Raw genomic sequence first — 143152 nt, 5'->3', positions numbered from 1 at the left:
GTAGGGGAGGAAGAGAAGAGAGCTGCTCCTTGCTGCCAAAATACATTCACACCTGAGGATGGGAGACAGTCCTTTGATGATGCCTTAGAGACCTTGCTGTGGGGAAGAGTTTTAACACCTTCAGAACCACCTTAAGCGATTTCAATAGCCCTGAGATGTTGTCAGTTTAGTTGCTCCAGGGTTGAGAACATATTTTTAAGGTCTACTAGTTGGTAAAGTCTACCTTAGTACATCTGCAGACCCAAGAACATGCTGCAAAGCTTGGCCAGAGAATCATCCAACCTGTTCTACTTTGCATCCTCTGAGGAGGCAGTTGACATTCCCCGCTGGTCTAGATGAGCTGGCCGTCATGTCCACTATGTGCATCTGGGCATGTGGGCATGTGGGCCAGCAACTGGTGTCCATATGGGATACTGGCACTGCAAGCAGTGACTCAACCAGGTGTATCACAAAGCTACCCACCCCGGAACTACTCTTTCCCCACGATCCTGTAGCTCAGCATTGCTCAGCTGAGTCTGACTTGGATTGTGGCCAACCATGTCTGTGTGTCCTGCACTGCACAAGGTCTTTGCTTGTCTTCCTCTATATCTAGCATAGTGTTGTCTACACTTCACGTCAGGAGAGACCAGTAAGTGAATGAAAGAATGTTCAGAGAACTTTAAGAAAAAAAAAAAAAAAGGTGAGGTGGGCCTGGTAACAATGGCTCAATTGGCTATTCCTCAACTTCAGTCCAAGTGCCAGGATTCTATATGGGTCCCAGTTCCTGTCGTGACTGTATCACTTCTGATCTAGTTCCTTACTTATGTCTGGGAAAGCAGTAGAGGTTGGCTCAAAGCCTTGGGTCCCTGCACCTGCATGGGAGACCTAAAAGGAATTCCTGACATTAGATCAGCCTAACTCCGGACATTGTGGCCATGTAGGGAGTGAACCAGTGGATGGAAGATCTTTCTCTGTCTCTTCTCTCTCTAAATCTGCCTTTCCAATAAAAATAAATGAATCTTAAAAAAATTGTGAAGTGAGACAAAGAAGTGACTATGATAAATCCTTGTATCTGTAAAGCAAATTACAACCAATGAAGTATTAGCACGTTTGTTACTCACTTGACTCTCATACATACTCTAAGAAGGAGGAAACTTTCGTATTGCTGTATTATAAAAAAGTCCCCAAGGAACCAGTGCTGTGGCACAGCAGCTAAAGCCTCTGTTTGTGACTCTGGCATACTATATGTACACTGGTTTGAATCCTGGCAGCTCCACTTCTGATCTGACTTCATACTAATGTGCATGGGGAAGCAGTGGAGGGTGGCTCAAATGTCTGGGTTCCTGCAGCCATGTGGGAGACCTGGAAGAAGCTCCTGGCTCCTGGTTTCTGCCTGGCCCAAATCCAGTCATTGCAGCTATTTGGGGAGTTAACCAAATCTTTCTCTCTCTCCCCTCCATGTTTCAAATAAATAAGTATATTTTTAAAAGAATGATTTCCAAAAAGAAAGACCTCAAACCTCAGGCTGATTTCGTGGTTAAGGAAAGAACTCTTCACCCACAAAGTGGCCTCCAGACTTGAAGCTTGGCACTCTAAACACACACACACACACACACACACACACACACACACACACACACACACACACCCGACCTTTGGGTGCAGTTCTGTGGAGGTCAAAGGCTGATCTGTTGCTTCCTTGTCCCCAGCATGTGTGACGATTTCATCAACACCAGTTCTGTAGTTGGTTTGGTGGGAGGAAGTTCCTTTGCTTCATTTTCCTGGGTACTGAAGGATCTTTTCTCCCCCACGGACTCCCACAGCAGCAGCATCTTCCAGGGTGGTCCCAGTATTAGCAGCACTCAGGGATTAAGACTGCTTGCACCAAGGAGACAGTCATCCTGGGTCTGCCCATGTAAAACCAATATCTGCCAGCAGAGGGGGACATGACTATGTGACAAAACTGCTGGATCCGCTCCCAATTTCTGGAATGTCCTATCACTCTAATGTTATCTACCTGGAGTCCTTCACATGTGTCCAAACCCAGATTTCAAGTTTTTATTTATCTATTTTTCACTTCATTTAAAGGACAGAAAGATAGACACAGAGACAGAGAAGTTTTAATTTGGTTGTTCATTCTACACATGCCCACAGTGACCAGGGCTGAGCCAAGTAGGAAGCCAGGCGCCTGGAACTCAGCCCAGGTCTCCTGTTGTGAATGGTAGAGATTTAAGCACTTGAGCATTCATCTGCTGATTCCCAGGGTGCACAATCAGGAAGCTGGATCGGAGCAGAGGAGCTGGGATTCAAACCAGGCCGGTTGATCCATCTGGTTATTCCAGGATGCTTCTTAGCTGCTGGGCCTATATCTGCCTTCACACCTAGAGGTTTCTCCCAGACAGTGTTTTCTATGGCCTCTGCTGTAATTCCTAGTGATGGGATGTTTTAACCAACTGATAATTATAATAATGGGATAGCAAAGTCTGAATAAGCAGAGCTCCCTTTTACTGGTGGTACCTGGTGGGTGGGTGTTAACTCAGCTGGCATATGACGGCACTGGGACTTGGGCCTAATCTCTCCAGCTCTTTCCCCTCCCCCACCCATCCTGAGCATGGAAGCTCAGTTTCCAATCCACCCCCTACACGGACTTACTCCATTGTTTCTCAACACATTTCAACTCCTGCCTCTCGAGAAGGACTCTCCTGCAGGTCGCAGGGGCCTCTTTTTTCTCCTCTTGCCCTCTGTGGCAACATGTACTGTGTGTAGGTAGTATGCTTTTCTTCTTTTGTTTGAGAAATGGTGAAAAAAACTGTCATTTGCAGGTAGTCCCCACATGCCTGCAATGGCCAGAGCTGGGCTGGGGCTGAAGCCGGGAGCTCAATCCAGGTCTCACATGGATAAAGAGAACCCAGCTACTTAAAGCTTACCATGGCCTCCCAGGATTCTGCACGGGTGGAAAATTGTAGTCAGGAGCTGGAACCGGGAACTGAACCCAGGGACTCTAGTGTGGGATGTGTGCCTCTTAACCACTAAGCTAAATGCCCATGCCTAGGGTGTATATGTTTTAATGGTGTTATCCATCCATCCTATGAACAGAGGAGATACCTTCAAAACCTCCAGTTAGCACCAACCCTGTAATATGTATTTTTTCTATATAGCTGTGGCTATGACAAACTTGAACTTATAATGAGGCACAACATGAGATTCACAATAACTGTAAAACCAGAATTCTGTCAGCTCAGGGTCCTGAAAGCGTAAGTGTGCCCTCTCCTCACACCCCTTACTGTGCTGCACGCGCTCCTCGCTGCCTGCCAGCGACAAGCAGCCCTGCCCCTGCTCTCTCCCCGGCTCCGTTTCCCCACTGGCTATATTTCATGGACATTTTTTTCTTTAAAGAGGTTTGACTGTTATAGCTCCTTGTTCCTTTGTAGCTGATTTTGAACCATGCACATGACTGACGCCTCTTCCTCTTCTCTCACATGTAAGCTACCTTTCAAATCCCAGCTAGAGGGGCTTGGCAGCGTGGCCTAGTGGCTGAGGTCCTCGCCTTGATCCCATATGGCTGCTGGTTCTAATCCCGGCAGCTCCACTTCCTCTCTGTCTCTCCTCCTCTCAGTATATCTGACTTTGTAATAAAAATAAAATAAATCTTTAAAAAAAAAAAAATCCCAGCTAGATCCCGCCTGCAAAATCTGCTTGAGCCGGCTCCAAAGCAGCACTCCCGTCTCCCGGGCTAGCGCATGCACCTTTCTTCTCTTGGTAGGTTGGTATCTCTCTTGGTAGGCATCTCACAGGAGTCCATGACTCCAGCCTGTGCCCATCCACGCTCTCAGATACGATAGCTTTCCTTGCCAGTTTGCCTGGCACCAGGTCACTTCCTAGACTCATCCCTGCCTGTGGACCTATGCACTCTCTGAAAGAAGTTTAAAGTCCAGCAGGGCTGCCCACGCCTTTCATGACCAAGTCCCCCACTGCTTTTCCCATTGTCCATCTTGACTCCACCCTCTGATTCAGCAACCCTGGCCATGTCCCTCAGTCCTGCCAGGAGCTTCCAGGCCCAGGACCTTGCTTGTTCCCTCCGGCAAGCCCACCTCATTCAAATGTCAATTCCTCCGGGAAGCCTTTTTGACCACACTTTCTGGAAATAAAAATGTGTATATATATATAAAATTTAAGATCTATTCATTCATATCAGATTCACAGAGAGAAGTAGAGACAAAGAGAAGTATCTTACATCTGCTGGTTCACTCCCCAAGTGACCACAATGGCCAGAATTGAGCTGATCTGAAGCCAGGAGCCAGGAGTTTCTTCTGGGTCTTTCATACGGGTGCAGGGTCCCAAGGCTTTGGACCATCTTCTACTGTTTTCCCAGGCCACAAGCAGGGAGCTGGATGGGAAGTGGAGCAGCCGGGACACGATTAAACACCCATATAGGATTCTGTCACTTGCAAGGCTAGGATTCACCCACTGAACTACCATGCCGGGCCCTGAAATAGTTCTTTATTGTTTTCTATCATGATTCTAATTTTCTTTTGTTTAAGGATTTAGCTGTTTGTTGTTTAATGCACAGGGCAGAGTTAAAGAAAGAGAAGAAAAGACAGAGAGGAGAGAGATCATCTGTCTGCTAGTTCACACCCCAGATGTCGACACTGTCCAGAATTAGGTTGAAGCCAGGAGTCAGGAGCTCCCTCCAGGTCTCCCACCTGGGTATAGGGGCCCAGACACTTAGACTTTCCTCCGCTGCTCTTCCAAGCACATTAGAAGGGAGCTGGATCAGAAGTGGAGAAGCTGGGATTCGAACTGGAACCCATACAGGATGCTAGCACTGCAAGCAGTAGCTTGACCCACTGTGTTTCTTCATAGTGCTTACCACGACATGACCTTCCAGGTGCTTTCCTCTGTTCATGGATTATCTTCTTTTTTGACTGCAAGTGCTGGGAGAGACTTTCGTGCTGTGTCCCAGTGGCTCAAAATAGGCCTGGTTCATGATAGGCTCCCAGGAAACATCTGCTCAACCAGCGAGTAGTGAAGAAAGCTATTAGTAGCCATCTCAAACATCCCTTTGAATGGCAGTTTAGCATCATGTGTATTATTTTTATTCCTGAAATATCAGATTGCATCATAGGAATTGTTATTTTATACAGTAAAGATGGTTGAAAGGTGGGCATTGTAGTGCAAGGCATTAAAGCTGTTAGAGGAGACAGCTGAATCCATCTTTGAGTGTCTGATTTGAGCCCCAGCTACTCTGCTTCTAATCAAACTCCATACTAATATGTGTCCTAGGAGGCAGTAGGTGATGGCCCAAAACTTGGGTCCCTGCTAACCACATTGGAGACTCAGATGAAGTTCCAGGCTTCTGACTTTGGCCTGGCCCAGCTCCAACCAGTGCAGGCATTTGTCAGAGTGGGGATGGGGGTGTTGAACCAGCACATGGAAGATCTGTCCCTATTTCAAATAAATTAATAAACATTTAAAATAAAGATGATTAAACATTGGCACTTTCACATAGTTTAGTCAAATGAAGTGAACATTCTAGAAGGTGCCCAATACATACCTATATATAGCCTCTCTAATCCATGGTCTGAAACTCTGAGTCTTTACATAGTGCTGCAAGTGGAAAATTTCATACCTCACGTTACTTGACAGATCCCAGTCAAAATGCAGGTGCACAAAACATATTTTAGAAATTGCACCCTTGAACAGAGTGGATAAGGAAACATAAATGAGTTTTGTGTTTAGGCTTGGGTCTCATGACAAGCTATCTCATTATGTATATGCAAATATTCTAAATTTTTAAAAATGAAATACCAAAACTTCTTGTCCTATATATTTTGAATAAAGGATGCTTGGCCTGGAAACTGCTTAAAAAGAGATCACAGGGCCTGGCATGGTGGCCTAGCGGCTAAAGTCCTCGCTTTGAACACTCCAGAATCCCATATGGGCGTCGGTTCTGATCCCGGCAGCTCCACTTCCCATCCAGCTCCTTGCTTGGGGCCTGGGAAAGCAGTCGAGGATAACCTAAAGCCTTGAGACCCTGCACCCGCATGGGAGACCTGGAGGAAGTTCCTGGCTCCTGGTATCGCGTTGGCACAGCACTAGCCATTACAGTCACTTGGGAAGTGAATCATTGGACAGGAAGGTCTTCCTCCCTGTCTCTCCTCCTCTCTGTATATCTGACTTTGCAATAAAGACAAAACAAACAAACTCCCCCCCCCCAAAAAAAAAAGGAAGAAGAAGAAAAAGAAGAGATCGTAGACCAGCACATGCACCCTTGTTGCCCAGGCCTTGGCTAGGACATTGGAAGCCTCCTGCAGGGCCTTCCACTGTCATGAGTCTCTCCTTCCTCCCCAAGAAGCCACTAGACCAGCCTTCCCCGTCAGCACTTGTTTACTTTTTCTTTGTTCTTTTATCCTCTAAAGGCACTGGTTTTGGTTGACTAGCTCTTAAACTTTCCGTATCCCCCTACGATGTTTATTCTTCTGTCTCTGGTTTCCTTCATTTGAGGACTTGGTCTGGGTTGCTGTTTCTAACTGCAGTGCCCGGATTATGGCTCTATAACATTCCATGGAAGGAATGGTCCGTGCTTGAGCTGCTCCTGAGAGATCCAGGAGTTACTACAAGCTACACTGCCACAAGCACTCATTCCTGTCTGCTCTGGACATCGGACACTCATCTGTTGGATGTTTTTTGTTGCTGTTATTGTTGTTGGTGGTGGTGGTTTATAACAGAACACTTCAGCCAGGCTCACTCAGGGTCCAGAAACGTGCTTCTCACACTTCTGGAGACAAGGAAGGCCAAGGTCAAGGTCCTTGCAGACTGCTGGATCTGGTGTGCGGGACACCCCCCTGCCTTCATGGGTGGCACCTGCTTGCTATGTGCTTACCTGACTGGAGGGCCAAACACGCTCTCTTGCCTCATTTCAGGATTTATTTATTTTTATTTGAAAGGCAGATTTTACAGTGAGAGAAGCAGAGACAGCAAGAGAGGTCTTCCACCTGCTGGGTCTCTCTCCCAGGTGGCTACAGCAGGTGCAGGTGGGACATTAGCTGCCGCCCGTATGGCCACAGGCAGAGAACTAACCTGATACACCAGTGCTGTGGCATAGCTGGTAAGACCACCACCTGAGTCCCAGCTACTCCACTTTACAATCCAGCTCCCTGCTAATGCACCTGGGAAAGCAGCAGAAGATGGCCCAAGTGCTTGGACCCTTGCAGAAACTCCTCGTTCCTAACTTTGGGCCAACTCAGTCATTGTGGTCATTTGGACAGTGAACAAGCAGATGGAAGATCTCTCTTTTCTTTTTTCTCTCTGTAACTGACTTCCAAATGAGTAAATAAACCTTTAAAAAGGAGAAGGTGTGTTCCCGGTGAGATAGCCAAGTGGTTAAAGTCCTTGCCTTGCATACTCCAGGATCCCATATGGGCTCTGGTTTGTGTCCTGGCGGCCCTGCTTCCTATCCAGTTCCCTGCTTGTGGGAAAGCAGTTGAGGACAGCCCTAGCCTTAGGACCCTGCATCCACGTGGGAGACCTGGAAGAATCTCCTGGCTCCTGGCTTTGGATTGGCTCAGCTCCGGTCGTTGCGGCTGCTTGGAGAGTGAACCAGCAGATGGAAGAGTTTCCTCTCTGTCTCTCTTCCTCTCTGTATATCTGAGTTTCCAACAAAAAATAAATATATCTTTTTTTTTTTTTTTTAAGGAGAAGGTGGATGTCTTTTTGGTGATCTTGAATTCATGTTTCTTTTTAATATTTTTTGTCTTTAAAGATTTATTTATTGAATTGTAAGGCAGAGTGACAGGGAGGGAGGGAAGGAGAGAGACTAGTTGTACCCTCCACTGATTCACTCTCTAAATGCCTATAGCAGACAGAACCAGGCCAGGCCTGGGAGCCCTGAACTCCATGCAGAACGGCCAAGTCCTACATCTTCTGCTGCCTCCCAAGTGAGGATGCTCACCCGCAGGAAGCTGCATCAGAGCAGAGGAACCAGGACTCAAAGCAGGTGCTCCAGCACGGAATGCAGGTGCCTGCATGGAGAGGTTCTTCATGAGGCTAATGCCTGCTCCAGCCCCACCTCTTAATGTCATCAGCTTGGGGTTAAGGACTTTTGCCTCAGAATTTTGGTTTGGAAACAGCAGCATTCAACCCACATACCTGGAGGTGGAGCCCCTGAGTCACAGGAAGAGTTGATGTCAGCACTGCTGTGATTCTTGGCTGGAGATGTTTGGTCATACTGCACCCTTGATTTACATTTCCCTCAAAGTCATGCACGCAAGCACCCTTGCAGTGCCCAGTCTTTTACCTGGGAATCGCCTCTCTAGGTCTGTTCAGGTTTCTGACTTGCTTATTCTTGCTTCATCATTATTCTTTCCTATGTTGCCTTACCAGCACTGTGAGCATCTTGGTGGCTCCACTTCTCAGGTTGTCATTTTTAGGACCAAAAATTTTAAAACGTTATTTTAAAATGTTTTTATTTATTGTAATTTATAAATTATTTTTCAAAGATATTATTTATTTTTTATTGCAAAGTCAGATATACAGAGAGGAGGAGAGACACAGAGGAAAATCTTCTGTCTGATGATTCACTCCCCAAGTGACTGCTATGGCTGATGCTGTGCTGATCCGAAGCCAGGAGCCAGGAGCTTCATCCTGGTCTCCCATGCTGATGCAGGAACCCAAGGCTTTGGGCAGTCCTCAACTGCTTTCTCAAGCCACAAGCAGGGAGCTGGATGGGAAGCGGGGCCACCATTACATGAACCAGCATTGATATGGAATTAGCACGAGCAAGGCGAGGACTTTAACCGCTATGCTGTTGCTCTGGGCCCTCTATTTCTTTCTAAGTTTTTGTTGTTTAGATTGGTGACAGCTTTATAACCAATTTCAGATCATCATGTATTTCATATCCGTCTTCCTAATGGTGCATATTTAGATTGCCACTAATATTTGTAACCATTAGAAGTTACATGGTGTACAACTCCTAGCACAATTTTCTGTCTCACCCAACCCTTGTGGGACTCAGGAAAAATGAAATATAGGGCAAGATGAGGTACAGGTGTCACTTGGACCACTGATCTTTCTTTGTTCTCTTCCTTTTTAAAAAATAATTATTGATTTTTATTGGAAAGTCAACTTTTATAGAAAGGGAGACAGAGAAAGATCCTTCACTGGCTGGTCCACTCCACAAATAGCCACAATGGCCAGAGCTGAGCTGATCCAAAGCCAGGAGTCAGGAACTTCCTCCAGGTCTCCCATGCAGGTACAGAGTCCCAAAGCTTTGAGTTATTTTTTTTTTAAGATTTATTTTATTTTTATTGCAAAGTGAGATATATAGAGAGGAGGAGAGACAGAGAGGAAAAATCTTCCGTCTGATGATTCACTCCCCAAGTAGCTGCAATGGCCAGTGTTGTGCCGATCCAAAGCCAGGAGCCAGGAACTTCCTCCAGGTCTCCCATGTGGGTGCAGGAACCTAAGACTTTGGGCCATCCTCGACGGCCTTCCCAGGCCACAAGCAGGGACCTGGATGGGAAGTGGAGTTGCCAGAATTAGAACCGGCGCCTATATGGGATCCTGGTGCTTTCAAGGCGAGGACTTTAGCCACTAGGCCACTGCTCTGGGCCCAAAGCTTTGAGTTATTCTGCACTGCTTTCTCATGCCATAAGCAGGGAGCTGGATGGGAGTGGAATATCTAGGATACGAACTATCACCAGTGTGGGATGCCTGTGCTTGGATGTGTATGATTAGCCAATTGAGCCATCGCATCAGGCCCCCTGCTTTCTTTATTAAGTCTCTGAGCAGGTTTCTCAGGGCCTATGTGGCTTTTCCTCATGAATGAGCCACCAACTGGAGAAGTGGCTGCATTCAGAGAACGTTGGTGACGAACTGTGATCTCAGAGCCCTGGGAGGAAGTGCACCTGTGTCTGCACCTCCTAGGGCGCCTGTGTGAACCAAGGAGGCAATGTCCTCCCTGCCCTTTCCTCTGCCTCACCCCAGGCAGCCCAAGATCCGGATCTGGCATCCTGGAATGTTGCTGAGGCAGTTCCCTGGTGTGAGGGTGTGAGTCATGCGAGGTCTCACAAGCCCTTGCCTGGGAGGTGGAGCCCTCTGCTTTTCTCCAGCCAAGAGCGCTTGCTCCCACCATCCTCCCTGTTGCCCTTGTCACGCATGGTGCCATTTCTCTAGCTGCCAACAACTCCAGGCCATGAACCTGTGGCAATGTCTTTGCCCAGCCCTGCCCAGTGTGCTGGACACCCCCAACACACAGCGGCTGTGAGACGGAGTGGCACGGGGCAAGTGGCACGCCACATGGCTGCCAACACTCCTGGAGGCAGCTCCTGGGCTCTCACCACAACCTGTCCTACGCTGCCTTGGCACTCTGCAAAGTCAGATATACACAGAGGAGGCAAGACAGAGAGAAGTGTCTTCTATCCATTGATTCACTCCCCAAGTAGCCACAATGACTGGAGCTGTGCTGATACGAAGCCAGGAGCCAGGAGCTTCTTTCGGGTCTCTCACGCGGGTGCAGGGTCCCAAAACTTTAAGCTGTGCTTGACTGCTTTCCCAGGCCACAGCAGGGAGCTGGATGGGAAGTGGAACTGCCAGGACTAGAACCGGCACCCATATGGGATCCCAGTATGTACAATGTGAAGACTATAGCCGCTAGGCTACAGCTCTGGGCCCCTGTATAATTAGTATTCTTAAAAATATTCCAAAATTTGGGGCCGGGCGGAGTGGCCTAGTGGCTAAAGTCCTTGCCTTCAACGCCCTGGGATCCCATATGGGCGCCGGTTCTAATCCCAGCAGCTCCACTTCCCATCCAGGTCCCTGTTTGTGGCCTGGGAAGGCCGTCAAGGACTGCCCAAAGCTTTGGGACCCTGCACCCGCGTGGGAGACCTGGAAGAGGTTCCTGGTTCCCGGCTTCGGATCGGCGCAGCACAGGCCGTTGCAGCTCACTTGGGGAGTGAATCATTGGACAGAAGATCTTTCTCTCTGTCTCTCCTCCTCTCTGTATATCTGGCTTTCCAATAATAATAAATCTTTTTTTTTTTTTTTTTTTTTTTTTTTAAAGATTTATTCATTTTATTACAGCCAGATATATACAGAGGAGAGACAGAGAGGAAGATCTTCCGTCCGATGTTTCACTCCCCAAGTGAGCCGCAACGGGCCGGTGCGCGCCGATCCGAAGCCGGGAACCAGGAACCTCTTCCGGGTCTCCCACGCGGGTGCAGTGTCCCAATGCATTGGGCCGTCCTCAACTGCTTTCCCAGGCCACAGGCAGGGAGCTGGATGGGAAGTGGAGCTGCCGGGATTAGAACTGGCGCCCATATGGGATCCCGGGGCTTTCAAGGCGAGGACTTTAGCCGCTAGACCACGCCGCCGGGCCCAATAATAAATCTTTAAAAAAAAAAAAAAAAAGATGCCTTTGTAGAGAAGAATTCTGGAGCAATAAATTAACTTAAAAAAAAGTATATATTCCAAAATTGACATCTGTGGCTGGGTGTTGGCTGGCCACTTTCACAGAAAAGGCCTGGCTGCTTCCCATAAGCCTGGGCCAAGCCAGTTTTCAATTCCCAAGACTGTCTCACTGGCAAAGGTTCAAGTGTCCTCCAAAGTAGCTCCGCCCAAAAGGCTATGCAGCTGCAATGGGGAAGCTAATCCTCTAAGAAGATCCTGTCCACACACTTGAAAGGCTTAGAATCTTAAAGAGAGCAACAATTGGTGAATTCTGGGAGCAGAGCCACTCCAGGAGCCAGGAGCAGGTCCCAACCTGCTGCCAGGGAACCTAAACTCAGACCTGACCCAGCTACAGCACACTCCATGACTCTCAGCTTCATAGAGACTTCACCCTGGGAGCCTGGGCTCTTGTATGCCCAGCAAAGGGCAGCCCTGCCCAGCCACTTGCCATGGATTGTGTCAGAAGCAAGTGGTCCAACATATACAACGTGTTTTGGAAAGCTTCAAGTGCTACCCTGGACACACAGGGTCATCAGAAAGTAAAGTCCTGAGGTTTGGGCAGGGGTGGGGGATGAGCTCCCAACACCTGTCCAGGTGAGTGATTGTAAGAACAAGTGCTAGTACTATTTGTCCAGAACTTGGCAATGGCTTGAATTTATTTATTTGAAAGAGAAAAAGAAACAGCGATCTTGTAGCCTCTGTTTCACTGCAAAATCTAGGGTCGGCCAAAGCCTGGAGCCAGGAGGAACTCCCTAGCTGGGTCTCTCCCCATGGGTGGCAGGGACCCAACGTTGCAAAATTACTCGCTGCCTCTCAGGAAGCATTGGCGGGAAGGTGGGACAGGAGCGAAGCCAGCACTTGAACTGAGGTGCTCCCACGTGGGATGCTCTGTTACCTGCTATGCTGAATTCCTGTCCTGAGACTCAGTCATCTGCAAAGAGTTCCTGGGGTTTTGTTTTGGTTTGGTTTTTGGTCCTACCTGTGCCTCACAGTAACCTGTAGGGGATGTCCTTGACCACTGAACAGGGAGATAAAGGCGGGGATTGTGATTCCCTTATGGTCCCTTGCTCACAGGGCTGGGACTAGAACTCTTTTGGGGGGCCAGAGTAGATCCTGCGTGTGGCTTCTCATTCCCGCACTGAAATCGGTCTCTTCCTTTTTTTTTTTTTTTAATTTTAAAAAAATTTTATTGCCAAGTCAGATATACAGAAAGAAGAAACAGGAAGATATTCAATCGACACCCATATGGGATCCCAGTGCATTCAAGGCGAGGATTTTAGCTGCTAGGCCACCGCGCCAGGCCCAGTCTCTTCCCTTTGATTGTCTGAAAACACCAAGTACATGCCTTGTCTGAGCCAAGATGTATGTGTAGACTCAGGTCCTGCTTCACTCACTTCATCATTTCTATTTTTCTTCCTTTTTTCTTCCTTTTTAAGTTTATCTCTCTCTTGCTCCTGCTCACTCTCAGTTGTTTGGGGAGGGGAGAGAGAATCTTCCATTCATCAGTTCACTCACCAAATGCCTGTAGCAGCTAAGGCAAGGTCAGGTCATCACCAGGAGCCAGGAATACCACCACCAGGTCTCCCGAGTGGGTTGCAGGATCTCAAGTCCTTGAACCATTTCTGTTGCCATCCAGTTGCATCTGCAGCAAGCTGCATGGGAAGTAGAGGCAGGACTGGCCACTCTGTCCTCAAACATGGGCATCCCAAGCTGCAGCTTCACCCACTCAGTCCCCGCACTTGCCTCTGGGCAGGCATCTTAGCTGGTGTTTGAACAAGCAGCCAAAGGCCCACACCCAGCCCATGTTTCCAAACTCTCTGGACACCCTGTCCAGCTGGTGCAGCTTGCTCAGTGGCTTCCACGGAAGCCTTTCATCCCCAAGGGATTCCCAGGGCACTCCAACTTCTGCCAGCTCTGCTCTAATGATGAGGAAGCAGAAAAAAAAAGTTCTGCAAAGCCCAAGGCAAGACACCTGTGTCCTAAAGTTGCACAGGGAGGGGCCTCCACGTTCGACCTTCTGGTTGATCACCTGTAGCAATGGTGCTTAGGCTTCGGCTTCTCTCAACCAGGGAATTCTCAAGATTTTGGACAAATAATCCTTTGCCTGCAGTGTTGCCATCCCATATGGGCACTGGTTCATGTCCCAGCTGCTCCACTTCCCATCCAGTTCCCTCTTTGTGTCCTGGGAAAGTAGCAGAGAATGGCCCAAAGCCTTGGGACCCTGCACCCCCATGGAAGACCCAGAGGAGGCTCCTGATTTCTGGATTTGGATTAACTCAAGTTTGGTTTCCCACTGCATGCAGGGGCCCAAGCGCTTGGGCCCTCGTCTGTTGTTCTCCCAGGCACATTAGCTAGATTGGAAATGGAGCAGCTGGGATTTGCAGAGCCCAAATGAGATTGCTGGCACACAAATGGAGGTTTAGTCTACTTTCCCATGACACCAGCCTCAAGTACTTTGGTTATTCGACATTTCTTCTTTGCCAACACTTATAGATGAACTGGAAAGAATTTTGAGCCCCAGGAAAGTGTCTCATCTCCTCGGATTCCTAATACTTTTGTTGGTGCCAAGCCCCAATCCACTCATGGAGTCCTTGCTTATTTTGGCTTAAAATGGAAATAAAAATCATATCAGTTAGATTGTTCCCTGGGCGTTCCACAAGCATTGTTCTACTGACTCTAGTTACAGTTGAGAATCTTGGGTCATTGTTCTCTGTTCTCTGTTCAAAAGGGACCACACTGATTCTGAACGTGTTTTATGCCAAGTGTCCAAGCCTGTTGATTGACTTCTGAACCAGCATAAATATAAGCTAAAGCTAGGTTGGAAGGGTTTCTACTCTTCTCTAGCCAGTGTCAGAGCTTGCAGACTTGCAGATGACAAGTAGATTGTCCTAGATTCCTGGTGTCACTATGGCACCTCTCCCAGGATCCTTGGGGGTGGGGTCAACTCATCACCCATGTCTCTTTCTTACTGTGCCACTCTCAGGAACCCTTCCATCTCTCCCAGGAACTATGTGAAGGAATACCCGTTGTATATAGGCAACTGGAAGGAAAGTAGAGCTTGAACTTGAACTTCACTTTCCAGAAGAGACCTTGCCTTCTCAGACAGACAGGTGACAATTCCTTTTAGCCCTACAGGGAGCCCAATTTCATTCACTCAATGCCTTTCACAGATAAATGATACACACTTACATACCAGATGTGAAGAGGACTCGGACATGGAGAATGTGAACTTCGGGGTCTCTTCGTGAGGGGAACTCCTCCTTCTGACAGGCTGTGGGGAAGGCACCCAAAAGCCCTGGGCTCTTTCTCTCTATTTCTTGTGCCCTCAGAAATTACACCCAGGAACTCTGTAACTGGCACCTGTGGTGGAGGTGACTGTGGTAAATCTTCCCGCCAAACGGTCCCTGGCTTTTTCTCTGGCCGAGGACTGGGGTGGGAGTGGAAGTCCAGGAGAGAGGAAGGCCAGGGTGTTCATTCCTCAACTTGTCGGGCCAGAGTTGTGCAGCCACACAAGCTGGAGTGTGCTCAGCAGTTCTCTTTCCTGGCTCAGGCTTCAGCTGGTTCCCCGTGTGCAGTGGCGGCATTGTTGGGTCACAGGGTCAGGTTTCCAGGAAGTGGGAAGCTGTCTGAACCCTCATGGATCAGGGTTGGGGTGGCGTCTCAAAGCCACTGCAACAAAGGCTGAGTCAGTGATGTTGCCCCATCTCTGAATCTGGCTGCGCCTACTTCTCTGCCCTACCAGCTCCACCCTGTCAGCACTCCAGGTCATTGCCCCAACCACAACAGGCATGGCTGCCTAGTACAGCTTCTTGGGTGTGCCTGGTGTATGTCATCCTAAGGAGGTGCCATTCCCAGAGACAAAGGAGCAAATATCCCCTCCCAGGAACCACCCACAATTGGGCCAGTGAATCCTGAGTTACACCCATCCATTTTCTTTGCATATCTGACCAAAGGAAGGAGAGATTTTGACCTTATGACATTGTCATAGCTCAAAGCAGCAGTGCCCTTATTCTTTTTTCCTTTTTAGATTTTATTATTTTTATTGGAAAGGCAGAATTACAGAGAGGAGAGACAGAGAAAAAGATCTTTGATCTGCTGGTTCATGCCCCAATTGGCCACAATGGCTGGAGCTAAGCCAATCTGAAGCTAGAAGACAGGAGCTTACTCTTGGTCTCCTGTAGGAGGACATTGTGACCCTGGAAGGTCAGCGAGCACAGGATTACAGTTGATTGGATAATATTTGCATGAGAACAACCGAATGGCTACCTTTTGCATACCTGATTGGATATCATTTGTATAAGAACAGTTGAGTGGACAGCATGTGTATGAGAACACTTGGTGGAATATACAAGACAAAAGGAGTTCCAAACAAAAGTATAGAAACAGTGATGGGTTTTGTTGATAACTCAATACTTCCTCCCTTATCCCATATGACCCTCAGTGTATAAAGTCTGATGCCACTAATAAACTTCAGCTTTGACCATCAGTCAGGGTCCATGCGAGTTATTTATTGGTTCTGTGCACCAAGTCCATTGCTGCAGGACAGCGACAGTCTCCCATTCAGGTACAGGGTCCCCAGGCATATGGCCATTCTCTACTGCTTTCCCAGACCACAAGCAGGGAGCTTGCTGGGAGGTGGAGCAGCTGGGACACAAACTGGCACCCATATGGGATGCCTGTGCATGGAGGTGGATGATGAGACTGTCCTCCTTTATTCTTGAAGTCATCGTTTTATTTTTTTGAGGCATGGCATACATTCCAGGTGCTCAAATTTCAAGTATCATCCTTGCCAGCATGCTTCCTGAAGACAGTAGGTGATGGCTCAAATAATAGGATCCTTGACAAATAATGGGATCGTTGACACCCATGGGGGGAGCTGCACTGAGTTCTGGGTTACTGGTGTCAGCCAGGCCCAACCCTGGCTGTTGAAGGCACCTGGGGAGCGAATCAGTAGGTGGGAGCCATCTCTGTTTCTCTCAAACTCCCAAATAAATAAACTGAAGAAATTAAAAAAAAATTGAAGTTTGCAGCCCGGTACAATAGCTTAGTGGTTAAAGTCCTCTAGGGACTTTAAAGTCCATATGGGTGCTGGTTCTAATCCCAGTAGCCCCAATTCTCATCCAGCTCCCTGCTTCTAGCCTGGGAAAGCAGTCGAGAATGGCCCAAAGCCTTGGGACCCTGCACTCGTGTGGGAGACCTGGAAGAAGTTCCTGGCTCCTGGCTTTGGATTGGCTCATCTCCAGTTGTTGCAGTCACTTAGGGAGTGAACCAGCAGGTGGAAGATCTTTCTCTGTTTCTCCTCTTCCTCTCTGTATATTTGCCTTTCCAATAAAAACAAATAAATCTTTAAAAAAAATTTGAAGTTTGGGCCCGGCAGCGTGGCCTAGCGGCTAAAGTCCTTGCCTTGAAAGCCCCGGGATCCCATATGGGAGCCGGTTCTAATCCCAGCAGCTCCACTTCCCATCCAGCTCCCTGCTTGTGGCCTGGGAAAGCAGTCGAGGACGGCCCAAAGCTTTGGGACCCTGCACCCGCGTGGGAGACCCGGAAGAGGTTCCTGGTTCCCGGCATCGGGTCGGCGCGCACCGGCCCGTTGCGGCTCACTTGGGGAGTGAATCATCGGATGGAAGATCTTCCTCTCTGTCTCTCCTCCTCTCTGTATATCCGGCTTTCCAATGATAATAAAAAAAATCTTTTTTTTTTTTTTCTTTAATATTCATTTATTCATTAATTACATTGCATTACATGACTGGGATTCCCCCCCTTCACCCCAAACCCTTTCCCCATCATGAATTCCTTCACCTTGATGCATAACCACAGCTCAAGTTCCGTTGAGATTCCCTAATTAAAAGTTTACACCATACAGAGTCCAGCATCCCACTTGTCCAGTTCAAGTTCAACGGCCTCTTAGGGAGGCCCTCTCAGGTTTGTAGGCAGAGCCAGCAGAGCGTCACCTCGATCAATTAGAAGCTCCAACATAAAATCAAAGTTTGTTGAAAATGGAATTAAAAGAAAGTGCAAAACAAGTTATAATTCATGTATAATTTTTTATAGTATGCATTTCTCGTGTTTGTTTTAGGTCCTGCATCTGTGTTAAGCAACGGTGTTATCCTACAATGGTTAAGTGTCTAAAACAACTATGTATTTGTGCCCTTGTCTATTACATCCAGTTTCTAAAGGCAATCTAAGGACAATTTCTCTTACCAAATACTTTCTCCCCCCACCCCCAGTCTGTGCTGTTTTAGTAAATCTTTGTCCTTCAAAAAGCTAAAACAACATAGAGATTGGCACACACCACTGAGCTGCTGCTATCAATGGTGGTTTTCTGTGTGGCTTTACAATGGTTTTTTCTTTATTTGTTTAATTTATTTGACTAGCAGGGTGGGGGGGTCATGGAGTGGGGAAAGAGGGAAAACGAGAGAGAGAGAGCACTCCCATCTGTAGATTCACTTTTCCAGAGGTCTGCAACAGCTGAGGCTGGGCCAGGATGAAGCTGTGACCTGACACTGAAGCCTCTGTCCAGGCCTCCGCTGTATGTGGCTGGCACAGACCCAAGCACTGGAACCCTCATGTGCTGCCTCCCAGAGGGTACATGAGCCAGAAGGCAGGACTGGGAGCACAGCTAGGGCCCGGATTCAGGCACTCTGATGTAGGATGCGGGGGTCCCTAGTGGCATTCTGACTGTGACACCCCACACCCCACACCCATTCTTAAGGGTAGTTTTCAGTGCCCTTTGTTTTGTGTAGTTTCTAAGGTTTCCGTGTTTGTTATTTTTTGCAAAGGAAAAAAAATGGAATTTGCAGGATTTAAGGAAAAAAACAGGAGGACATTTGGCTTCATGATTAAAACTGCTTGGGGCACTTGTGTCCCATATTTAGTAGCTCTGCCTCCGTATCTAGCTGCACCTCCTGCCTCCAGCTTCTTAGTGATGCAGACCCTGGGAGGCGGCAGGTGTTGGCTCAGGTAACTGGGTTCCTGCCATCCATGTGGGAGACCTGGGCTGAGCTTCTGGCTCCCAGCTTGGGCTTGCCCCAGCCTCAGCTTTGGCAGGCATTTGGAGAGTGAATGAGCCGTGGGAGGTGTCTGTGTCTGTCTGTCTGTCTTTAAAACAAAACAGAAGCAAATAGATAAAAATGATGAACGGGGGAGTTGTTGAAACATAGTCCAGACCAGGCAGATGGGAAATCTGCTGTGGACTCCTGTGATTGGCCAAAGCCTTAGGGGTCTCTGCTGAGGAGTCATGGGAGACTCTTAGAACCTGGGTCTGCAGGCTGCAATTCAGCCACCCTGGGTGTGGACAGTCCTAGGACTAGGCAAGCTACAGATTCACTTGCTCTGTCTTGATGAATCACTCCTCCCTCATCGTGTGGTCTGACAGGGATCTTGTCTGGCTGTATGACAAGCCAAGGCTTGACCCATACCTAGTACTCAATAAAAATTTGCTAAATAAATTCACTCTAGACCAAGCCTACGAAGGAGGAAACTAGAGACAGTGTTATTCATTCATTCTGTAAAATATCATTGACGAGAGCCCGGAAAAGGCCCGGTCAGCACATTCCTTTGCTATGCTGGAAGGCGGACGTCAGAAGCCTTTAGAGACAGATCCAAGAGTCACTTGGTAAACACAGAGGCAGGCCCAGGGGACTTGCAAGATCTTCACAACCCAGGTCACTGAGCTGTAGCAGTGGGATGAATCACTTTCTTACACAGGATGGATAGACCACGTCCCTCGCCTGCCAGGCTTGTACCCTGTCTGGTACTAACGCTATGGCTCTGTCATCAGCATTCTGTCCCCTGCCTGTCCCTCCGCTTTGCTCCTTATCAGCCATGGTACTTCGGTGCTGGCCTCAACTCACATTACACTGTCCAGGATTACACAATGTCCCTTCTTGGTTACATTTTCCACTGTGGCTTCCCAGTAAGTTTTTTTTTTTTTTTTTTTTTTTTTTTTTTTTTTGCCATAGCTTCACATACCCTGTTGATAAAGATAAGTGACGAGGTACTGTAGGTGATGGCCTCAAAGCCGCTCGGTCACTGTACCTTGGTTTCCCCATTTGCAGAGAAAGCTTTTATATCCTTACCATCTACCCCATGGAGCTGAGAAACAAAATGAATGGAATATGAGAGGCTTACAGGTTTTCTATTTAAAAAAATATGTGAAGTTGAACTTTTTTAAAGATTTATGTATTTTTATTGGAAAGTCAGATTTATACAGAAAAGGAGAGACAAAGATCTTCCACATGCCGATTCACTCCCCAAGTGGTTGCAACGGCTGGAGCTGAGTCAGTCTAAAGCCTGAAGCCAGGAGCCAGGAGCTCTTTTGGGTCTCCCACGTGGGTGCAGGGTCCCAAGGCTTTGGGCTGTCCTCTACTGCTTTCCCAGGCTACAAGAAGTGGGTTAGATGGGAAATGGGGCAGCTGGGATACAAACTGGCTCCCATATGGGATCCTGGCACATGCAAGGGGTGAACTATAGCCACTAGGCTACTGTGCTGGGCCCAAGACTCATAGTTTTAACCCTTATTACCAGACTTTGTACCATTAAGCTACCTGGCATGAAATCACATTGTTGGGTACCTAGCTCCATATCTTATTCTTTCTTTAAAATATTTATTTATTTTTATTGCAAAGTCAGATATACAGAGAGGAGGAGAGATAGAGAGAAAGATCTTCCATCCAATGATTCACTCCCTAAGTGACCGCAATGGTCAGTGTTGAGCCGATCCAAAGCCGGGAGCCAGGAGCTCTTTTGGGTCTCCCACGTGGGTGCAGGGTCCCAAGGCTTTGGGCTGTCCTCGACTGCTTTCCCAGGCCACAAGCAGGGAGCTGGATGGGAAGTGGGGTTGCCAAGATTAGAAAACCAGTTTGTCAATTTGGAGGTAGCTGCTATGCTTTTTTTAAAAAATATATATTTTTGTCTTATTTTGAAAGGCCAAAAAGAAGAGTTCTTCCATCTACTGACTCACTCCCTTAGTGCGTGCAACAGCTGGTTCTGGACCAGTTAGGAGTTAGGAGCCCAGAGCCTTCTCTGGTGTCTCATGTAGGTATCAGAGACATAAATGCCGGAGCTGTTACCTGCTGCCCTCCCAGGATGCGCATGAGCAGGAAGCTGAGTCGGAAGTGGAGGCTGGTCTTCATCCCAGGCATTCTGGGGTAAGTGCTTTTGTGTCGTCAAGTGCCATGTATCTACTTGGGATCTTGCTGAATGATTTGAAAGAAAATAAAGGATTTCAGAAGTTGTAGAGGGGAAGGGATGTGGAAAGGATACAAATATGGTGACCAGGCAGAGAAGTTCTAGAAGCAGAGCAGGCCTGGCTCCTCAGAGGGATCCAATTGAGGGTGGTGTTTTTCATGTCTAATCTAATCCCCTCTGTGTCTTCCCATGAAGTTTCAGCAGAATCTCGTCAGTCACAAAGACTCTAGGATTTGACTATGTCGGGAGAATGCAAACAAAGGGCACGGACTGGCTTTCAGGTGCACAATAAGTTAGAATAGATTAGTCATCTGATCCAACGTAAGACTGAGGAATGAACTACGTGAGCTTTGTGGTCTCTTCCAGCCCTAATGCCCTGAGATTCTGTGTTGGAGGAATTGGCTAAAAGGTTTCTGGGAGAGGCTCAGGGGCAGGTAGGAAGGGGACTCAAGAATCTCTGTTGTAGGAGGAGGCCTTGGTGGGGCAGTGTGTTGGGTCACTGCTTAGGATACATGCATCCCATTTCAGAGGGTACGTTAGAGTCCTGCCTGTTTAGGTTATGATCCACCTTCTTGCTAATGTACCTGGGAAGCAGCCAATGATGGTTTAAGTGCCTGAATTCTTGCCACACAGGTTGGAGACCCAGTTGGAGCTCCAGGCTTCTTGGCTTTGGCTTGGCCCAGTCCTGGCCATTGTGATCATTTGGGAGTGAATTAGCATATAGAAGGTTCTCTCTCTGTCCTCTGTCTCTCCCTCTTCCCTGTAACTTTGCTTTTAATAATAAATAAAATAAACCTTTAAAAAAATTCAAAGCACAAAGTAGTTCAAAATAGCAATGGATTTTAATCTCCCAACAAATAAAAAAAGGTCAATGAACACACAAAAAGTGGATCCTTAATAACTAAGGAAATGCAAATCTAAATCACACTGAGATGCCATTTTACCCCCATCACTGCCAGAATGGTTGCAATAAACAAGACAAAGAACCAGAAGCACCCTGAAAATGTGGAGAAGCTGATGCCTTCATATATGGCTGGTGGAAATTTAAAATGTCCAGCTCTTTTGGGCAGTTTTTCAAAATGTTCAAAAAATGCTACTTAATGATCCAGCTGCTTCTGTGCCTAGGTTTGTACCCAAGAGAATGGAAACATCTTCATGAGAAAGCTTATGCACCTGTTCAGAGCAGCCTCACTGACTGACAATAAACAAGCAGCAGAAGCAGTCCGAAGGCATGTCGAAGACAAATGGGTACACCGCTGCAGGAAGCAACCCTTTGAGACCAGTGTCATGGATGGTGGAAGAATTCACCTGAGCTGGGACAGTGAATGGAGCTGGATTTACAGAACCTGTTGCAAGGGAGCAATGCAAGGGCCTGCAGAACAGCTAGCAGCAGACTGCTTGTGCTACAGAGACCATGTAGTCCAAGAGCTGCACTCGTTACTGCTGTTTCTCTGTTAGAGTGAGTTTCTTCTCATGGTGCAACAGATTTTCCCAAGCAGGCGATTCGCATTTCTGAATGGAGCTGGGGAGCCTACTACACCCCTGCCTTCCGCTTAGCCTTGGGACTTTCCCAGTGCCCTGGGGTAACCCTCCACACAGACAACATATGGCCCATAGATAGAAAAGAATCTCACTCATCTGATTCAGGCTGCAGTGTGCATGAAGTCTATAGACATTAAGTGGAAGAAGAAGCTAGTCACAAAGGGTCACATATTGTAAGAGTCTATCCTACAAAGTGCCCAGAATAGAGAAGCCCACAGGAATTGCAGATCAATGACTACTACAGGCTGGGGACCCCAGGGATGAGGAGCAACACTTAATGGATATGGTTTCTTAGGAGAGTGATGAGAATGTTCTGAAATGAAATGACAGTAATAGTTGCACCACTGTGTGAATATCCTGAAAACCAATGGGTCACACACTTTAAGAAGATATATTTAGAAGTTCATGTTGTGGTACAGGGGGTTAAACTACTGCTTTTGACACTGGCATCCCACATGGGAGTGCTGGTTTGAGTCCTGGTTGTTCTGCCTCTGATCTAGCTCCCTGCTGCACCTGGAAAGGCAATGAAGGATGGCCCAAGTGCTTGTGCTTCTGTAACTCCTGTAGGAGACCTGGATGGGGCTCAGCTTGAATCAGGCCTGCCTGTTGCAACTCATTGGGGAGTAAGCCAGAGGGGAGGGAAGATTTCCTCTGTCACTCTGCCTTTCAAATGAGTACATATTTAAAAAAGAAAAAGGTGCATTTTATGGTATAGAAATTTTATCTCAGTAAAGCTGCTATTTAAAAGGTAATGCTATGCCACATCAAGGTAAGCGGCCATCTGCAATATTGGCATTTCATAATGGGTGCCGGTTTGAGCCTCAGCTGCTCCACTTCTTATCCAGCTCCCTGCTAATGTGCCTGGAAAAGTAGCAGAAGATGGGCCCCTGCACCTATGTGGAAGACCCAAGTGAAACTCTTGGTTCCTGGCTTCATCCTGGATCAGCCTCAGTCATTGTAGCCATTTGGGAGAGTGAACCAGTAGATAGAAGATCTATCTGTCTCTCTCTGTACCTCTGCCTTTCACATAAATAAAAAAAAAATTAAGTTAACATTTTTTAAAATTATTGCCTACACATAAAGGTCACACTAAATATTTCACACAAAACAAAACAGATTAGACATTGTGTGTCTCAACCAAATACACATACACTCTATTCTCCAAGACTTCTTTCTGCAAGGGACAGACATCCAGCTTAAAATGGTCTCAGCAAAGAATAGAATCTATTGGCTCACATAGCCGAAAATTACAGGGGTTGTTGACTTTAGACATAGCTAAATCCAGATGCTCTAAAGATGTCGTCCAAGAATCTCTCTCTCTCTTTTCCTGTCCCTTGGAACTGCTTTCCTCCGAATTGGATAGACAAGTCTTTCATGATTTGCTTGTAAACAAAGACTGGATAATTAAGTTAGCTGGAAATACAGTTCATTGAAAGGTCATTCCAAAGAGGACAGACTAACTGGCCAACCTGGTGGCTAGTGGCTCTCGATGGGCCACAGCTGTCTGCTGTTGGTCCTGACCTGGATTACACATGTCCACTGACTGGTATGACCTCTAAGTCTCTGTCATTCTACAAGCTGCCTCCTGACATTCTTTTCGTTGCAATTTATTTGCTAAAGAACCAACATGATATTGCATCATATTGAATAGTGATAAATAGAGGAGATACCAAAGTTAGATTCTAGAAAGTTAGCTGCAACAACACAGTGGGAAGAAAGGGTGAGAAGTTCTAGGTGGCCTTCAACTAGAAGAATCAGCATTGTGACACAGCTGTCAAAGTCCTCAGCAATCCTTGGATTCAATTAACACGAGTACCTGGGCATAGTGAGAGAGGCATTTGCCCTGTCTGCTAGACATGGTTAAGCTGTGCCTGACACAGTGTGTGTGTGTGTGGAGGAGGGGGTGCTAGGGTAGGTGGTTTACTCCCCACATGGCCACAATGATCTGGACTGGGCCAAGCCAAAGTCAGAAGCCTGGAACTCCATCCGAGTCTACCATGTAGGTGGCAGCGGCCCAAGCACTCAGGTTGTCCTCTGCTACTTTCCTGGGTGGATCAGCAGGGAGCTAGGTTGGAGGTGGGGCAGCTAGGAATCGAACCTGGACTCACATGCAATGCTGGTGTTGAGAGGTCACTGAGAATGGAGATGTTAGCTCTCAGCCCCGAGGTTACACATCCCTAATATGTAGAGCTGGGGAGGCCCAAGGAGGAAGCTGGGGTCAGGGGAAGGCTAACGTTAGAGGCTTAGCTTTGTGCCTGCTAGTCAAGGCACACAGCGACACTGGTGGCTTCATGTCTGGACCCAGACAAGAGTGTGATGGGAGGACCCCTGGACTTCTGCATCTAAACACAGACCTATACTTTATTTGGTATCCTGGCCTCTGCTAAGGTTGACTCCTACACTCTGCGAGAGGGCGATGTCTTTATAGTTGAGTTCGTTGTTCCTAAAGGACTTACCATTGCTTGTGGTGGCAAGACCACTACCTGGCTCATTTTCTCCTTCAGGGCTGATTTCAGAGCCCTGTCCGTGTCTCTCAGGGACTTGGAGATGGCCTTAGAGCTCAGGTCTCAGACAGGAGGCTGCTCCTCTGGATGACAAGGGGCGGCATGAAGGTGGGGCCTCCCAGAAGCCGTCAAGGGAGCAAAGAGCTGCTCACTGGGGAGGATACTAGGACAGGGGCATGGCCAGGCTGGCCCAACTGGTTCACACTAGTCAGAAAAGGGCAAGTCCATTCTGGCTTGGCAGGCTGGGTGGGGTGGAGGCGTGGCGCTGACTCAGGGCCTGACGAGTCAGGTGGCAATTCCAGGACAGCTGCTGCCTGGGTGTTTTTAGAAAGTGTTGGCTGCCAAACGCTCTCCTTGGGGACTGTTTGGAACCAGCTCAGATGTGGGATGAGGCGAGGAGGGCAGTGTGTTCTTTGCAAGCAGCTCTGGAGGGTGGAGGGGCCTGGTTCCAGGGATCTGTGGGAACCCTTCCCATGATGCAGCAGAAAGTAGCTAAGAGTCCTGCCCAGCCCTCCCAGGACCAGATCTTCTGCAGACAGCTCATTTTTCTTGTCCAGAGCTTTTAAGGCTCCTTCCCAGGCAAGACCCAACTTTTACCCCTTAGTAGTTGTATGACTTTGATCAAGTTAAAATAAAAAACCATGGGTTAGGGAAATTCTTAGAGATATGCAAAGTATACACATTTGTAGGATGCGCCACCAGACGCCCTTTTTCCAGCTTGGAGAACCACAAAGCCCCAGCCAATGTTGCTTCATTTGTCTTCATCCTCTCCCCCCACATCATGTTAAGGAAGTTCCTGGTGTCATCTCATTTCCTCTCTCTTAACTTTCTTGAGGCCTTGCTCTGTCTGACATGGGGATAGGAATAGGAAGTATTATTATCAGGTCAAATTTCTGTTCCTTTATTTTCTTTCTTGCTTTCTTCTTTCTTTTAAATGATTCATTTATTTTTCTTGGAAAGGCAGAGCTACTTAGAGAGAAGAGACATAGAGACAGAGAGCTTCCATCTGTTGGTTTACTCTCCAGTGGCTGCAATGGCCAGAGCTGAGCCAATCCAAAGCCAGGAGCCAGGAGCTTCTCCTGGATCTTCCACACAGATGCAGGGACCCAAGGGCTTTCCTTGGCACACAAACAGGGAATTGAGTGGGAAGTAGAGCAGCTTGGACTTGAATAAGTGTCCATGTGAAATGCTTAGCCAGCCATGCCCCTGCGCCAGCCACCATGAGGTGAAGTTACTAAAAGGCCAGCACTATTCAAGAACTCAGGAGATGAAAACTCATGCCAATCAGATGGAGCATTAAAAAAACAGGAGGAATCTTTGCTACCCTTCTGCCTGCTGGCCTACTTGCACTGAAGAACTGGCTGAATGTAAGAAAGAAAGGATAGATTGCAGCAGCCTCAGGAAACAGATTAGAGGCAGGAGCCAAACTTGACCAGAGGTGCAAGAGGTCCAGGCAAGCGGGTAGGAGCATGGGTGTCCCCTGGAGTTCATTTTTTTTTCCTCCTGTGTATTATTTTTTTGAAGATATATTTATTTTATTGGAAAGTCAGATACACAGAGAGGAGAGACAGGAAGATCTTCCAACTGTTGATTCACTCCCCAAGTGGCTGCAACGGCTGATCTGAGCCAATTCGAAGCCAGGAGCCCAGAATCTCTTTTGAGTCTCCCCTGCAAGTGCAGGGTCCCAAGGCTTTGGGCCGTCCTCCACTGCTTTCCCAGGCCACAAGCAGGGAGCTGGATGGGAAGAGGGACTGCCAGGATTAGAACTGGCACCCATATGGAATCCCAGCATGTGCAAGGCAAGGACTTTAGCCACTAGGATACTGCTTTGGGCCCTCCCTCTATGTATTTTATTTTATTTGAAAGGCAGAGATACAGAGAGAGAGAGAGATCTTTCATCTGTTTGGTTGCAGAATTTGAAGTAGAACAGCTGGGATCCGAATCTAGTGCTCATATGAGGTGCTGGTGCCACAAGTGGAGGATTAATCTACTACATCACAGTGCTTTCTTTTTTACCAGAAAAAAAAAATGTGTTCATTAGTTGGGGGACAGGGGTGTGTCTCAGCAACACAAGCTGCGCTTGGCCTTTCAAGGGGGAGCATAGATTTCTTGAAAGGCTGTTGGGCAGGCTAGAGAGCCAGGAACTGGGAGGTGGGGGTGGTGGCAGATGAATCTGGTTATTGGGTCAACCAATCAGGCCCTAGGGATCACCAAAGAAATTGTGCGGCTGTCAGCACCATAGTGATCAGCACGGGGCATGGGCTCCTGCAGGTGCCCAGGAAACTGCCGCTACTGCTCCATTCCTGGCCTCCCAGCGCATCCACCCTGTGCCTGCTTTTTTATCTCGTCACCTCTGAGTCTAGGTTTGTGGCTGGTACTTTTGCTCAGTGGCACTTACCTCACGTACCCACAGCCTGGAGGTGTGTTTGGAGGTTGGTGTGGTTGGGCTGTGGTGCCAGAGAAGGGAAGAGAGAAAGAAACCACATACTGCAAACTCATGCAGAGAATTTGCTGGTAATGAGAGCAGGGTTTGATGCTGGCCAGCCAAAAATAATTGTCTGATATTTGAGGACAAGGGGTGTTGGCAAGTGGTAAGAGTGGGGAAATTTCGTGGGTAGGAACAAAGCCAAGAAATAACATTCCTGGGCTAGTATTTTGGCTCAGCAGGCTAAGCTGCCGCTTGTGCTAGCTGAGCCCTTGCTGCTCTGTTTCTCATCCAGCTTTCTGATGCTATGCCTGAGAGACAGGAAACGATGGCCAAGGACTTTGGTCTCTGACACCCATGGGGCAGACGAGGATGGAGTTCCTAGCTCCTGGCTTAGCCTGGCCCAGACCTGGTTATTGTAGGCATGGAAGATTCTCTATCTTTGATGCTCTGCTTTTCAAATAAACACCCGCATACATGAATAAAACTGAAAAGGAAACCAAAGAAAAGGGACAATATCCCTACTTGGCTGTCAAGGACCATGGAGCAACTTCGCCCTTGGACGCACTCGTAACCTGGGCAGGGCAAGAGGCTGTGTGGCCCTGAATGCACAAGCTACAGGAGCAAGGGCTGCTGTGGGCAACAGAAAGGGCCACTTGCAGACACTGCTCTGGCAGAGCCTAACACTGTTGGGCTGCAAGGTGGTGGCTTTGATGCCTTGTCCTTCTGCCCTGTTTCTGGCTCCAACGAAGATGTGGGGTTGCCTGAAAACAGTTTTGTGCTTGTTTCAAAGAGCTAAAGCTGACAGCTGAGAACTGAGAGCTGAGTTTCAGGAACAGACTCTTCCCTCCCTCTCTCCTTTCCTCCCTCCCTCCCTTCCTTCCCCTCTCTTTTTTTTTTCCTATTTTCTTTTAAACTATTTATTTATTGTTACTGGAAAGGCAGATTTACAGAGAAAAGGAGAGACATAGAGAAAGATCTTCCATTTGCTGGTTCATTCACCAAGTGGCCATAATAAACAGCACTGCCGGAGCTGAGCCAGTGTGAAGCCAGGAGCCAGGAGCCAGGAGCTTCTTGTGGGTCTCCCACACTGGTGCAGCGTCCCAAGATTTTGGGCCATCCTCTGCTGCTTTCCCAGGCCACAAGCAGGGAGCTGGATGGGAAGTGGAGCAGCTGAGACACAAATCACTGCCCATATCGGATCCCAGTGCATGCAAGGCGAGGATTTAGCCACTAGGCGATTGCATTGGGCCCAGGAACAGATCTTTCTTTGAGGTCTGGGCTTCCATGATCAAATACAACTGTCACTGTTAAGATTTGCATAACAGCTACCATCTGTGTGGCCACTAGGCAAGACTTAGATGTATGTTTTTGTCAGGGGCAGCAGCGACCTGCTGCCATTCTTCCGTGCCAGCGAGCTGTCTGGTGGGGGCATCAAGGGACTTGTAGGAGCCTGAGGATGCAGGCTTGGGTGGGGGGAGGGCTAGAGGCATAGCACAGATGGGCATGTGGGGACATGGGAGCTTACCTCTAGGCAGGTTGAGCAAACCTGGGGATTTTCCCATATGCTTGCACCTTGTCCGGTGCAAGGTGAGGAAAGTAGAGGAGAGAGTCCCACGTCAGCACGCTACCCTGGTGTGCTGGCGGACCAGGCCCAGAGAACTTCAGTGGACCTCAATCTTGAGTATGTGGGAGGGTAAGGCACCAGGTTAAACATGTGCCAGGAGCTTGGGACTCTGGTGGGAGGAGAGAGCACTGGATCAGCACAGCACACAGTGGGCATCCAAAGGCTAGGCTGGAGAACCCACGCACTCCTGGATACAGGATTGTGGACTGATTAGGGAAAGGAGCAAGGGGATAAGGAATAGGCTGGGCAAGGTAGTCCATCTGTTGGCAAGTGTGTCGGTTGGTTTTGGAAGGGGTTGGACTGGGCAGGGCTGAACAAACCTTAGTCCACTGGCAAGTGCAGAAGCCAGGCTGGAGTGCAGGTCATGCTGGGCTAGGCTATCATACCTACTAGTTTGCTAATTTATAACTTTTCACCATTTCGTAGAAGGGGAAGCAGATGGAGAAAGGTTAGGTAATTTACTCCATGTCTCTTCAACAAAGTGACAAGATACAAAACTTTAAGGGTAGCTGACTCAAGGTCCTTGTGATAGGCAGACAGCTGGTTATGTCTAAGTGGGCATGAATCCTTGTAATGCTGTAATGCAATGTTATTTCTTTACCTGTTAGTCAAAAATGTACTCCTTCCCAGGATGCACAGCATGCAATCCAGGACTAGAAAGGGGAACCTCTGTATATTAGAATTTACACAGAGGTTCTATTAAATTCCCAGATGACGTCATGCATGTTAAGGCACTCCCCCACTACCTCATCAAAAGGCTGAGAAAGGGAAAGAGCCCTTTTTCTTGTTTTTTTTTTTTTTTTTTTTTGCTTAGACTATAGTTGGGCAATTATTTGGCCTATTTATAGTGGGTGTTTCTCTGTGTGGAGTAACCCATACTCACACATGAATTATTTTCTCTTTAACCGTTAAAAAATCTTGTTCTCACTGTGTGTACCTGTATGGGTGCCTCTGCTTTGAATTTTTATCTCTGAAGATTGAAAAGTAACATCCTTGGGGCTGGCACTCTGGCATAGCAAGTAAAACTGCTGCCTGTGATACCAGTGTCCCATAAGAGCACCATTTCAAGTCCCAGTTACTCCATTTCTGATCCAGTTCACTGTAATTATTTATTAAGCAGCAGAAGATGGGCCTCTTGTACCTGTGAAGGAGACCCAGATGAAGCTCCTGACTTCATCCTGGCCCATCCATGTGGGGAGTGAACCAGATGAACAGAAGGTCTCTCTGTCTTTGTCTGTGTTTCTCTCTTTCTCTGTAACTCTGCCTTTCAAATAAATAAGAAAATCATTTTTTAAAGATCTATTAATTTTGTTTTATTAGAAAGTCAGATTTACAGAGAGAGGAGAAACAGAGAGAAAGATCTTCCATCCACTGAATCACTCCCCAAGTGGTTGCAATGGCTGGAGCTGAGCTGATCTGAAGCCAGAAGCCAGGAGCTTCTTCCAAGTCTTCCATGTGGGTGCAGGGTCCCAAGGCTCTGGGCTGTTCTCGGATGCTTTTCCTGGCTACAAGCAGGGAGCTGGAAGGGAAGTGGAGCAGCCGGGATAAAAACTGGTGTCCATATGGGATCCTGGCGTGTTCAAGGCAAGGACTTTAGCCACTAGGCTACTGTGCTGGGCCCAAGAAGCAAATCTTAAAAAAAAAAAAAAAAAAAAAAAAAGATGCTCAGGCCCACACCAAATGTTTGTAACTACTGTACTAGATAAATTGCTCCAATACGGCTGAGAAGCATTCATATTTATCTGCAGGATGCAAGGGTGTGAAATTTTTTTCTCTCTTCTTCTCTTGGTAAATCTGATTTTCCAATAAAACTAAATCTAAAAAAAAAAAAAAAGCAGCTTATTGGAACCAAGAACTGGCCAGGTATGCCTTTTTCTAGAATAATAGAGAAACAATAGCTTAATCAATAACCTAAACATGTGAATGCACCTGTTTTCTATCTTGGTTTTGCAAGTATTTAGATTAGATTCTCTTTAATTTAATCTGTTTATTTATTTGAGAGGCAGAGATGCGGGGAGAGACAGAGTTCCCTTCCATGGATTAATTTTCATTAGCAGGCCAAATACTGCTGCTTGGGCTAGATTCCTTATGGAGCAACTTTTTTTTTTTTTTTTAAGATTTATTTATTTTATTACAACCAGATATACACAGAGGAGGAGAGACAGAGAGGAAGATCTTTCATCCGATGATTCACTCCCCAAGTGAGCCGCAATGGACCAATGCGCGCCAATCCAAAGCCGGGAACCAGGAACCTCTTCCAGGTCTCCCACGCGGGTGCAGTGTCCCAATGCACTGGGCCGTCCTCGACTGCTTTCCCAGGCCACAAGCAGGGAGCTGGATGGGAAGTGGAGCTGCTGGGATTAGAACCGGCGCCCATATGGGATCCCAGGGCGTTCAAGGCGAGGACTTTAGCTGCTAGGCCACCCGCCGCCGGGCCCTATGGAGCAACTTTTAGAAAAAATTTTAAAAATTATTTTGTTATTATTTTTTTGGAGCAACTTTTAAAAAAGGCTAAGTTCTAAACTATTTCCAAATTGGTATTTCCTTCATTTATTTTTCACTATGTTTCCACCTGCCCCTTTTATTGTTATTGTTTTTTTTTATTTTTTGAAGAACAGAGTAAGAGGGGGAGGGAGAGAGAGGTTTCTCATCTGCTGGTTCACTGCCCAGATGTTTGCAGTAGCTAGAACTGGCCCAGGCTGAAGGCAGGCTGAAGAGCCTGGAACTCCATCCAGGTCTCCTTCTTGGGTGGGATGACGTTGGCCATCAGTGCTACCTCTCAGGATGCACTGGAATCAAGAGCAGGGCACTCTGATGTGGGATGTAGGTATTCCAGAGTATATCTTAGGACTACAGAAATCCTCATTTTAGTCTTTTCCTTCCAAATATCTGTCTAAAAGGTGGAGTTACAGAGGGAAGAAGAAAGAGACAGATCTTCCCTCTGCTGCTTCATTCCCAAGATGGCTGTAACAGCCAGGGTTAGATCAGGTTGAAGCCAGGAGCCAGGATCATCTGGGTCTTCCATCGGTGACACAGAGAAACATTTTATTCTTTTTTCCAGGCTGTTAGCTGGGAGCTGGATTGGAAGTGGAACAGCAGCCAGGACAGGATGTGAACCTGACTTAGGGGAGGGTGGCATCTTAGGTCGTGGCTCTACCCAGCAGGCCACAACATTAGCACTCTTCATCCTCCTCCCTCCCCGCCTCCCTTTTTTTCCCTAGAGTTAGAGATTGCCAGTATCTTGATCTCTCCTACTGGCTTATATGGCAGCTGTATCTTCACACTTGGGACTCATTCCAACAAAGGGTTTAGGACTCCAAACACAAAGTAGTGGCCAAGCCTCCTGATTGTCACCTTGGTTCAGTGTGATGGGCCGTGGAAGGTTCCTGCTCTTCCTGCTTGCCCATATGGTCCTGGCTCTGGCATTAACCGTGTGACCTCTGGCAAGTCCCTAATGGCCCTGAGCCGCTGCCACCTCAGTTGTAACTTACATGCAGGCGTTGAAATGTCTTAAAAATAGGATAACTATTTCTAGGATAATCTATGATCCTGGATCAAATGAATTGGATTTGTTAAGAGATCCAATTAAATCCTGAAGTTTCAGAATAAGGGCTTCTGAGAAGATTCCTATTGATAAAAACTGTTGGGGACAACTAGGATAAAGAATGAATGCTTTTTTTTTTAAAGACTTATTTATTTTTATTGGAAAGTCAGAGATATATATATATATAGAGAGGAGGAGAGACAGAGAAATATCTTCTGTCCAATGATTCACTCCCCAAGTAGCCACAGTTGTTGGTGCTGCGCTGATCCAATGCCAGGAGCCAGGAGCCAGGAGCCAGGAGCTCTTCCGGGTCTCCCACAGGGGTGCAGAGTCCCAAGGCTTTGGGCCATCCTTGTCTGCTTTCCCAGGTCACAAGCAAGGAGCTTGATGGGAAGTGGACCTGCTGGGATTAGAACCGACGCTCATATGGGATCCCTGGGTGTTCAAGGCGAGGACTTTAGCTGCTAGGCCAAGGCACCAGGTCCAGAATTTTTGTTTTTAAACAGCAAATCTTAGCTTCCCAATAAATGCCACATTTATTTAGTGGTGTTGCTCTTCACATTAGGCTTTCTACATTAAAAAGAAAAAACCATATGTAAGCTCTGGTTTGAGACACCTGTGTCCCTTATCACTGTGTTGGGCTTTCACGACCAGCTCCGATCCCGATTCTAGTTTCTTGCTGACATAGACCCTGAGAGGAAGTTCTTGCTGATGGCTTGACGGGGCCCTGTTACCCAGGTGGAAGGCGAGGACCGAGTCCCCAGCTCCAGGCTTTGTTTCAGATACTCAGGGGAGTGGACCAGCACGGTGGGAAGAGCTGTCTCAAATAAATAAGAGACTGGCACCATTTGAGGAGTGAACGCTAAAGCAGATGGAATATTTCTGTCCCTAACATTGCCTTTCAAATCAATCAACTTTAAGAAAAATACTTTAAGAAAAAGAAATTTAAAGTAACGTGAACACTCTCAACATAATTTGCTTTTGATGGGAATACTCCAGCCAACCCTGAAAATTTTCGCAAGCTCAACTGTTCTGAGTGATGACGGTGAGGCAGGGATGCTAGCTCGCTGATTTGCATAGGCAGTCCATTTTAGACCTGTTGGAATTAGCCTAAGACAGTGCCAACTCGTGAAGAATGATTCAGAGGGGTACGCTTCAAGCGAGAAGACAAAGAGCTGTCAGAGAAAGAAGCATCTCCTGCGACAAAGCGTTAGGTTGTTGGGAGGAAAGAATGTAATGCAAGACCGAAATCTGAATACCAGAACTGCCTGCAAGACGACTTTTAATTCCATAGCAAGTACACCAACACCGGGTGACGGTGGGACTGTGTGTAAAAAAAACAAAGCGTGTTTTCCGCTTCTTTCCCTTCTTCTTGCTCTGCAGGTGTTCTAGGTTTTCTGTGCTGTCAGGTTCACCCACCCTGCCATCATTCCCAGGTGTGTGGACTGCGAAGCGCCCCGAGCGCATTCATTCAACTGCTGCAGGGGGATAAAATGGGGGCGTAGAGGAGACTGCCGGGGCTCGGGTTGGTTTTCCACCTCCCCCTGGGATTCGGTCGATGCCAAGCCCCGCGCCGGCCCCCGAGCGAGCTTCCGCGGCGCTGGGGAGGCCCTGCCCTCCTGCCCAGGTGTTCCTCCTCAGGTTCGCCCTGGGCAGGCCGATTACATCAGCCCAAATCGAGCGGCGTGGCCAGTTTTTCCAACTTGCTGTTCTGCTGGACGCCACCTCTGGCTCCTTAAGGGAACCCGGGGGGGAGCTGGTTCTCGTGTCCCCTGTCACGGGGTGGCTGTCGCCGCGAGGGGAAGAGGGGCCTCCAGGCAGGGACCTCGTCCTAAGCAGGGCGTTTCTCTTGCGTCTACCGGGGACCCCTTGGGGTTTGCCCTAGCCAGGTCGCTGCGCCGACATCCTAGGATCCATATCCACGGTAAAGCCGGTGCGGCGCCTCGACGCAGTCCTGGGAAGGGAAGGGGGGAGGGTGTCCAGGGACTCCTCAACCGCGCCGCGCCTGCGCAGTTGCCTCGGCGGCCCCTCCCGCGGGGCGTGCTCGCACGGCCGCGCACCCTATCAGGCGGCCGCAGGGAGCGCGCCCGCGGCCTCGCCCTCCCTGGCTCCGCCCCTCTCCGCGCACGGGTTCCGACTCAGACCCGGGGCCCTGGGCTCTCGGCCCCAGCGGGCGCCCACGCCCTCGTGCGCGCGTGCGCAGAGGCGGACCGCAGGGCGAGGGCGCGAGGGAAGGGCGGACGTACGTCCCTGCGTGCGTCTCAGGCAGCGCGCACGCCGGCGTGAGAGGGCACGGGGAAAAGGTGGCTCTGTGGCCGGGGCGGCTCGGCTTCCTGGGGGCTATGTAGCTAAGCTGGTCGGCTCGGGGTCCTCTCTCGCTGCCCGCACGCCGAGTTGCTGCTCGGGAGAGACGCTTGTCCTCAAGCCCGCAGCGCCCCCTTCGACGGCCTAGCCGCCTTCTTGCTCGTCCGTGGGAGCGTCCCGGCCGAGCCAAGCCCTGAAGGGGGAGGGGAGGCCATTTTGTCCGGACCGACTCCCCGGAACCGGGCGGAGCGGCTGGGAGAGGCTGCGGGAGCCGCGGTCGCCGCCCTCGGAGGCACCGGACGCCGTCACCGTCGGGGGCTCGCTCGACGAGACCGTTCATAGGTTGCCCGCGCCCTCGGCAGCCCTCGGCTTTCCCACGCTTTCCTCCCCGTTGCCCCCAGTCCTCCGGCCTGGACGCCCCGAGAGAGGAGTTGGCTGTAGTGAACAGGAGCGATCCCTTGGGGCCGCCGGCGGCGAGAGCCCGAGCCGCTCCTCCCAATGGCGAAGAAGACGTACGACCTGCTTTTCAAGCTGCTCCTGATCGGGGACTCGGGAGTGGGCAAGACCTGCGTCCTTTTTCGTTTTTCGGATGATGCCTTCAACACCACCTTTATTTCCACCATAGGTAAGACCTGTGGGAGGAGGGGGCGCGCGCTCTCTGCACTCGGAGCCGTTTCTTTTTCCCTCCAGACATCTTGGTTTCCCGTCCTCTACGCCTTTGTTCCAGCGAGTCCTATTCCAAACGACAGCCCCCAAGTTCACTGTTGGAATCGGCTTGGAGCTCGCTGGGGCGGGGTCTTCCCGTGCTGTCCATCCGGTCTCCGGCTGTTGAGTCGCCCCTCTCTCTGCTCAGCTCCTGCTGTTAGGATTACACGGTGTTTACCCACTGTTTTCTCTCTTTTGGTTACTTGCCTGGCCTTTTTCCCCTCCTGTATTTGCGTTCCTCCGGGTACCGGGATATGATATGGAAAGGTCGTGGTGGAGGGCTTGGAATTGAAGCCGGCGCTGGCTGGCTGGCTGGCTGGCTGGCTGGCTGGCTGACTATCAAGGGCCTGGGTTTGTATTTGAGAGCAAAGGCAAGAGTCCATATGGTCATGGCTTGGAGTGAACTTGCCGGGTTTGTGTTAGGCGTCATTAAGGCAAATGAGAGTAGAGCGGCGAGTCCATTGATGTGTCAAACCGTCGGAGGCCCTTGGTGTTTGGGGTGGGACACCTTGCAGGTCGGCCTCTCAGTCCTCCTCGAGACAGGAGGGTGTGCTCTGTGTGTGTGTGTGTGTGTGTGTGTGTGTCCGCCCTCGGACCCTGAGGCGTGAAGTCCAACTCTCTTTCTATTTTACTCTGCCCCGGATTTACAGGAAACGGTTTGGCCGGTCGGCTCTAAGTAGTTGTTAAAATACTCTCACCTTGTGTCTCAGCATTGCTTCATGTGGAAGTAAGAACTCAAAGTTGGCCTTTTAAATGGGCTTCCTGTTTAGGAGAAGAAAAGGCAGGTGCCAAGAAAAGTCCCTTTTGACCCTGGTTAGAAAACTGAGTGGCACTAACACGAATTGTGCTGAAGTCAGAGTACAAGCAACACTTGCCAGACACACTACGAATTCTGAATTCCTTACAGGACACCTGGTTGCCTCTGTGCTCGCCATTGGGGCAGTGCAATAAAACCTGGCTTTTAAATGTAACTAATATTGAAACTACTTAAAAACAAACTGCATTCACGCTTGAACGCTGCTGCATTGTCAAAACTACCCTAATTTCAGCCAGTTTATAGCATTACTGATTGTAGTTTGAATTTCTTACACCACCTTTATCTGCTACTCGATTCATTCTCAGAAAACAAACTAGAATGTAATGAGATGAAATTAGATGAGGGTGATTTGAAATAGATGTTTTGCCTTCTTCCAGGTGTGTGTGTGGGATCATCATGTTCTCAGTGTCACCCTATTGTGTCATACGTTTATGTGAATCTGAGAATTTGTTCTCTGTTCTGTGGGCTAGCACTCCCTAGCTCCGCTTGCTTTTAATATTCCACTTGTAGCTGTTGCTGGGTGGGTCAGGTGGTTAAACTGATCAGCAAATATTTATTGAGCACCTAATGCTCGGCACTACTGTTCAGGCCGGCGGGAGAGGCGGTGAGCACCACAGACCCTTGAAGGGCCTTGCCGGGAGAACCATCCCCAGGGAGTGTGAAAGTGCTACAGTGTGGGTGAAGGTGCTACAGTGGGAAGGGAAGGGCAGGCCTGCCTGGACTGGGTGTCCAGGAAGTTGAGCCAGATAAGAGTAAGGCCCAAGGCCTGGAAAAGCCCTTCAGGGAAAGGCAACATAGAACAAATTTGAAGTAGTTTGGGGTTTATTTCAGGTGGTCAACTCGAACCTGCCATTGAGAGGGGTGAAGGGGAGAGTTGGAAGAGAAGCAGTAGTACTGTCTTTGTGGATATGTACCCTCTGTTAAAACTCAGTCTTGTAGGATCAAAGTGGTGTTTGGATGAAGCCTGCTGGGTTAGTCTGGGTTCCACTGGTTACCACCTTTGTAACTTCGGCAAGTCACTTAACCTTTCAGTGCCATTTCTCCCCCACCCCCCCTTTAACTAGTATTACAGTTACAAGGTCTACCACATTAGGGTAGTTGGAGGATTTTGTGGGTTAGTGACAGTTAACATGTGCCAGGGCTTGCTAGGAACACAGTGCGTATTAGCTGTATGTAGAATGTGCTGCGAAAGTGTGGCGGAAGTACTACTTGATGCACTGAATGCCCTGCACACAGTGGTCACCCAGATATTTTTGCTAGTGTTCTGCTGAAACAATTTTATATTAGATTCTGACATTTTTGTGTTTTGATATAAAAATGTTTGAGGGACGGACATTTGGCCCAGTGGTTTGGGGTGTTCTTAGAAACGCTTACATCCCAGTTGGGGTGCCTGGGTCGAGTCCTGCCTCTGCTCTGATTCCAGTTTCCTGCCGCTGCAGAACCTTGCAGGCAGGCCATGTGCTGGGGTGTGTGCATGCCCTCTTTCCCCTCTTCTTTCCTGCTTTCCACTTCCCCTCCTTGCTTTTTAGATAAAAAGTAGAGATAAATAAATACAAATCACAGTTAACTCTTTTAGGTGAGTTAAAAATTGTTAAGATATTTCACATTTTGTTTTCACTTTGCCTTGCACTTCAGGGCACAATTGCCACATATGACTAGTGACTTCCATATTAGATAGTCCATGTCTAAACAATCTAAAGTAGCCAGTTGGTTGGTGAGAATTAGAATTATATTCTTTAAAATAAATAAAGATTTATTTTTTATTTGAAAGGTAAAATTTACAGAGAGGAGGAGAGAGAAGGTCTCCCATCTGCTGGGTTCACTCCCCAAATGACCGCAACCGCCAGAGCTGAGCTGATTTGAAGCTGGGAGCCAGGAGCTTCTTCAAGGTCTCTCTGTGGGTGCAGGGTACTAAGGGTCTGAGCCACCCTCGGGTACTTCCCAGGGCTGTAAGCAGAGAGAGCTGGTTCGTAAATGGAGTGCCTGGAATAGGAACCAATGCACATATGGGATCCTGGTGCCACAGGGCAGAGGATCACATTACTACGGCATTGTGCTGCCTGCAAACTATTTTCAATGTATAATACTTCCAAGACATTTAAAATGTTGTCAGCTGACTAGAGTTTTATTTATTTATTTTTTAAATTTATTTTTTATTGGAAAATCATTTACGGAATGAAGGAGATACAGAAAGAAAAATATTCCATCTGCTGGTTCATTCCTCAAGTAGTTGCAGCTGCTAGAGCTGAGCCAGTCTGAAGTCAGGAGCCAGGAGCTTCCTCTGATCTCCCACGCGGGTGCAGGGTCCCAAAGGACTGCTTTCCCAGGTCTCAAAACAGGGAGCTTGGAGGGAAGCGGAACAGCCAGGATACAAATCGGTGCCCAAATGGGATCCCAAGCGTGCAAGGGTAGAACTTTCGTCACTAGGTTACCGTGCCAGGCCCAAGTTTATTTTAATCTAGAACTTTAAGTATAAATGACTTTAAGATTTACAGTTTATCACTGGATAAAGCATTTAAAATTTGTGAAGAAATACTTAACTTGCAGGTGTTCAGAATGACTGGTTGATCAAAATAATGCAGGCTGTCATTTCAGGCACAGTTGTTGATTCTTTGAAGGGGGAATTTTTTTAATGGATTTGTGATGCTTACAGTGTTGCACTTATTTTTTCCTGTACTTCAAATTTTCACATGTCTATGCTAGAAATTGTTTGATATTTATAGTCAGATTTGTTACAGAGTTTGGAAAACAAATTGCTAATATGTTCCACATTCACCTCAGGGTGAATCCAAGGGCACTAGAATGTTTAGCAGGGGCAGAGATCTTTGTTGTTGTTGATAATGTGTGTTAAGCACCTGGAAAAGTCCCTGCAGTAAATTGGTGTGTGATAAATAATAAATAAAGGCGGGTAGGCAGGCAGGTGGATAGGTGGAATAGTATTGGAGCTAGCTTATTTTGAATATTTTTTCTTTTTACTTTCTGAGCATTACATGAGGTGTATTGAGATCAGATTTTACTTTAGAGTAGTAACTGTTTGGCCAACAGTTATTTTAGGGCCACACTAGTCTTAAAAGTTGAAATCTTATTTGAAGAGTAGTTGCTGAAGAGTGCTAGCTTTGGATGGGCAGATTTTGGTGGCTGATGTAACTCTTGCCAGTTTGAGCTCAGGAAAGCATTATCCATTGTGACACATGAACTTGTGCCCAGAGCATACATTTTTAGTGGACTCCACTGAATGTGCTGTTTTTTGTGTTGTTAATCCTGCTTGCTACCGTAGACTTATTACTACTTTAGGGAGTATCTGTTCTTGGACACCATGAAGAATTAAATTGATAAAGGCTCTTGCCTCTGGAAAAGGTGTACTCCTTTTTTTCCCCTTGGTGGTACTGAATGTTTTTGCTAAACCTGGGAATTGTAGTTTGGTTCCACTGACCTGCATTTAAGAACTGGTTGATTCAGTTAAACTGAGCCCATTGTATATGGTGCACTACTGCTTTTTAGAGAAGTGAGCCAAACCTTTGTGGTATTTAACATGTTTGGGCCCTGGTCTGGAACTGAGGCAGCAGCTCATACTGCGGTTATGCCAGAGCACCAAAGCAGTTTTTCTCATTTGTACATGTCCTCAGATTGATTAAAAACTAGATGTTTTTCTGAAGAAATACAAATGGCCAATATACAGATAAAGAATGCTCACCATCACCAGTAATTAGAGAAATGATAATCCGAGGCACATATTGCTTTATATCTATTAAGGTGACTCTTAAAAAAAAAAAAAAGACAGTAGTAAGTGTTGTGAGATTGTGCAGGAAGTGGAGCCTTGGTGTATGGGAATGTAAAATAGTGCACGTGCTGTGGGAGGCATGGTAGTTTCTTTAACAAAGATTGGGTGTTATCATGTGATCCTGAAATTCCACATTTTAGTTACATGCCAATGAATTTGAAGCAAGGACTTGGGTAGATGGTTTGTATACCAGGGTTCATGGCAGCATCATTCAGAATGGCCAGAAGGCGGAAGCAAGTCAAGATGTCCATCATAATGAATGGTTAATAAGCACAGTGTATTTATACACAGTGGCATATTATTCAGGCTTGAAAAAGGAGGGGGCAGTGTTGTGGTGCAGTGTGTTAAGACACTTTTTATGATGCTCACATCTTGCGTGAGCACTGATTGGAGTCTTATCTGTTCTGTCTCCCTGCTAATGTGCCTGGGAAGGCAGTGGAAGATAATGCCCTAGTTTGGCTCTGATGAGGGTAGAGGCTAGCAATGACAGGGCATGTAGGAGAAGGATCATCTGGTGAGCCAAAAAGTACAGACAGTGGGCTCATGTCATGATCAGTCCACGCAGCTCCACCCTGACAACCTAATCCAACTCCATCACCTCCCACAGGCCCTACCTTAAGACTGTATGATTTGGGTCAAACCTCCGCCTTTAATGCATCAACATTTACTCATTAACCATTTTTTTTTTAAAAAGATTTTTATTGTTATCGGGAAGCCGGATATACAGAGAGGAGGAGAGACAGGGAGGAAGATCTTCCATCTGATGTTTCACTCCCCAAGTGAGCCGCAATGGGCCGGTGCGCGCCAATCCAAAGCCGGGAACCAGGAACCTCTTCCGGGCCTCCCACGCGGGTGCAGGGTCCCAAAGCCTTGGCCCGTCCTCAACTGCTTTCCCAGGCCACAAGCAGGGAGTTGGATGGGAAGTGGAGCTGCCGGGATTAGAACCGGCGCCCATATGGGATCCCAGGGCGTTCAAGGCGAGGACTTTAGCTGCTAGGCCAAGCTGCCGGGCCCCTACGCATTAACCATTAATAGAAGACTTTGGGGCTTAAATGCATATGTTGGGGAGCCAAATCATGTTCAAACTGTATAGCAAGTGGTTATGGTTGCATAATAGTGTGAATATATTTAATATCACTGAATTACACACTTGAAAATAGTTAAAATGAATAAAAACACAAATGTGGTTAAAATGAATACTTAGACAAATATTGCATGACTCCTCTTATATGAAGTATCTAAAGTTGGTTAGATGCATGGAAACAGAAAGTAATTACAAGGGACCTCGGGGAGGAAGAAGTAGAGTTACTTAAAACAGCTTGTTTCAGTTTTGCAGGGTGAAAAAGTTGTGAGGCCTATGATGTCATGGAATACATGATTCGCAGTGTGGTACACTACCCTTTCGTTATCCTGGGTGGATTGATTGCAGGACTGCCTCCCACACAAGTATGCTATGGCACCCAAGTATAATTCAGCAGGTTAGAATTTGCAGATAACCTGTGTGATCCTCCTGTATGCCTTATATCATCTCAAGGTTGTGGTTGATACCTGATACAATGTAAATGCTATGTGAGTAGCTACACGCTGTTCTTTAGATAATAGCCAAGAAAAAGTATGCATGGTCAGTACAAGCATTTTTTTTAAAAGATTTGTTTCTATTGGAAAAGTAGATTGACAGAGAGGAAGAGAGACAGAGACAGAGCTTTCATCTGCTGGTTTACTCCCCAAGTGATTGCAATGGTTGGAGCTGATGCAGTCTGAAGCCAGGAGCCAGGAGCTTCTTCTGGGTGTCCCACGTGGGTACAGGATCCCAAGGCTTTGGGCCATCTTCTGCTATTTTCCCAGGCCATAATTAGGAAGCGTGGTGGTAAGCGGAGCAACTGGGACATGAACTGGTGCCCGTATAGGGTTCTGATTCTTGAAGGTGGAGGATTAGCCTGTTGAGCCATGGTGCCGGCCCTCGTTGTTTACTTTTTTTTTTTTTTTTTAATCACAACTTCAAAAATTAGTTCAGATGGTAAGTTTTGTTATATTTTGTGCTTCCCATCAAAAGCCAAAACACTATTTTGTGTTTGACTCAAGTTCTGTAAAAGACTCTGACCACAGGTGACTCTTCCCATTCCAGGTCAGTGAGTCAGGAGGATCCTGTCTCGTCTTGTATTCGGTAGTGTGACTCCTTCCAGCTGTCAGAGGCAGTTCTGTCTTTGTCTTGCCTATCTTCATAGATCTTCTTGGGCTGTTACCATCATACAGTGTTGGTGCAGAAATGACTCCTGTTGGATTTTCACAGTGTGGAAACAGACTGGAAAGACACAGGTTATAGAACTGATTGATGAAGGACTTTTGATTACGATCCACGACTGATCCTATTCTGGGCTGTGTTTTTCATTCCCAGAATTTGTTACTTTTTTTTTAAAAAAAAGTGTGTTTTCCCCCTAATTTTAATTTGAAAAGTGGAGTTAGTATGGTTCTCCCTCTCCATGCCTTTTTCTCTGCCAGAGTTGAAAAACAATAGGTCTCCTTGCCTAATAACCAAGATTTTGTTCAGGAATCTGATGTTGTGCCACAGGGAGTGAAGTGTCCTGTGTTGGAGTGCTGGTTTGAGTCCTGGCTGCTCTGCTTACAATCCAGTGCCCTGCTCCTGTGCCTGCGGTGGAATGCAGGGAAGATTCTTAGCCTCCAGTCACCTTCTCCCAGGCCTGGATAGTTTCTGGCCTGAACCAATGGATGAAGGATTGAGTCCTTTCCCTGCCTGTAACTCTGCCTTTAAAATAAGTATATAAATATTTTTCTAAAAAAGATTTTGTTCAGGTTGTTTGATTTTTGGAAGTTTACAGCATAAAGTAGAGCTGAGAAGATTGGTTCCCCCCTCCAAAGGATTATGGCATGTAATTATGGATAAGATATGGGAGAAAGGGCCAGGCGCCATGGCCTAGCGGCAAAAGTCCTCAGCTTGAAAGCACCAGGATCCCATATGGGTGCCGGTTCTAATCCTGGCAGCTTCACTTTCCACCCAGCTCCCTGCTTGTGGCCTGGGAAAGCAGTCGAGGACGGCCCAGTGTCTTGGGATCCTGCACCCACATAGGAGACATGGAAGAAGTTCCTGGCTCCTGGCTTCACATCAGCTCAGCTCCAACCTTTGCGGTCACTTGGGGAGTGAATTAGCAGATAGAAGATCTTCCTCTCTGTTTCTCTTCATCTCAGTATATTTGATTTTGCAATAAAAATAAATAAATCTTTAATTTTTTTTTTTTTTTTTAGGAGGGATGAGCTTTTGGTGTAGATGCTTGTAACCTGCTTGGGGATTCCTGGAACCCGTAGCAGAATGTCTGATTCAGATCTGGGCTGCTCCTCTGATCCGGCTTCCCTGCGAGTGCACAGCCTGAGAGGTGGGAGCCTCAAATGTCCGAGGCTCTTCTGCATCTGGATGGAGTTGCTGGTGTCTGCCTTTGACCTGGCTCTTCTCTGGCTGTTGATAGCTTTAGGGGAGTGAACCAGTATGAATGGAAGATCTTTGCCTTTCAAATAAAATCAAGATGAAGTTGATGGTTCATGGGAATTAGATACTATGGAAAATACTACATACAGATTTGAAATTTTTCTTGCATCAGAATTCTTAGTTCATTTTTTCAACAAGCTTTTGAAATTACTTTTTAAAAAAAAAATTTGTTTATTTTTATTGGAAAATCAGATATACAGAGAGAAGAGACAGAGAGGAAGATTTTCTGTCCACTGATACACTTCCCAAGTGGCCACAATGGCCGGAGCTGAGCTGATCTGAAGCGAGGAGCCCAGAGCTTTTTCTAGGTCTCCCATCCTCGACTGCTTTCTTAGGCCACAAACAGGGAGCTGATGGGAAGTGGAACAGCTGGAATTAGAACCAGCACCCATATGGGTTCCCAGCATGTGCAAGGTGAGAACTTTAGCCACTTGGCCACCATGCCAGGCCTACTCTCAGTGTTTTTGAGGTGAAAACAGCCAGAGATGGAATGCGATGTTTCCAATGACTAGAACAGAGCACCCAAGGTTGTAAAACATTAGAAGATAGAAAAATTATCCTGGAGATCCAAAAAAGTACAATGTATCAAGATCAGAACATGATGGTGTTGATTTGTTTCTTTCATATCAGGAACAGTGCTTATTGCAGTCTTAGAAAACTTTTAAATAAGATAATTGCAGGTCACATGTAATTGCAAAACATACAGGGGGAATCCCTTGTTCTTGTGTACTTTTTCCGGATACTCTGTGGTAACACTTTTGAAAAACAGTAATAAAACATCACAACCAGGGTATTGCTGTCAAGTGCAATGCACTGGCCTTATTAAAATTCCCCTAGTTTTATTATTTGTACTCATGTGTGTGTAAAATTCTTTATAGTTTTATAAATATTTTGTATGTAAATTTTATCCATCATCATACTCAAGCCTACTGAACAATTAAAGGGACAGCAGTCCTCCTGTTTTGTATAACCATTGCCCCCACCCAAACTTCTTCCCAATAAACCTTGATCACTACAAATCTGCCCTGTATTTCCAAAATTTTATCATTTCTCAAGTGCTGTGTGAATGAAACAGGTTGTTAACCTTTTGGACTGGCTTTTTTTTTTTCCTTTCAGTTTGCATAATTTTCTTGGTCTTAAAGTGATGTGTATCAATAACTTTAAAAAAAAATGTGTTTGAAGGGAGGAAGAGAGGAAAGGAGGGAGAGATTGATCGACCTTCTGTTAGCAAGCTGAAGTCCTGAGTTCTTGGGCCATCTAGCTCTCAGGTGTGTTAGTGAGGAACTGGGTAGGAGGCAGACATGGGATTCTGATGTTGTCAGTGACGTGCCGGAGTGCTGGCCCCAGAACTCTGCGTTGATGTTAAGTAGTATTCCATGCTGCGTACTATAGTTTGCTTAACCATTCACCCACTTATTGAGGGACATTAGGGCTGATTGCTTGATTTTAGCTGGAATTAAAGCTGCTGTGGGTATCTGTGTGGGGTTTTGTGTACTCATTGCCCAGAGGTGTGGTTGCTGGGTCACCTAGTAGTTGCATGTTTAGTTTCATAAAAAACTACCAAGCCATTTCCAGGAGAACTGTGCGGCTTCCTACTCCGAGCAGCACTGTGTGAGTGATCTGGTTCTTGTGCATTCTCTCCCTCACTGGCAATTGGCATTGTCACTGCTTTGCATCTTGACCATTCTGGTGGCTGTGTCCTGATTATCTTACTTTGGTTTTCAATTTTCATTTCTCTACTGGCCAAAAGGGTTAATTTTTTTTATGTGCTTGTTTGCTATATGTGTATCCTCTTTGGTAAGATATGTCAGTGGTTACCCTTTTTCGAATTTAGTTGTTGTTAAAAGTTTGTTTAACTTGTATCTTTTAAAAGTTTTTTATTGGGCCCGGTGCGATAGTGTAGTGGTTAAGGTCCTCGCTTTGAATGTGTCAGGATCCCATATGGGCGCCGGTTCTAATCCCAGCAGCCCCACTTCCCATCAAGTTCCCTGCCTGTGGCCGGCCTAGGAATGCAGTAGAGGATGGCCCAATACTTTGGGACCCTGCACCCCTGTGGGAGACCTGGAAGAGGCCCCTGGCTTCAGATTGGCTCAGCTCTGACCGTTGGCGGCCGCTTGGGGAATGAATCATCTCTGTGTCTCTCCTCTCTGTATATCCGCCTTTCCAATAAAAAATAATAAAATATATCTTTAAAAAAAGTTTTTTAGGGCCCGGCGGCGTGGCCTAGTGGCTAAAGTCCTCGCCTTAAACGCACCGGGATCCCATATGGGCGCCGGTTCTAATCCCAGCAGCTCCACTTCCCATCCAGCTCCCTGCTTGTGGCCTGGGAAAGCAGTCCAGGACGGCCCAATGCGTTGGGACACTGAACCCGCGTGGGAGACCAGGAGGAGGTTCCTGGCTCCTGGCATTGGATTGGCGCAGCACCGGCCCGTTGTGGCTCACTTGGGGAGTGAGTCATCGGATGGAAGATCTTCCTCTCTGTCTCTCCTCTCTGTATATCTGACTTTGTAATAAAAACATAAATCTTAAAATAAAAAGTTTTTTATTGGAAGTTTTTTTTTTTAGTTTATTTTTATTGGAAAGACAAATTAACAGAGAAGGAGATACAGTGGAGCAGAGGTGATCTGAAGCCAGGAGCCAGGAGCTTCTTCTGGATCTCCCATGTGGGTGCAGGGTGCTAAGGCTTTGGGCTGTCCTTGACTGCTTTTGCAAGCCACACGCAGGAAGCTGGATGGGAAGTGGAGCAGCTGGGAAATGTACTGGTGCTCATATGCGAATCTGGTGCATGCGAGGTGAGGATTTAGCCACTGAGTCCTTGCGCCTACCCCAAAGCTTTTTTTTTTTTTTTTTTTTTTTTTAAATACACAGCTCTTACCGCCCAGCTTGGATACCTGGAATGAATTTTCAGCTCCCAGCTTTGGTCAGATCTAGTCCTGGCTGTTGGAGGCATTTGGGGAGTGAAACTAGCAGATAAGAACTCTGTTTTTCTGTCTCTTGAGGGAAAGTAGCATCTTACTCCTTTTTTCGATATGTGATAAGCAGATATTTTCTCCCAGTCTGTAGCTTGTCTTTTCAGCTTTTTTACACAGGCTTTCAACAGAGGAAAAATTTAAAAATCTGGGGCAGGCATTGTGGTGTGATTGGTAAAGCTGCTAGTTGGGACCCTTACGTTCCATATTGGGGTGCCTGGAGTCAGTCTCTCTCTGCTTCTGATCCTGTTTCCTGCCAGTATCACGCCAGGAAGCAGCAGATGTGGCTGATCTCTGCCACTCGCTTCAAAGCTATGGATGGAGATCCAGGCTTCAGCCTGGCCCAGTCCCAGCTGTTGTCTGTTTTGGGCATTTGAGGTGTGAACTAGTAGGTGGTATTTTTTGCCGTCACTCCCCTGTTCCCCCCTCCCTGCCAAATTAAATGAATTCTCTGGAGCTGGTGCTGTGGTGTACTGGCAGCTGCCTGCCAGTAGTGCCAGAGTCCTTTATGGGTGCCCACTTGAATTCCTGTTGCTCCACTTTTTTTTTTAAAGATTTATTTATTTATTATTGGAAAGGCAGATTAACAGAGAGGAGATACAGAGAAAAGATTTTCCATTCATTGGTTCACTCTCCAAGTTGGCTTCAACGGCTCAAGCTGAACCTATCCGAAGCCGGGAGCCAAGAGCTTCTTCTGGATCTTCCACGTGCAGGGTCCCAAAGGCTTAGGTCATTCTCTACTGCTTTCCCAGGCCACAAGCAGGGAGCTGGATGGGAAGTGGAGCATGTGATCCTGGCACATATGAGGTGAAGACTTAGGCACTAGGCTACTGTGCCAGGCCTCAGTTGCTCCACTTCTATTCAGCTGCCTACTAATGTCCCTGGGAAAGCAGTGGAAAATGGCCCAATTGCTTGGGCTCCTGTACCTGGAAAAGCTCTTGGCTTCACACTAGCCCAGTGATGGCTTTTGAGGCCATATGGGGAGTGACCATCAGATGAAAGACCTTTCTTTGTCTCTCTGTAATATTGTTTTAAAATAAATAAATATAAATTTTAAAAAATTCTCACAAGATACATTTATGGATCATGCAGTTGATGTCTAAGAGTTCTGTTTTTCATGAGATTCATGATTTTGTGTTTTACATGTTAATTTTTATATGGCATGGTGTGGTTAGATTGAGGTTCTATTCCCACCTCTCCCAGTCTCGTAATCAGGTGATGAAAGTGATCTAAATAAGGGTTTCAGAGATTCTACAGGATCCTGTAGGAATGCAAGTTGAAATGACTGATTTTTTCTTTTCTTTTTAATATTGTTTACATAGTTGAGTGAGATGCATACCCCATGTAAGTCTGTAATGTGGGGGAGGGTCCTATGGAGGAAGGTGGGTGGGACACAGGTTTCTATTTTTTTTTCCTGTATCTGCAGTGGGGGAGGGGGAGGGAGCCATATCTTGCTGTCAAATTACATCAGCACCTGGTGATGGGAACAGTCATTTGATGACACCTTGGAGACCCTGATGTGGGGAAGTGTTCAGAGGATGTTTATTGAGTGGTTTGATGTTTCTGAGATGTTTTCGACTTCATTGTACCAGTGTTAAGAAAATCTTTCCCCGGTCTTTTGGCTCACCAGGTCCTCCTTAGTGCATCCACAGACCAGGAACATGTTGCAAGGTTTGGCCAGGAGAGATGTCTAACCTCTTCTGCTTTTTCATCCTTGGATGAGGCACTCAGAATCCTCTGCTGGCCTAGATGAGCTGCTGTCAAGACACCTGTGTGCATCTAGACATACTGTCTACTGCACAGTAGCAACTAAGCAGGCCCAGGCCTGATAACATGCATTCTAAGGTTGGACCACATATACTGTGATTTTTCCCTGTGGCTGTGCTTAGTCCAGTGATTTATCTTCCTGTGTCCTTCAGTATCCTCTCAAAATTATTTCAACACAAAACGGTGAGATTATATTTCTGTTTCTGTTGTTTTCCTGGATGCTTGCCTTTCTTTTAGACCATTTTTGTCTCCTGCTTTAGTAATAGACTGGCTATTAACCAGTGTACCAAATGCTCACATCTCTGTTTTGTTTGTCCTAAATGTTTGTTTATTTGAAAAGCAGAGAGGGAGAAGAAAACAGAGTGAAGAGAGGGGAGCAGACAGGAAGGGATGGAGGGAGGAAGGGAGGAGGAGAGAGAGAAAGAAAGAGAAAGAAAGAGAATGAATATATCTAAAACCTGCTTGCGAAAAATGCTTGCAATAGCTAGTATTGGGCCACACCCAAGCCAGGATCCAGGCACTTTGTCCAGATTCCCCATGTGGGTGACAGGGAACCAACTACTTGGGTTATCATCTGATATTGTCCCAGAAGCACTCTAGCAGGAACCGGGATCTGAAGTGCAGAGTAGCTGGGACTTGAATCAGGAACTGTGTTGGAGGTTGTGTGTGTCCCAGGAGGTGGCTGAAGGTAGGTGCACCTGCTGGGCCACCATGCCCATTCTTTTTTTTTTTTTTTTTTTAATTGAATGTTGATTTTTCTGGGTTGTCTTATTTTCTGTTCTCCACTTTGTTAATTTGTTCTTCTGGGAGATTACATCAGATTTAACTTTTAAAAAGTTATTTTCATCTACTTGAATGACAAAGTTCAGAGAGAGAGAAAGAGAAAGAGAGAACGAGCTGGGGATCGTCTGTCGTTTGATTCACTCCCCAAATGTCCACCACAGACAAGGCCAGGGCAGGACCCAAGCCAGCAGCCAGGAATTCTTCCTGGATCTCCCACATAGGTAGTGCGCCATCCTCCCTTGCTTTCCCAGGTACTCTGAGAGGAAACCGAATTGAAAGTGGAGCAACTAGAGTTTGAATTGGCATTCCAGGATAGGCTGCGTGTATTGCGAGTGGCAGTTAACCCGCTGTACCATTTTGCCACTCGTACTCCTTTTAATCTATATTTTTATTTTAGAGGCTTTCTTCAAACAATCGGTGCTTTCAGGCTGTGCATTCATGATTAAGAATGAATCATCTAAGAGATGTTTGCAAGCTCTGTAATCATGGGCAGGGTTTATCATTCATGGATTCTGCTACAGTGTGTTGAAAATGGAACACTGAGCCTTTTTCCCATGGGAGAGCATCCTAGTAGAGATGTCTGTAGGTATTGTTCTTCAACCATTCAATTTCTTTAGTGGAAGCTAGTCATATTGCATCACCCGTCTGGTACATGCTAAGGAGGATATTAATCGGGTTTCTTGCTTTTTGAATCTAAGTGGCTAAAGGGACTTGCAGGGTGTATGGGGTTAGCTTTAATTGCACACGTTTGTGTTTGATCTCCATTCCTCTCAAAATACTTTTTAGTCTCGTCCTCACACTCCATTGAACCTGTGTTCCTGAATGCAGAGTGTATCTGTTTCAGACTTTTAAGAAAAAACATTTGGACTCCTGTTAGATCTTGAAGGAGTAGGAATATTTGGCTATGTGAGATAAAGTTGTGTCTTGGGATGGCCTGAGGTCCACATAACCAGGCCTTCACCTTACCTGCCTCGTGTTGCATACCTTCTGTGGCCAAGCCTTTGCAGGGTTCTGGGACATCAACTGGATAGTTGTCTTAATATAACATCAACGGGCTAGTTGTCTTAATATAACGTGATTTGATATTGTGATATTTATTTAGTGAAATTAAGGTAGGATTGTATTTGTTGTTTATTGTTTTGGTGTGACTTTGGATAAAGATGATTAATTTTTCTCTTCTCTATTAGTTGGAGTACTGACTTTAAATATTTTTTGACCTAACAATTCTTCTTGTCAAGTTTTGACATATTTTGCTAATGTTTAAAAAAAAGCATTCAGCCCATGCTCAAAATAATGAGGTTTTTCTTATTTAGGAAGGTCCGATGAATGTGGTAGGGAATCAAGGTAGTTTGAGTAGCATCCAGAAAAGTGACATGTTGAGACAGATGTGTGATTCTTGGCTGATGAATGTGGGAAAAAGAATGCATTTTTTTTAAAGATTTTTTTTTTTTTTTAATACAAAGTCAGATATACAGAGAGGAGGAGAGACAGAGAGGAAGATCTTCCATCTGATGATTCACTCCCCAAGTGAGCCACACCGGGCCGATGCGCACCGATCCGATGCTGGGAACTAGGAGCCTCTTCCAGGTCTCCCACGCGGGTGCAGGGTCCCAATGCATTGGACCGTCCTCGACTGCTTTCCCAAGCCACAAGCAGGGAGCTGGATGGGAAGTGGAGCTGCCGGGATTAGAACCGGCGCCATATGGGATCCCGGGGCGTGTTCAGGACGAGGACTTTAGCCGCTAGGCCACGCTGCCGGGCCCGCGTTTGGTTTTTGAATGGACTATAAATCTTAGGCTTTTGAGATTCTGAACAGTTGATGACTTAGTAAATTTGTATGTCATAATTTCATGAGACTACCAGTATGAATGTAGCACTTGGCATTGGGTAGTACTGTATCTGATTTTCAATTTCTTTAAAGATACATTCATTTTTATTGTAAAGTCAGATAGACAGAGAGGAGGAGAGACAGAGAAGGAAGATCTTCCATCTGCTGATTCACTCCCCAAGTGGCCGCAAAGGTTGTAGCTGAGCTGATGTGAAGCCAGGAGCCAGGAACTTCTTCCAGGTCTCCCATGCCAGGTGCAGGATCCCAAGGCTTTAAGCCATTCTTGATTGCTTTCCCAGGCCACAAGCAAGGAACTGGATGGGAAATGCGGGGCTGCTGAGATTAGAACCAGTGCCCATATGGGATCTCAGTGTGTGCTAGGTGAGGGCTTTAGCTGCTAGGCTACTGCTTTGGGCCCCTGAATTTCAGTTTTTACTGATGTGAAATCTAGTATTCATAATTACAAACTGGGATTATTGACTTGTCCTACTTTTTTAGTTTTGCAAAATACTTTGGCCTTCAATTAGACATTACTTTACACATGTGCATTTTTAAAAATTCAGTAGTGTCTGCGTACTTATATATTAGAGGTATGTATTCATTATTAATGAATAATAAGATACATAGAATTTCATAATTGTTCAGACATTAGCCCTGTGTCTCAGTGTGTAAGAATTTTAAAACTGTGTTTTTGGGGCCAGCATAATGGCATATTAGGCTAAGCCTCAGCCTGAGGTACATATATCCCTTATGGGTGACAGTTCATGTTCCGGCTGCTCCACTTTATTCCAGCTCCTTGCTTCTGTCCTGGGAAAGCAGTGGAGGCTCAAGTCCTTGGGCCTTTGCACCCCATAGGAGACCTGGAGGAGACTCTGCTCTTGTCTTTGGGTCATCTCAGCTGTGGGCATTGTAGCCATCGGGGAGTGAACCCAGTGGATGGAAGATCTTGCTGTCTGTCTCTTTTCTCTATAAATCTGCCTTTCAGATAAAATGAAGCTAAAAAGAAAATGCTCTTTAAAAAATTTGAGACCTCTGGGAGATTTAAGATATATTCAAGTAGCCCCTTAGACATTCTTCTAGACAATGGGCATTTGGCAAAATGGTTGAAGCCACTCCTTTGGGTGCCTGGGTTCCATGTTGAAGTCTCTGGGTGTGGGTCCTGGACCCTCTGCCTAATCCAGCTTCTGCTAGTGCATACTCTCTGAGGCAGCAGGGTGATGACTTACGTACCCCTGTGGGAGACAGAGCTTGATTCCTGGTGCCTGGCTTCTGCCTGGCCTCACTCCAGCTGTATTGGGTGTTTGGGAGAGTGAACCTGCTAATGGAAGATCTATGTTTGTGTCTATCTGTCCTTTACAAGGAAAACGAAAAATTAAAAAATATATATTCCTCAAGATTTACTAGTTGTCAGTAATTTGCTACATTTGCTTTTTTCTTTACATTTAAAGAAAATATTTATCCTTTTTTATTTTTATTGGAAAGTCAGATTTACAGAGAGGAAAGACAGAAAGATCTTCTGCTCACTGGTTCACTTGCCAAGTGGCTGCAATGATGAGCCGAATCGATCCTAAGCCAAGAAGCCAGGAGCTTCTGCTGGATCTCCCACACAGGAACAGGGTTCCAAGGCTTTGGGCCATCCTTGACTGCTTTCCCAGGCTACACGTAGGGAGCTGAATGGGAAGAGGAGTGAGCAGCTAGGACGTGAACTGGTGCCCATTTGGGATCGTGGCGATTGCAAGACAAGCATTTAGCCACTAGGCCTCTGTGCCTGACCCTTGCTTTGTTTTTATAGCTCTCATGAGAATTTATAGGCATTGTAGTGTCTGATTCAAATTAAGTAAGTGTATTTTAAGATTAATTTTTTTAAAGATTTATTAATTTTTATTACAAAGTCAGATATACAGAGAGGAGGAAAAACAGGAAGATCTTCCGTCCGATGATTCACTCCCCAAGTGAGCCGCAACGGCCTGTGCTGCGCCGATCCGAAGCCGGGAACCTGAAACCTCCTCCTGAACCTGAAACGCTCCTCCCACGCGGGTGCAGCGTCCCAAAGCTTTGGGCCGTCCTTGACTGCTTTCCCAAGCCACAAGCAGGGAGCTGGATGGGAAGTGGAGCTGCTGGGATTAGAACCGGCGCCCACATGGGATCCCGGGGCGTTCAAGGCAAGGACTTTAGCTGCTAGGGCATGCCACTGGGCCCTGGACTCATATACTTTCAATCTCCTAAATTAAAGCCACATGCAGTATAATTGGTGGATTTTAGAAACAATTTTGTAAAATTATTCGTTTGAGAAGCAGAGGGGAACAGAGAGAGAATGTAAGACCATGCTCCTTTCTGTCATTCCCCAGATGCATACAGAGGCTAAGATGGGCTGGGCTGTTCCCAGCAGCCAGCATTGGAGTCTTCATGTTTGCTTGTTGATGCAGGAACCCCCTCCCCCGACCTGAGCCGCCACCTGCTGCCTGCTAGGGTCTGCATTGATGGCTGGTGGAAGGCAGAGCCCGCAGATAAGCAGGGGTCTACCAATGGCGACCATGGGCTTCAGCCTGCAGGCTCAGTGCCTGCTTTACTGCCTTTTCTATTTACCTGTATTAAGCTCAAAACAGTCCAGAAGCAACAAAATTTTGTTGATATTCTGGTAATACGTTCAGCCAGTGAAAATGATATCACATCAGACATTTAAGGAGAAGACCTAAAAACTGAAATAAGGGCGATGTTAGGTAATAGCATATAGTTAAATATTCATCTGTGTTTGTCACAAGTGAGACCCGTTTCCTCTTCAGTATTCTCTGTAGGCATAATAAAAATGGTTAAATTGTGGTATACAAATGGTTTAATGCCTGTGGAATAATCTTTTTTTCTGCAAGATGTTGGTTAAATAATATTATGAAGTAATAGGAATAGTGCTATATTTAAAAAAAAATTAAAAATGGAGATGCGTGAGTGGGAAAGTGAAAACAAAAGGTCATTATAATGCAAGTCATGAGTCCAGATAAGGTAGCTACCACTTACTCACCAATTCTCAAGTACTAGAATTATTGGAAAGTTATCCTTGGAAGTATGAATGAACCAGTTTTGGAGATAGTAGATCTTTTCATGTTGAATAATATGTACAAAATTCATTTCTCCTTATTAAATGGATTCAGAAAGAGTCTAAGCAGATGTGTGAATGTCAGAGCCATAAATAGCATCTTAGTGAGCCTGGCTTGTATGTAACCTTTCAGATAGACCTCGGGAGGTCAGCCATGTTCTCGCTTCATGCGTTCCTCAGAAGAGAATAGGGAACTTTTTGGGAGCGTATGTTAGACAGGGTTTGGCAGTTTTATGTTTCCCTGTTTATTAAAATAATCTAATAAAATGGTAACTAAATTAGGCAACAGATAAAGTATTTATTTTGTGGGGTTATTTGTGTCTTAAGGCTAGTGTGTATATATATACTTTTAGATTTTATTTTTATTGGAAAGTCAGATATACAGAGAGGAGAAGAGACAGGTATTAGATTCGTCACTCGCCAAAATGTTAGATTCGCCGACCACCAGGGAAAGAATAACTCAGCCGAATAAATGAAAAGAATTGAGATGGCCTTTATTTCAGGGAACCACGGTCAAGGGCTTCCCCTCCCCATGCAGCAGAAAGACAAACGTGAAAGAGTGAGCTGCAGAGGAAGAGCACGGAAGAGACGGGGCAGGGACCCTTTTAAACTCTCCTTGACACAGAAGCCGAAACGCGGGTCACCTCGGCGCTTATTGGTGGGTGAATATGGGTTTGTGCCCCTTATGGTGCAATGGTGGTTTCACAACCTGAGGGGCCCACCAGAATTCCACCATCTGTTCTGGGTTTGGTTGGAAGCAAAATCCGCCTTTCTCCGGTTACCGTGGTAGCCATCAACTGAAGATTTTCCATTTGTTGATTCACTCCCCAAGTGGCTGCAATGGCTGGAGCTGAGCTGATCTGAAGCCAGGAGCCAGGAGGGGTGCAGGGTCCCATGGCCCTGGGCCGTCCTTGACTGCTTTCCCAGGCCACAAGCAAGGAGCTGGATGGGAAGCGGGGCCACCGAGATTAGAATCACCATCCATATGGGATCCTGGCACATGCAAGGCCAGGATTCTAGCTGCTAGGCTACAGCGCCAGGCCCAAGGTTTATATATATGTTTTTGAAGATTTATTCATTTTTATTGGAAAGGCACATTTACAGAGAGAAGGTGAGACAGAGAAAGGTTTTCCATCTGCTTATTCACTCTCCAAGTGCCCACAATAGCCAGAGCTGAGCTGATCTGAATCCAGGAGCCATGAGCTTCTTCCGGGTCTCCCACCTGGGTGCAGGGTTCCAACCTCCACTGCTTTCACAGATCATAAGCAGGGAACTGGAAGGGAAATAGAGCAGCTGGGACACAAACTGATACCCACCAGGCCATTGCATCGGCCCCAGGGTTTGTATATTTTTAAGGTGAATGTCAAATATCGTAGAGTTGGAAAAACCACAGGCATTTAAAACTTATCCTTAATCCTTATACTATCTGCACATATGTTAGTGAGCTGTTTTGCCTTTTTCTTTCTTGGATGATAATTGTTAATAAGTACTGTTTTAGGTCAAAGGTGTTACAGTCATATATGTACGTGTGTGTCCTGTCTTTTGCCCTGGCTATGGCCTTCCTGTTAATTATGACAGTCATTTTCAGCAGTGATTTAGTTACCCACAGTTTGTCCCTTTGAGCATCTAATGTATGTTTTGGTATCCTTACCCTTGGAATATTATCCCTGTCAAAAAAAATCAACCTTTTTGGGACAGGAACCCTGATAATCTTTTTGCTACTTTCTGTTGCTACAGGACTGGCAGTTTTAGAGCCCACATACAAGCGGGATTATACTTGGGGTTTGTATTTGTAGCACAGCAAGTTAAGCTACAGTCTGCCATGATGGCATCTTAATATAAATGCTGGTTCTCTTTGTTTTTGTTTTATATTTTTATTTATTATTATTTTTTCATTGGAAAGGCAGATTTATAGAGAGGAGAGACAAAAAGATTTTCCATCTTCTGGGTCACTCTCTGAATAGCTGCAGTGGCTGAGCTAGTCCAAAGCCAAGAGCCAGGAGCTTCTTCCAGGTCATTCATACGGGTGCAGGTCCCAAGACTTCGATCCGTCTTCCTCTGCTTTCCCAGGCCAAAAGCAGGGAGCTGGAAGGGGAAATGAGTGGTCTGGACTTGAACTGGTGCCCATCTTTCTTTTTCATTTTAAGGTTTTATTTTTTATTTATTTGAAAGGCAGAGTCAGACACAGGAACAGAGATCCAGAGAATCTCCCATCTGTTGCTCACTCCTGAAATGGCCACAGCAGTCCAGGCTGGGCCATGCTAAGCCAGGGATGGAAACTTCTTACATGTCTCCCATATGGGTACAGGGACCAGGCACTTTAGCAGGGAGCTGGACTGGAAGTGGAGCAGCCAGGACATGTGCCAGTGCCCATATGGGATGCTGGTGCTACAGGTTGAAGCTTTAACTTGCTGTGCAGGGAGTGCTGGTTCTCATCTGAGCTGCTTCATTTCCAGTTCAAATCCCTGCTAATGCACTTGAAAAACAGCAGAAAATGGCCCACCTGCATATATTCATAATTTTATATTTTTCTTTCTTTTAGAAAGTATTTATTTATCTAACTATTTATTTATTTATTTTTTAAAGGCAGAGTTCCAGAGAGATAGATATCTTACATCTGCTGGTTCATCCCCAAATGGTCACATCAATCAGAGCTGGGCCTGTCTGAATCTAGGAGCTTTCTCTGGGTCTCATATGAGTGCAGAGGTCCAAGGACTTGAGCTGCTTTTCCAGTCCATTACTGGGCTGGATCAGGAGTAAAGCAGCTGAGACTCAAGCGATGCCAGCACTGCAGATGTTTGCTTAGTTGGCTGTGTTGTAGCACCAGCCCCATGCATTGTTCTTTTTTTAAGATTTATTTTATTTTTATTGCTAAGTCAGATATACAGAGAGAAAGAGGGACACAGAGGAATATCTTCCGTCCAATGATTCACTCCACAGGTGACTGCAATGGCCGGTGCTGTGCCGATCCGAAACCAGGAGCTAGGAACTTCCTCCAAGTCTCCCACGTGGGTGCAGGGTCCCAAGGTTTTGGGCCATCCTCGACTGCTGCCAGGCCACATACAGGGAGCTGGTTGGGAAGTGGAGCTGCCGGGATGCGAACTGGCTGCCATCTGTAATGCCAACATCCCATAGAAGCACTGATTAAGTCCTGGCTACTGCTTTTCTAATCCAGCTCCCCTGCTAATGTGCCTTAGAACGCTGCTGATGGCCCAAAATAGTTGGGTCCCACTGACTGGAGGTTAAGGAGTGATCCAGTGATTGGAAGATCTCGCCTTTCCTTTTGTACTCTGCCTTTCAAATGGACAAAATACATATTTAAAAAAATGTAAGTATTTTGATGTCCCACTTTGTGTGTGTGTGTCTCAGTCAGTTCCGAATCCTCTGCCTAATTTTGGTGACAATTCTCTTTTCAGAACATTATGTACTAGGTGGCTTCATTTGGAAGAGATAGTCCCTACCTGCTAAAAAAAAAAAAAAAATCCCTAAAACTGGTTACACAACCAGGTGTGAAGTTGTGAGTCCTTGAGGGTTTAGGAAGCAGCCTTGTAAAAGCTCAAGTTACCTTTACATCCTAGCACTCACTCTTGCTACTTCATTCTAAGGCTGTCTTGCAGTAGAGACAGCTGCAACAGTTTTAGGCTCCAGACACAATACATGTTACATCATCGAGGAGAAAAAAAAAATACCGTCTCTTCCTTATTTGTTTTCTTTTTTTTTTTTATTCATTAATTACATTGTATTATGTGACACAGTTCATAGGTACTGGGATTCTCCCCACCCCTCCCCAAATTCTCCCACCATGGTGGATTCCTCCACCTTGTTGCATAACCACAGTTCAAGTTCCGTTGAGATTCCCTCATTGCAAGCATATACTAAACAGAGTCCAGCGTCTTATTGTCCCGTCAGGTTCAACGGCTTCATAGGTATACCCTCTCTGGTCTGAAGACAGAGCCAGCAGAGTATCATCCCGATCAATTAAAAGCTCCAGCATACCATCAGCAAAAATTTACATCATTATGGAATTAATTGACATAGTAATGAGTAACCAATATGTTAAAAATAAATGCGAGGTCTTAACCACCTTCTGTGACCACCTCATTGACATTTCAATTTTAGTTTATACACAACATATAACATACATAACATGTTATACATAACATCATATCATCTTAAATTAAGGCAAACATGTGGTATTTAACTTTTTGGGATTGGCTCATTTCCCTTAACATTATGGTTTCCAGTTTGGCCTATTTGGCCACAAAGAACTGCATTTTGTTTTTTTTAATAGCTGAGTAGTATTCCATGGAGCTTATTTGTTTTCATTTCATTTAAAGGAGACACACAAAAAGAGGTTATTGTGTTGTTGGAGGTAATGATAGTAGTAAGATATCCAGGGTCCCATTTAGGGTTGTGCATGGAATTTGTAGTTTGTTCTGTTTTCTTTTTTTTTTTTTTTAAAGATTTATTCATTTTATTACAGCCAGATATACACAGAGGAGGAGAGACAGAGAGGAAGATCTTCCGTTCGATGACTCACTCCCCAAGTGAGTGCAACGGGCCGGTGCTGCGCCGATCCGAAGCCGGGAACCTGGAACCTCTTCCAGGTCTCCCATGCGGGTGCAGGGTCCCAATGCATTGGGCCGTCCTCAACTGCTTTCCCAGGCCACAAGCAGGGAGCTGGATGGGAAGTGGAGCTGCCGGGATTAGAACCGGCGCCCATATGGGATCCTGGGGCTTTCAAAGCGAGGACTTTAGCTGCTAGGCCACGCCGCCGGGCCCTGTTCTGTTTTCTTTACCTAGAATAATTAATTATCTTAATAATTTTTAGTGAGCCTAAATTATTTTAATAGAATTTTCCACATTTTGGTTTTGTTTTCTGAAGATAGATAAAAATTAAACATTTTGGAGGGAATACTACATAGGTATTCACTGTAGTGAATTGCATCATGAAAGGTATACTGTCAGTGTTCTTTTACTGAATATGTTTAAATTTGCAGTCCTTGGGTAAGATGTAGTTAGCCAGATTTTTTGCCTGAAATTATTCTTTTCCTTTGTGATTAATATGTAGGGTCATACTTTGTCTTATACTTTAGTAATATTTCACTAAGTATTTTGAGCCTTGGATTAATTAGTCATTACATTTTGGGGTGTAAAACATGCTTATCTTTGACTTTTTACTAATTTCTCTCTTAAAAATTTATTTTTATTGGAAAGAAATTTACAGAGAGTGAGAGAGAAAGGTTTTTCCATCTGCTGGTTCACTCCATAAATGGTCATAACGGCTGGATCTGGGCGAATTGAAACCAGGAGCATCTTCCAGATCTCCCACAAAATGCAGGGTCCCAAATTCCCAAGGCTTTGGGCCATCCTTGATTGCTTCCCCAGGGTACAACCAGGGAGCTGGATTGGAAGTAGAGCAACTGAGACATGAAACAATGCCCACATGGATCCTAGCACTTGGAAGTGGAGAATTGGAAAAATCAGATATATAGAGAGTTGAGCCATTGTGTCAGGCCCTGTTTAGGATGTTTAACATTTACTTGAAATGCAGCAGTGGGCAGAGAAAGGGGAGAGGAGAAAGCTTGTTGGTTTCCTTGCAAATGTCAGGTGGAGAGTCTGTCATGGCTCAGTGGCTAAATCCTCACTTTGTACGTACTGGGATTCCATATGGGCACTGATCTATGTCCGGGCTGCTCCACTTCCCATCCAGCTTCCTGCTTGTGGCCTTAGAAGGCAATAGAGGATGGCCCAAAGCCTTGGGACCCTGCACCCCCGTGGGAGGCTCGGAAGAGGTTTCTGGCTTCTGGTTTTGGACTGGGTCAGTTCTGGCTGTTGCAACCACTTTGGGGAGTAAACCAGCATATGGAAGATCTTTCTTTCTGTCTCCTGCTCTCTGTAAATCTGCCTTTCCAATAACATAAGTAAAATCTTAAACAAATAAATGAATAAACAAAAAAACATACCAGGTGGAAGCAGTACCTAGAACTGCATTCCCTGCTCTGTTCCAGGGTCTGCGTTAGTAGGAAGGTGGATCCGAAGCTGGATCAAGGCTCAAGAAGTCTGTTGGGTGAGGGTATCCTAAATAGCAGCTTAACCGCGGGGCCACACAGCTGCCAGGCACTCCTCACTGGCAAGCAGGTGTCCTGGGCTGTGAATTAAGCAGTAGGCAATTCATCATCCCTCATGGGAGGTGTTTTTTTCCTGTTGTTATGAGCCAGGAATTTGTTTTCCATTTCTAAAAATTTGTTAGTGTTCAGTTTCATTTTTAAAAACAATTTGAAAGGCAGAGATAGAGAGGAGAAACCGATTTTTCATCTGCTGGTTAATTCCCTGAAATGACTGCAACAGCTATGGCTGTGTCAGGCCAAAGCCAGGAGCCCAGAGTTGTTTCCGGGTTTTATGTGGGTGCAGAGACCCAAGGGCTTGGCTGATCTTTTGCTGCTTTCCCAGGTATGTTAAGGATGTTCATATGAGATCCTGGCACTGCAGGTTGCGGCTTAATGTGTTGTGCCACAGTGCTGGCCCTAGTGTTCAGTTTTTAAATACTAAGCATTTGATTTAAATTAGTCCAGTATCATACCTGGAGAAGAATGGCTGTTTTTTCTGGGTAGGAAGGATCAACTTGGAATTGCCAGATGCCAAGGATACTGACCTGGGCACTGTAATACCTGAGTTCACAGGGTGACTCTAGCAGCAATATGATGAGTAGTTTTGCTTTTGCCAAATAAACTGAGGAAAAGCCTTTTAATTTTATCTCAGGTTAACTTTTTACTTAGAATATATTTGGACACTGCTATATTTTAGCTCACAGCCACTAGCTCTAACATTAAAAAAAAGGTTATAAATGAAACATGGCATATATTTTCAGATTTTTAAAATAGTTTGTGGTACTTTTTTTAGCTAACATTTTTAGTTTGTTACTGGCTTCTTTGAGTTCAGCAAATGAAAAGTTAGAGACCATACTCCAGCAGGAAGGTAAGCAAGGGCTGTGATGAGAAGATGTTCAGCAGCATTCTTAAAGTAAATTTCAAAATAGTCACAAAATCATGAAACTATGGTTGTAGTTCTTGTCAGTTTGACAAAGATTTAACACAGTTTGACAATGCGCTGTTTTCTCTCTTTTTTTTTTGCAGCAAAACTGATACATTGAAGTATTTTTTAAAATTGTAGTTCCCGGGCCCTGGCGCCATGGCCCAGCTGCTAAAGTCCTGGCCTTGAACGCACCCCGGGATCCCATATGGGTTCTGGTTCTAATCCCGGCAGCTCCGCTTCCCATTCAGCTCCCTGCTTGTGTCCTGGAAAGAAATTGAGGATGGCCCAAAGCTTTGGGACCCTGAACCTGTGTGGGAGACCTGGAAGAGGTTCCAGGTTCCCGGCTTCAGATTGGCATAGCACCGGCCGTTGCACTCACTTGGGGAGTGAATCATTGGACGGAAGATCTCCCTCTCAGTCTCTCCTCCTCTCTGTGTATCCGACTTTGTAATAAAAATAAAAGAAATCTTAAAAAAAAAAATTTTAGTTCCCGGGGCCAGCGCCACTGCTTAGAGGCTAACGTCCTCGCCTTGAACATGCCGGGATCCCATATGGGCGCCGGTTCTAATCCCAGCAGCTCCACTTCCCATCCAGCTCCCTGCTTGTGGCCTGGGAAAAGCAGTGGAGGACGGCCCAAAGCCTTGGGACCCTGCACCTGCGTTCGAGACCAGGAAGAGGTTCCTGGTTTCTGGCTTTGGATTGGCATGGCACTAGCCGTTGCGCTCACTTGGGGAGTGAGTCATCGGACGGAGTATCTTCCTCTCTGTCTCTCCTCCTCTCTGTATATCTGACTTTGTAATAAAAATAAATAAATCTTTTAAAAAAATTTAGTTTTCATATGTTAAGGGGAATTTTTTATTTAGGCATATTCAGAAACAGTTGTGACCTGGAGTCTTTCTGAAAATGGCTTATTCTGCTTTTTTCAACAGTGTATTCTAGACAGTGTGAAGGAAAATATCTGAAGTAATTAAAATATTTTAGAGTTGCTAATTGATATCAAATTATGGTGAAAAATAGACTTTTCAGCAGTGGCCACCAGGGGCTTTGGGTTTATTCAGTAAGTACTTAATGGGCATACATTGTGTATAGTGGAACGAACAGCTTATGTAGGGGTGAAAGGAAAAATGAAAGATTTTCTTTAAAAGACTGTACATTTAGGAATCTGACAGGAAAGAGCTGGCATGGATTGGCTCATGCCTCGCTGGGTGGGACACAAAGATTAGTTACTCCTCACCATGGTGTTGAGGATTTTCTTGCACACCCCCCCAAAAAAAAAAATGTTCTGCACCTTAATTGTCGACAGATGTCTTGTTAGAGTTACAAGCCAGTCTAGATTATCCTAAAATCTGCCAAGATCAGCAAAATTATACTTCAACACAACAAATGGCTAAATACTAAAATGAAATAGACACGAGACAGCTGAATGGTATCTTATAGCCATTTTAAGGTATATAGCAGCCGGTCCTGTATATAAACTAAAATTGAAATGTCAATGAACTAATCATAGGTTGTGGTTAAGAACTTGCCTTTTTTTTTTTTTTTTTAAACATGCTGGTTACTCAAAACCATGTCAATTCCATAATGTTGCAAATTGCTGTTGATGTTATATTGGGACTCTTAATTGACTGGGATGATATTCTACCAGCTCTAACTTCGGACCAGAAATGGTCTCCCCAAAAAAACTGTTCAACCCATCTGGACAATAAGTAGCTGGACTCTATGGTTGGTATCTTGGAAAGAATCTTGATTGAATTTGAACTGTAATACTGCATCAAGGTGGAGGAATCCACCGGGGGGAGGGGCGTGGGAGGGGTGGGGGATTCCCAGAGCCTATGAAACTGTCACATAATGCAAAATAATTAATAAAAAAAGACTGTACATTTAAATAATCCAGTCACCCAAACAACTGTCAATAAAAAGGTGAGTAATAATAGAACTGTATAAGCACTGTTGCATAACTAGTTAAATTGCTACTTAGGCCATCTGCATTACATATTGGAGTGCTTGTTGAGTCCCCATATTTGGCTTCTGACACAAGTCCCTGCTAATGTGCCTGGGAAAGCAGGGAGCATGGCCCAGGTGCTTGGGTTCCTAACGTGTGTCAGGGACCTGGAAGAGGCTCTGGAGTCTTGGCGTTGGACTGGCCCAACTCCAGCTGTTGCGGTCATTTGAGAGATAAGCCACTGAATGAAGGATTCTCTCTCTTTCAAGATTGATTTTTTGTTGTTGTTGGAAAGGCAGATCTACAGAGAGAAAGGGAGAGAGAGAGAGAGAGAGAGAGAGAGAGAGAGAGAGAGATAGAGATAGAGATATCTTCCATCTGCTGGGTTCATTCCCCAAATGGCCCCAGCGACCACAGCTGAGCTGATTCATAGCCAGGTACCTGGAGCTTCTTGGTCTTCCACTGGGTTCAGGGACTAAAAGGCTTTAGCTATTCTCTGCTGCTTTCCCAAACCATAAGCAGGGAGCTGGATGGGAAGTGGAGGAGTCGGGACTGGAACCAATGCCCATATGGGATTCTGGCACTGCAGACAGAGGATTAACGAGTTGTGCTACCATGTTGCTCCCCACCGCCCTGCCCTGGTTTTATCTCTCTCTCTCTCCTCTGTAGTTCTGCATTTCAAAGAAAAATACTTAGAAAAGTTACTTTGAAAATAATGCCATATGAGAAGCTGAAGGCTGGAGTGCTATTGTGTCATAGCAAGTTAAGCTGTTGTATAGGATGCCAGCAGGCTGGAAGTCAAGGCTGCTCCACTCTTACATGTGATCTTCGCCAAAAGGCTGAAAAGTGATGCAGCTCCATTTCTGATCCAGCCCTCTGCTGGTGACTTAGTAAAGCTGTGCAGGCTGGCCCGTGTGCTTGTGCTCCTGCTTCCCATATGGCAAATCAGAAGAAGCTCCTGGCTCTGGGCTGAGCTAACAGGGCCACTGTGTGTACCGATCTCTCCTCCCTCTCTGTCATTTCAAAGGGAAGTCTTAAAAGAAGAAAAGGAAAGCACAAGGAAGGGACCAGGAACCTCTGGTTTGAAGTGCAAACTTGAGAGAGGAGATCTGTAAGCATGCTGGATAAGGTGTAGGGGGCTAGTTGGAGGATGCTGCATTCATTCAGAGGAAACTCTAAGAATGGAGTCATTGGTATGTCGCTTGTTTTGGAGACTGCTGGTAATACAGTGTGCTGGAATGGGAGGTGTGGTAAGAAGTAAGTTGGAGTACTAAAGGCTTTTGAAGTCTTGTTAAGAAATTTGTATTTTCTAAGACATCAGGAATTTTGAAGAAGGAAGGTTTCATTTAAGGTTTAAAGAGTTAATACTGGTCCTGGTATGATGGCTCAGTGGCCAAGTCCTTGCCGTGCAACCTCTGGAATTTCATGTGGGTGCTGGTTCATGTACTGGTTGCTGCACTTCCCATCCAGCTCCCTGTTTGTCGCCTGGGAAAGCAGTATAGGATGGCCTAAGCGGTTGGGATCCTGCACCTATGTGGGAGACCTGAAAAAAGCTTCTAGCTCCTGACTTCAGGTCAGCTCAGCTCCGGTCGTTGCAGCCCCTTTTGGAGTGAACCAGTGGACAGAAGATCTTACTCTACGCTACTGGGCCCCCTATATTAGTTATTAACTTGGGAGTTGGCATGGATATTGTGGCACAGTGCATTAAACTGCTGCTTGGGATGCACACATTTCCAACTCTGACTGCCTAGCCTCTCCTGCTTTCACTCTAGTGTTCTAATGATACACAGTCGAGGAGGTACAGATGATTCAGGTACATGCATCCGATCTAAGTGGAGCTCCTGCTCTGAACTTGGGTCTGCCCTAGGCCCAACTGTTGTGGACATTTGGGGAACGAACCAACAGATGGGCGATACCTGTCTGTGTCTGCCTGTGTTGCTCTGCCTTTCAGATAAACTTTTTTTTTTAAAGATTTTATTTATTTTATTACAGTCAGATATACAGAGAGGAGGAGAGACAGAGAGGAAGACCTTCCGTCCGATGATTCACTCCCCAAGTGAGCCGTAACGGCCGGTACGCGCCGATCCGAAGCCGGGAACCTGGAACCTCTTCTGGGTCTCCCGCGCGGGTGCAGGGTCTCAATGCACTGGGCCGTCCTCAACTGCTTTCCCAGGCCACAAGCAGGGAGCTGGATGGGGAGTGGAGCTGCCGGGATCAGAACCGGCGCCCATATGGGATCCCGGGGCGTTCAAGGCGAGGACGTTAGCCGCTAGGCCACGCCGCCGGGCCCCCTAACTCTTGCTTTTCAAAAGTTTATCTTCCTCTCTGTCTCTCCTCCTCTCTGTACATCTGACTTTGTAATAAAAAAAATAAATCTTTTTTAAAAAAAAAAAGAAAAGCAGGAGTTAATGGAGGAAGACATACTGGCAAAGTGCTGAGTAGAATTTGATGGATGAGAGAGCTAGGAAGTGAGGATTAAGAAGATATTAAAGGGACATGTTTGACTGTGACTAGGTGTCGGGGCAGGATTGATGAGTGCAGGGAACCAGTTCATGTCTCAGACAGCTTGCTACTTATTTTTTTGGTTTTGTGTTTTTATTTGGGAGGCAGAGAGACACTTTCTTTGGGTCACTTTGTAAATGCCTTCCTCTTTGTAACTGTGACTTTCAAATCTTTAAACAGAAGACTTCAAAAAACTGAAAAACACTGAAAAAAACAGTTGCTGTATCAGTTATACATTGCAGAATATTTTGCAAAGGCATCTTGTAGCTGAATGTTTTATTGTTATTTTTAGATGTAATTTTAGAGTAACTCCCCCACTTTATAAAAAATTTTTTTCTTATTGTAAATGCAGATATACAGAGAGAAGCAGATACAAAGAGAAAGATCTTCTGTCCCCTGGTTCATTCCCCAAGTGGCTACAACAGCTGGAAACCGAAGCCAGGAACCCAGGAACCCAGAGCCTCTTCTGGGTCTCCCACATGGATGCAGGGTGCTAAGGCTTTGGATCATCCTCTGCTGCTTTCCCAGGCCACAAGTAGGGAGCTGGATGCGAAGGAGCACCCACTGGGATCCCAGCACATGCAGTGCGATAATTTAGCCACTAGGCTACTGCACCAGGCCCATCCCTCCCCCTTAACACACACACACACACACAACTTATTTGAAAGGCAAACATACAAAGAACTCTTATCTTCTAGTGTATTCCCCAGATGCTTGTGATATTAAAGGCTGGGCCAGGTGCAGGACAGGAGCCAGAGACTCAACTACAGGAGGCATTTCTATTCTTCCCCAGGAATCAGCAGCACAACTGGGACTCGACAGATGAAGGTGTCCTTTCTGGGGTCTGAACCATTATCTTTCCCAGCTATTACTGGTTTAAAAAAAATTTTTTTTTAAGATTTATTTTTATTACTTGAAAGGCAGAGTTAGAGGTTTTCTAAGCCGTGGTTCATTGCCCACATGGCGGCAAACAGCCAGGGCTGGGGCATGCTGAAGCCAGAGGCTTGTGCATCTCCTGTGTGGGTGTGGGCCCGAGACTTAAGCTTCTCACATAAGTCATCATTAGTCACTGTAACAATGCACTACTCTCTAAAGGGCTTATTATAGCCAAATGCACAGATGAGTTGTAGATACACAGTGTATATAAGTGATAAAGTCATTGTAACACAAGTGTTTATTAAGTGAAGGCATTGCTTTAACACTTGCTATCGGTAAATATAATTCCCATTCCTCCCACTGATGCTTGTCTGGTGGCTTCCTGTCAGGCATCGGCCTTTACACAGGTGGTTGGTAGAGGCAGCATCCTCAGATACTCTGCTGTCAGCATCTCTCAAGAGCAGAGGAGTTATATATCTCATTACACTTGATAGTGTAATATCTCTTATTACCCTTATACTGTAATGCATAATATAATATTTATTAAATGTATTGTGTCTTTGTCCTGTTGAAAATGTCAGGGTATGCATTTGTATATAATTGGGGAAAGTGGCAAATACTGGTCTTTTTAGATTGAACCAGTGTGTAAAAGTCTCCCATGACTACTAGTTAATTTGGGGGTCCCAGTTCAGCTGTCTGCAGTGGGCTTGGATAGGATGTTGGGGAACTTCATGAATAATGTTGCAGGCAGATTTTATGGTCACCATTCTAGCAGTAGCTTGATATCAAGAAACAGCAAATATTTTAGTTTAGTAATTGCTATAAAAATGCATTGTGAAAACAGTATAAACAGCTTATTTTTCTTCTTTTTTTTTAAGATTTATTTTATTTTTATTGGAAAGGCAAATATACAGAGAGGAGAGACAGAGAGGAAGATCTTCCGTCCGATGATTCACTCCCCAAGCGGCCGCAGCGGCCAGAGCTGAGCCAATCCAATGCCAGGAACCTCTTCCGGGTCTTCCACACGGGTGCAGGTTCCCAAAACTTTGGGCCGTCCTCTGCTGCTTTCCCAGACCACAAGCTGGGAGCTGGATGTGAAGCGGGGCTGCCGGGTTTAGAACCGGTGCCCATATGGGATCCTGGCACATGCAAGGCGAGGACCTTAACTACTACGCCATCGTGCCGGGCCCAAACAGCTTATTTTTCTTAGTCTATTTCAGGAGTAAGGAGGTGGCTCAGGGAAAGCTGTGCTAAGAAATTGATACTCATGATCTTGAAAGTTAGGTAAGAAAGGAGAGGGAGGGCCCAGGGCAGTGACCTAGTGGCCTTGCCTTGAATGGGCCAGGATTCCATATGGGTGCTGGTTCGAATCCTGGCAGCCCCGCTTCCCATCCAGCTCCCTGCTTGTGGCCTGGGAAAGCAGTCAAGGACTGCCCAAAGCTTTGGGACCCTGCACCCTCGTGGGAGACCCAGAAGAAGCTCCTGGGGCTCCTGGCTTCAGATCGGCGCAGCTCCAGCCATTGTGGTCACTTGGGGACTGAAACATTGGGCGGAAGATCTTCTCTGTCTCTCCTCCTCCCTTGTATCTGACTTTGCAAAAAAAAGATAAATAAATCTTTAAAAAAAAAAAAAAGGGAGGAAAGAAGGGATAACATTCCAGGTAGACGAGTCACAAAGCTGTCGTTAGCCAAGAAGCTTATTGGGCTCATAGAACTGAAAGTTGACTGGGTTAACTGTGACCCGAGTCAGGGGAGCAGGAGCAGTGGTGTTAGAAGGGGTGTGTATGGATCCAGTCTCATAGAACCTGGTATCATGCTGGGGATTTGAATTCTCTGGAGGACTTGAGTAGGGTTGTGGCATGATTATATTTGACTTTAAAAAGATGACTGGCCTGGGCAAACTGGATTAGAGTTAATTTTCTAGTTGAAGACTTATCAATGATATGGCTAAATCCTTCTTTGTATTTGAATAATTTAATCTGTAAGAATCGTGAGCAACTGTATATGGAAAATGTCCATCAGTGACAGTGACCATGAGCTTTTGTTTTTCTTGAAACAATCTTTCAGTGCCATATACATTAGACAGAATGTCAAGGCATAAGAGCATGTTCTAATCATAGTTGATTTGCTTTTTGAGCTTGAGCATGCTATTTAATCTTTGAGTCTCTTTATCTGTAAATTGGGCATGTTTAAGAAACATGTGTTTAACATAAATTGTGTTAATCGCTTAACTCCAGTTAACATATGGGGTGAGTCTTGCTGAGTCATTTTCTCAGACTATGTGGGCGAGGCTTAATTAATACCAGCTGAGCAAACCTAATGACACCTCATGCCTGCCTTTTAGAAGTCAGTTGTTTCATGTATATTTTTATTTAAATTATTTTAATTTTTACAGTGCATTTATCAATTCATTCAGCTTTTCTCTTTATTGAGAATACAGCATCCTAAAGGTCAGGAATTACTAATGCACTTTCTTGCATTTTAGCATTAGTTTGCATTTAAGCATTCCTGGTTTGCTTTAAAGCTGCTTTTCATGTATAATCTCATACTTAAAATATGCAGGTCATCTAGCATTCTTAGTGTTTAGTATTATCTCTTTTTTCTTAACAGCATAAGTGGCTTTGGAATTTTCTGTGCCCCTAAAATTGGCTATGATTCAGGTGATTTTAATTTCTGCAGTGAAACCATGAGTGGAAGCAGGCCCGTAGCCAGTTGAATCAGAAAAACTGTACTTTTGCCTCTGTAGTAAAAAAGAGAATACTATTTTCAAGGAATAAAACGAGATTGTAGTATTCTTCAATGTTTACAGAGGGTTTTGGCTTTTTATAACTTAAATTTATGAGTCATATCTTGAGGATAATACCAAGGCATTAAGAGCTTCAGCTCGGGCCTGGCGTGGTGGCTCAGTGATTAATTCCTCACTTTGCAAGCACCAGGATCCCATATGGGCGCTGGTTTGTATCCTGGTTGCTGTACTTCACATCCAGCTCCCTGCTGTGGCCTGGGAAATCAGTAGAGGACAGCCCAAAGCCTTGAAACCCTGCATTAAAAATTGTTTTTTCCCTTTAAAGAAGGGAGCAGTAAAATGAAGACTATTGTACCTTTGGTGGTACCACCGTGGATCCGGATGTTCTAAGCTCTCTTGGACATCCTTCCACCTTTTCTCTCATCCGCCTTCCGTGAATACAACCTAAGTTTGGTTTTGTAAAGGAAGAAAAACTGCTCAGATTTCTTCTATGGGCATTCATAAGTTTCAGAACTTTTTAAGATTTTGTTTTTAAAGATTTATGTTTATTGCAAAGTCAGATATCCAGAGAGAAAGAGACAGAGGAAGTTCGTCCGTCTGTTAATTCACTTTTCACGTGGCTTCAATGGCTGGAGCTGAGCCGATCTGAAGCCAGGAGCCCCAGGAGCTGCTTCTGGATCTCCCACGCATGTGCAGGGTGCCAAGACTTTGGGCCGTCCTCCACTACTTTCCCAGGCCACAAGCAGGGAGCTGGATGGGAAGTGGGGCTGCTGGGATTCAAACTGGTGCCCATATGGGATTCCGGTGCATACAAGGTGAGGACTTTAGCCACTAGGCTATTGCCCTGGGCCCTGTTTTAAGATTTTTAAAATTTATTTTTATTGGAAAGGCAAATCAGATTTATACAGAGAAGGTGAAACGGAGAAAAAGATCTTCTATCCGTTGATTCACTTCCTTAGTGGCTTAAGTGGCTGGAGCTCAGCCGATCTAAAGTCAGGAGCCAGGATCTCCCACATGCGTTCAAGGGTCCCAAGGCTTTGGGCTGTCCTCAGTTGCTTTTCTAGGCCACAAGCAGGGAGCTGCAAGGGAAGTGGAGCAGCTAGGACACCAACTGGTGCCCATATGCTGATGCTTGCAAGATGAGGATTATTAGCCATTGAGCCATGATGCCAGGCCCAGCCCTTTTTTAAAATTGAAAAATGTTGGAGTCAGCTCTGTGGTGTAGTAGGTTAAGCTACTGCCAGGGGTTCCTTAATCCCACATCTGGGATACCAGTTTGAGTCCCAGCAGATTCCAGCTGCTCTACTTCCCCATCCCATCCGGCTCCTGGCTGTTGCACTTGGGAAGCACGGGATGAAGACTCAGATGCTTTAGTTCGTCTAACCCATGTGGGAGACTGAGACAAAGCTTCTGGCTCCTGACTATATTCTGGCCCATCCCTGGCTGTTGCATTAATTTGTGGGGTTAGTCAATGGATGGAAGCTCTCTGCTTTTCTGTCACTCTTTCAAATAAATAGATCTTTTTAAAATTTTGGGAAAAGAGTGCGTAGTTAAAAATCATTGAGTTTACATATTAAAGCTGCAACTTACTAGCTGCATGCCTGTGAGTCATTTAGCCAAGGCCTTAGTTCATCTGCAACACCTAAGAGCTATTATAAGGAGTAAGTGAGTTGATGTTTGCAAAATGCTGGGAACTTGCCTGGTGTAAAGTAATAACTATAAGATAGCTAACAAGACTCGGGGACCTCTGGGAAGGATTTGAGAATGGGAACTAGATGAAAGTTATTGTCATCTGTTGGATTAGACTGAGGTTAATTTGAATACCCTGGATCTGGTTCTAGGTTTTGAATGAGCTACGTGGAGCAGAATGAGAATGTGGCCTTCTGGGAGGCAGAGTGAAAAGGGGGCCAAGACATTGGATGTAGACTATTTGCAAGAAATTGGAAAACATATATATTTTTAAATTTCACCCACACTGGACAATTTTTTAGAAAAATTTATTATTTAAAAGTCAGAATGAAAGGCCGAGAAATAGAGATCGATCTTCCATCTGTTGATTGACTTCCCAGATAATTGCAACAGCTAGGGCTTGGCGAGGCTGAAGCCAGGAGCCAGGTCTCCCATGTGGGTAACAGTCCAGACATTTAGATCATCTTCAGCTGCTTTTCTCAGTCCATAGCAGGAAGCTGGATCAGAAGTAGAGCAACTGGAACTAAAACTTGTTTTCATATGGGACGCCAGCATTGCAGGCAGTGGCATTAGCTGATGTACCACAACACCAGCTGCTAGCAGACAATAAGCTGTTGTCGCCTAATTTCTTTAGTACCCAAGTAGAACTGTTCTTCATACTCTTCTGTCTCTTCTGTTATGTCACTGAAGATCCTTCACCTTCCTGATCTTCCTCCCAGTCTCTGTTGGCGTTAAATGTTTTATGCTTTATTGTGCATGCAGACGCACAGGTTTAACTTGTTAATGCCTATGTTTAGGTTCTCATACACAAGCAACTGTACATTGTTTGAAAGGATTAAAAAAAGTTTTACAGTTATGGAAAGGAAAGTGTAAGACCTGAGCTCCAAGTTGAGTAAAGGATTGAGATAGTCCAGTAAATGAGCAGGAATTTCAGCTGGTTATGTTGTATCTAATGAAGAATGCATGAATTCCGTTACAAAGTGTTAGTCTGGTATATGAAAGTATTATAACCAAATGACAAACTGTCATGTTAATTAGGCGACTAAGCATTATGTGCTGGTAAATTTGCAGTGGTCAAGTCCGGGATGCCGAGCAGTTGTTGGCCTTTAGCAATGGTGTCTGAGCTCATTTTTTATGATGTAGAAAAATATGAAAAGCTGTCGGTATCCTTGGAAGGAACGTAGAGGGCTGGGAGATTAAGTTAATTCTAAGAAAGTAAGGAGCAGAGTTGCTGATTTGCAAGTTGTGTTGCTGTCTGGAATATAGCTTGGGCTGGCCCCAGGGAGTGCGGCGTGGCCAGCTGAAGGAGAAGGCACCAGTGGAGTAGCTTTTTGTGGACTTATATGTAACAGGAACTGTCCTAGTCATTTTTTTCTTTGTAGAAGTAAGATTTATATATTTACTTGAAAGACAGGTTATGGGGTGGGAGTAGGGAGAGGAACACACTTCCTTCCCCTGGGCCAGGCCATAACCAGGTTCATCGTTCAGGTTTCCCATGTGAGTGGCAGGCGCCCAGTCACTTGGGCCGTGTTCTGTGGCTTTCCCAGGAGTATTAGCAGGGACTGGATTGGAGGTAGAACAGCTGGGATTTGAATTTGGGTCGGCTGGGACACTGACATTGCAAGCTGCTGCTCAACCCACTTTTCCACAGGGTATAAGCCTTCTATAAATGAGTTCACCATTTTCTTTTCTTTCCCTCCCCCTTCCTCTTTCCTTTCCCTTCCCTTCCCAAAAGGCTTATTTGTTTCTATTTGAAAGGCAGCTTCATAGAGGGAAGAAGACAGGGAGAAAGGGATCTTTCATCCACTGGTTTACTCCCCAAATAGTTGGCAGTGGCCGGAGCTGAGGCAATCCGAAACCAATCCTACATTGGTACAGGGTCCCAAGGATTTGGCCCATCCTCCGCTGCTTTCCCAGGCTGTAAGCAGGGAGCTGGATGGGAAATGGAGTAGTGGAACAGCCAGGTCTCAAACCAGCACCCATACGGGACGATGGCACAATGTGTGGAGGATTAGCGTGCTATACCGCCATGCCGGTCCTGAACTCAATAATTTTCACAGCACATTGGAGATGTTCCCAATTTATTGTAGGGAAAAGGAAAGGAGATAGGCTTGGGGTAGATGAGGTTTTGCCCAGTTTTCCACAGCACAGCTTGGATGTGGCAGAGCTAACTGCTGTTTATCTGACTCGTCCAGATTACTGTGTTCTAGCCTGCCTGTATTCTGCTTACACTGTACCTGCAGATTGGATTGGGATAGTCTTGTGTAGGAATCAAGAGAATTTTTTTGAATCAGGATGACATTTTTATATATGTTTTTAAGATTTTTAATTTTTTTAAAAAGATTTTATTATTGGAAAGGCGGATATGCAGAGAGGAGGAGAGACAGAGAGGAAGATCTTCTGTCCGATGATTCACTCCCCAAGTGAGCTGCAACGGGCCGGTGCTGCGCCAATCCGAAGCCGGGAACCAGGAACCTCTTCAGGGTCTCCCACGCGGTGCAGGGTCCCAATGCATTGGGCCGTCCTCAACTGCTTTCCCAGGCCACAAGCAGGGAGCTGGATGGGAAGCAGAGCTGCCGGGATTAGAACCGGCGCCCATATGGGATCCCGGGGCTTTGAAGGTGAGGACTTTAGCCGCTAGGCCACGCTACCGGGCCCAAGGTTTTTAAATTTTAAAGTGTTTATTGGAAAGTCAGATTTACAGAGAGAAAAGATCTTTCATCTGCTGATTCACTCCCCAAGTGGCCACAGTGGTCAGAGCTGAGCCAATCCGATCTGAAGCCAGGAACAACTTCTGGGTCTCCCATGTGGGTGCAGGGTCCCAAGGCTTTGGACCATCCTCTGCTGCTTTCCCAGGCCACAAGCAGGGAGCTGGATGGGAAGCGGGTCCACCGGTACGTGAACCGGCACCCATATAGGATCCTGGCACATGCTGCTAGGCTATGGTGCTGAGTCCTGGGTCCCCAGAGTGATTTTTGATGCTGAATTTGTTCCTGCTTCATTCCTGTGTCCTTATTCCAGCTTCCTGTTTGTGCAGACCAGGAGGTAGGAATGATGGCCCAACCAGTGGGTTGCTGCCCACCTAGTGGGAGACCTGGCTTGAGTTCTCAGCAACCAGCTCCAACCTTGGCATTTGGATGGGGGCTCTCTCTCCTCCCTGTCTCCGTTTGCTGGGGTGTAAGGGAAGGGAAGGAGGAGGAAGAGGGAAGGAAAGAAAAGAAAATAAAGGGAACAATTATTTTTTTTTAGGGGGGGAATAACTCTTAATTCTTTGGGAACGCGTAGACTTGATTGCCAAATTTAAAACTGCTCTAGAATAACAGACAAATCTTAGGACATTAATTTCTACTGTACTGATTGTGAATTAAGAGTAATTCAAACTGTGAGTGGGCTTTTTTAGAACTTTTAATTTTTCAGAAATCTTGTGCATCTAAGTTGATATTTTTCCTGTTTTTACCAAATTGGCTAGGTAATAAAGGGCAAATGTTGTAGTAATTGTGTGTATTGCAGATAAAAGTATTAAAGGAAATGTCAAATTTTCAAATAAAGTTTTTCTGGCAGGGTAAGAAATGAAGTACATTTTGTGCATAAATTACATGTTATTTCTTATTTCTTTTGTATGTAATGTTGTTTTTCTTGTTTTTACATATTGTCATACCTGATGTGAAATGCATCAGCTTTCTCAACTTTATTCCCAACTGTCTGTCCAAACTGTGTTCTGATTATCATAACCACCATATGAGTCACCATGAGTTAAGAAAACCTCTCTAGGGAACCGGTGCTGTAGCCTACTGGCTAAAGTCCTCGCCTTGGCACACGCTGGGATTCCATATGGGCACCAGTTTGTGTCCCAGCACCCCGCTTCCCATCCAGCACCCTGTTTGTGGCCTGGGAAAGCAGTAGAGGACGGCCCAAAGCCTTGGGACCCTGCACCCACATGGGAGACCTGGAAAAGGCTCCTGGCTTCTGGCTTTGGATCGGCTCAGCACTGGCTGTTGTGGCCACTTGGGGAGTGAATCAACAGACAGAAGATCTTCCTCTTTGTCTCTCCTCCTCTCTGTATATCTGACTTTCCAGTTTAAAAAAGCAAAATAAAAAAAGAAAACTTCTCTAGAATCAGTGAATGAGCAAAATTTTCTTTATTCTGATTTATACTGTATGTTTGTTATTTTTGGACCTTAAGGCCATGTAACCCATATCAGTGTAACATTAGCTTTTTTGTTTACTTGAGGGAAAATTTTTTTTAAAGATTTATTGTAATTGGAAAGTCAAATATACAGAGAAGGAGAGATGAGTGAAATTTTTTTTTTAAAGATTTATTCATTTTATTACAGCCAGATATACACAGAGGAGGAGAGACAGAGAGGAAGATCTTCCGTCCAATGATTCACTCCCCAAGTGACCCGCAACGGGCCAATGCGTGCCGATCCGATGCCGGGAACCTGGAACCTCTTCCGGGTCTCCCATGTGGGTGCAGGGTCTCAGTGCATTGGGCCGTCCTCAACTGCTTTCCCAGGCCACAAGCAGGGAGCTGGATGGGAAGTGGAGCTGCTGGGATCAGAACCGGCGCCCATATGGGATCCTGGGGCTTTCAAGGGGAGAACTTTAGCTGCTAGGCCACGCTGCCGGGCCCGATGAGTTAAATTTTTAATCAGAATAACTGAGAATGTATGAAGTGTTTAATGCAATATAATTTGCAAATACATAGAATAGAATAGGTGCTTTGCTTTTTAAATTAGTAGGTGGGATACAAGAGCAATACTCAAATCAGTTTTATTTCTGGTAGCAGTGAACCAACCAAAATGAAATTAAGATTGTGATTCCCTTTATAATGGGCATCATGAAAAATCAAAACTTTTGAATAGATTTAATAGGAAGTATAAGATTTGCACACTGACAGAACATTGCTGAATGATATTTTAAAAGATCAAAGTAACTGGAAAGACATCCCATGTTCATGAACCAGGGGATTTAACATTAGGATGACAATACTAGGTCCAAGCCTCACGCCTTTGTGGGTGTGGGCCAGTGGATTGCCCTCTAAGGAGCTCAGGGATGTGTGAGAGTGGGGACTGCCAAGGGATAGGTATGGAATGAGTTCTGGGAGATTCCACAGACCCCAGGCCCCTGCACTCGCAGGTAAACCAGGCGGTTTAGACTGGGTGGTTTGGGGAGAGGGGAACCAGAGAACCTGTATAGGGCAGAACAGTGCACCCACCCATGTGGAATATCTGGGCTGGGCTAGGGGGCGTCACTTGCCACCCACTGGTGCCCCTGAAAGCTAAGCCTGATTCCAGGCATTCGCCTCCCTGGCTGGACTAGGCCACAGTTCCCATTAATGAGTGTTGGAGCAGAGGATGGGCCATAATACTGGCTGGCAGTACCCCATGGCAAGCTTAAGATTAGGGCTGGGAGTGGGTCTAGTAGGGGAACTGTAGGTACTGCTCTGCTGGACTGCAGCTCCTGTTAAGTGAGCATGAGAGCTAGCAGTGAGGGTGGCCTGTGCTGGACAAAGTGATAGCACCTGTTAGCGTACATGTGGGTATGCTGGGGGGTGGATTGGGATGAGCTAAACTGCAGCATCAGTGGGTGTGTACCAGCTGAATGGGATATAGGAAGGGTTAGACTAGTCTCCTGCTTGCATGTATAGGAACCGGGGTTGGGGACAGGCATGTTTGGGGTTATTAGGAGTCTGCCTCCACTAGGCTACAGTCCCATTGGTATGTGTAAGGGCTGGGTAGGGCTAGGCTGCAGCACCCACCAGTTTGTGTAGGAGATGGAACTAGGGTTGGAACTGTCCAGGTAATTGCATTCACCACTGTGTGCATAGGCTGTTGCGGGTGTTAGACTGAACTGGACCCAGCACTAGCTTACCCAGACAAGAGTCAGGTCTGGGGTCACCACAGGTGAGATTTCTTGGGAGACTTTCCAATTAAACCAGTGGACTTAAACCTTGGCCACTGGGAAAATGACCTTGGAGTGTGTGTGTTGAGACTGGACCTTCTCAGTTGCTAGTGCCTGTGCTGTGGACATAGCATGTCCAGATGCACATGACAGGCAGTTCATCTAGGCCACCAGGGAACGTCAGGTGCCTTGTAGAGGATGGAAAGCAGGACAGGTTGACAACTCCTTGCCAAGCTTTGGCAGCAAGTGTCTGGGTGTGCAGATACACTCAGGTGGACTTAGTCAACCAATAGACCTTGGAAAGATTTTCTCAACCCTGGAACAGGGAAACCAGCAACATCTCAGAAGTATCATAACCACTGAACTAATACCCTCTGAACATTCCTCCCCACCTTTGGATCTCTAAGATGACATCAAGTAGTTCACCTGCATCCCTGGGTGCTGATGTAGTTTGACAGCAAGGAGTGCCCCCACCTCGGGGTAGTTACAGGAGAAAAAGAAAAAAAATTGGAAATACTTGTTCTATCTATTTTCCTCCATATTTTGACCCTTCCCACCCTAGTCAGTGACCCACATGGGCTTTAAAAATAAAATAAAGTTGACAATACTACACAAATTCATCTAGATTCAGTCCAATTCTTAACAAAAATTCTAACTAATTTGTTTTAGAAATTGACAAATGCTTTCTAAATTCTTACTGAAATGTAGATGACCCAAGGTACCTGCCCCACCCCCCAGGCTCTGATTTCGAAGCATGTGCACACACCCCTCACCGCCACGCCCACCTTATCATCAAAACATGTTTCTGGCGTGTGGATAGACATGCCAGTTTAGTGAGATAATTTGATAATTCCTTAGATTTCTGATCAATTGCTCTTTGATCATTAAATAACAAGAGCCCTAAAATGTTGCATTTTCTTTTTTTTTTTTAAGATTTATTTTATTTTTATCACAAAGTCAGATATACAGAGAGGAGGAGAGATAGAGAGGAAGATCTTCCATCCAATGATTCACTCCCCAAGTGAGCACAACGGGCTGGTGCTGTGCCGATCCGGAGCCAGGAACCAGGAACCTCTTCCAGGTCTCCCACACTGGTGCAGGGTCCCAAAGCCTTGGGCCGTCCTTGACTGCTTTCCCAGGCCACAAGCAGGGAGCTGGATGGGAAGTGGAGCTGCCGGGATTAGAACCGGCAACCATATGGGATCGCAGCGCGTTCAAGGCGAGGACTTTAGCTGCTAAGCCACGCCGCCGGGCCCAAGGTGAGGACCTTAACCACTACGCCATCGTGCCGGGCCCTGATTCTACCCTTTTAACTTTCCTCCTTTGCTTAAATTAACAGGCATTTTTCTGTACGTAAGACTAGTATAATTTCTGATTTATGATCTGTGCTTTGTCAGAGCGGATTTATGTGCTGAGAATTGGTAACCTAGGAGAGTGCCCATTTTAACTGCAGTTAGAGATGTATAAACAAACACAACACAAATGCACACACATGCACACAATCAACACTACAGTTAATGGTGACTGGAACTTGGCATAGTAAGAAAGATTTTAATGAGTATATAGTGAAAGAAAGGCAATATGAGATACTCAACGTACAAAATCCAAATTACTTTTAACTTCGGTTATTCAGTTTGTAGTATAGAATGCCCATATATCATTATTAGAATGAAATGTGATAGCATTTGCCACACATGGAGGATGTTTTTGAATATGTTCTATATTTTAACACTAATAAACGGATGTTTCCTTTAATTTTAAATTTTCCTTGGCTCAGATTTTTAGAAAAAATATTTGAGAGGCAGAGTTAGAGAAGGAGAGTCTGTTCATCCGCTGTTCCACTCCCCAAATGATCGCAGTGGCTGGAGCTGGGTAAGGCTGTGCCAGGAGCCAGGAGCAACTTCTCAGTCTCCCACATGTGTTCAGGGGCCCAAGAGCTTGAAACATCTGCTGCTGCTTTCCTAGATGCATTAGCAGGGAGCTGAGTTGGAAGTGGAGCACCGGGACTCCAGTGGGGTGCCTGTTTGGGATGCTGGCACACTGCTGGCAGCAGCTTAACTTGATGCACCACAACACCAGCACACCCCCCCCCCCCCAAATTTTCTTTGTTTATAGATTGGGTATAAGGTTATAGAAGGAGTTTCCATGGCTTTCACTATGTTCTGAAATGAGAATATATTCTCAAATGTATTAAGGACTGTTTAACTTCTAAAAGTTACCAAAGCTGCTGAGAACTCCCACTTCCTGGCCAGTGTAAAATAACTGGTACGAGACTAGCCCTCTGGCTGTGACTGAGTAGGAAAGTTTAAAAAAAGGGGGGAGGTGTGAGACAATTGTTTTTAGATATTTGGTAATACACACACACACACACACAAAGATATTTGGTAACACATAAGGCAGGGCTATTTTCTCTGAGAGAAGGAAAACAAATTGAGCCCTATGATTTTCCTGGCTTTCTGTTTGAAACTGGATTCCATTTCTGGGATCCAAGCGGAAAGCGACAGTCCTGCTGATGCACGGAGGTAGGCACCGGAGTGCAGGGAGGATGGCGAGGCTGGAGTTTGCAGGATTCGCTGTTGTAAAAGTTGGCGGCATGTGGACAGTAGAGTGGCCTGCAGTGTGGCACAAAGCTAGTTCCTGTATTGGAGCACTGGTTTGTGTCCCAGCTGCTCTACTTTCCATTCAGCTTCCTGTTGATGTACCAAATACCTGACCCCTGGCACTCATATGGGTTGCAAAATGGAGTTGCAGGCTCCTGGTTTCAGCCTGGCTCACCTTGGCCTAACCCTGACCATCATGACCATCTGAGGAAGCAACCCTCTGTAACTCTGCAATTCAGATAAGTAAAATAAACTTTAAAAATGAAAGTAAGGTTTTTCTAAATTCACCCTTAAAAAAAGACTGAGAGATCAGCCTGAAAAACATTAAGCTAGTTCTCAATTTAACTGCTTACCTGAACATTAATAACAGAAAGTGACAGATTTGGAAAGAGAAGTAGACAGTCCACAGTTTAAGTAGTTGGATGTTTCAACATCCCTCTAATTGATAATATAAGTAGACATACATCAGAGAAATTGAATCTTAACATTTTTCTGAAAGAAGTTGCAAGGGCTCAGATGGCTTAATTCTAACAAGTGTTTAATGAGGAAATAATACTAATGGTAAGGTCTTTCAGTAAATATAAGAGAAGGACATGCTTTCCACATTTTATGCAAGCAGCGCTATCTTGGTGACTCAAAGAAAGATATGACATATCCTGAACATAGAGATGTTCTTCATGACCATGTACATAAGAACTTTTATAAATAATTGCAAGTCAAATATAGGAACTTATAAAAAGAATAATGTATTGACCATGATGGACTTCGATTGAGAATGCATTCAGTATCAATGTAATTAGCTGCCTTGGTGCAATGAGGGGAGAGAAGAACAGAAAAGCATTTAAGATACAGTTTAGGACAGCTCAGGAAACTAGGAACAGAAGTACATTTCGGCCTACAAACTGTTGCATAGTTAATGTGATAAATTGAGTGGTGGAGCTTTACTCTAAAGCTTTTTTCCTAAGATTTAAATGCAAAATACTGTAATACTGTATCTGTCCTTGGTGCTACCTAATACAGTAAGGGAAGAGAAAGAAATGTTATAAAAACTTAAAAAATGAACCAGTGAATGGAGGATCTTTCTGTCTCTTCTCTCTGTAAATATGACTTTCCAATCAAAATAAATAAATCTTAAAGTGTAACAGTACCTTTATTTTTCCAGATTGTGTAGTTTACTATAGAAAGTTCTAAGCAGTTTGCTTCCTCTGAAAAGGGCAACTTGAATTAATGAGAATGTAGCAAGTATATAAAATACAGATTCATAAAGCAATTGCATGCGTGTTTAGCAGTAATTGGAAAAGGAAACTTTTTAAAAAAGATTTATTTTTTTAACTTTAAGATTTATTTTTTAACTTTTATTGGAAAGTCAGATATACAGAGAGGAATATCATCTGTCCCTGGTGCACTCCCCAAGTAGCTGCTACAGCCGGAGCTGAGCCAATCTGAAGCCAGGAGCCAGGAGCTTCTTCTGGGTCTCCCAGTTGTCGGGTGCAGGGTCCTAAGGCCTTGGGCTGTCCTCACTTGACTAGTGTGCCAGAATTCCATGGTCTCTTACGGGTTATAGCTTGAAGCCAGGCTTGAAGCAGGTTCCGCCTTCCTCCAGTAATCATGGCAACCATCAGATTTAATTTTATTTTCAGGATGTCTCTTAAATGTAAGTTCCCACAACACAAGAACTTTGCTTTTTCAGTCCTGAGTGTTTGATACAAGTTTCTGTAATGTGAATAATCCTGTGTCCCCAAGTGGCTGCAACGGCCAGAGCTGAGCCAATCTGAAGCCAGGAGCCAGAAACCTCATCTAGGTCTCCACATGAGTTCAGGGTCTGAAGGCTTTGGGCCATCCTTGACTGCTTTTCCAGGACACAGGCAAAGAGCTGGATGGGAAACGGGGCTGTCAGGATTAGAACCGGCACCCACAAGGGATCCAAACACATGCAAGGTGAGGACTTTAGCCCCTAGGCTACCACGCCTAGCTCTAAATGTTCAGTTCTTACATCTTTTTTCCATCAAGCTACTTTCATCTTCTTTTAAGGATAAATTGATACTTTCCACAGCTCTTTCTTTGTTAATAGTACTAGTATTACTTCTCTGAGTAGAATTGCTTGAGTGTTATGCCTAAAGTCTGATTTTTCTCTTAATTTTGCTTACTTTTAATGTTTGATTTTGTATGATGCAAGGGTAGCTCTTGGACATGTGTTTGTCCTTAGATGATGGTTTTTTTTAACCTTACATTGTAGATAGGAAAAGTTGAACTTAACTTTATTTCTATCACTGGGCATTTTCAATTCCTAGAAACTTTACCCACTTCCAGCATTTAAGAAGTTTTAGAAGTGAGTAGAGTTATGGCATGTAGCAAGAGAATGAAAGTTAAATTAATTGGATTTTATCAAAAAAGTTTGTTAAATATGTTTTTAAAAAGTTTTTAAAATTAACTGGTTAACTTTTAAATTTTTACTTATTTGAAAGAATTAGGGATAAAGGGAAGGAGAGTGAGAGCGAGGGAGCGCTAGCTGGCGCGTCCATCTGCTGGGTCCCTCCCTGGCTGGCAGCAGATGGAGCAGCTGGAACCCTGGCTGCCCCAGAGTTATCCCCTCTCACCCTAGGATATAACTCTAAAATTGAGAGGCTAGCACTATGGATGAGCAGGTAAGCTAAGGCCTGTAGCACTAGCACCCGTATGGGTGCTGATTGTAATCAGAGTCCCAGCTGCTCCACCTCCAATCCAGTTCCCTGCTGATGTCACTGGGAAAGTAGCAGAGAGTGACTCGAGTCCTTGGGCCCCCTGCAGCACGTGGGAAATGTGGGTGAAGCTCCTAGCTCCTGTCTTTGGCCTGGTCCTGCCCTGGCAGAACATCTGTTCCCTGTCTCCTTTTTCTGTAACTCCACTTTTCAAAAGGATAAATTAAAAAAAAAAAGTGGAAAAGTTCACAGAATGGAAGAGTGTATGTGCACACTGGATGTCTGATAGAGGTCAGATAACAGCAGTGTGTGCGTCTTACAGCTCAGAAGGAAGTGGGTGAAAGGGCAGGGGCCTGACCCAGCCGTGGGGACACTGACAGTGCAACTGTGAAATAATAGCTAAGCTTACCACAGGAAGGGCTCTCCAGAGGAGCCTTTTCCTAATCTGCATTTCATGTCATGCAGCAGTAAAATAACTGAGCTACACAAAGAAGTGAATTTTTCAAAATTTATGCTGTGACAACTAATAATGGAACTTGTTCTCAATTTCAGAATAGGCAACATTCAAGAGTTATATAGACTTTGATTTCTTCTCTGGTTGTGGAGAAAACACTTGATTTTCATCTGTAGAAAACCAAAAATATTTATCATTCAGATGTAAATCATTAGACTTTGTCCTGAGTTCATGACACAGGTTGTTCTACCTGCGTTAATTACTGTGTGTTTGTGTATTACTAGCTTTAAAAAATTTACCGTGAGTAAAGGTTGTTGTTACTCCTTTTGCCACTAGATGGTGCTTGTATAGCATCATTAAAGCAACTAAATTTTCACATTCTTTCCATGAAGAGCTGAAAATTGATATTAACTACAGTACATTGAAAGTTTTTCTTTTTTAAAAGATTTTTATTGCAAAGTCAGATATACAGAAAGAGGGAGAGACAGAAAGAAAATCTTTCATCCAATCATTCACTCCCCAAGTGACTGTAACGACCGGAGCTAAGCTGTGGAGGCCAAAGCCAGTAGGCTCTTTCCAGCTCTCAGCTTATGGTCTAGGAAGGCAGTGGAGGATGGGCCAAGTCCTTGGGACCTTGCACACACGTGGGAAACCTAAAGGAAGCTTCTGGACCCTGGTTTCAGATCAGATGATCAGATCAGCTGTGGCCATTATGTCCATTTTGGGAGTGAACCAGTAGGTTGAAGATCTTATGTGTGTTTATATCCTTCACTTAGTAAGTCCACCTTTTGAATAAAAAGAAAGTAATTTTTAAAAATGACTGGATCAGGGCCTGGCGGCGTGGCCTAGCAGCTAAAGTCCTCGCCTTCAAAGCCCCAGGATCCCATATGGGCACCGGTTCTAATCCCGGCAGCTCCACTTCCCATCCAGCTCCCTGCTCTGGCCTGGGAAAGCAGTCGAGGATGGCCTAAAAGCTTTGGGACTCTGCACCCACATGGGAGACCTGGAAGAGGTTCCAGGTTCCCGGCTTCAGATCGGCGCGCACCAGCCCGTTGTGGCTCACTTGGGGAGTGAATCATCGGGCAGAAGATCTTCCTCTCTGTCTCTCCTCCTCTCTGTATATCTGACTCTGTAACAAAAATAAATCTTAAAAAAAAAAAATAACTGGATCAGACTCTTTGAATATCTGTATTGATTTAGCGAATGTTGATGCTGCAGGAATATCTGAACATTCCTTCTGGAAGAATCTTATGGACTGACAGGTTTTTTGTACTTTCTCTTGACAGCTGAACTATAATCAATAGCTCTTGCCCCTACATTTTATGTTAAGTTTCTCTACTTCATTTATCTTCACTGTATGTTTGTTTCTTTGTTTTGCTTCAGTGTATTGTGGGGTGGAGATGTGGGTGCTGGTGTATTTACTTGGAAAAAGTATGAGTCTGGGCTTGGCGCCGTGGCCTAATGGCCGAAGTTCTCGCCTTGAACGTGCTGGGATCCCATATGGGCGCCGGTTCTAATCCTGGCAGCTCCACTTCCCATCCAGCTCCCTGCTTGTGGCCTGGGAAAGCGGTCAAGGATGGCCCAAAGCCTTGGGACCCTGCACCAGTGTGGGAGACCGGGAAGAGGCTCCAGGTTCCCAGCTTTGGATCGTCACAGCACCAGCCTTTGCGGTCACTTGGGGATGAATCATTGGATGGAAGTTATTTCTGTCTCTCCTCCTCTCTATATATACCTAACTCTGCAGTAAAAATAAATCTAAAAAAAAAAAAGTATGAAGCTGTATGTTATGTTTGAATGTGACTGCAGGAGAAAGACTGGCAGGATTGACTGGAAGGTGGCCTTAGCCAATGCTAAGAAATATAAGTACATGAGCATCTTCATGCATAGACGGTGGTGATTGGTGTAAGTGATGAAGTGGGTGGGTTTGGATTTTTATTTATTAATGTAGTAATAGTTGCATTTAGGTGGCAGGGACCCAGTTACTTGAACCATTGCCTGCTACTTCCCACAGAGCTCATTATCAGGAAGTTGGAATAGAGAAATGAATTGGGACTTGAACTTAGGTAGCCCCACATGGGAGGCAGCTGTCCCAAATGGTGTCTTTTCTGTTAGTCTGTGCACCAAATGCCTGCCTTCCTCCTCCTCTGCTCCAAGATGTAAGAAAGCTTTAGTTCCCAGGGATTAGCCAGCCACTTTCCCCTAGGGACAGAGAGCAACTTTGTTGCTCAGTGGCTAAATCCTCACCTTGCACCAGTTCCTGTCTCAGCTGTTCCACTTCCCATCCAGCTTCCTGCTTGTGGCCTGGGAAGACAGTCAAGTATGACCCAAAAATAACATTGACCTAGAGGACAGTGAGAGGAAAGTTCCAAGATAGGTGCTCCTTTGGAATACTAAAGACTTAAATGAAAAGCAGAGTGGAGGTGAGTGCACCAGTTCTTGTTTTGCATAAACAAAGATAGTGTCTTGAAATCTAGGCAACTTTAACAGTAAAAACTACAATATAAACAGTTGTCCAAGAAGGAAATAATAGTATGCTGGTTTGTTCAGCAGTTAAGCAAAGCAGTCAAAAAACACAGAAGGAGAGACAGAAAGATCTGTTGTCCACTGGGTCACTCCCCAACTGATCACAGTGGCCAGCTGAACTGCTCTGGAGCCAGGAGCCAGGAGCCAGGAGCTTCTTCCAGGTCTCCCATGTGGATGCAGGGACCCATGGTTTTGGGTCTTGTCCCAGGCTCATTTTGTGATACTAAAATTATTTTCCAGGCTCATCCATCCTAAAAATCAATTATAGCCCCTATAAAGTTGCTCACACGTCCCCCTTCCCATTTCCCTCCTTCCTGTGAATAGGGTATCTAATTTTCAGCCATTTGACTTCTGGAATTTTGTTTTGTACAACTGTTAAACATGCACATGGACGAATTTGTTTGTCTTTTCTGTTAATCTATTTTCAGCTTTTCCAGCAGATCCAGTGATTGAAACAAATAAAGATTGGGGCTGGTTTAGAAGCAGACAGGCACAAATGAGCAGGGGAGCACAGGCGGGGGGTGACCCCATGGATGTTTTCAGATTTCAAGGTCAAGATCAGGTAGCGGACATGCTTTATTTGGGGTTGATTTTAGACCATTTCGTGGTGGGAGGTTAACAATAGTAGGGACCATGGTAATGAGTAGGAACCATTGAATAATTATTTGTTTTAAAGATTTATTTATTATTATTGGAAAGGCAGATTTACGAGAAGAGAAACAAACATCTTCTGTCCACTGGTTCACTCCCCCAAGTGACTGCAATGGCCAGAGCTGTGTTGAGCTGATCTGAAGCCAGGAGTCTTTTCTGGGTTTCCCGTGTGGGTTTGGAGAGCCAGGGAGGACTCAAACTTACACCTATATGGGATACTGGTGCTATAGACTGAGGCTTAGTCTAACATGCCACAGCACTAGCCTTCAGATTATCTTTGATTTTTATCTGTCATTTCTTTCCTTTTTTTTCTTAAGATTTATTTTTATTGCAAAGTCAGATATACAGAGAGGAGGAGAGACAGAGAGGAAGATCTTCTGTCCAATGATTCACTCCCCAAGTGACCGCAGCAGCCATAGCTGAGCTGTGGAGGCCAAAACCAGTAGGTTCTTCCAGGTCTCCCATGTGGGTGCAGGGTCCCAAGGCTTTGGGCCATTCTCAGCTGCTTTCCCAGGCCACAAGCAGGGAGCTGGATGGGAAGTGGAGCTGCCAGGATTAGAACCAGCGCCCATATGGGATTCGGGCGCCTTCAAGGCAAGGACCTTAGCCACTAGGCCACGCCACTGGGCCCTATGGTTCTTGGAAGATGAACTAATTCAAGTGGAGCAGGGAGAGAATTGAGATGAGGAAAGGTTTTAAGAATTAGAATATCCTGAGAGGCAAGGGAAAATTAAATGAAAGGGATATGTATTGTGGTCTTAAGACTTTGATATAAAGAATATTTCATAATTTATCCTGAAAATTTTAAGAAAGCAGGCAAGTGTTTCATTTTGGAAAGTCACACTACAAACAAAGAAAAAAAAATGTCAGACTATAGTCTTAATAGTCAACTATTATAAAAATTTTGCTTTTTATTTCCTTGCCTTTTCCTATGTAATCAGATTATTTTCCCTTATTAAAGAGCTCCCTCATCCCTGGCTTTAGTTTTTTAATTGTGTGAAGTAAATGTCTGAAAATTAGGGGGCTGGGGGGAGGTGGCTGAATTAGACTTTATGTCTGTTGCTTCTTGTTTAAGGTAGATCATTTATATATGTATTTGTTTCCTAATTGTGGATTATCAAGTAGTAGTCTGTATATCTTCCCTGAGTTAAATTTGGAAGAAGGGGTTTGTGCTTTCAGGCAGTTATGCATTTGCTGTTAATAGCCCAGGGCCATCTCTGTTGTCACTGCATCCTCCCTCAGCCCTCTGGGAGGCACAGGTCTTCCAGCTGGAGCTTCCGTAGGATCTCTGTCGTCAGTGAGCACATGTTTTTTCTAGGTTGCCGATCCTGTGGTCCTTGCTAGGTTTCAAGTAAATGGTCTTATGAATTATTCTGCTGCCTGAAGTCTCCGGAGCTTTGCTTGCATCTTAAGTACGGCTGCAAAAAAAAAAAAAAAATTGCAGACGGTTTTGATACATTCTCCTCAGCCCTGCCACCTCCAAATGGCAAATAAAATTTTGTTTAGCTTTTCTTGTTTTCAATTTTTTCTTTATAGACCAAAGGAATTTCTCTTAGTTTTCTCAAAGTATATTTAGCATATACAACGTTCCAGTTATTTTGAGGTGGAGTAAGTTTCTGTTTATGACAAGTGTTTATTTGCCAGGATTGGATAATTCAGCCTGATTCTGCCTAAGATTTGCTTTGCAAATGGAAATACTAGCCCTTCTTTCCACCATACTTTTTGCTACTAGCTTGTTCAACTTTTCTACTCTCAAGAGAAGTGGCCTGGGGCTGGTGGTGTTTGTGTTTGAGTGGGTAAAAGCTATCACTTGCAGCATTAGCATCCCAAATGGGCTCCAGTTGAGTTCTGGCTCCTGGCCCCCAGCTAGAGTGCATGGGAGAGCAATGAACAATATTCCCAAATATTTAGGTCACTGCCACCCACGTGGACAACCCAGATGGAGTTCCAGGCTCCTAGCTTTGACATGACCCAACCCTGAATGTTGTGGCCATTTGCGGAGTGAACCAGTAAGATGGAAGATTACTCTGTCTTTCAAATAAATAAATCTCAAAGAAAAAAAGAGTACTCAGCTGCTTGTCTGTCATTCATCTTACAATGAAACAGGAATACAGCAGCTTCAGAGTTTCTGTGTAGAAAGAGAAAGGGTGTAGACCATGATTTAGCGCTTTTGTGCAGTTTAGAGCCCCTGCGTAATGACTTTCTGATAATGTCTGATCTGTGATTCATGTTTCTATATGAGCTATCTATGATGTGCAGGTATGTTCTTCCGGGTCGCCTTTACAAGCAGGTGGTGGTTCTCCTTAGCACATCTTGTAGGAATTGGTCATTTAACCCGTTTGTTTGATAGTCCAAAAGGACTTAGTTTTACTTCCCAGTATAAACGTTTAATGTTAAAATTGTCTCTCTGAACACTGCTTAAGTCTCATTTGATAATTTTTTATGTTGTGTCTTCATTTTAATTCATTAAAATGCTTTCTTAATTTTCATTGTGATTTCTAATTTGACCTATGGATTTCCACATGTTTGAGAATTCTGGGGGTCTTTCTGTTAATTGATTTCTGGTTTAGTTTGTTGTATTCAGAAAGCATACTCATATGATTTAAATTTTTTTACATTTCTTGACATTTCTGTTGCAGTTTGTGTATTTTGTCTTGCTATATATTCAGCATGTAGTTGGAATGTGTATTCCGTTTCTGTGTAAAGATTTACATAAATGTTAGATTTATATAAATAGTTTCGTTGATAAAATGTTATTTGAGCCTTCTGTATCAGTACTGATTCTCTGCCTGCCTACTTCTTTTCCCCATGAAGAACTGTCAATTTCACCATATGAAATGGCCCTTTTTATCCCTGGTGGTTTTCTTTTGCTCTGCATCCTGGAAAGGGCAATCGGGATCCTTACTAGAAAACGGTTTTTTATTATACATTCAAATACTGAATGTTTGATTTCCTAATGTTTAGGTGTTTACTCTTGCCATACCTGTTTCTGCTGCCATTCTAAATCTCACGTTACTCAGGTTTAAAGTTGGACATGTCTGCTTAGTGTTCTATGCTAGATGAATATTCAGAAAGAGCCAAACATGAATAAGTCTAGAAATGTAATAAACATTTTTACCACACTGAATTTTGCGGTCAAGCACAAAGCTACAGTTACAATCTACCTTTTTTCTATGTTGTAGGAATAGACTTTAAGATCAAAACAGTTGAATTACAAGGAAAGAAGATCAAGCTTCAGATATGGTAAGTACTGCTACCTTATTCCTTTATGTGACAGAGTGCCAAAGGTTTAGGGCTCAGACTTTGGAGTTCATGAGATCGGGAGGTTTAATTTTTTCCCACTTATTGTAGGGAATTGGTCAAGTTATGTTCTGTTGTACTTTCATATCTTTAAGTGTAAAGTGGAGATAGTATCTGCTTAAAGGAGCTGTATGTAGATTTCATGAAATAATCTATGTAAAACCTTCAGTCATTATGCTTGGCTCATAGACAGCCAGGACAGCTATTATTATTATTTTCTTCAATATTCCTTATTACTTGAAGAATGCTAAACTAAGATCCTTTTTTTTTTTTTGTTTAATGTATTTCAAGCTTTATCGGCATTATGTTTCATTAGTTTATAGGGTTTTGCCCACCAAAGTACTATAAAATTACTGGAATTAGTACTTAAATCTGAATCATAGACTTTATAGTAGCAGTATTTCTCAGTGCTTATTATGTGTATTAACTCATTTAATACTCAGAATACTATGAGACATTATCCCCCACTCCCTTTTAAAAAGATTTTGTTGGGCCCAGCGGCGTCGCCTAGCGGCTAAAGTTCTCACCTTGAACGCCCCATATGGGTGCTGGTTCTAATCCCGGCAGCTCCACTTCCCATCCAGCTCCCTGCTTGTGGCCTGGGAAAGCAGTCAAAGACGGCCCAATGCATTGGGACCCTGCACCCACGTGGGAGACCTGGAAGAGGTTCCTGGTTCCCGACTTCGGATCGGCATACACCGGCCGTTGCGGCTCACTTGGGGAGTGAATCATCGGATGGAAGATCTTCCTCTCTGTATATCTGACTTTGTAATAAAATAAATAAATATTTAAAAAAAAAAGAAAGATTTTGTTAATTTTACTTGAGTTACAGAGAGAGAGAGAGAGAGAGAGAGAGAGAGAGAGAGAGAGAGAGAGAGAGAGAGATCGATCCTCTGGTTCACTTCCCAAATAGCCACAATAGCCAGAGCTGAGCTGTTCAGAAACCAGGAGCTTCTGGGTCTCCCACGTGGGTGCAGGTTCCCAGGGCTTTGGGCCGTCTTCTGCTTCCCCAGGCCACAAGCAGAGGGCTGGATGGGGAGTAAAGCAGCCAGGACATGAACCAGTGCCCATATGGAAATGCCAGTGTCACCGGCTGAGGATTACTTACTGTGCCACTGCACTGACTGTTCCTTTTTTCCAAAACAGCTTTATCAAGGTGAAACTAACAAACATTAAACACCGCACATATGAAAAGCAAATTATTAAATTTTGACGAATGTGTAACTGCAGTGCCATCATTACAGTAAGATCTTGGTCTTAAATGAGTCCTCACACTCCTGCAGTGCTTCCAGCCCCTCTCCCCAGGTAGTCACATGGTCACGTTTCTGTCACTTCAGGTTGGTTTCTGTTGTTGAGTACCATGTGTACTGGAAATAACGTTCATGAAGCCATATAATGTGTTCTTCATTTCTTTTTAGAGGTGAAGTCTGGCCTTTATGCAGCAGGTATTTTTAAAGTATCAGTAAATTTTTTACTTTTCATTGCTAAGTAATATTTCAGTGTTAAGGTACATGACTTGTTTATCTATACAACATAGAAACTGCACGTCTGTATAGGCCTTGCCATTCTCCTGGATTATTCTTTTTTCCCCCCCTTTTAAAAATTATTATTATTACCATTTTATCATACAGTTCCATAGACCCTGGGATTTCCCTTACCCTCTCCCCAAAACCCTTCCCCTGCCCCCACTGAGTTCCCCTATATTATTACTGTAGTATAGTTCTTCATAAACAGTCGTATGTCCGTCATTGTGGGCATGGACAATGGCAGAGTCCAGCATCCTATTGTCAAAGATGTAGTTAACTGTTTCATTGGAAGTCCATCTTTGATCTGGAAGTAGAGATGCATACTGCATTGTATCCTCACATCTGGATATGATAGTCTCCATCACACAGTCACTATACATCCCCTTAAATGAAAAACCACAATACAAAATCAACAACAGGAAGAAAAATAAAAATTTACAATGCCATGAAGTTAAATAATATGCTACTGAATGACTGATGTGTCGCCTGAAGAAATGAAAAAGAAAATCTGGAACCTTCTTGAGGAAGATGATGCTACTGTATAATCTATGAGTCAGTAAAGAATTTAGTGAGTTTTGAAGAGATGAAGCTAAAAAAAACAATCAGAGTTCATAAGCTATAGTTTCCACTGATCTTTGTGGGTGAGGTAAGTCTCCTGTAGGCAACAGATAGATGGGTTTTGTTTTTTAATCCAGTCTACTAATCTATGATGTTTGGTTGATGAGTTTAAGCATTTACATTCAGGGTTAATATGAGTGGATAGTAATTTGGTCCTGTCTTTTTAGCAAGTGGTTGTTAATTGATTTAGTCTTCTATTGTTATTTTACTGGGATGTTCTTCACATTTGCCTTTGGTTTTGGTAGGTGCCATTCCTCTTTTCTGTCAAGAGAACATATTTAAGTATGATTTGTAGGGCAGGTTTGGAAGAGGCATGTTCTTTTACCTTTTCTTTACTGTGGAAGAATTTTATTTTATTTTCAAAGACAGAGGATAATGAAACAGATGAGACAGTTTAAACAAGGTCTTAAGGACTGTAAGTGGCAGTGAGCTGGGATGCATGTGTGTTCAACAGGTAGGTTCCAGAGTAGTATTCTTTCATATATGTCTGTGTATAGATATGGATACATATTAAATAGATATCATCTATATCTATATATCTATTTTTTTTTTTAAGCAGAGATTTACAGAATGAGGTCTTCCATCCTGTGGTTCACTCCCAAATGCCTGCCACAGCTTGGATGTGCCATGCCAAAGTCAGTGCCCAAAATGCAGTCTGAGTCTCCCACAAGGGTGGCAGGAGTCAAAGCCCTTCAGCAGTCACCTACTGCCTTCATGTACATTATCAAGAGGCTATGTCAGAAAGAGAAGTCAGAACTTGAGCTCAGACATTTTGATAATTAGCTTAATATGCCACCGTGCCATATGAAGACTGTCAGCACTTTTGTGTAACTAATCTTTTGACTATAGCACCAGCATCGCATATGGGGTGCCACTTCATGTCGTAGCTGCCCCACTTCTAATCTACCTCCGTGCTTAGGACCTAGGAAAGCAGTGGAGAATTGTTCAGGGCCTTGGGCCCCTGAGCCCATGTGGGGGACGAGAAAAGGCTGGCTCCTGGCTGAAGCCTACCTAGTTCTGGCTATAGCAGCCATTTGGGGAGTAAACCAGCAGATAGATTCATTTTCTCTCTCTCTCCCTCCCTTTCCCCCTCCCCCGTTCTCCCCCTCCTTTCCTCTTCCCCCTCTTTTCCCATTTCTTCCCCTCTCTCTTCCCCTCTCCTTTGAGATAAGTTTGCAGATTTCTGCTGCACCTCTAGGACTCAAGTGTAGCACAGAAATGGTAATTGTTAAATGTTGAAACATTTTTGATATAACCTCCATGAGACACAATTCTGCATGTTAATTTTCCAGAGAGAAGAGCCTGGAGCACAGGGTTCAGAGACCTAATGCTTTTCTCTTATCTCCAGTTCGAATTAAATATATTCAGATACTTATTTCAGCATGAAATTTTGTTTTCTGTAATTATTGGGTACAGACACTTCAGTCTCTGCTCAAGTTTTGTTCTTGGTTTTCTTTTTTTATTTGAATAATCATCATCTCTTGCTGTCACGAAGTGTCTTCATTCTGCTGCATTAAGGGTGGGGTGGGTCTTATTCTGAACAGGGCATGTGTATCTAAAGTGGAGAAAGCAGCTGTGGCCTTTGAAATCCTGGTTCTGTGAAAAATTTCCACCAAAATACCTTCTGCTCCCTGTATTTTGAAGTCGTGGGGGTCTTACCAGGAAAATATTCACAGTGTTACATCAGTAGCAATTTTTGCATCAGTAATGTCACCCAAAACCAATAGTTTGATTTTAGAGAATTAACCTTTTATGTACATTAGATATGTTGAGTTCATCTTTGTTCTTTTTCCATTTTCCCTTCCTTCCACGTTCACATTAGCACAGCAGACTGTGTCTGAAATGTGCGTACCTCTCTCCATCTTCATCTGTGGTCCTTGTGTCTAAGCCAGCATCACCTCATTGAACTGTTGCAGCAAGTTTTTCTATGCCTATAAGTCTTTATTCCGCCCCTTTTCTTGTAGTGCTTTTTCCACTGATGTGTGTAACCTTTTCCAAATATAAACCTGATAGTTGCTGTCATTCCTTCCACTAACTATTGTCCCTTTAACTTCATTGTGTTTCAGATCAAAGCCCAATTTCTTTATCTAAAACAAAAATGATTCTGAAGACATACACACAGATGGATGCCTCCTAGCTGCTGGTTCACTCCCCAGATGCACACATCAGCCAAGGCTGCTAGACCTATCCTGGTTTTTGTTATTGTTTTCTTTTTTGAAGATTTATTTGTTTATTTGAAAGATAGGGTTAGAGGAAGAGAGGCACACACCAAGATCTTCATCTGCTGGCTCACTTCCTAAAATGGAAGCTACTCTGTTTCTGAATTGGCTTCCTGTTGATGCTAATAGATGATAAGTCATGACGCATGTCCTTGGCTGCCTGCTGTGTGTGAAACCCTGATAGAGCTCCAGGCCCTGGGTTTGGCACAGTTGACTGTTGCAGGAATTTGAGGAATGAAGCAACAGGTGAAATATCTCTTTTTGCCTTCCAAGGGAAATTAAAAGCTAAAAAAATTTCTGTACCAGGTGTGATAGCTAAGTGACTAAATCCTCCTCTTGCTTGCGCTAGATCCTTTAAGGGCACCACTTCATGTCCCAGGTGCTCCCCTTCCCATCCAGCTCCCTGCTTTTGGCCTGTGAAAGCAGTAGAGGATGGCCCAAAGTCTTTGGACCTTGTACCACTGTGGGAGACCCAGAAGAAACTTCTGGCTTGGGATTGGCTCAGCTCCAGCTGTTGCAGCCATTTGGGGAGTGAACCAGCAGATGGGAGATCTTTCTGTATCTCCTTCTCTCTGTGTATCTGCTTATCCAGTAAAAATAAATCTTTTTTTAAAAAAATTCTGGGGCCCGGCGGCGTGGCCTAGCGGCCAAAGTCCTCGCCTTGAAAGCCCCGGGATCCCATATGGGCGCCGGTTCTAATCCCGGCAGCTCCACTTCCCATCCAGCTCCCTGCTTGTGGCCTGGGAAAGCAGTCGAGGACGGCCCAAAGATTTGGGACCCTGCACCCGTGTGGGAGACCTGGAGGAGGTTCCTGGTTCCCGGCATCGGATCGGCGCGCATCGGCCCGTTGTGGCTCACTTGGGGAGTGAAACATCGGATGGAAGATCTTCCTCTCTGTCTCTCCTCCTCTCTGTATATCCGGCTTTCCAATAATAATAAATCTTTAAAAAAAAAATTCTGAAGTACTGCTATTAAATATTGAGTTGAAAATGTAAATAAAACTGTAAATTCAACCATACATACATATGTGCAGTGTTTAGTTTCTTGGTCGTTTAACCTGACTAAAGGATCAGTCCTGGAAGATTGAAAAGCCTGGCTTTGATAAGGGTTTTCGGAATGATGTTTTCCTTGGCATTACCTAATTCTGCTTCTGTATACAACTACTCAAACTTACACACAGATTTTCAGCATAGTAGCAGAAGGATGCTTCATGAAACCCAGATTAAATAATTTCTTTTCACAAATCCCATCAGTGATAGTCTTTCCTCTTAGACAGAAATGTATGATCCTTTCACGTGGCTTTGAAGATCCTACACAGTCTGTGGTTCCTGCCTACTGTCATACTTCCCTTTCATTTATGTTTATTGAGGTTCATTCCCTAAATAATCTGCAGTGGAGCCAGGGGCTCCATCCATGTCTCCTATGTGGGCAGCAATAGCCCAGATATTTGAATCCTTGTGTTCTGTGTCAAAGGTTGTGCATTAGCAGGAAGCTGGATAGAAGTAGAGGTGGGATTTGATCTTGGGCACCTGAATATAGGATGCAAGTATCTCTCAAGTGGTGGGTGAATGTGCTATGCCACAATATCCACCTTTTTTTTTTTTAAAGATGTATTTATTTGAAAGGCAGAATTAAAAAGGGAGAAACAGAGATCTTCAGCTGCTCGTTCATTCACCAGTTGGCCTCAGTGGCGAAAGCTAGGCCAAACAGGAGCCAGGAGTTTCTTCTAGGTCTCCCACATGGGTGCCACTGTTTTCCCAGGCACATTAGCAGGGAGCTGGTTCAGAAGTGGAACAGCTGGGACTCAAACTGGCGCTTGTGGGATGCCAGTGCTTCTGGCATTGACCCGTGCTACACCACAACACCAGCTCCAACACCCACATGGTTTTCTGTCTGTTCTGCTGGTCTCCCCTTATTCCTTCATCCTGAGCACATTGACCCTTTTATTATTCCTGACCTTTGTTTTGTCTTTTATTCTTCCCTATTGGACCACTGTTCTCCCACATATAAGTGGTGTGACTCACTTCCTTTTCTTGTCAATGAAACCTTCCCAGTTTCCACCCTGTTTCAATCTGAACTTGCTGGCCCTGCTGCCGGAATCTCCCTAGGCTTCCTTGCCCTTTTATAAGCCTGATAGTTTGCTTTATTTTTCTTGTGTGTACAGCCTGGCTTGTCCTCACCTGGTTAGGGCCTAGGTTCTCTGCAGATCCTGGTCACTGCATCCTAATAGGGAGATGGGCTCACCAGTCTTTATCCAGAGGCTAAGAGTTTTTAGGTCTTAGAGATGGGATAAGAGGTGCCTGGGCAGAGTGGGCTGCAGCACAGAGGGACAGCAGCCAGCCATTTTGGAAGGGACGGCGTGCAGTGTACTGATCTTGTCCTCCTTTTTCCTCACTGTATGTGGATGGCAGCAGGGTGGTGGCACTCAGCACCCAGACTGACATGACCATTGTCTCTTACGGCAACGAATGCCTTGTGGCCAGTGAAGGTCTGATTTTACACAGTCATAATGTTTAAATGTCTCATACTTGAGAGCATCCCTGGGTTTGAGGGAATTTCAAACAGGGACTCTGATGGACAGCGAGGAGAGAGAGATCTGCAGGAGTTTCAGCTGCTTGTCTAGGACCAGGTGGCTCAGTTGGACTGGGCGCTGCTTTGTACGTGATAGCCAAAAACTAAAAAAACCCTAAGTGTCCTTCTAAGTGTGAATAATTAAAAACATTGTAGAATAAAACAGGGTAGGCTAGTATTACATGGAGCAACTTGGATAGGATCTTAGGGACACTGAGAAAGTGGCAAATAACATATTGCCTGAGTCCATTTAGGTTACATTCTCAACATGACAAAAATTACAGAAATGGACAACACTGTTGGCCACAGTTTGTAGGGCAGAGGGATGGTAACAATAATTTCTGTCTTGTTGGTTGGTGGTTACATAAATTTACATATGATAAAATTGCAGGGAGTTCTGTTTACATGTGCACACACAGGTGAGAATTTATAAAAAACATGAAGCCAAATGAGGTTTATAGATTGTACCAATACAACCTTCCTGGTTTTGCTATCATAGTCCAGTTTTGTAAGAGGTTACCATAAGGAAAAGCTGGGGGAGAGGTATATGGAACCTTCACGGGTTCTGCAACTTCTTGAATGCTATAATTATTTCAGAATGAAAGAGAAAAGTGTTAGTTAGGAAGAGAAACAGAAATGAAGTTGTTAGGAGGAGGGATGTGGGGTAGAGAGTAAGATTTAAAAATTTTTCCTTTTTGGGGAAAAATAGGAAGTACCAAGATACAGACTGTATGTTGATGAGAATGATCTATAGAAAAGGAATCTGTAATAGAATGAGGGCATCATTTTAGGTGCAAAATACACTTACACTTCTGACTGAAAGCATAATAGTAGTAACAACTTCTGCTTACAGACTGTGGTCTTGTTTCTGGTTATTGATAAATGCAGTTATCTTTTTACAACTTGGTGTGATTAGGTGTAAATGCAAGACGGCTGTCCTCCCGTCTGACGGTGTGGAACTAGATGGCTAAATCCAATGGAATGCCAAGAGTCTTTGTTTTGCTTCCTATGATTTATGAAATCACTACAAGAATTTTTATGTGTCACTTTTTACCACTTTCCAAATTTTCACCCAGTAAGATTATAAATTTGCTTCAAAATTATTTATCTATATTTATAAAGTGCTATAATTGTTTATATGTAATAAGTTAAAAAGTTCAATGAGTGGTTGTTCCATCTTGCTTTATGGTATATAGTTGTGTTTATAATCTCTGTTTTACCAAATTGTTCTGTTTTGTCGTGTAACTGAAGTGTAATAATATCAATATCCTTATGATAGACTGTTGGCTGCTTGTTTCAGGGACACAGCAGGCCAGGAGCGATTTCACACCATCACAACCTCCTACTACAGAGGAGCAATGGGTATCATGCTAGTATATGACATCACCAACGGTAAAAGTTTTGAAAACATCAGCAAATGGCTTAGAAACATAGATGAGGTAAGATCTAGAAACTGCATTAATCCTTTTATTACAATGTTCTTATTTAGGAAGAATATTCTAGTTAGTCTTCAGGATATAAAGTATTGTTGAAGTCACTACTATTGAGATAATTGTGTGTGTGTGTTTAAGATTTATATATTTTTATCACAAAGTCAGATATACAGAGAGGAAGATATTCTGTCCGATGATTCACCCCAAGTGACCACAGTGGCCGATCCGGAGCCAGGAGCCAGGAGCCTCAAGTCTCTTCCAGGTCTCCCACACAGGTGCAGGGTGCCCAGGCCTTGGGCCATCCTCAACTGCTTTCCCAGGCCACAAGCAGGGAGCTGGATGGGAAGCGGAGCTGCCGGGATTAGAACCAGCACCCATATGGGATCCCACTCATGCAAGGCAAGATTTTAGCCACTATGCTATCGTGCCGGGCCCCCAGGTGTTTTTTTTTTTTTTTAGTGTTATTTTTTTCATACCTTTTTCTTAACCTTTTGAGTAATTTATTTATAACTCTATCTAAGGCAATGATTATTTATCAGAAAGTTCTATATAGCCATTTTATAAAGTAGCCCCAAAGAGAAACGATCCATGATTTTGTGATGTCTCTCTTAGTGAACTCTTTCTCAGCGAATGTTTATTGGATGAGTACTGAATGTTTATTGAAAGTTTAATGAAGTTTCCAGTAGTAATTTTTAAAAGATTTTTATGGAAGTATCACGGCCCTTCATGACTATGAAATACACAGCATACTAATATGGGGGGGAAAAACAACCCATAAACAATGCCAGATCATTTTGTGTAAAATGTTAGTTATAAGTAGTGATGTGTAGCCATTCAGAAAGCACAGATTGTCATTGTCTCACAGAGTTAAGTTAGTTTGAGATGTATGCATCCCATATTGTGGTTCAGGTTCAAGTTCTGCCTCCTCTTTTTATTCAGCTTCATGCTCATTTGTCTGAGAAAGCAGCAGGTAACGGTCAGGTGCTTGAGTCCCTGCTACTCTGGAGGGAGACTCGGATAGGTTTCTGGGTACCTGACTGTTGAGGTCCATATGGAAGGGAAGAGAACCAAGAGATGAAAGAAATCTCTCTTTTTGTCTCTTTCACTCTGCTTTTCAAGTAAACAGTTTTTAAAAAACAAATTTTGACTGTATACATGAAGACCAAGTCTTAAGCCAAGTTTTTGAGCAAATTTTTTCTTGGTAGTAGCAGTACCAAGGGCTCGTTATTAGTTTTCAAATTCCTTGTCCTTTATTTTATAATTTGACCAGGTAGCCTGTATAAAGAAAAGTCTTTTGCAAGGTTGTTATAGTAACCATTGCTATGGTTATACCGACTGATGTCTTAGGATTTGATCCTGTGTTGACATGAACTACCCAGAGCAGTTGGTGTCAGGGTCCTTGAATTCAAGGGCTTAGTCCCACAACACCGCCCTTCCTCCCTCTATTCAGACACTAGTCCCAAGTTGGGGACACTAGGCTACCCACACTTTTGCTGCCTGCAGTTAGAGGTGTCCACAATTCTACTTGGGATGAATAGTTGGCTACAATGATTCATACAACTGAGGAAATTAGATTGCAGTTTTATTGTAATGGATACAACTGAGGAAGAGCTGATGAGGAAGAAGTGTGTGAGAGGTGCTGTCAGAACTCAACTCTGCAACTACTCTATTGCTTCCTCTGGAGAGAAGCCACCCTTATGAAGCTGGGTAGCGACCCTGCCGCCTATCACCTCATCAACATGGTTGCAATTAAGGTGGATGAGCTACTCTGTCACACTCTGGGAATTAGGAGCTCAGTACCGGGACCTGAGGACAAAGACGGGCCATGCCTGTGTTATTTACGACAGACTGACATCCAAGACTTGGTCTGCCAGGTGTTGTACATTTCTCAGCATAAACTAAGAGACTTAAAATTTAGCCAATATAGAAGAAAATCCTAGGATGGTATTTAGCCTAATGGATAACACACCTACACCTCACATCTAAGTTTCTGAATTCAGTACATTGTAGTTTATATATTTGAAAAGCAGAGTTACATAGTTGAAGAGAAAAAGGTCTTCCATTTGGAGGTTCACTACCTAAGTGATTGCAGTGGTCAGCTCTGGGCCAGGCTGGAGCCAGGAGCTTCATCCAGGTGTGCTGCTGGGTGGCAGGGGCCCACACATTTGGACCATCTTCTGCCTCTTTTCTTGGAGCATTAGCAGGGTTGGAAAGTGGAGCCACTGGATCTTGAGCTGCAGCTCATGGGATATCAGTATCACAGGTGATGACTTAACCTGTTAGGCCACAGTACCAGCCCCTATAAATAAGTACACTGACAAAACTCCAAACCAGTTACTGGCATAAAGATAGAAATCAAGAGTAAACCTTTAACAAGATTGCTATGGTGGTTCAAAGGGAAAAGAATGATCCTTCCAATAGATGATACTACAACAACTGTATATCCTCGTGCAAATGGAGTTAGATTCCTACTTCCTACAGAAAAAATTAATTCAGAATGGACCATAGGTCTAATCGTAAGCACTGAAATTATTGAACTCTCAAGACATAGGAATATATTTTTGTGCCTTTGGAAAATGATCTGAACAGATATTTCTCCAAAGGTAATGATCAACAAGTGACCAAACAAGCCTGTGACAAAGTTGCTCAGACTGGTAGTAACTAGAAGATCAATCAAAACCACAATGACATGCTGCTCTGGCCTCTCGGGTGGCTTTCTTCAGGAGGGCAGGCCAGGACAAGTGCTAGAGAATAATGAGGATTCGGGGACGTCGGCACACTCATCTGTCAGTATGGGTGTAAATGATGCAGCTGCTTTGGGATACAGTTTGGCAGTTTTCAAAATGTTAAACACAGAGGAAATTATCGTATTACCCTAGAATTCTGTGTATGCCAGAGAACTGAAACCATACTACATTAAAAGAATACAGGGATGGTTATAGTGGCAAACAGAAAACAGAAGATTCATAGTTCCCAGGGGCTAGGGGATGATGTTGCAACAGAAAAGGCATGACAAGGACAGATGCAGTTTGGGAGAGCATAATGAAAAAATATTGTAACAGTATTCAATTGTGTATTTTGTAGAAGGGCTTAATTTTATGATTTGTAAATTATGTCTTAATAAATTAAGCTTTTTAAAAACATTGAAGGACAGGGTGGTAGGGTGGGAATCCATTGTTGATTTCTCCCCAGATGGCAGTGGCCAGGAGCTCCAGCTAGTCTCCCATAAGAGCAGCAGGGACCGAAGTACTAAGCCGTCCTCTGCTCTCCCAGGGAGCTGGAGCTCCGACATAGGATACTGGAATCATAGGTGGGGCTCACCCCACTGTGACACAGCACAGGCATGGAGCTTTACTAGCTTAGTACACTTGATATGTGACCTGTTGTTGTGTCCTCGTGAGTTCCTGTGTGTATTTTTATTTTCACTTTATGTGAATGGCAGAGAAGCAGAGATAAGACATTGGCTGGTTATTTCCCCAGATACAACAGTCAAAGCTGGGCCAGCTGAAGCCAGCAGCCTGGAACTCATTCCTGCTCTTCCATTTAAGTGGCAGGGAATCAGGTATTTGAGCCTTCAGTAGCAAGAAGTTGGCTTAGAAGTGGAGGAGTTGGGTCTCTTTCTGAGTCTGTCTGATAGGGGGTGGGGCATTTCAAGCAGCATTATAACCACTGCCCCAAGCTCTCACCCCTGGATTCTGTGCTTCTAAAGCGTCTTCTGTATTTTGGTAGTATTGTATAACATAAAGGATCGTGTGGATATCTTGCTGTGTGAATACTGATTCTTTTGTACACTTTACTATATTGTGATTGCCAAAAATAATATAATACATCACTTTTTGAAACTTGTTAAAATTTAGTTTTACCATGAAACAGCTCTTGAGACCAGTGCTTTGAACTCAACTGGGGATGTGGTATAAGCAAGATAAATGATCCCCTCCTGCATTAGTGAGGTTTAAATCTAAGGCAGGCCACTGAGAAAGAGAAGATGTTGTTTAGTTCACAGTTTTTAGGGGTCTGAGGGTGTGCCACCTGCAAGGGTTCACTTTTGAACTGTTCTCGGCTGCATCACATCACCATGGATAATGAGATCGTGTGCTGGAGTCGGTCAGTCCCCATGCAGAAACAGGAGAGATGGGATCCTGCCATCCCTTCTGGGGATATACCTCCCAGTAACCTAAAGACCTCCTACAGGTCTCACCCTTTTAAAAGGGTTCTGACACCTCATTTGCCACAATTGAAGATCAAATATCAACAATAGGGACCCTTGAGGAACAAAGTCTGTACAAAACACACTACCTACCTTGTGTTAAGGCTTAGGAAGCATACAGTACTTTGATAGTGTGTAAACAAAAACTTCTAAAGATAGGCATGGGAGCTCGGCAGTGTGGCCTAGTGGCTAAGGTCCTCGCCTTGATCCCATATGGCCGCTGGTTCTAATCCCGGCAGTTCCACTTCCTCTCTATCTCTCCTCCTCTCAGTATATCTGACTTTGTAATAAAAATAAAATAAATCTTTAAAAAAAAAAAAAGATAGGCATGGGAGATGAGGGGCATGAACTTGAGCTGAGGTCTGAAGAGGTGAGAAGAAGTTATCTAGATGGGAAGAATGTAATGAATACAAGCTTAAATCAGAGGCCAGCTTTGTAACACAGTGGGAAAAGCTGTTGCTTGCGATGTTGGCACACCCTTTGGGTGCCAGTTTGATTTCCTGCTGCTCGACTTCCAGCCCAGCTGCTCATGGCCTGGGAAAGTGAACAGAGGATGGCCCAAGTGCTTCGGGGGTTCCCTGCTTTTGAACCACTTTCATTGTTTTAGCCTTGCTGCTCTTTACAACTAAGTAAAGAGGGTAATGATTGGGAACAGAAGGAAACCTGAACCAAGAAAGTATTGACCCAGAATGTTTCTTATTCTGATCACTATGTATTATTACTTAATGAGCCCAGAAAGATGACCTTGCTGGGTATGTAATAACTGATCATGTCTGTGTCTGAGACATGGCTTTTTACAAACATGAGCAAGGCAGACACCAGGCTGTAGCAGAGCAGTTGCTGTGCAGTCTTGCTACTCGAATCCAGCTCCCTGCATATGCACCTGGGAAGCACAAGTTATTACCAGGCATTCCTGCCACTCGTGGAAGATTTGAATGGAGTTCCTGGCTTTAGCCTTGCACAGCCTCAACTATTGCAGCCGTTTGGGAGGTGAACACTTTGAAAATTAACTCTGGTAGTTTTGACTTCTAAGAAAGAATGTAAGGAGACTTCACAATGTCACACACATTTTTGATAATTTTTTTGCAAAGCAAAGAGGCCGAATTCCTATCCATAGGCGTATTTGCCAGGTGTCTACAGGGCCAGACCTGGGCTAAGCTAAAGCTGGCAACCAGAGAGTCATTGTGGCTCTCCTGGGTAACTGTTGGCTCACCATCTGAGCAGTCACTTAGTGTTTCCCACAGTCTGCTGGAGAAGGCTGGGATCACAGCCCAGGTGCTCCAGTAAACCATCAGGCCCAATACCTGCCCCTCATGCATGTTAAACTTAAGGCCTCACTTGGGGTTTTCTTGTGACACTCAGAGGTGCTTGCTCGTTTGCACCGTTACTGCAACAGAGGGGTTTAACTTTCTAACGAAAATCAGCAAGAAAAAGTAGGGAACTTGTGGAAGATAGCAATTCTAAAGGTACCAGTTAAGGATAGAGGCCTTCCTGATCAGTACTAACAGTTTTAATCAGAACCAGACCTGCAGTGGCCATGATTTCCCCTTCCCTCTTTAGCTACATGGTTCCTGCAGCCACCAGGAGCCCTGGCTAAGTGAGTGAGGAGATCTTGGGACTTAGCCAGGATGTGGTCACCATCACCTTATGTCATGCCATAGGACCAGGCTTCCATGGAGTACAGGGCTCTGAGGTCTGCTTGTTCAGGCTTATCTTCAAATCTTTGAGCAAGTTACATGTATGCTCAAAGGACAAAGGGTTTCATCTGTTTCTTCCTTGACCTTAGAGTATGCTGTGTTTGGAGGTGTAGTGGGTTGTAATTTGGGTGTCCAACTGCTGACATCCTGTTTTTGAACCAGACTCATAGTGCCCAAGCTCTTGTAACTTTACCTTTTAGGTAATTGTATCTGTGTGTGGTATTTTGTTGATCACTTATTTATTGGCTTCCATTCATTGGCCTGCTTACAATTAGAAATATCCCTTGTGATGGTTAAGTTTTCTTGTTTTAGCAGAGGCTCAGGTAAGTATGAGTCTTCGGTGACTTGCAGCGCCTTTTTAGTGATCAGGGTTATTGATAGATGTTTCAGATAGATGACTGGGAAGATCTTAAAGCAGTGCTTGTGTGCTTCTGGGGTCAAGGACACTTCGGGCATTTTGAATATTACTGAAACAATGTATTAACTCCCACGAGTTGGGTAGTTTTGTCTGTGATTTGGAAAATTTTTTTTTTTACTTTTTTTATTATCATTTTATGATACAATTTCATAGGCCCTGGGATTTCCCCTACTCTCTCCCCAAGTCCCCTGCCCTGCTTCCACTGAGTTCCCCTATATTATTACTGTAGTATAGTTCTTCATAACCAGTCATATGTTCATCATTGTGAGCATGTACAATGGCAGAGAGTCCAGCATCCCATTGTCAAGATACAGTTAACTGTTTCATTGGAAGTCCATCTTTCATCTGGAAGTAGAGATGCATACTGCATTGTATCCTCACATCTGGATATAATAGTCTCCATTGCAGTTACTATACATCCCCTTAAATGAAACCACAGTACAAAATCAATAACAAGTCAATATTTATTTTGGCCAAAAAAAGACACTTCTTCCCTGTGTCATTACAAAGATTCTTTTTTTTTTTTTTTTAAAGATTTTATTATTATTGGAAAGCCGGATATACAGAGAGGAGGAGAGACAGAGAGGAAGATCTTTAAATGGAGCACAAATGTCTTTCATAAAAGAAAATATTAAAGGAAAGATAGATGACAGATGGATGGTTGGATGATTGAGCCTAGATGAATTACATTTACAGTTGATTCATATGTGTTTACTCAAAAGATAGTACTTTCTTTTGAAAACATGTAGAAATATAGCTGTATTTAAAAGAAAACGGTTGTTTAATGAGAGTTCAATGAGAACTCAAGACTAACAATCCTTTTACTCAATGGGCAAGTTTCTAACACTAATTCTAAGGACTGACATATTTGGAAAAAAGAAAATTGAAAGCTACTTAGCTGTCAATCACTAGTTTTTAATTATGAGAAGGCAAAAATTATGTAAGTGAATCATTATTTTAAGTAAATAATTGATTATTTTAAGTGAATCAAAATAGATGTGCCAATGAAAACTGTTGCCTATGAAATGGCGTGGTGAAACGATGCTAGTAAAATTAATTCCATACGTAATGCAGCCTGCTCCATTGTCAATGTTTCCCACAGTTTAGAGTGGATTTCCAACTACATGCATTTGTGAAATACAATTCAATTCTTCTCATCAAAAAAATAAATAAATAAAACACCATGGAGCTAAATAATATGCTACTAGATATGATAGTCTCCATTACAGTTACTGTACATACCCTTAAATGAAAAGCCACAAAACAAACACCAAAATCCATGAGATATAGTTTCTGCTGATCTTTGTTGCTGAGCATTGTCTCTAGGCAACAAATAGATGGGTTTTGTTTTTTAAATCCAGTCTACTAATCTATGGTGTTTGATTGATGAATTTAAGCCTTTTACTTCAGGGTTAATATGAATGGGTGGTGACTTGGTCCTGTCATTTTAACAATAGGTTGCTCATTGTTTGATTGAGTCTTTTGTTGTTTTACTGGGATGTTCTTTACATTTGCCTTTGGTTTTGATGGGTGCTATTCCTTTTCTCTGTCAAGAGAACATCTTTAAGTATCCTTTGTAGGGAAGGTTTGGAAGAGGCATATTCTTTTGTTTGTTTTTTTTTCTATTCATTTATTCATTAATTACAGTGTATTACATGAAACAATTTCATAGGTACTGGGATTCTCCCCCCTTCACCCCAAACCCCTCCCCCATGGTGAGTCCCCCCACCTTGATGCATAACCACAGCCCAAGTTCCTCCGAGACTCCCTAATTAAAAGCTCACACCATACAGAGTCCAGCATCCCACTTGTCCAGTCAAGTTCAACGGCCTCTTAGGGAGGCCCTCTCAGGTTTGAGGGCAGAGCCAGCAGAGCGTCACCTCGATCAATTAGATCAGCAACAATCCAGGTACGATGAGACTGGTGCAGAGTCCACTGATTGACATAGTCCATCTTAGAGTTTCCCCTTGTCCAGTTTTTTGCTGCAAACATAGCTGAGGTGGTTGATTGATCTACTCCATCTTCTATCTTTTCTTGGTTAATGTTTTGATTCCTCCATTTTGTTCAGGGGAATCCCCAAAGAAACTTTGAGGTGTTCCCAGTCCAGGCTCCTAAATACACTACTAGTAAGCACAGTGCCCGCCACAGTCCATCACTCTGATCAGCTGGTGGTTGTAATCCCTGGGTTGGTTCTATTCTGAGCCCCGACCTCCATTGGAACCGATGAGTATTGCAGCTCTTCCTGGCTCTGCCCATCACACTCTCGTCCCTCACCTAAATCAGTGGGAGGTGTGCTGGTTGGGTGCTGCATTCCCTATTGGCACAGGCCATTTCACCTTGGCATTTGGTGTTTTGTACTGTTGTTATTGCAACCAAACCTGGCCAGGCCCCCTCACAGTTCCAGCACTCGGATTTGCCAGTGGATGACGTGAACCGACTCAGCCTGGTCTGCCCCCAACCTGAGCCAAATGTATGCCAGTGGGTCACTTTCTAAAGCCTCTTCTGGGTTGTTTACCTCCATACTTCCTGCGTTTATTTCTAGGGTCAGTGTCCTGTCAGAGGAACTGTTCAGATTCCTCCATCAGACCCCTTCCTGGTGTCAGGTTTCACGCATACCAGCAAGTCCTTTGGCCAGCACCGCTTCAACCCATTCTGGTTCCTGCTGTTGAGAGTTTCAGCCCAGCCACGGCTCTTCCATGCCCACATATAGCTCATATATGGCTCAGTTGGGGTTGAAACCTAGCCGAGTCCGTCCCACATCTACCCTGGTCCTCCAGAGCACCAAACTGTGTTGCGGTCTAACCCAGCATGGTGCGTCAAGTCCGAATACATGTTTGTGCCAAGGGAGTACAACTGTGACCCGACCAGAACTCAGCCCCCTTCCAGTTCCTGCACCCCTTACTGGTAACCTCCACCCAGCCAAGGCCTCCCCCAAGCTCCCCAACCAGGCCTGTTCCCAGCCAGTGTTAAGTATGCCAGAGGTTGCTCTGGGTCAGCCCAGCGCGCCCCATAGACTGTCATGCCTCCTGCATAGACTCCTCCGGCCCTTCTAAACCATCCAGTGGGGTCAGAGTTTGCACAGGGATTGGTCAACCCATACCTGACACATTCTAGCCCCGAGTATGGTTCTCAAATGCCAGACAATGTCATAGTCTTGCCTTCTGTGACCACTCTGCTGATCCCTCCTCCTATCAGGTAATGGGGTATCCTGCTGGACAAGCCCAGAATTTTGCTTTTGAAGGGACTGGTGTTGGTAATCTGCAGTATAAAGTGACTATAGGTTCTTCAGAGGAAGATTTACTGCTATTGAGACTCTTAAGGACTAATACACATTCTCAGAGAACTGTGGGTTCAGCATGGAGTGACACCTGTAGCATATCAAAGGAATCAAATTCCAGAATTTCCTGGCCGAGCGGCCAGCAGGCGCAGCCTGGCGCCAAATGGCGCGCTGGCCGCCCGTGAGCGGCTCACCCCATGTACTTACGTACGTGGTGGTAAGCCTGGCTGTGCTAGGCTGGACTCGTGGCAGGGCACCCGAGCACCCTGGGCAGCATGGCTGCCCGAGGTTTGAGACGCTCAGGGGGCATATTCTTTTACCTTTTCTTTACTGTGGAAGAATTTTATCTCATTTTCAAAGACAAAGGAAAGTTTTGCTGGACACATTATCCTGGGCTATTTTTTGCCTTTAGAATCTGGAATATGTTGCTCCATTCTCTTCTGGCCTCCTGTGAGAGGTCTCCTGTGAATTTAACTGGCATTCCGTTATGTGTCAATTGATTTTTTTTTAACGCACATTTAAGGATCTTATGTTTAATTGAAGAGAGTTTGATTATCATATGTCTTGGTGAAGCTTGCTTTTGTTCAACCCTTTTGGGAGTTCTGTGCCCTTCCTGGATGTTGTTTCCCAAATCTTTCTCTAGATTAGGGAAATTTTCCCTAATCTAATTTTGTTAAATACATTTGTAAACCCAACTTCTCTTTCTGCACCTTCTGGATCTCCCATAACTCTTATGTTTGGCCTTTTAATATTGTTTCAATTCTTGAATACTTCTTTTGGTTTGACCAAGCTCTGCTTCTAGCTTTTTGTTTCCCTATGGTGACAGGAATTATCTTCCAATTCTGAGATTGTTTCTTCTGTTTCCTTCATTCTGTTTTGGAGACTCTCCACTGTACTTTTAATTTGCTCCACTGTATTCTTAATTTCTGATATCAGCTTTCATTTGATTGACTTCCTGTGTGACATTCCTTGAACACCTGCTTTCTGTGCTTGTTATTAAGAAGCTTTATAACAAGTGTTTTGAATTCTGTATCCCTTAATTTCTTTGTCTTCCTCAGTTAACTCTGAGGTTGGCAAAGGCTTTTGCTCCTTTGCAGAGGTGTCTTCACTAATATTCATTGTTCCTTTGTCTCTTCTTTTTTGCTCTTGTTCATTGTACTTCAGGTTATCAGATTCTTCTTGGGGGCTGTGTCACCCACAGGTCTACAATTCAGTTTTACTTATTGAGGTTGGTACACGGCTCTTTGCAGTCATTTGTACCACTCCCTACAGCGAGTTCCAGGTCTGAGTTCTTATGTTAGATTTCCACCATGGTCTCTGTAGCCCCAGGTCCTGACTCACCGCTGTCTACCTCCTGTGATACTGTGCTGAGGCTGCACAGTTGTCTGTACAACCTTTCTCCCACTTGCTGTTAGAACAGTTCCCAGGATTATGGGGACACCAGGTGTCCTATATAGCTTGGTGTTTGTTGGTGGTGATCTTGCCGGAACCTGTTGGCCATTAGGTCTGACGGCCACACGGACCAATTTTGACCTGTGTGATGCCAGAGTTGGCATTATTTTCCTGTGGGACCAGTGAAATGCACTGAGCTTAGTGAGTTTGCTCCCAGCTCAGTGCCTGTGCAGCTCACTGCTGTCCCTGCAGTCTTAAAATTTTTTGCCACACTTTACAAAATGGCACCTGATGTGCCACTACTGGAGTTCTTGATGTGCTGGCCGTCAGGTCTGAGGGCTACTTGGACATGTCTTGGGTGGAATCTGTAGGATGCAACGTTATTTTAGTTCACTGAACCAGAAATGAGTTCACTCCAAGCTCAGTGCATGCGCAGTCCTGTCCCATAACCTTTTCCTTCCTATACAAAATGGCCCGCAGTTTGGCTCTAGGGGGCAGACTGGGCTGTGAAATTCACCCCGTTCCTGCACCGCCTGTCTGGGATCTGCTGCTGTCTCTGCTCCTGGTCAAGTCAGACAGCAGGACGGACAGTCCTTGGTCTAGGTTCACCTCCTGAGCTTCCAGTGAACGCTCCTTCTCGCCTGGTTGCTGGTGGAATTCAGATCACCACTCACTGAATGCCACTGGGGTATCTAGTCACTGTAACACCACACTGTTTCCTGTGTCTGTCAGTCTCCAGGCCCTCCTCTGCTGTCATTCTGTTCTCTCCTATTTTCTGGAATGTGTCCTCTCTGGTTCACACTGCTTAATGTTTCTCTGTTTAAACGTGTCCTTGCCCTATTCCATCATCTTGATTCTCAGATGATTTGGAATTCTTAAAGCTCCTAAGAATGGCTTTTTATGGGTGTTGTGGTACAGTCAGCTAAGCTTGGTAGGCCTGTATCCCATGCTGGTGTACCTGGGACCTGTTCTTGCCTCTGCTTCTGTACTGGGGTACCTGGGACCCAAACCATCCCTTCTGAACCAGCTTCCTACTTATGACCCCTGAAGACAGCACATAATGGCCCTTTGTACTCAGGGTGGTGCTGCTAGCTTGAGCGACCTAGTCCTGGCTATTGCAAGCATTGGGAGTGAGCCAGTGGATGAATGCTGTCTGTCTCTCTCAAATTTATTAAAAAAAAAAAAGTTTTGAGCATGCAATAGGTTTGAGGTGATTATTTTAAAACTTTCAAGATAGGGCCCGGTGGCGTGGCCTAGTGGCTAAAGTCCTCGCCTTGAACGTGCCAGGATCTCGTATGGGCACTGGTTCTAGTCCTGGCAGCTCCACTTCCCATCCAGCTCCCTGCCTGTGGCCTGGGAAAGCAGTCAAGGACGGCCCAAAGATTTGGGACCCTGCACCTGTGTGGGAGACCAGGAGGAAGTTACTGCCTCCTGGCTTTGGATTGGCACAACACCGGCTGTTGTGCTCACTTGGGGAGTGAATCATTGGATGGAAGATCTTCCTCTCTGTCTCTCCTCTTCTCTGTATATCTGCCTTTCCAATAAAAATAAATAAAATCTTAAAAAAAAAAAACTTTCAAGATAGTGAAATAACGTGAATTGAGAAAAATAATTTTAGACTGTTAATTTCACACATGACCGAAGTTTGACTTAAAACTTTTTTCTGTTTTAGCATGCCAATGAAGATGTGGAAAGAATGTTACTAGGAAACAAGTGTGATATGGATGATAAAAGAGTTGTACCTAAAGGAAAAGGAGAACAGGTAAAGATTTCTCAGTGAAGCTCCTGGCTGCCCACCTGCTGTGAATGGAGTGTTGCTTCTGATGTCTGTGCTAGAGGGACTGCACCGAGAGCTGGGCCTTTCAAAATTCGTTTTGGAAGCAGTAGTCTCCTGTTTGGGTATCACTTTTCAGTGCATATCCAACATCTATGGGAGAGCTTGCTCAGTGGCTGTAGTAATCTCATTTAGGCAACCAAGGAGAAGAAAAATCCTGATAATTGATTCTTGGTTTTTTCATTTTAAGCCTTTAAAGAAACGTTAGGGGTCACAGTGACCACACAGTCCGCTGGCGAGTCCAGCCGGCGAGGGTGGGGTGCTCTTCCCTCAGGGTGGAGAGCTCTGTGGACAAACCAGACAATCTTTTTGTGATGACATCTTTCTTCTTTCACAGATTGCAAGAGAGCATGGTATTAGATTTTTTGAGACTAGTGCAAAAGCAAATATAAACATTGAAAAGGCTTTCCTCACATTAGCCGAAGATATCCTTCGAAAGGTAAGCTCCCGTTGTCGCTTCCCATGCTGTCCTTACTGTCTTACGAAATATGCACTGCTCTGCTCACAGTCACTTCTCAAGCAAGTCAAAAGGATATTTATGTTATATTTCATCAACATTTGTTTATAGGCTGGTGTTTGGTCACTATGTAAGTCTTCTAAAATTTCTGAGCAATAGAAACTGATTTTAGACATTTTCATTGTAGTAAATTTTCTGTGTAGAATCATTAAAACCAGGCAACTTAATTTCTTAAAGCACGAGAAAGTTGTGTGCAAGTCAGCATTGCACTGGTCAGACCAGTGCTGGCTTCCTGCTGTCCCAGGGACTGCCCACGTGGTCCTTCCAGACCCCGGCTTCACATCAGGTTTTGGGAGTCTCTATGTTTGGAGATGTTTTCTGTGAGAATTCAGCCAGAAAAATTGATTTCAGAAATAGGGAGGCTTTCAGCAATTAGGTATAATGGATATTAATTGTATATTGAGTGATTTAAAACAATGATATACCTAATGTGTATACCCAGACACACACTCTCTGGAAGGAGAGGCATACCCCAAACCGTAGTAGGCCCGGAGTGATGGGATTTGGGGCAGGGCTATACAGAATTCCTCATTACCCTTTTGGGCAGTTTTGTTCCCAGGTTCTAACATGTTTTTTAAAAAAAGACACAAACCAACACCTATGTGGGATTCCAGTGCTTGAAGGAGGAGGCTGAGTTACTGCACTAGGCCCTAGAATTGGGTTTCACATGTTTTAAATTGCTGTCATTCTAAAGCTAATTTGGATGAGTAACCTGTTCCTATGTCAGAACTCTCATTCAGTGCCCAGGCAAACAGGAAGCTGGCCCACATCATTGGAGGGAGGGTCAGGGGGCTCTTTTACCCACATGGAGACCCAAGCAGAGTTACCTGTTTATGGCATCAGCTATGGTCCGGTCACAGCTCTTGTGCCCATTCAGGGACTCGGCCAGCAGATGGGAATTCCTTCTCTGTTCCTCATGCATGTGAGTTACTAAAAATAGGGCCGGCTTGGTGTGCTAATCTGTGCTTGTAGCACCAGCATCCCATATGGCCACTGGTTTTGCTTTTTTTTTCCTGTAAACTTTGTTCATCCTTTGGCCCAGTTTTTCTGTTTATCGGTGTCCTGTGAAATTATGAAGAGGTGGACTGTGAGCGACTTGCTGGGGTGAAGAGCAAACCTCTTGGGTTGGTGCCCTCCCCTTCGGACCTGACCACAGCGGGGGGCACCCACACTGAGGGAGGACCTGCCTGACCACAGCTTGGGGTGGGGCACCCTGTGCTTGCTCTGGGCCAGTGCCTGAGCCAACTTACTGTCTTCCATACATCTTTCTCAAAGATTTAAGTTTGGGGAGAAAGAGAAAACCTACAATAATCTTTTTATTGGAGAGAAGGAGAAACAAGAGGAAGACCCAAAATCTGCAACAGGCAGAGTTGAGCTTCTTTCAGGTCTCCCATGTTAGGTGTAGGTGCCTAAAGCCTTGCCGTCCTCTACTGCTTTCCCAGGCCACAATCAGGGAGCTGAATCAGAAGTTGAACAGCCAGGACACGAGCTATCACCCATATGGGGATGCTGTCACAGGATTAGCCTGTTAAGCTGTTGCACCAGCCCCACAAGTCTTTTGTGTGTAATTTGCTGTTTTAACACTCCAGGAGGAAAAGAATCTCAAAAAGGCGATGAGAATAGATAGTGCATAGGTTAGCCCTAGGGGCAGATTGACTTCCCCTGGAGACCAGTGTTGTGGCATAGTGGGCGACTTGGAGCCTCAGCTGCTCCACTTCCCATCTAGCTCCTCCTGATGTGCCTGGGAAGCTGTGGAAGAGGGTCCTCAAGTGCTCAGGCTCTTGTGCCCACCTGGGAGGCCCAGATAAAGCTCCTGGCTCCGGACCAGCTGTTTGGGTCATTTAGGGAGTGAACCAGCGAGTGGAAGTTCTCTCTTCCTTCAAAGAAGTTAGAATTCACTTGGCCTGCTTGAAGTTTCACTCCATGAGCTACCCGGATTAAGCTTGCCTTATTTTTATATTGTTTTCATGAGACAGTAGGTTCTTGATACATCCAAGATTTAAAAATTCTGTTCATGAACTTAATGTTACACACAGACAACATTGACGGATCATGTGGATCGAGTGAGGAAGTCAGGTTCACAGGAATACACAGACCTGGTCTCCATGTGGGGAAATCCATGACCAAAATCAGAGGGACGTGGAGAGGGTAGCACTGACTAAGTTACCACTGAAAAATGTTTCCCGATTGTAATGTAGGACTGCCTGATTTTAAAAGAACATTTTAGGGGGCCCAGCGTGGTGGCCTTAGTGGCTCAAGTCCTCATCTTGAAGGCACTGGGATCCTATATGGGCCCAGTTCAAATCCCGGCAGTCCTGCATCCTATCCAGCTTCCTGCTTGTGGCCTGGGAAAGCAGTCCAAAACAGCCCAAAGTCTTGGGATCCCGCACCCACATGGGAGACCTGGCTCCTGGCTTTGGATTGGCACAGCACCGGCCATTGCGGTCACTTAGGGAATCATTGAATGGAAGACCTTCCTCTCTGTCTCTCCTCCTCTCTGTATATCTGACTTTGTAATAAAAATAAAAATCTTAAAAAAAAAAAAAAAACAAACATTTAGAATGTTAGGGAGTTGAGGATTGCACCAAGAAGAAACTCGCCCTCAGCTTGTTACCTAGGCGGGCTGCGTCCCATATTTGTCACTCAATCCTAGTTGAGGTGGCCTTTTTAAAGTTGGGGTACAGTGGCACTTCTTTAAGACAGAGGGCTGTGTGCTTCCCTGGAGTTAGCTTTTATACAGCTTGCTTGCGGAACACTCAGATCAGGCTGAGATTACAGAATCTGTTCAAAAAGAGTTCGGCCGATGTGTTTTCAGAAGCGTGGATAAAGACTTACCAGGAAGTGTTCACAGTGTTGGCTAAAGGAAGACCAAAACCCAACTTCCAACTCTGCTTGGGGGCGGTGGGGAAGACCAGTCCCATGTGACTCACTGCTTTTTGTTGCATAGATTGGTTTCTCCATGGCAGTTCTTCTTGTGTTGCAGACCCCTGTGAAAGAGCCCAACAGCGAAAACGTGGACATCAGCAGTGGAGGCGGTGTGACGGGCTGGAAGAGCAAGTGCTGCTGAGCGCCCCCTGCCGACAGCTGCCATCCACACGCGATCTCTTGCTGCAAATAAACCACTGTCCATTTTCAACTCTAAACAGATATTTTGTTCCTCATCCTAACTATCCAGTCCACCTGTTTTGTTTGTTCTCATCTGTGACTGCTTGCTGACTTTTTCTTTAAACAAGAAAAATGTATAGAAAAATCATGTCTGTGACTTCATGTTTAAATGGACTTGCTCAGCTCACCACTGCATTTCAGTTGTATTATAGCCCAGTTCTTATCAACATTAAAACCTATAGCAATCATTTCAGCTCTATTCCGCAAATTGTATAAGAATAAAAGTTAGAATTAACAATTTTATTTTGTACAACAGTGGAATTTTCTGTCATGGATAATGTGCTTGAGTCCCTCTAACCTGTAGACATGTAATAGCGGAGGAAACAAACAAAAGCCAGGAACTCACTCATTTTCGCCTTGACTATGTAAATGAGGTTAATTTTGTCCTGTGCCTTATGTGGAAAGGAACTTTGGTTTTTCCTTTTTTGTTCTGCTGGAAGCATGTGCAGAAGATGATCAGACGTGTAAGTCACTCAGACGTGTGCTCAGCTCTCTGTCAGACTAGTGACGAGGACGGGGGAATGCGGGCGCCAGTGCTCTGGTTTGCTGAGTCCCATTTGAAGTGGCCTTCATATTTAAAGCTGTTCCTTCCCCGTTCCTCCCTGGCCACTGTTCCTCTCACCTTCTTGCATGCTGCTTTCTTTGCTTCTCCCCCTGGTATGAGTTATTTAAACACGAAAAGGGGCAAATAGTAGGATGTCAAGTTTAACATAAAGCACTGATTTACCTTGCTAAGTAAACTGAAAGACACGTTTCAACTGCCTATTATCCAGTTGTCAGTTCATTGTGTCCTCCCCCCTCTGCTCGCTCCCTTCCCTCTCCCCCTCCCCCTCCGTCTGCCGCGTTTCTGATCCAGAAGGGTTAATTGCATGCACTGGTGTTGGGGTTTGTCTTTCTGACTAGGCAGGTAGCCTCTCCACTGTCCTAGATCAGTCTCTTAACCTAAATGTCTCTGTGTTGGCAACTCCTCTAGCAGTTGGGCTGCCCAGTAAAGGTGGTTTTGAAAACAAGGGCAGGGAGGAGTGAATTTTATTAACACATTTGCCAAATGTCTCGAGATTTGGCCTCTGGAGAACACTCTTCAGTGTTAAGTTGTTTTTACCTTAAGATTTAGAATAACTCGTTTCTAAGTCCTGTCTTCCCAGCCATTTTGGGACACTTGCATTTGGAAGGACAATAGAAGGCTTTCCATGCATGGAAGAGAGAAGACCTCGCCCGAGCTCTCACCCTGTTTTCCAGTTGTGCTTCATCGCTATCGTCAGGCTGGGGAAGTTCAGTTGGCTATGCTGCCAGCATCCTAAGATGACACCTTTGTTGTAGCCTCGTGAATGGCACGATTCATTCCCAGCAGAGGCCGAGCCTAGGACAGCAGCTTCCATTGGAAAGTCTCTGTGCCGTGAACAGCATCTTAATGACCTCTTGGCTCACAGACAAGCACCATAGGGCCCTACCTGCTGTGAAAACCCATGAGTTTTCCAGATAGTGCCCTAGAAACCACTTTCTCTGCCTGACCAACTCTTCTTGGGGTTTCCTTCACTTGACCTTATCATTGTTTACTAGTGAAAAGCAGCATTGCCAAATAATCCCTCATTTCCATTGAAGAAAAGATGAAGTCATACTGAATTTTTCAGTTTTAGGTTAAGCCTGTTAGATTAACTTTGTTACTTCCCTTTATCTGGAATGTGGCAGTAGCTTTAATTTCTAACTCTTTAATCCTCATTCAGTGACCTAAGGTTCGAGAGCTCAACGCTGGGATTTTTGGGTAACAGACTGACAGTTTCGGTGTTTGCATAATAATTATAATCGGCATTGTACATAGAAAGGGTGTGGCTACCTTTTGTTAAATCTGCACTTTCTCAATATCAAAAAAAGGGAAATGGAGTATAAATCAATTTTTTGTATGATCTGTTTAAAACATGAGTTTTATTTGCTTACTATTAGGGCTTTGCCCCTTTTCTGTAAGTCTCTTGGGATCCTGTGTAGAAGCTGTTTTCATTAAACACCCAACAGTGAAGTCCCTTCTCTGGCACTCGCTCAAATTCGGTTTCATATTCTAAACAATTTAAATAAACTGAAATGTTTCTAGATGGTCTACTTCTGTTCATATAAAAACAAAACCTGATTTCGAACTGTGTGGTTTGCTTTTCATTTACAGGCTACAGGATTACTTCCAAACAGGGCAGGACTTCCCAAACTAAACGTGAAGTGTTGCAGAAACGGGGGCGGGGGGGGGGTACGTTTTATGATTTTTCTGCCCAGTTTTCTGTTCAGATTAAAAAGAAAAGTCATCTGAAGGCCAAGTCCGAGGCTGCCATCCCGCTTTCTGCTGCCAGGCACACCCAAGGCCACACACAGCTGCAGTCAGCAGCTTCCCGGGGCACCACGGTGGGCTCGCCGCCCGTGAGAATGCACCCTTGTGTGAGCAGTGACTGTCCCTGTCAGGCAAGGCATGTCCTGCTGTGTCTTGAACCAGGGCCACAGCCTCAGCTTTCCCTAGCACTGGCCTGAGAAAGCTCTGACCCAGAAGTGAGACCTTATTCATTTTTGGCAACAGAACCGTGTCCGGCTCAAAGACTAAAGGAAAGGTTTCCTCCTGCACACTTGGAAGGATCACCTGGAGTTTCTACGGTCCCATTTCTTCCCCCATCCATTTTCTTGCCTTGTGCATCCTGAATGGGGCTGATGACTGCTGTTGGGATTGGCAACGGAAGGTAGGATGTGATCTCTGCCTTTTAAATGAGCTGGTTGAGAAAGCAGAGCGAGCTCAAGTGAACAGCACAAGAACTGTGTGTGCCACTGGCATGAGCAGCTGGGCTGGCTTTTCGGGGGGTCGGTCCTTGGCTGCTGTCCAGTGTCCAGCTGCCTGGGTTTGAGTCCTGGTTTTACCCCCCAGTTCCATTTTTCTGCTATGGAAGGCAGACCCCAGGGGCAGGTGTCTGAAGGGAGCTCTGGCTGAGTGGCGGAAGAGAGAGACCCTAAAGCATGTTGAAGGAAAATTTCTGAGCGTGTGTCCTCATCCTGCTGTGATGGTGCCCGTTGCTAATACATAGGCACCTACCTCCAGGTCGCACGGCTAGGTGCTGCTGCAGGCGTGCCAGGCTTCTTAGGACAAGTTCCTAAGGTTTGGTTTAAATGATTATGAAGAGGAGTCATGAGTGGTGCATTTCGCGACCGTCAGCTTGACCATGGCATCTTTGGACGGTGAGCACTTTGCCATTCATGCCAAGTCTGTTATTTGTCACCCACCACCCTGCTCTTGTGTTTGGTGTCAGCCCCAGCCATCTTCCTGACCTCGGCGACTCTTCACCGTTCTTATAATTGGCTTTCTGAAGTTTTCCTGGAGGAAAACTTTGGTTGTTTAATAAAGGCTGGGAAAAGAGGTGTGTGGACACACAGCATGCCAGCACCTCCAACCCCAGGGCTCTGCCACAATCAGGAACCAGGGAGAGCTGCCGAGGTGAGCCTTGCTGAGATGCTCAGAGGTTTCTGGATGTGACTGCGGCATCTGGTTAAAGGGTCCCTGACAGTAGCTAAAGTGTACAAATCTGTATAGATAGAAACTGCATACTCCAGAGAGTTGCTGAACTGCGAGTGCAAGGCGGCTGAAGGCCTCGGGGTAAGGCAAGGGGAACTGACGAGCAGCTGGGCTCGTGGCTCCACACTGACCTGGGGCGCTGTGGACAAATTGCCAGTGGTTGGCAGCCTCACCTGGCTGTGACACAGCCGTCCTCGGGCCTGGACCTCAGAGAGCTGTCGGTTCCCGATGAAGGGCCCTGCGTCCCTTCGAGTGTGCAGTTCTAGAGCTGAGTGAGAAGGCCCACTGGCTTTGGGTTCCTGAACCGCCTTGAAAACGGTGGGACTGGAAGGGACTACACCTGCTTTTCTCTACGGAAGTCCCTGCAGCACCTCACGGAGCCTGTCTCTTGTGAATGTGGTGTCCCTATAACTGCCTGCATGGTGAGGATGACCTTGGAGGCTGCCACCAGTGTGCCAAGTGAGGCCTCCAAGGCTACCCCACGGCACCGTGTGTGGCTGCCTAGTCCTGCGCTTGCACGCTGAACACAGCCGTGTGGCCACATATCCCCTCCAGCAGCACAGACTAAGTCCCGCGAGCTAGCACAGGGGTCACCTTTGCCATTGAAGAGCTGGTTCCAATGGGAGGTGGCACCCATTACTCGCCCAGCCTTAAGACCACTGCTGCAGGCTCCTGCAGTCATTGCTGTGCCTTGCTTTTCTCCCCAGCTCATTGCTGCTGTTCAGCGTCAGGCTTGGATGTGGCTCTCACTTGCTGGCACCAGCCTCCTGCCTCCCAAGTGTTGTTTATCCTCGCACCCAAAGCCGTCAGAGCAAGCTCACCTCCCCTGTCGTATGCAGCGAGGTGCTCAGCTTATCACCATGCACACTTGAAGGGAACGCAGCACACCTGCGCCGGCCCCACTCTGCATGAGGGCCCCACCCTGCAGCAGCTTGCTGTGCTCACCTGCTCCGCGGCCTCAGCACACGTCAGGCTGTCTAATGTTTGCTCCCATCAGTGTCGGTTCGGTTTCCTGGCTGTGAGCAGCAAAAGCCAACTTCAGTGGTGGGAAACCTTAAAGGATTCTAGGGTCAGGTTTTAAACAAGGTAGTAGGAGTTGGCTCAAGTTTGCACTTTCTACAACCCCCTCCATAAAACTCCAGCAGTAAGACAAAACCCATGCATTCACAGCAGAAGTGCTCCCGGAGACCCTGGAGTCTGGGCAGGTGGGACGGAGCATGGGTGGGGGCAGGACCTGAGTGGTGGCGGTGTCACATGTAAGGAGCACCAGGGTCCAGGGGCTGCAGCCGAGGTTGTGCACACTTGGGGAGCTCGGAAGTGGACAATGGCGTCCTCAGCTGTCTGCTTTCTCTTCCTCCAGCTTAAAGAAACCAAGGCTTCTTGCCTGCCTGTGGAGGCAGCAAGACTGGGGTGACACATCCGTTAGCAGGGATGGATCAAAAGCCCTGGGGCACCAACTGGAGGTGGCCCACGCCGGCCAAAGGTGAGACCCTTTGGACACCTCAGACACATGAAAAGGTCTACGTTCCCTGGGGATACCAGACCCAGAGGCTCCTTAATGCTCTGCTGCTCAAGGTGGGGGGCAGAAGTGGGAGCAAGAGCAATCTCTCCCCTGTATGAGTGGCGCCACTGAGGAACTGGACATTGAGTGACCAGAAGCTTCTCTGCCGACAAGGGTTCCGACAAAGAGGGAATGGCAGAGTTACAGCCAAAAAGGTTTACAACTGCCAGTGGATCTAGCAACAATTGTGGCTACCAGTGTCACAGGAATTTTCCAGAACACAGTGCTGCTTACGATGCCATGCCCAGCAGGGTCAGTCCATAGTCCATGGGCACACACCCGTTTATCAGCGATCCAAGAACAGAACTGTATCAGCAAAACCCGGCGTCTTGATTAGTGTTCAATGAGGGAGGTGGAACGCCAGGCAGAAACAATAAGGTGTATAGGGCAGACATGCAAGAGTGCAATGCCATGAAGCCTGCACGGCGGGCAAGCCGCTGCCTGGGACGCCAGCACCCCCTGCTGGAGTGTGCGGTCGGCCCAGCCCTGCCTCTTCCGGTCCAGCTTCTGGCCAAGGCACCTGTCGCTCGCGTGGAGCTCACGGCTCCTGACTTCTGCCTGGCCTATCTCTCCAGTCGGCTTCAGACTGTAGTGGGAATTTAGGGGAGTGAGTAAATAAACAGATGAAAGATCTCCGACTCTGGCATGCAAATCAGTCATTTTCTTTTAAATTGCTGAGTTTTCAGCAAATTATAACCCACGCTGTGACAAGAGCCCAGATGAGCCACCTGGGCAGGGCTGGTCCACAGCCACACCACTCGCTAGCGCAGAATAGCTGCTCCTTCATCCTCAGATGAGCACTTGCCTCACAAGACCAAGGGTGTTCACAGCTCATATCCCTGATGGCAGTCAATCATCCTCTGTAGGATTTGTCACCACAGCTTGTTAGCATCTGCTGGGTGGGGACTTTGCCTTGACCCTTTGTGCCCTCACAGTGCTTAGTGCATGGAGCAGGTGCTCAGGCCAGTGGTCCAGCACACCCGTGTGGTTCCCTCACCACCTCCAACAGGGTGACATCGTGGCCTCCTTTGCCCCACCTCTGGCTTCCTGCATACACAAGCCCAAGCGTAACTGACCGCTGCTCAGTGCAGCAGATGAGTTTCCACGTCTCTAATGTGCGTGGACAGAAAGCTCAGTCCAGAAGTGGTCAATGCTAGGGTTCCTCCTTGGCTGAATTAACCAGAACTCAACTGAATCCATTCCAGCCCGGCGAGGCTAGGGTGTTGCAGAAACTGCTTATATAGATGGTTTCACTCTGCCACCTGGTGGCAATTTGTGGAATTGCATACCATCCACAATCCCATCAACTCAAATCCCAACTTGAGTTAAACAAGGCCACGCTTCCATTCTCTCTCCCAACTTCTGCTGACAAAGGAGATGAAGTATCTGAAAAAGTATAAACCCACCAACACCAAAAAATGGAGAGGGCAAGGAAAATCTTATGGTGAGAATGAAACATTTGATTTATGCAACAAACTCTTTCTAAAATGGAAGATGGAGGAGTGAATTGGTTAAACCATAGCCTGCTACACCAGCGCTCCAGTGCAAATCCTGGCTGCTCAGTTCCCTATCTGGCTACCTGATCATGCACCTGAGAAGTCAATGAAGGATGGCCCAAGTGTGTGGGCCCTGCATCCGCTGTGGGAGACTGGGATGGGAATCCAGCCTCCTGGCTTTGGGCTGGTGCAGCCCCAGATGTTGCAGCCATTTGGAGAGTGAACCAGTATAATTCTCTCAAGTAAATGTCTTAAAAAATATATATCCAGCACTATGGCTTAATTGGTTAATCCTCCCCTGGCAAGTATCCGGGATCCTATATGGGCGTCAGTTTGTGTTCCACCTGCTCCACTTGCCACCCAGCTCCCTGCTTGTGGCCTGGAAAAGCAGTCGAGGACGACCCAAAGCCTGTGGGGACCCTGAAGAAACTCCTGGCTCCTGCATTCAGATTGGTTTAGCTCCAGTCATTGTGGCCTTTGTGGAGTGAACCAGTAGACAGTGGATCTCCGTCTCTCCTCGTCTCTGCAAATCTGCCTTTCCAATAAAAATAAATAAATCTTGGGCCCGGCGCCATGGCCTAGCGGCTAAAGTCCTCATCTTGAACACACCGGGATCCCATATGGGTGCCAGTTCTAACCCTGGCAGCCCCACTTCCCATCCAGCTCCCTGCTTGTGGCCTGGGAAAGCAGTCGAGGATGGCCCAAGGCTTTGGGACCCTGCACCCGTGTGGAAGACCCGGAAAAGGTTCCTGGTTCCCAGCTTTGGATCGGCACAGCACCGGCCGTTGTGCTCACTTGGGGAGTGAATCATCGGACGGAAGATCTTCCTCTCTGTCTCTCTTCCTCTCTGTATATCTGACTTTGTAATAAAAATAAATAAATCTTTAAAAAAATCTTAAGTAAGCTAGGCATAGCAGATACTCCTCAATACAATCAAGATACTTTATGGAACACTCCTCAATACAATCAAGATACTATATGGAAAACCCATAGTCGGCATCGTGTTGAATAGGGAAAAGCTGGAAGCATTTCCACCAAGATCTGAATTAGACATGGATGACCACTCTCACCACTGCTATTCAATATAGTTTTGGAAGAAAGCTTTTAAAAAGTTTTATTTAATTTTTTTTGGAAAGTCAGGTTTCTTTTTACAGACAGAAGGAGACACAGAAATATCTTCCATCTGCTGGTTCACTCCCCAAGTGGCCACAATGGCTGGAAGTGAACAGATCCTAAACCAGGAGCTTCTCCTGGGTCTCCCACACAGGTACAGGGTCCCAAAGCAAGGCAAGGACTTTAGCTGCTAGGCTACCATGCTGGGCCTGTGTTACGATTTTTTTTAAGACTTATTTTTTTGGGCCCAGCGGCATGGTCTAGTGGCTAAAGTCCTTGCCTTGAATGCACCGGGATTCCATATGGTCACCGGTTCTAATCCCGGCAGCCCCGCTTCCCATCCAACTGCCTGCCTGTGACCTGGGAATGCAGTCGAGGACTGCCCAAAGCTTTGGGACCCTGCACCCACATGGGAGACCCAGATGAAGCTCCTGACTCCTGGCTTCAGATTGGCTCAGCTCCAGCTATTGTGGCCGCTTGGGGAGTGAACCATTGGACGGAAGATCTTCTCTGTCTCTCCTCCTCTCTGTATATCTAACTTGGTTTTTTTTTTTTTAAATTTATTCATTAATTACATTGTGTTGTAATTACATAGAATCTGGGATTCTCCCCCCCACCCTCCCCCCATGGTGGGTTCCTCCACCTTGTTGCATAACCATAGTTCAAGTTTGTATATCTAACTTTGTGAGAACTTCAGCTTATCCATTGATTTGATTCGCCCAAGAGGTGTTGGGTGATTTCCACATAACCCAAGTCTACTGAAATGCTTATTCACTCAAATGTGTTTCTGAAATGATGTGAAAGAAAGCCAACATGAGTTGCGTCTTTTGGGAAACAATTTGAACAAAGTGATTTTTAGAAAAGATTTGGAGCCATGATTGTGGCATAGTGGGTTATATTGCCACCTGCAATTCTGGCACCCTGTCTGGGTGCCAGTTCAAGCTCCCAGCTGTTGTACCACCAGTCCAATTCCCTGTTAAAAGTTCCTGGGAAAGCAGTAAAAGATGGCCTGCATGCTTAGGCCCCTACATCCACACTGGAAACCTCAATGGAATGACACGCGCCTGGCTTCGGCCTGGTCCAGCTCCAGCCATTGCAGATGTTTAGGGAGTGAAGCAGCAGATGAAAGATCTCACTCTCAACTCTGCGTTTCAAACAAATCCATCTTTAAATGTCTTTAATGGAAAATATTTATTTGAAATGCAGAGTAACAGAGAAAGATGGAGATAGAAAAGAACTCCCACAGAGTCAGCACCATGGTGTATAGTCACCCCTTTGAGTCCTGGCTGCTCCATTTCTGAGAAAGTAATGGAGGCTAACCCAAGCGCTTGGGCCCCTGCAGTGCCAACATCTCATGTGGGTTCTGGTTTTGAGATCTGGCTACTGCAGCTTCTATCTAGCTCCATGCCAATGCACCTGAGAAAGCAAAACAAGATGGCCAAGTCCTTTGGCCCCCGCCATCAATTGACATGAGAGACCTGGGAGCAGCTTTTGGGTCCTGGCTTAGGTTTGGTGCAGCCCTGACTGATGTAGCTATTTGAGGAGTGAACCAGGGATGGAAAATCTGGCTCTCACTAAATCCTCTCTCTGTCTTTATGTCTTTCAAACAATTTTTACAGTTGAAAAGCAGCGTTACATAGAGGAGATACAGAGACCCTCCATCTGCAGGTTCACACCCTAGATAGCAGCAAATGCTAGAGCTGAGCTGATCCAAAGCCAGGAGCTTCTTCTGGGTCTCCCACATGGGCGCAAGGGCTCAAGGCTTTGGGCTGTCCTCCACTCCTTTCCCAGGCCACAAGCAAGGAGCTGGATGGGAAGTGGAGCAACCAGGACACAAACCAACACCCATATGGGTTGTAATAATTCCCTTGAATCATCTCCTGTCTTGTTTTCTTGCATTAAAGGACTTGGGGTGGGATAAATGACAACAAAAGTTCACCAAACTCCTCTCCCGTTTTTCAAAATTCTGAGACATTTTGTAATTCATGCCACAAAAAGGAATCTGAGAAGAACTGATGTTATACCCCAATTTTATATCAAGCTTTCAAATCTGGGGATGTGTCAACTGAACGGTCTGGGGTCTATTAAGCTGGGTGAGAAATCATAAGCTACCATGTAGACACCCCTTATTATCATGAAGAATAAAACCACAGGCTGTGCTAGGAGCAAGGCCTTGGGCAAAGATGGCTTGTTTTCATCCATTATGCCATACACCCTTGCCTCCGCAAAACACCTCAAGGTGATGCTGCATCTTTGTCCACCTGTCACTGTGGCACACAGGGCTTGTTTGGACCTGGATCCCCACGCCAAATCCAACATCTTGAACAGAAGTGGGTCTGGGAGCATTCTGCAGCCTTCCTCCTAATGGTTATTTTTGTGTTGTTTCAGGTGAGCCAAGTCAACCCCCTTTGTGAAATCCAGCACATTTGCAAGATCTTTGTCTTTGTTCCCAAACCTGTGAATGCTCCGTGCACTTATGACACACAGATAATACCATGTTTACCTCTAGCAATGACAGCAAGAACTGTTAAGGTAAAGCATGAGAACGCGGGCCTGGCTTGTCAACACACAGCCACCAGGAACAGAGCAGCCATGCACGGTACATGTCACTAAGTGGAGTACACGCCACTACGTGGGGTACGTGTCACTGTACGAGATACATGTCTGTTTGCAACGTCCTATTGATAGGACAGGTATTTTAGAACACTGATCGTTTGAAATATAGTGCCTTTCTTGGTGTAAAATGACAACCTCATTTGAGAAAATTTTTTGTAAGAAGAAAGTAACTATCACAATGTTGGCAGAGGGACAACTCTGCCTAAGGTTCAATTCTGCATTTACCCTTTATCTGAATAAAGGTATGGGGAGACTTGCTTTTTGCATTTAATTTATCAGGGGCTGGAGCTGTGGGCTGTAGGTTAAGCCACAGTCTACAGCACCAGTATCCCCTATGGGTACTGGTTTGAGTCCCATCTGCTCTACTTTTCATCCAGCTCCCTGCTAAAGGTCTGAAAAGGCAGTGGAAGATGGTCCGGCTCCTTGGATCCCTGCACCACAAGTGAGACCCAGCAGAAACTCCTGTCTCCTGGCTTCAGCCTCACTCAGCCAGGTGCTGTGGTCATTTGAGGAGTGAACTAGCAGAGGGAATATCGATCTCTCTGCCTCCTTGCTGTGACTCTGCCTTTTAAATAAATAAATAGGGTCCAGTACAATGGTTTGATTAGCTAAACCTCCCGCTTCATGTCCGGGATCCCTGTGGACACCAGTTGGTGTCCTGGTTGCTCCACTTTCTATCTAGTCCCCTGTATACAGCCTGGGAAATCAGTAAAGGATGGCCCAAAGTCCAAGTCCCCGCCCAAGTCCCAGGTAATAACGGGTATGCATTAACGGACACACTGACACATGGGTGAGTGAAAAACAGGCACAGGTTTGGGAGGTGAGCTTCCAGACCCGTGACCCTAATCTACTTGCCTGCCTAGATCACATCAGTGCCACCAACACTGGCCTCATTAGAAAATTGAAATCTCTTTAATTTTTTTAAACCATCACTTAAAATGATTGATTTTGTTTGAAAGAGTTACAGAGAGGAGAAGGAGAGAGATCCTCCATCCACTGATTCATTCCCCAAATAGCTGCAATGGCTAGAGCTGCTCTGAGGCCAGGAGCTTCTTCCAGATCCCTCCTGTGGGTGTCCACTGTTGTTTCCTAGGCCATTAACAGAGAGCTGGATTGAAAGTGAAGCAGCTAGGACTTGAACTACTGCCCCTAAGGGTTGCATTGCTGCAGGTGGAGGATTGCTATGCTACCATGCTGGTACCCAAAATCACTTAAAAGCAAAACAAATAAATATTTGAGGCAGGCTCTAGGGATCAACAGACTAGTCCTCCACTTTCAAGCATCGGCATTTCACATGAATATTCATTCCTGTCCTGGCGACTCCACTTCTCATCAATTTCTCTGCTTATGAGAGAGGAGTGGCCTGGGAAAGCAGCAGAAGATGACTCAAGTCCTTGCTCCCCTGCACCTGTGTGGGAGACCCAAAAGAAGCTCTTGGCTTCAGATTGGCTCAGCTGTGGCGATTGTGGCCATTTCGGGAGTAAACCAGTAGATGAACAATCTGTCTCCTCTCTGTAACTACATTTCAAATAAAAACAAACCTTAAAATTCCTATTTTAAGGTCCAGCATGATAGCCTAGTGGCTAAAGTCCTTGCCTTGAATGCACCGGGATTCCATATAGGCACTGGTTCTAATTCTGGAAGCCCTGCTTCCCATCCAACTCCCTACTAGTGGCCTGAGAAAGCAGTTGAAGACGGCCCAAAGCCTTGGGACCCTGCACCTGCGTGGGAGACCCGAAAGAGGCTCCTGGTTCCGGACTTCAGATGGGCACAGCTCCAGCTGTTGTGGCCGCTTGGGGAGTGAATCATCGGATGGAAGATCTTCCTCTCTGTCTCTCCTCCTCTCTGTATATCTGCCTTTTCAATAAAAATTAAAAAAAAATCTTTTAAAATTTGTTTTATTTAAAAGAGAAACACGCTAAGTGGCTGAAACAACCAGGGTTGGGCCATGCTGAAGCCAGGCTGCTGGAGCTCAGTCAGCTCTCTCACAGGAGCGTCAAGGATCCAAGCACTTGGACCATTCTCCACTGTTTTCCCAGGTGCAATAGCAGGGAGCTAGATGGGAAGTGGAGCAGCTGGGATTCAAACTGGTACCCATCGGGATTCCAGAGTCACAGGCACTGGCTTAACCCACTGCCCCACAATGCTGGCCCCTGGACTTCTTAAAATATTTTTATCTACTTGAAAGGAGAGAGCAAAAATGAGATCTACCATCCATTGGTTAAGTCCTTACATGGCCACAACCACCAGGGCTGGGCCAGGCCAAAGTCAGAGACTAAGAAAGCCAGCAGAATCTCCCACGTCAGTGGCCTACACACTTGAACCATCACCTGCTGTATCCCTGGATGCATTAGCGGGAACCTGGATTGCAAACCGAGCAGCTGGGACTCAGACCGGCACTGCAATATGGGATGCAGGTATCTCGGCCATCGGCTTCACCTGCGGTACCACAAGATTTACCCTATGCCCTTTTGGACATAGCACTAGCCCGTGGATTTCCTCCATATCGTAACAATTTTTATGAAGTGTGATTTCTAATGGAAATGTGGTCTATGTGCCTTAGAGATGTCTAATGACAGTCAGATGCTAGCAGCTGCCCAGCCCAGAGACGAGGCGATCGAAGAACAGTATTTACAGTCACCGTCCACAGAGCGTGTGGCACACGCTGTGCTAAGTGCTTTATTTGCACCCTGCATGAAGCTGCAATATTAATCCCCATTTTATAATCAGCTGGGGCAGGAAGGGAGGGTGAATGTAAACATGTTGCAGTTACTCTCCAGGAAAAAACCCAAGAAGGTCCTGACTCAGCATGTGCCCACTTGTGGAGTGGAAATCCTCCCCACCCCACAGTCAGCTCACCTACGGAGCCCAGGAAATGGTGACCTGCAGTCATAAAGGGATGGGTTTAGAGGGTTAGGCATTTCTTACGGTTGTTTACATTATTAAAGCACAAACCCTGCCTTTAACAGTGGTTCCTGAAATGGTAACTATTGGTTTTTGCTGCCACCAAGAAAAGGCACAGTCACCAGCACAGCCACTGGGGCTTCCGACGGTGTCCTTCCAGCTCTGGGCTGATTGATGCTTGTGGCAAACCAGACACTGTGTGAGCCCCACTGAGGAGTCAGATACGAGCAGAGGCAGCAGGTGAACCCTCCGAGGAGCGCTGAAGCCACGCAGTATCGTCTCCGGGAGTTTGTCCCAAAGGGAAGGCAATGGCCAGACGATGCTCCACCCCAGTGGCTGACATGGAAAAGTGCAGTCACGTGACATTGTGCACCTGCAATGGAGAGACCACCTCTCTCATGACACACCCCCAACACGACTCAAGTGGTCTGCATTTGAAGTCAGTTACCCTGCCCCACTACCAACTGAGACGATCAGATGACAGAGCAGCATGCTAACCCATCCCCGAGGGGCTGTGGGAAACACTGCAGGACAAATTGTCTGGTTTCTCCTATGAGTTCATTGCCATTGAAACAAAGTCAGTCTATGGGTGCACTGGGACTTTGATTTGGATAAATATGAACTGTAGGAGACAATCAGGGAAATGTGAACACTGACTAAATGTATTACAGCGGTAAGAAAATACTGAAGCAACTGGCACCGCACAGAAGACACTGCTTGTGGCACCAGCATTTCATACCAGAGGGCCCGTCTGAGTCCCAGCTGTTCTGACCCAGCTTCCTGCCCGTGTGCCAGGAAGGGAGTCGAGGATGGTCCCCGCTGTCTGTAAGGGCGGCTGCGATGGAGTTCTGGGCTCAGTCCTGACTGCTGGAGTCATCGAGGGAGTGAACCAGAAGACAGAAGATTGCTCTCCCTCCATGTCACTCTGCCCTTTCAAATAAACACTTTTTTAAAAAAAAGATTTATTTCTTTAAGTCATATACAAAGAGAGGAGGAGCAGAGAGAGAGGAAGATTCTCCATCTGCTGGTTCACTCCCCAAGTGGCCAAAATGGCAGAGCTGAGCCCATCCGAAGCCAGGAGCTTCCTTCAGGTCTTCCATGTGGGTGCAGGGTCCCAAGGCTTTGGGCCATTCTCCACTGCTTTTCCAGCCCATAAGCAAGGAGCTGGATGGAAGTGGGGCCACCGGGATTAGAACCAGTGCCCATATAGGATTCTGGTGCACATAAGGCAAGAACTTTAGCTTCTAGGCTACCATGATGGGCCCTCGATTAAATACATTTTAAAAAAGAAAGTGTCTTATAGTCATTATTTTAAAATTTTCTATCTTATACAGAAATATTTAAAGATGAAATGGTAAGAATCTAAGGTGTTCTGAAGTTCTTTGACAACAACATAGGTCAATTGGCTTCTGGCAAAGGGAACTAAACAGGAGAAGAGGCTGGCATGGAGCAGCAGTCAAGGGATGCCAACATCCTATATGGGAAACCAGTGTCTCGGCTGCTTCCCTTCCAATCCAGCTCCCTGTTCATGTGTCTGGAGAAAACAATAGAAAATAGCCCAAGTACTGGGTCCCTGCACCCACGAGGGAGACCCGAATCAATCTTGTGGTTTTGATGGGCACAGGCCTGGCTGTTAGAGACATCTGGGCAGTGAACCAGCAGATGGAGAAACTCCTCTCTCTTTCTCTCTTTCAAATAAATTGTCTCTAAAAGAGCTTTCTCCATAAATAGTGCCCTGAAACTAGATATTCATTTGCAAAAGAATGAACTGCATTTCCCTAGCTCATACCATACAAAAAAAAAGTGAAGCATAGAGACAAATACAAGGACAAAAGTTTTACAATTATTGAAAAAAAATGAAAGTCAGTCTTCATAGTCTAGGATCACACCAAGGTTCTTAAAAAAAAAAAGATTTATTTGAAAGGCAGAGTTACAGAATTAGAGGGACAGAGATCTTCTGCCCACTGGTTCACTCCTCAAATGGCTGCAAAGTTGGAACTGGGCCAGTCCAAAGGAGCTTTATGTGTGTCTCCCATGTGGACGCAGGAGCCCAAGCACTCGGACCATCCTTCCCTACTTTCCCAAGCACGTGAGCAGGGAGCTGGATTGGGAATGGAACAGTGGGGACTCAAGCCATACAGGATGCCAGTGCTGCAGGCAGTGGCATTATGTGCTGTGCCACAGCACCAGCCCCTACCCTAATACAAAAGAGCTACACAGTTTAATCACATATTCAAAAAAAATTGTGCGGCAATTACCATCACGTGAAAATACAACCCACAGAATGGGAGAAAATATTTGCAAATCATTTCTATGACAAAGGAGTTCAGGCAGGATATATAAAGAAATTGTACAAATAAAAAAAGAAAAAACAACAACAACAAAAGAACGTTCACAATCCAGCAATGAAAGGATGAAGATGCTGCCTTGAAAACGGGCAAGGACTTTAACCACTACGCTATCGCGCCGCCCCCCCCCCCACCTTCAAAATGGGTAAAGGATCTCCATGATATTTCTGGAAAGATATACACATTTCCAACAAACACATGGAAGCATACTGAGCACTGTTAGTCATTTGGGAAAATGCAAATAACAACCAGCATGAGGGAATCCCATATATTAGGATGGCTACAAAACACGACAGACAATACTAAGTATTGACCAGGATGTGCGGAAAGTGAAAATGGTGGAAATGCTAGATTTTTTTTTAAATAGTTAAACAGAGTTAACAAATGACCCAGCAACTCCAACTGCAGGTAGAGAAATGAGAACGCGACCCCCCAACTATTCACACCCAAATGTGCATAGCTAAACTCCTGACTCACCACAGCTGACAGATGGAAACAGTACAAATGTCCACCCATTGATGAACACGGGTACACAAGTCAGCGTGTCTATATTAGGAGATGCCAAACGATCATGAACAGAAGTGACAGGCTCGATACCTGAATGGACCCCAAGACTTCCTCAAATGGGCCCAGCGCAGTAGCCTAGTGGCTAAAAAGTCCTGACATTACGTGCACCAGGATCCCATATGAGCACCAGTTCTAATCCTGGCAGCCCTGCTTCTCATGCAGCTCCCTGCTGTGGCCTGGGAAAACATTGCAGGACGGCCCAAAGCCTTGGAATTCTGTACCCGCTTGGGAGACCTGGAAGTGGTTCCATATGGGTGCACCAGCATGGGAGACCCAGAAGGGGCTCAGGGCTCTTCGCTTCAGATTGGCACAGCTCCAGCCATTGCTGTCACTTGGGGAGTGAACCAACAAATGAAGATCTTCTTTTCTCTCTCTTCCTCTCTGTATATCTGAGTTTGCAATAAAAATAAAATAAAATCTTAAAAAAAAAAAGTCTTCCCCAAATGAAAAAAGCCACTCCCCGAGGGCAGGTAGGACTACCTAGAGAAAACTCAGCCAACTCCTTGAGATTAGTGGCTGTACAGGGCTGTTCATGGATCGTGGGGGTGAACATGTAGGAAAATGGATTGTGATGGATGCCTGACAGCTGGACATACTAAACACAGACACACCTGTGTAAGGTTGTGTAGCGTGGGAATTCATCACAGAAGCATCTCTGAAGAGGGGGAGTAAGCAGGTGCATGGAAATCAGCTCAGCCACAGGTTGTTTTGCTGCTGACGCTGGGAAACAGTGGGGCTCATCACACTACTAGTTCTTGTCCCTTTTTGGATTGTGGGTGTCCCGGGCCAGTCACTGGCTGGTATCGTGGATAACCTGTGATTGACAAATAGCAATGTTGGCATGCACATGGGGATTTTGGGAGTCAGCCAACAGGAGAGGCCTTGGGAAGGAGGACTTCACAGGCAGCCAGGAAGAGAGTGGCAGTGGTCAACTGCAGACAGCTGGACTCCAGGAGCAAGATGCCTCCACCCAGACCAAACGCGGAAATCGGCTTGATGACTGACAGCGCTCACTGGTCTAACCTTCCCTGCAGCTACCCCTTGCTTGAAAACCCTTCATTGGCAGGAACAGTGCATGAATTCCCCACGACTGCCAGCTGCTAGAAGTAAAGCCACCAGCATTCAACTCGTGGTGGACTGCCTTGTCCAGTGGTGGGCAGCAAGGGCCAATTATTGGTTCAGCCACAGTCGGGTTTAAAATTCTCTGCAACAGGCCTAGCGGCTAAGTCCTTGCCTTATGTGCACCAGGATCCCATATGAGCACCAGCTCTTGTCCTGGCTGCTCCACTTCCCATCCAGCTCCCTGCTTGTGGCCTGGGAAAGCATTGCAGGACGGCCCAAAGCCTTGGGACCCTGCACCTCTGTGGCAGACCCGAAGAAAGCTCCTGGCTCCTGCTCCTGGCTTTGGATCAGCTCAGCTCTGGCCATTGTGGCCACTTGGGGAGTGAAACAACAGACAGCAGATCTTTTTCTCTGTATCTCCTCTTTATAAATTTGCCTTTCCAATAAATATACATAAAATCTTTTTAAATTCTCTGCAACACACAAACATAGGCACCAGTGTGGTAATGCGGTTGTCACCTGCAACCCAAATTGGAGCACTTATTTGAGTTCCACTCATTCTACTTCTGACCCTTGTTTGTCACCAAGCCTGTCTCAAAAGGGGCTCACAATAGACTCCAAACCTGCCCTTGGCCCCAGCCTTCTCTGTCCACACTGATGCCCTCTGGGAGCATCAGGAGCAGGTGCTGCCTCAGCCGCTTCCATCCCTAGATGCTGGCTCCTGACTTCCAGCAAGTTGAAACACCTGTGTATCTGCGTGTCCAGGCAGGGTGTGGGGTTTGCAATAATTAAGCCGCCTTGGAGCAGCCTGAAAACATTCTATAACAGTTTAAGAGGAGTTGCCCAACGTCTCAAGCCTATGTTGTCCCCCAACTCAGCCAAGGGCCAGGGTCACATGAAACATTAGAAGGAGATGGGAAAGGTAGCCTGGCAGGGACTGGAACTGGGGACCTGTGGAGATCACCATTCCCTGGCTGCAGTGCCTAACCAACAGGGCCTGCTAACTTAGAAACAAGAAAACACTTAACAACTTACAGTTTTGGAGGCTCAGGACCAGGAGCAGGAGGCCTCAGTGCTTGGTGTCTGGGATGGGTAGTGGAGTGCATGGCGAACCAGAAAGGCAAAGAGAGCCGCTGCCCACAGCTCACCTTTTATAACCAACACTCTCACAAAAGCGGGCTTCCTCCCAGGTGCGCTAAGGGCCTACACCAGGCTCCCACCTCTCCTCATTAAAACAGAATTCTGCTCTGCCCCGCCCCTCACCTCCATGAAGTATCATTCACTTAGGATTTCAGCTAAGTGTCGAACCATGGCAGGAGTGGGACAGGTGAGGAGCAGAGTTGCCAGGGTTTGGTGCTGGGGAAAAGATCTCCATCTGATGTCCTTAGCTGGGAGAGGGAAAAGACAAGTGGACCAGGCGTTCATGTGACTGCTGAAGGGGAGGTGGCTGAGAGTGCCTTGGGGGGCAGATTGGGCAAGGCTGGGTGAGGGGGTGCCAAGTCGGAGTCAGGCAGCCCACCACTGCAGGAGTGCCTTCTGCTCTGGGGGTGGGGAGAGCTGGGCGACAGGAGAACCACAATCCCAGCACAGTTTGCACCTGCCGCCTACAGCTGGGGTCCTGCCCGTCATCCTGGCCCAGCAGGCAGGTGGTAGCACCTGGTTGTTCCCCAAAGTATCCCCATTCGTTCGGTGGGAATCCCCACACACTGGAGCCCCTTCAGGTTGGGAAAGGAGGGGGTTCCCTTTTCACTTGTGTCGCTCCCTTCAGCTTTCAGGCGCCACTTCAGGCCCCATTCCCCCTTGAGACACGCCGCTGCTTTTCATCTTTCCTTTCCTTGCGTCTTTTTTTTTTTTTTTTAAAACACATCTTTGTATTTGAAAGGCAGAGTGGCACAGAAATAGAGACACAGGTCTTCGAGCTGCTGGTTCACAATCCAAATGTGTGCAACCAGGTGGAAGCCAGGACCCGGGAGTTCCATCCTAGTCTCCCCGCAAGCCCTTGAGCCATCTTCTGCTGCCCGTTCAGGTGCCTCAGCAAGGAGCTGGATCAGAACTGGAGCTGCCGAACCGCAGCAGTGCTCCTATGGGACCCTGCCATGGCAGGTGTCCCAGAAGGCCAGCCCCTCCTCTTTTTTTTTTCACCCTTACAGGCCAAGGAGAGCGCAAGGGAGTAAGGGTGGCGTCATTTCCATGGAAATGAGGAGCGAGGTGGGTTAAACAGCTCCTGGGATGCCGGTCGCCTGTGTCTTAGTGCCCAACTGGAATCCTGCTTTTGAGCACCCAGGGTGGATGCCTAGATGCTTGGGCCCATGCCAGCCCAGCAGAAGACCTACAGTGAATTCCCAGAATTGCTGGAGTGAACCAGCTGATGGGGCCTCTCTCCGTGTCAGTTTGCCTTTTGGATGAATAAGAATAAAACTTCAAGACCCAGAGACACCCTCCCTCCCTTCCTGAACCAGGAGCTGGCCACTGTCTAGGGATCAGGCTCCATGCTCTTCACCTAGGGTTCTGGGCGGTGGGGACATGGGGCTCCTCTGTGGCCCCAACCACCGGCAGAGGGCACCGCACACACGCCTCGAGGGACCGATCGACCTGTAGACCCCAGGCTTCGGGAAGAGATCCTCGAGGGGAAGGCGAGCAGGGCAGGACAGTTCCCATGTGGGGATTGGAGAAGGGCGGGGACCCTGGGACGACCAGTACCAGAGGACCCCGGGCAGGCTGCTCATCCAGCTTCAGGGTCTCCACTAGCGTGCCGAGAGGCGCTAAGGCCAGGCAGAGCCCGGGGGCTCCGGGATGCCTGATCGGTGCTGGGTTCGAGTCCTAGATCCCTCCTGCTCCGCGAGCCGGCGGGGCGGGCCTGGTACGGGGGCAGGCGGGCAGGCGGGCGCCGCGGGGGTGGGGCGAGGGGCGGGCGCGGGGTCCGCGGGAGGCCGACACGTGACGCTGCGCCCGGCCCCGCTGCCTCGGAGCTACGCCGCGGCTCCAGAGGTGACGGACACCGGAGCCCGGCGGCGCGGGACTGGCCGTCGGGGCCCCGGGACGGCGGGTCCCCGGCGCGCCCATGCCATGGAGAAACTGGCGGCCGGACTGGCCAGCTTGCGCTGGAGCATGGGCGCCTTCCCGCTCGACCTCATCGTCAGTCGCTGCCGCCTGCCCACGCTCGCTTGCCTCGGGCCAGGTACCGGGGTGCGGAAAAGGACTGGGTCCGTGGGAAGCCAAGGATAACCGCCTCCCCACAACCCTGGCTGGGGTGGCGGGGCCCTGCCTGTATGAGGCCCAGGGGAAGGGGAACCCGGGAGCTATCACGAGCACAGAGTCCACTGCTGCGCCCCCCCCCCCGGCCCTGCTCTCAGGCATAGAGTCAAAAAGCCTGGGGGACAGGGCTAGCGATAGAGTTCCTGGCGTCGCTGGAGCCCCGAGTGCGGTCAAGCCTGGTGCCCGCCCCGTCGGTGCGCCCCTGTCCGGCCACCCTAGGATCCCCTGCTTCCGCTGGGCCCCCTCCATCCCTTTGTCTTCGCCTCTCACCCCTGGGGCTTCGGGCTAGTCTGCACGTCCCCCCACCCCCTACCCCTGCCACCTCCTGGCCTCGCTAGGCCACTCATTTCAGCGTCCTTCTTTCATGTCCCCCGGGAGTACTCTTGGGTCCCTGAGGTGCACAAGCCACTTTCGGAGCGGCGGAGTAAGCGGACGCTGTGTCCGGTTGCCCCCACCCCCATCCCCACCCTGCCACTGGGACCTCGCCCTCCCTTACGCCTCCTTCCACTTGTCCCTGGGACTTTGCAGATGGGACCGTGCATGGGGGGCCAGAGAGGGGACACCCCACAAAGGTAACATGCAGTGAGGAAGCTGTGGCTGGGAGAGCAGGGTGGAGAGGGGGGCGGCTTGGTTGGGGGAGGGGCAGGAGCTGGGGCTGGCAGCCAGGCCAGGGGTTTTGTGTGTGAGAAGAATAGGGGTTTGGCCCGCGTTGGCACACTCGCTTCCCTGCATGCTAATGGGGCTGGTGGCCGCAGCGGCTGGACTGGGCGATGAGTGCCTCAGTGAGGCCCGTGCAGGCCCCTGGTGGGCGCAGACGAGTTGGGTCATCGGGCAGGGGTGCGGGTGGTCCAACAGGGTCATGGTCGCAGGCGTGGTCAGTGAAGGATCCTGGGTTTGTCTGTGTGTGAATGGGATGAGCAGCCTTAGTTCCCTCTTGGCACCTCCCCCTTGCCTGCTACTGCTTTCGAGGGGGCACCCTTCCTGGCAGAAGCTCTTCATTGAATGGGTACGTGTGTCCAGAACAACTGGCATGATGGCCTAGATTGCTTTCTGTCGGTGGCAGGACTGGGTGGAGGTCGTGGCTGGCATGGGAGCATGTCTGATGAACTCTGAGTGTCCCCAAATGTTGTGTACATCCGTGTTGGGAGGGTTGCTGTGTGGTGGGATCCTTGGGTACCCAGTCCCCATCCCTGGCTGTTGTGGTTGGACCGCTGGTGGTCATAACCTACGGCTAATGTGTATGTGTGTGCATGGCTGTAGTCTGTGCCTGGGGGAGGTGTGTTCAGGTCATGCCTAGCACCCCCTCCACCCTGATACACAGACACACATGCACACACTTGGCAGAACCCCCAAGCTTCCCAGGAAGCCATCTCCCAGTTGATGGGGTGGCGGGAATTTCATAGCTTGTGTCTGAGGGGCTGGGAGGAAGAATGTACACACACACACACACACACACACACACTCCCCACCCCCGTCCCCCGGCCCTGCCAGCCACCAGCTGCCCAGTGACCTCCTGGAAGCCAGCCTCCCTCCTGCTCCCCTGGAAACCGTTGCTGGGTTTGGAGCCTGTGGGGCAAGGCCCCTCCCAACTCCCAACACCTCTGCCCCTGTGTGGCTTGCCCCCCTCGCTGAGCTCCTGGTTCCTGACTGTAAGACCTGCTACCTCCTCCTTCCCCTGGCCCTCCAGTCACTGTAACCAGGAGGACATGGAGTTGGCGGAGGGAGAGCAGAAAAGCACTTCTCTGGGATGGCTCCGGCATCCGGGGCGTCTCCCTCTCTCCTCTGAGGCCCCTGGGTGCAGCAGACTGCCCATGGTCAAGAGCAGCAAACCCAGAGTGGGCCCCTCTGTGCCTGCCCACTGGAGTTCCCTGGAACCCTGGGGCTCTCCTGGCAGGGGCCCACAGCATCCATCTTGCCAGGCCAAAGCATGGAGGACACAAAGCTCCTGAGCCCCCTGCAGGGTCGCCCTTTGCCCCTCTGCGAGTCCCCACTGCTCCCCCTCTTCTCGCTTCCCCAAGGGCCTGGGTGCAGGCACTGTGGCAGGTCAGCCACAAGGTCACAGCTGGTAGCTGCTGGTCCCTGGAGCCTGGCTGACATGGCCAGGGGTCATGGTGGGGAGGTGAGGTCACCCCTGCTGGCTCTTCCAGCCCCTGCTTATCTCCGCTCTCCTTTTCCTTCTTCCCCTACCCTCCCTCACTTCTCCCTCTCACTTCTCAGGGGAGTATGCGGAGGGCGTCAGCGAGCGAGACATCCTGCTCATCCATTCCTGCCGCCAGTGGACCACGGTGACAGCCCACACCCTGGAGGAGGGCCACTATGTCATCGGGCCCAAGATTGACATCCCTCTCCAATACCCAGGTGTGCCCAACTGGGGGCCGGGCACACAGCCTTGGGGGAGGGTGTCCCTGCACCTGCAGGAGGCAGGGCTGACAGGTATGGACGGGAGCAGAGTGCATAGCTGATCATTTCTGTGCTGTTGCCTGGAGCCCTGGGTTCCTGGAGAGGTGGCTTGCGGATCCACATCTTTTTCAGGAATAGATTTGAAATTAATGACTAAAAACATGCCCACACCCCTCCAGTGTTCACAAGCGAAACCTTCCCCCCTTATCTGCCTTCTTCACACACAGCCTCCAACTCTCAACTCCCCAAACCCAGGCAGGGGTGCTCAGGGCCTCAGGGCTGCACCTGGCAGTACACTTCTGCTGCCCACAGCTCTTGTTTTCACGGGAGGACATTACAAGTGAGTGTTGGCGTGTTGGGATTTCACATGGTATTGGTGGGATCCATCCTGGTCTCAAAGAGTGAAGGTGCGCCCCCTGCTGCATCACACTGGAGCTGCAGGGCTGTTGTTGCTGCCTGGCACCCCTTGTAAGCCCAGGACCCTACAGCGTCTGTATTCCCCACACTGGACTGAAACACCCCTTCTGGCTCTTGGCCTCCCCAAGTCTCCTGGAGCCAGTGGGACAGATTTGGCTCCATATTCAGGCTGTTGCACACTGGCACGACCCTGGGCAGTGGGTACCTGCGTTTCCCTGCACCCCATTAACAGATGACTGTCTCCAGTATCCCTCCCACCTGGCTCTCTTGTGGGCCTGTGGCCTCTTGAGGGGCTGCTCAGGCTAGAAGGGGCCCCAGATTGTTGGCTTTCTGGAGTTCAGAGAAGCACATGTGGATGAAAGCCCTGGCAGAACTGTGACTTGGGGGGCTACGTCTGGTTCACTTGTGTCATTAGGGCTTGGGAGACTAAGGCATGGCAGCTCTTGGCGGATCTGGCTCCTGGGCTCCCAAACCTGCCTCGTACCTCTGTCTGTGGTGGTGATAGGATGGCCCCTAGGTCCCCATATTTGCTTGCAGCGGGAAGGGAAAGTGGAGACCAGGAACAGGGGGAGGGGCTGGTGAGTTAACAGGGGAGTCTCTGAGTGCAATGACTCCACCTAATGAATTAATAATGGCCCTGGGCTGGCAGGGTGGCCGGCAGTGGACTGTGAAGACAGCCTCAGCCAAGGTGGGGGAGGGGAGACGATGCAGGCAGTGCCCCTCCTAAGTGGGCTGGAGGTGCTGTCTGGCGACCCTGGAGTCTGTAAGATGCTGTTTCTCCAGAAGTCAGGGACACCTGCTCCTTCCACCCTGGGTGTCTTCCCAGAGTGCCGTAGCACTCCCCAGCACTTGGCACATGCACCTGGAGCCAGATAGTCAGCTTCTATTTTACAGATGGGACAGTTGAGGTCCTGGGAGTCAGGGATTTGCCCGAGGTCATCCAGCTGGCCAGGTCTGACTTCAGAGCCTGTGCTGTCCCCTCCACCCAGTCTGTTAAGTGTGAGCTATGGAGCTGACCCCAGGAGTGGGGAGTGGGAGGAGAATGAGAGCCTGTGCCAGCGGTCAATGGGAGGCTGAGGGGAGCATAAATGTGTCTTGGGAGGGCAGGGGCAATGTGGAGGGGCTGGCCAGGGCAAGGCGGGCCCCTGGGGATGTAGGAGATTGACCAACCGACCAGGGCTCCCACCTATCAGGAGGCAGGAGAGGAAGCTGTAGGGGGAGGAAGCGGCTGGCCGTGGCTGAGTGTCAGTCCCGCGAGGTCTCCCTTCCTTCCACCCAGCAGTATTGGCCACCGCTGGGCTCTGGGCTGTGGCCAAGGGGGTTGTGCTGGGTGCCATGGTTACATCGATCTCCCCTGCCACATCCTCCCCCGGTTCCAGCCCTGACTTGGCTCTGAATCTCCCCCACGGTGGTGGGGGGGGGCGGGGAGAGTGGCAGCCACTTCTCACTGCCTGGCTGCTTGCAGTGGGGGTGGGGGAAGGCTACTCCTGGTCAGTTGATGGCAGACTTCAGCGCCTGCTCCTTGACACCCCAAACCCAGCTCGTTGCCTGGCTCCCACTCCTTGTATCCCTGCCACCTTCCAGGGTTGTGGGTGGCCTAGAGCCAGGAAGATCCTGGAGTGTTTGGGGCAGGACAGGGCACCCTCCCAGCTTGCCCCTGTTCTCCCCTTGTGTCTCTGTGTTGTCCCTTCTCTCCTTACTCTGAAGTGCTGCTGCTTCACGTCCCGCCCTTGCCTCCTTGCTCTGTACACCTGCATGGTGTCCATGGAACACCCTGCAGTTCTCCCCCATGGCACTCCACCCCTATGGCCCCACAGTGTGCTCCTGCTGGGCCCCAACTTTTGCTTGATAGCTGTGCCATTGCTGTGGGGGAGAGGGGACCAGACTGGTGGCCTGAGGACAGCGCCCCCTCCTTCCTTCACGTCTACTCTCAGTGCCTGGTCTGAGGAGTCCCCCTTCAAGTATCTTGTGGTCTGTTTTCCTTTTGACTCTTTCCTGAATGCTGGGTCATTTGCCTGCTTCCCATCCCGGTTTCCCCTTCAGCCTCCTCCCCTCCAGGCACCAGCATGTCAGGCGAGGCAGGCGGTCTCCATGTCGGATGTCTGTACTGTGCAATCACGCCCACTCCTCTGCAGCTCAGTGTCACCTCTACAACACAGCCTTCCTTTCGCTTTTTGTCCCCAGGCTGTGGTAGCATGGGTTGTGTTATCTTACCCACTCTATCTGTTGTACCTTAGACAGATATGTAGCCCCCTGTAGGGCTGTGATGCATAAGGGTCCTGCAGGGATGCTTGCAGGATAAACACAAGTGGGAGTGAAGCATCCCTGAGAACTGGGGACACTGTACCTGTCATGGTGTCACCTGTGCCAGGCTCCTCCCACAGTATCACACCTGGGAAGAAGCTGCCCAGCGGATGCCTGGACATTTTGTGCTCCTGAAGTGGGCACAAAAGAGGCATAGCACGAGCTGACAGTTACATACATGGGATTCGGGTTAGGTCATTAAAGTCCACATTCGTGGGAAGTGGCTTTACTAGGTTCATGTCAGAGGCCTCTGGGTCAGTGGATTGGAGGTTAGGACAGGGTAGAACCTGGGAATACACTTTTGGGCTCAGAACAGCTCTCCTGGAGCCCCCAAGGCCTGGGGCAGGGGCTCTATTCTGCCCAAGGCAAGTGTCTGGGCTCCAGAGTCAGCCAGGGACCTAGATCTTTTATCCTGACCCCTCAGATCCCAAAGAGGCAGAGGGCCTTGCTTAGGGTCCCAGTGGGTCAGAGATCAGCCAGGAGACATGCCAGGAGCTGGTGACTGGACCTGGTGTCGTGTGGATGGTTGGCCAGAGGCCAGCTTTGCGTCCAGGAATTTGGGGCCAGTTGGCACAGGGTTTCCGTAAGCAGGTCCTGCTGGCCTTGTGTGCACTCACTGACTGTGGGTGAGGGCTAGATGCCTGTTCTGGGGGGGAATCTAGGCGTGTCTCTTTGCTAAGGCTGTGCAGTGCCCACCCACGCCTGGACAGAACTGCCTTTTGGCTCCTGAGTTCTGGGTGAGATCGGTGTAGCAACCAGAGGGGCCACCAGGGTTCCATGCAGGTACACCCCAGCAGCCTGTACTTCCTCCTGCACAGGGAAGTTCAAGCTCTTGGAGCAGGCGAGGGACGTGCGGGAACCAGTGAGGTATTTCAGCAGCGTGGAGGAGGTGGCCAGCGTCTTCCCAGACCGCATCTTTGTGATGGAAGCCATCACCTTCAGCGTCAAGGTCAGTCCTTGACCCCACATTACCCCTTCCCTGGGTAAGGGGAGGAGGAAATAGCTAGTCAGGACGGAGAGAGGTACTGAACATGGCTTCGGGTGACACCTGCCAGAAAGGCAGAGCACGAGGCCCAGTACTTCTCCTGAAGAGCAGAGCAGCAGGAGAGCACCTGCACAGGGGTCATGTCCCCTACTTTGAGGCCTTTTCAGGCAGCACTGGCTGCAAGGGTGCAGTGCCCGCTGGGCTCCTGTTTACAAGTCCTTTCCTTTCTCTTCCCACCGGTTCCTCTTGGCTGGCTGAGCAGCACGATGGGCCGGCCCACATGGGCATCTCACTGGCCCGAGGTTCTGTAACTCCCCCAGCAGCAGCTGGCAGTCACAGTCACCGCAGGAGGTAGCACAGGGTCCCGGAGGCAGTGCAGTTAAGATCCCACAGCTGCCAGGGGCCCCCCGCTCTGGGTCTGTTTTCGGGTGGAGAGGGCCGCAGAGAAGGGCTGCTGTGCCCTTCCCTGCCATGGCTTTCCATGCGGGACCCAGGCTGAGGCCCTACCCTGTCTCCGGGGTCCCCAGGTGGTGTCTGGTGAATTCAGCGAGGACAGCGAGGTGTACAACTTCACGCTGCACGCGGGAGACGAGCTCACCCTTATGGGCCAGGCAGAGATTCTGTGTGCCAAGAGCACCAAGGAGCGTTCGCGCTTCACTACGCTCCTGCGCAAGCTGGGCCGGGCCGGGGCGCTGGCCGGGGTGGGCGGTGGTGGCCCAGGGACTGCAGGGGGCTCGGGCAGCAGCAACAGCAGCGGGGCAGGAGCCCGGCCCATCAAAGGCAAGATGCCCTGCCTCATCTGCATGAACCACCGCACCAACGAGAGCCTGAGCCTGCCCTTCCAGTGCCAGGGCCGCTTCAGCACGCGCAGCCCGCTGGAGCTGCAGATGCAGGAGGGTGAGCACACGGTGCGCGCCATCATCGAGCGTGTGCGGCTGCCAGTGAACGTGCTGGTGCCCAGCCGGCCGCCACGCAACCCCTACGACCTGCACCCGGTGCGCGAGGGCCACTGCTACAAGCTGGTCAGCATCATCTCTAAGACCGTGGTGTTGGGGCTGGCGCTGCGCCGCGAGGGCCCGGCGCCGCTGCACTTCCTGCTGCTCACCGACACGCCACGCTTCGCGCTGCCCCAGGGCCTGCTGGCGGGGGACCCGCGCGTCGAGCGCCTAGTGCGTGACAGCGCATCCTACTGCCGCGAGCGCTTCGACCCAGACGAGTACTCCACCGCGGTACGTGAGGCGCCCGCCGAACTCGCGGATGACTGCGCCAGCCCGCGCCGCGGACGCCTCTGCCTGCCCGCGCTGCACGCCCCCGCGCCCACCCGCATCCCTGGCCAGCTCGTGCCTGCCCCTGCAACTGCACCTGCCGGCGACGGCGACCAGGAGTATGTGAGCCCGGACTGGGCTGCCGCCAACGCCGCCGCACCACCCGCGGAGATCCCCTATGAGGAGCTATGGGCACACCAGGCTCCCGAGAGCCTTGCCGAGGCCCGCAAGCGGCCGCTGCCCCCCGGGCCCGACCTTATCTCCTTTGGGGCTCCCATACCGTTATCGCGTCGGGAGCTCGAGACGCCGCCTCCTGTCCCTCCCAAGTCTGAGGCGGTGAGTGCCCAGCCAGAGGCTGTCCTGCTGCTGCAGTCCCCAAGTGCAGGATAGTCTGTGATGTGATGCTGCGGGGAAGAGATAGAGAAGGACCCAACTACAGCCGTGTGCTGGCCTCACACACGGCAGGGGCACTGTGGGCGCACATGTACCCTGGTAGGCCCTTGGCCTCTGAGGATGTGGGACAAGCCCAAGCCCCGTGATCCAGAAGGTTCTATGGAGCAAGAGTCCTTGGCCAGGGAAGAGAAGGCTCCATTGGGTAGAGACTCAGAGCACATCAAAGGCCCTGACAAGTCCTGCATGAAGAAAACCTGTTTTAACCAGAATTTCCCAAACACACCTGCCTCACAGGACAGGTCTTCCTCTGGTGATGCCTGTCACCATTCCCGAGTCGGCTCTGGGGATCTGCCCGTGGGGAGGAAACCCGACTTCACAGGCCTCTCTTCCCTCTGCCCCATGGTCACGCTCTTCCTCTCTTATTCCCTTGGGTTGGGAGGGAGACCACCTGGGGTTGTCCCTGATCTACTTCTACTTGTGATGAGTTTCCAAGGCAATAAGAGACTCTGTGTGTATGTGTGTGTTGGGGTGCTGTAGGTGGGGGAAATAGGTCCCACCTTTTCACTAAGAGGCAGTGGAGTGGGGTGGTGGGTGGCATTTGGGCTGCAGGGCAAAGCAGCTATTGGTAAAGTGGGTACAAGTCAGTCCCTAGAGCCTGCCTGGCCCAGTTGCAGGGTAGAGGGGGTGGGGAGGGTTGGCCAATCAGGGTCATGGCCCCCTCTACTTGCAGGTAAAGGAAGAATGTCGCTTGCTCAACGCACCACCTGTGCCTCCCCGGGGTGGCAGTGGCAGTGGCCAGCTCTCGGGCAGCCCCCCGGTGCCCCCTCGCTTCCCCAAGCTGCAGCCTGTCCACTCCCCCAGCTCCAGCCTCTCCTTCTATTCTGCTGGCCTCCAGGATGGGTGAGTCCTCATTTTTCTTGATACTGGGCATGGAGGGGTGGTTGGAAGGCTGGGGTCCAGGTGGGCTCAGGCAGGCCTGGCGCAGTCCAATGGCAAATGCAGCAGCTGGGGAAGGGCCCTCCCCCAGTTGCCCCAGCAAGTTTCTTTTGTAAATTGGTGATAGGAATTGGCTGTAGGGGAGGATGCCCCTTGCCATTGTAAAGTGCCTGTTGAACTCAGTTTAATTTTCCCTTTGCGCTCTTTGCTCTGGGTTGGGGATGCTGGGAGGAAGGCCTGGTGGTCCCTGGGGTGGGGTCTCAGGGCCTGACCAGGCCTGGTGGGTTTGTGTCTCCTCACAGGGCAGGCTCCCGCAGCGGCAGTGGCTCCCCATCCCCGGATGCCTACTCCCTCTATTGCTATCCATGTTCCTGGGGGGACTGCAAGGCGGGCGAGTCCCCCAGCCAGCCACCCCCAGGACCC

General features: G+C 46.7%; 2 protein-coding genes across 2 annotated transcripts in view; both read left to right on the top strand.

Moving 5' to 3' along the window:
• Positions 1 to 34538: 34538 nt before the first annotated feature.
• On the top strand, positions 34539 to 113825 carry RAB10 (RAB10, member RAS oncogene family). Its single transcript, XM_004582647.3, has 6 exons — positions 34539 to 35184; positions 88581 to 88641; positions 96933 to 97071; positions 109729 to 109818; positions 110228 to 110329; positions 113391 to 113825. Exons 1-6 carry the CDS (start codon positions 35058 to 35060, stop codon positions 113472 to 113474), a joined length of 603 nt encoding a protein of 200 aa, XP_004582704.1. The 5' UTR covers positions 34539 to 35057; the 3' UTR covers positions 113475 to 113825.
• Positions 113826 to 133748: 19923 nt separating this feature from the next.
• Positions 133749 to 143152, top strand: part of GAREM2 (GRB2 associated regulator of MAPK1 subtype 2) — a 10693-nt gene continuing 1289 nt past the window's right edge. The window contains exons 1-6 of the mRNA XM_004582648.2: positions 133749 to 133952; positions 136247 to 136387; positions 139969 to 140099; positions 140663 to 141736; positions 142524 to 142693; positions 143032 to 143152. The exon at positions 143032 to 143152 is cut by the window's right edge and continues 1289 nt beyond it. Of these exons, the coding sequence (XP_004582705.2) occupies positions 133841 to 133952; positions 136247 to 136387; positions 139969 to 140099; positions 140663 to 141736; positions 142524 to 142693; positions 143032 to 143152 (1749 nt within the window). The 5' untranslated portion in view covers positions 133749 to 133840. The remainder of the gene's footprint in view (positions 133953 to 136246; positions 136388 to 139968; positions 140100 to 140662; positions 141737 to 142523; positions 142694 to 143031) is intronic.

The sequence above is a fragment of the Ochotona princeps genome, chromosome 8, assembly GCF_030435755.1.
Source record: "Ochotona princeps isolate mOchPri1 chromosome 8, mOchPri1.hap1, whole genome shotgun sequence".
In the NCBI taxonomy this organism is placed as follows: Eukaryota; Metazoa; Chordata; class Mammalia; order Lagomorpha; family Ochotonidae; genus Ochotona; species Ochotona princeps.
This window is presented reverse-complemented; position numbering and strand designations above follow the sequence as displayed.

Excerpts from the sequence above, each read along its gene's own strand:
- RAB10 (XM_004582647.3), top strand. The coding sequence starts at position 35,058 with ATGGCGAAGAAGACGTACGACCTGCTTTTCAAGCTGCTCCTGATCGGG. Across the intron at positions 35,185-88,580 it reads CACCTTTATTTCCACCATAG|GAATAGACTTTAAGATCAAA; the intron begins GTAAGACCTGTG and ends TCTATGTTGTAG. Across the intron at positions 88,642-96,932 it reads AAGATCAAGCTTCAGATATG|GGACACAGCAGGCCAGGAGC; the intron begins GTAAGTACTGCT and ends TGCTTGTTTCAG.